The 144,179-nt window shown below is 42.2% G+C and overlaps 1 protein-coding gene across 4 annotated transcripts; it reads right to left on the bottom strand.

Annotated features, from left to right (window-relative positions):
• Positions 1–57,635: 57,635 nt before the first annotated feature.
• Positions 57,636–135,528, bottom strand: FAXC (failed axon connections homolog, metaxin like GST domain containing). 4 transcript variants are annotated; one of them, XM_023205890.2, is made up of 7 exons: positions 135,487–135,528; positions 134,602–134,723; positions 128,346–128,481; positions 118,458–118,654; positions 108,332–108,555; positions 76,668–76,784; positions 57,636–66,123 (listed from the first exon to the last, which is right to left on the bottom strand). In XM_023205890.2, exons 2-7 carry the CDS (start codon positions 134,706–134,708, stop codon positions 65,834–65,836), a joined length of 1,071 nt encoding a protein of 356 aa, XP_023061658.1. In that variant the 5' UTR covers positions 134,709–134,723; positions 135,487–135,528; the 3' UTR covers positions 57,636–65,833. The 4 variants fall into 4 exon arrangements, with proteins under 4 accessions (XP_023061658.1, XP_023061657.1, XP_023061659.1 ...); XM_023205889.1 differs by lacking the exon at positions 135,487–135,528 and adding an exon at positions 135,202–135,482; XM_023205891.1 differs by lacking the exons at positions 134,602–134,723; positions 135,487–135,528 and adding an exon at positions 135,202–135,461.
• Between the last annotated feature and the right edge of the window lie 8,651 nt (positions 135,529–144,179).

Here is a 144,179-nt window from a genome sequence, read left to right as displayed (position 1 = left end):
CAGAATGAAACTCTGTCTCAAAATAAGAAAAAGAAAAATTCCATGCTCACAGATTGGAAGAATCAATATCATTAAAACAGTCATACTGCCCAAAGCAACCTCCAGATTCACTGCTATTCCTATCAAGCTACCAATGTCTCTTTTCACAGAACTAGAAAAAAGCTATTCTAAAATTCATATGGAACCAAAAAAGAGCCTGAATAGCCAAAGCAATCCTAAACAAAAAGAACAAATCTGAAGGTATCACATTCTGACTTCAAACTATACTATAAAACTACAGTAACCACAACAGTATGGTACTGTTACAAAAACAGACACATAGACCAATGGAACAGAATAGAGAACTCAGAAATAAAGTCATTCACTTACAGCCATCTGATCTTTGATAAAAGCCAACAAAAATAAGCAATGAGAAAGGACTCCCTATTCAATAAATGATACTAGGATACCTGGTTAACCATGTGCAGAAGAAGGAAACTGGACCCATATACAAAAATCAACTAAAGATAGATTAAATATTTAAATGTAAGACTTCAAACTATAAGAATTCTAGAAGAAAACCTAGGAAATACCATTCTGGTCATCAGCCTTGGGAAATAATTTATTACTAAGTCCTCAGAAGCAATTGTAACAAAGACAAAAATTGACAAGTGGGACCTAATTATACTAAAGAGCTTCTACACAGCAAAAGAACCTATCAACAGAGTTAACAGACAACCAGCAGAATGGGAGAAAATATTCACAAACTATGCAACCAACAAAGGCCAAATATCTAGAATCTTAAAAGAACTTAAACAATTGAACAAGAAAAAAAAAAAAAACAGAAAAACAAAACAAAACAAAAAACAAACAAACAACTATTAAAAAAAACAGGCAAAAGATATGGAGAGACAATTCTCGAAAGAAGACATACGAGTGGCCAACAAACCTATGAAAAAAATGCCCCACATCACTAATCATCAGTTCAATTCAAATACAATTCAAAACCACAATGAGATACCATTTCACACTACTCAGAATGTCTATTATTAAAAAGTCAAAAAACAACAGATGCTGGTGAGGCTGCAGGGAAAAGGGAACACTTATACACTGATGGTGGGAATGTAAATTAGTTCAGCCACTGTAGAAAGCTGCCTGGAAATTTCTCAAAGAACTTGAAACAGAACTGCCATTCAACCTAGCAGTCTCATTACTGATTATAAACCCCCCCCCCAAAAAAAAAGTACTCACATGTTTCTTGCAGCACTATTCATAATAGCAAAAACATGGAATCAATCTAGGTGCTCATCAATGGTGGACTGGATAAAGAAAATGTAGTATATGTACACTGTGGACTACTACACAACCATAAAAAAGGATGAAATCATGTACTTTTCAGCAACATAAATACAGCTAGAGGCCATTATCCTAAGTGAATTAACAAAGGAACAGAAAACCAGATACCACCATTCTCATTTATGAGTGAGAGCTAAACATTGCATACTCATCGACACAAAGAAAGGGACAATAGAAACTGGGGACTACTAGAGGGAAGAGGGAGGAAGGGAGCAAGGGATGAAAAACTACCTATTGGGTACTACGCTCAGTACCTGGTGGATGGGATCATTCATACCCCAGACCTCAGCATCACACAATATACCCAGGTAACAAACCTGCACATGTACCCCCTGAGTCTAATATAAAAGTTCAAATTACATTTAAAAAAGCTATGTAGGCAAATTAATAAAGTAAAAGAAAACATAGTTGCCAACATTATAAACAAAGGTATGACAGAAGAGAGTTCTTGCTTACCTATAATTAAAGATTTTTAAAATGTGTCTTCCCTCCTTACCAAAGCTGATTTGGCCTACAAATTTTTACTTTCCCTTCATTGTTCCCAACCTCCCAACCAAAATAAAAGTATGAAAGCTCATTACCTATGCAGCATTCCTGTTTCTGTGTTATCCATTATATACTTAAATTAAAAGCTTTTTTAATACTGAAAATTATGAAGTCTTCCATGTTACTTTTCTGAGTTGTTTGGGTTGCTCTCAGGGGATTCTGTCTCTTTTTTTAACTAAGTATTTATCTCTGCTTCCTTTCAGGAGGCAGGAATGTGCAATGCAGTGTCCATCAACCAACTGCTTCTGAGATTTTCACTTTCTTTATTTCAGAGTCTCGCTCTGTTTCCCAGGCTGGAGTGCAGTGGTGCGATCTCAGCTCACTGCAACCTCTGCCTCCTGGGTTCAATCAAGTATCCTGCCTCAGCCCCCCGAGTAGCTGGGATTACAGGCACGCTCCGCCATGCCCAGATAATTTTTATATTTTTAGTAGAGTCATGCATTTTAGTTTAGTGGTATTTTTAGTAGAAACATGGGGTTTCACCATGTTGGTCAGGCTGATCTTGAACTCCTGACCTCAAGTGATCCGCTTGCCTCAGCCTCCCAAAGTGTTGGGATTACAGGCGTGAGCCACCTTGCCTGGCCAGATTTTTCACTTTCTTAAACTCCCACGTCTGACTAAGGTGCCTGCCTCAGGAACGTAGTATACCTGGGAGCATTCGCTTCCTCAGAAACTTCTCAGGCTCCAAGGTCTGGGGTCAGAACCAGCTGCAGTCAAGGCACAAGGATGGGAGGAGAGTATTTCTCACCACTTCCTTTCAGGTCTCCAAATCCCAGGACCTAGACAAGCCCAGTAGTAAAGAACACCACCTATGCATGTTCTTGAAAGGTAACTGTGGAACATGCATATTTCTATATCTACTGTGGCCCAGGTACTTTGCATGTATCATCTCCCATAATTCTCCTAATTGTCTTGGTTGTCATGGTTGTTTCCAGTAACAAGGAAGGAAACCAAGACTGAGCATATTTACACCATTTGCACATGGTCCAAGGTGACTGCAATTCCCACCTCCACTGCCAGAAGCCATTATTTTGGGCAGCCTCTTAATGCACATTAGTGCCTTGCCCTCATTTTTGGTGAAGTCTATTCCTAGCACACTGATCAGTTCTCTTGACACAAAGAAATAGATGTCACCTCTTCTATCACCCTGGACCCTGAGACACACAGTCAACCAGCAAGAAAACACTTCAAGCAGCTGAAAGTCTGAATTGGGGCCTCATCATCTCCTCAACACTCCCACAACCCAAAGAATTCCCCGGGCTCCCCCATCCCACCCATCCCTAGGGGAGTCCAGCCAAGCCCCAGTGCCCCCAGGGGATTTTTAAGGCTGAGATCAGGGCTTGGGCACTATCTGAGGGATTTTAAGACTTCCCCTCCGTGGTTCAGAGTAGTCTGAATGTTACAGGCTGCAACTTGAGTTGGTTTGCTACGTCCATGGGCAGCTGACAGCTGTCAGGGAGGCAGGTCTCCCTCTTGCCTCTGGCCAGTCCTGAGGCTCCTTCACGGAGACAGGGACAGAGTCCAGACTGACAGACCATTTTGGCTCTTTCTGTGAGGACCCAGCAAACTGGGCTTGGCTGCAGACAGCCTCTAAAGTCAGCAGAACATGCAGACTTCTCGAATACCATTGGATCAACTGACCATGAACTGGACATAGGCCTGGTTTAAGGCTTGGCTGTCCCCTCTAGTAGATTCTTTGTTTCAGCCAAAAATGCTTTTCTCTCATGCCACTAAAATGTTTTGAGCTCCTCCCACGTGCTAAAGGCTGAGATGTGTTCTGCCTAAACCTGAACTGATAAAGTATAAAGTAGGAGAGAACTTTGTCATTCATTCATTAGTTCATCATTCATTTATTTATTCACTTATTCAATAAACAGATATTGAATATCTGCTCTGTGGAAAGTACTGTGTTAAGCAATGTGGAAAATAAAAGGAGAATTCACCAGATATCCTGCCCTCAAAAAGGTCATTCATTAATAGAGGAGATATGTCAGAGACAGAACTTTCTCTAAGACGAGGTAAAACATAATAGATGCAATGGAAAAGGTACAGGTGGAATCTCGGGAGTAGAAAGACATTACTTGCATTTAGACTATCAGGGAAGTTGTCTGGAGTTTGGGTTTCCCCGAAAGCAGATCCCAATACGAGGATTTGAGTGCAAGTAGTTTATTTGGGAGAGAGAGGATCTCAAGACACACAAAAGGAGTAGAAGTCGAGACAGCAAAGGAAGAAAAACTAATAAAGGATTCTTTAATGAGCAGGTTACCACTGTAAGCAACTGGGACTCTGCCACACTGAGGAAACTCGGAGAGTGAACATCCCTCAGGGTCATTGCAATGAGAGAAGAGGAAGCTGGAGTGTTAATCCTACAACTCCCATTCCTTAAGATTGAGGGTTGCTCCTGGAGCAGTAAGTCCCCTTGCCCAGCAGCCCAAAAACCCCACCTGTGGCCGAGAACACCCTCCAAAGGGGACGGGAATTTTCACTGTTTAGAGTCACTACCTTCGAGTCCTGCAAGTGGGCTAAGGGACTGTGGGTGGGGCACTGCCAGCATATGCTCAAAAATCTTCACACAGAATCAGCACTTGAGAAGAGCCTTAAAGAAAGAGTGGGATGTGGTCTAGAGGGGGCAGGGGAATTTCAAGTGAAGGAATAGCCCAAACAAAGACACAGAGGCAAGTACAAAGGGAATAGTGAATAATTCAGCAAAGCTGGACCTCAGAATCCACATGGTGGGGCTGGGAGAAATACAGCAGGTCAGGAATGAGAGAGTACATTATATATCAACACGCTATAAGATCTATATATATGTGGATATTTTGAAATAATTTTTAAATGTAGTTGATATTTTAAAAATTAAATCCCTACATAAAAAAACTTATTCTATCTCAATAGCAAACCACTTAACCTAGGAGACAGGCTCAAATCAAATCTACTTTAGCCTTTGTGGCTAAAATAGTGTCTGCAAGTGGCCTCCAATATTGATTGTGAAATGTTCCTGCCGATGAAATAAATTTCGTCTTTATAGCCCCAAAAGATGCTTCAAACTTGTCAGCAGTGTGACTCTCAGTGTTGATCAATAAGGACTTACAGAGCAATGCAAATTAACCCATGTCTTCTCTTACATTTTAGGAAATGTCTTCATTGGGTGCATCATTTCTTTACTGAGGTCTTGCCCCTTGGCTGCTGCAGAACTAGAATGTCTCCCTATAGCCCAAGTACTCACAGGGACAACCAGATGTCTGCAGGGAGGAAGGTGCCAGAAGGCCATTGGACTCAAACTCCCACATGTATTTCACTACTGTCCAGGGTCCTCATTCAGCCCTGCCTGAAAACAATGCAGGGACTTTCTGTCCCAGGACTAATGCTCCACCACACATCCACGGTCACAGAAACAGAGTCAAGACTGTACAGTGGGTGAGCTGGAGAAGGACTTAGAATTCCAATCTTAGGAATTTAGGTTTTAGGTCCATAGCAAAACCGGGGATGTTTCGCTCCTCATCAGAGTCAGGGAGCCATATACTCTCTGACACTTCAAGGAAAATCAAGCTTTTTTTACTTACTAACTTTAATCGAAAAAGAAGTATCTATGTTCCTCAGTTCATGAAATTAACTTGTTCCAAAAAATTGATGCAAAGATGAATTTCCCAATGTTGGATCTTATTTTTAATTCAGTACAGAAACTTTATCTTTAAAATCATTTTTCCTATGTAAAATAAGAACTCATTTGTAGTGTGAATTTTAACTTTCCTTATATTCAACCACCATGTATCTGTGGCATAAATCTTTTTGTTCATTAGGTTTTTGTGGAGTGGAGCACATTCATTTAAAAATGTTATTTAACATTCAAGTCAGCTCAACAACCCCTTATTGAAGGCCTGTTAGAAACACACAAGCATTGAGCTAAAGGTCAGGGATACAGAAGTGAGTGTGGCACAGTCCCTGCAGGCTTCAAGGAGGTGGCATCATTATATGTATATATACACACATACATATATATTTTATATAAATATTTATATTTATATACATATATGTGTACTATATATATGCTGAATGTTGTAGTAGGGGCTATATAGTGACTATAGAAAAGTGAAAATTTTTTCTCTTTTTTTGAGACAAGGTCTCACTCTGTTGCCCAGGCTGGAGTGCAGTGGTGCGATCTTGGCTCACTGCAACCTCCACTTCCCAGGTTCAAGCGATTCTCCCCACTCAGCCTCACAAGTAACTGGGACTACAGACACACGCCACTATGTCCAGCTAATTTTTGTATTCTTTGGTAGAGACGGGGATTCACCCTGGTCTCAAACTCCTGACCTCAAGTGACCCACCCACCTCGGCCTCCCAAAGTGATGGGATTACAGGGGTGAGCCACCACACCTGGCTGAAAAGTGGAAATGTTTTCATGCAGTACTGAAAGGGATACCAGGTAGTAATTTTAAGGACTAATAAAAAAAAATTGACCTCAATAGATCTTTTTGGATGATTTGCAAAGGGAATAAAACTGTAAGAATAGGTCCATACTTGCTTAACTGACATTGACACTGTGTGAGATGAACAATCTTCATATTTTTATTGTCTCTCTAAATAAATGTTTGTAACTTCATTTATTTGCAAGAATTTCTAGTGCATCTTAGAATCCTCTCCACAAGTCAAACTTCAATTGCTCTTCGGACCACCTAATTCTTTTCTGATCTTTTTCTAATCTAATCTTTCCTGTGAGCTTCCAAAGAGAAGCCATTGCAAAAGTAAGTAGAAAAACCCAATGGGAATATTTTGCTAAAATTCCTGTGAACGATATGAGACCCAGCCTGGCTTCCAGCCTCAGCACAGCAAGTTCCTTCACTGTTACCACTGGTACTCCATTTGCAAGCCCATCCTGCTCCCAGTTATAACCCTGAGCCAGGGCAAAAGAGTTTAAGAATGTCCCTTTGTGTGTCCACTCTGTCCTGAGTGCATTATACAACGTACTGTGCAGAGCTAGCTTGTGTTACGCATACTGACAAGTAAAACACCTGAGGATTTTTACCAAACAGCACACAGTGGTAAAGCCAGGATCAAACCAGGTCTCTCTGATTCCAAAACCCATACCCTTTCCACTGCACCACAGGCCCAACGGCACTCCACTCCTGGGCTAAGCATCCACCTTCCCTGAGCACTCACCTGGTGGCTGGGCCCTGCTACCCACTGACTGGCCTCATAAGGAGTTCAGAACACTGCCAGCCCAGGACTCCCCCTGCTGGAATCCGCCTCTCTGCTGGGACCGCCCCCGCTCCCAGCTGCTTTCTCTTGGGGATCTCCCCCGCTGACTGGCTGGCCTCTGCCAGGCTACTTCCATTCTCCCAGGAATCTCTGCTGCTCTGCCAGAGCAGTCCTCCCTCAGCCGCCGAAGGCTGACCAACCAGGACCAGTATGGGCCTCTTCTCAGTTCCCCTCAATCTGCCCCATCTGCCTGTGAGCCCAATCCAGGGCAATGTGGATCCTGAGAAATGACAGGAAGCATCAAGACACCAGAAATGTCAGGTAATCAATTAAGATAGAACCAAATCTAAGAGGCTGAGCAGAAGGTGACTTTCAGAAGAAATGAACAGGCTTTTGCCCAGAACTTCTAGCTTTCTAGTTGTAGACCCTAGAAAAGTATTCAACTTTCTCCAAACTTTGCTTAGAAATTCATTTGCCATGAACAACCAGGGCCAAATCAGCAGTAACAAAAACGGAAGAACTAAAGCAATTTTCTTGAATAGCAGTCAGCAACCTTTCCAAAGTGAGGCACCACACCCAGCTGTTCTCCCCTGATGTTCAGACATGCCTGGGCTGCAGCAAGGAGGTACCCACTCTTCTCAGGGGGTGGGGTAGTGTGCTGACTCTCAATGAAAACCACATGCTGTAGGTTTCTACCCCAATTTAGAAGCTTAGAACAGCTTCTGTTCAAAGCTGGATCATTCCATCTCAGACAGCACTCCAGCCACTGATGGTCTTAAGCCATAACAACAGAAATAAAGTGGTCTGTTGAGCGGATGCAATTTTCTAAATATTTCAGAACATCCAGGCAAAATATTTTCTCTTTAATACCCAGCCAGGCAGGAGAGACCAAAGCAGGATGTTGCTTTTCCAGCGTGAGTGGGAATCACACATATTTTTAATGCATCAAAGAAAGCAAAGCCCATGACTCACCCAAAAAGTAGTTTTAAAAAAGTGATTTTCTCAGAGTTGAAGGAAATAATGGGAAGGATTTTATGGTCCCCAATATATTCTTGAGCATCCTTTAAATCAAAAGTTTCTTTGGTTCAAATATGTTTTTGTACTTTTTGTGATTACCAGAAAAATACATGTTTATGGTAAAAAATTACAAAAGTATAGGAAAGCATAAAGATTAAAAGTTTAATCAAAATCCAGCAACTCATCAACAACCACTGTTATCATTTCAGTGAATAGATATTCCAGCCTTTTCCATGTATATGTATTTGTCTCTCCTGCTTTTATGTTTGTTTTTTACAAAAGTGGGAGCATATTATAGACACTATTTGTATCCTGTTTATTCTACTTAATGATACTTCTTAAACGGTTTCCCATGACATTAATTTTTCTTCTAAAATATAATTTTAATGGTCATGTAGTATTTACTGTCAGATATTTTAAGTTGTTTCTAAATTTCTCTATCAGAAATAACATCAGTAGTAAAAGGTCTTGTGCACAAATCTCTTTGTGTGTCCTATAATGTCCTTATTTCTTATTTATTATTTATTTAAAATTAATTCCTTGAGGTAGACAAAGACAGAGAATACGCGTGGTTTTAAGCTTTTGATTCATATTAACAAGTGCCCATCAAAAATTGTACACACTTGTAAAGTGTGCCCTATTCCCTACACATTTGCCAATGGTGGGCATTTCCAGGTTTTGCCAATTGAATACATAAAATTGAGAACTCATTGTTTTAATTGGCATTTCTTTGTTTACTAGTGAGATTAAACATGTTAGCATATGTTTTTTGGACATTTGCTTAAATATTTAAAACCTCTATCCATTTTTATACTATGGTATTTCTCTTTTTCCTATTAATTTGTAAGAGTTCCTTATGCATTAAAAATATTCCTTTTTGGTCTACCATATTGGCTGCCAATATTTCCCCCAGGCTATCATTGCTTTTTAACATTATTTAGGGTACTTTTGGCATGAGTTACAATTCATATGCCAGCTCCAAGTAAGAGTTAAGAAACTTTCTGCATATAGACCCTAATTCCCACTGGTGGGCTCCATTATTACTGGAAGCTGTTTGAACAACACACCCTGCACACCCTGGAATCCACAGCAGTATGCAGTGGCCCTGGATTGCAAATACGTTGTCCACAGAGACTGCAAAATAAATAAATAAAGCTGCTGAGTCTAACACTTGAGCTCCTACTGGACCAAGTTGACTTCTGACCAGGGCTGTAGGACAGAGTGCAGCCAGATAGTAACTGAGGGCCTACATCTCTGTTGTCCTTTACTCAACTCTACCATTGTAACATGAAAGCAGCCAAAGATAATACATAAACAAACAAGTGGAGTGGCTTCATCCAAATAAAGCTTTATTCACAAAACACTGCAATTTGAATTTCATGCAATTTTCATGTGTCACAAAATATTATTCTTCTTTTTGATTTTTTTTAACTTTAAAAAAATCTAAACACCATGCTTAGCTCATGGGCAGTATAAAACCAGGCAGTGGGCCAGATTTGGCCCAAGAGCATTAGTTGGCCAATTCCTAATGCAGGATGAATGTCTGGTTTGTATCGATCTGCTAGAGAAGCCTGAGGAAAAGGACATGTTCTGATTTGCAAGCAGAAGAGATGTGTACCCCTTCCAGGCAGGATCTTTAGAAGTCAGGACATGGCTCCATCATGTTATCTTTTGCCCCCCCCCCCACCCCCATTACAACATCCCTGCTAGTCAGCCTGGACCCAAAGTGAAGATGCACAGAACAAGGCCACAGCTCACCTACAGTGAATATGAAACTTGGTTGAGAAATAAACATGTATTGATACAAGCCACCAAGATTTAGGGATCACGTTGTTACTGCACATACGTTAGCTTCTGCTGACTGACACACACCTGAACAGCTTGTTTTGCATTTGTACTTGCTTGAGTCCTATAAGCCTTTTAGTTTAAAAGTTGTTTTGTGAGACAGAGCCTCACTTTGTCACCCAGGCTGGAGTGCAATGGCACGATCTTGACTCACTGCAATCTCCGCCTCCTGGTTTCAAGCGATCCTGCCACCTCAGCCTCCCAAGTAGCTGGGACCACAGGGGTGTGCCACCACACCTGGCTAATTTTTTGTATTTTTGGTAGAGACAGGGTTTCACCATGTTTCCCAGGCTGGTCTCAGACTCCTCAGCTCAAGCAAACCACCCTCCTCAGCCCCCCAAAGTGCTAGGATAACAGGCATTAGCCACCATGCCATCCTTTTTTAAGTCATCTGAGCTTTCATTTCTTCATCTATAAATTTGCAATATTATGTACCCTCACAAGGTTGTCATGAGGATTAAAATGAGTTATTACATGTGAGAAATGCTTTATAAATTGTAAAGCACTATAGAAAAGTTCTTATTACTTTTATTACCAAATCACCATAAAATAAGACAGACTTTATCAGGTTCTACTATAGAAGTAAAAAGTACTAGGAGGAGGGAGTTACTTAAGATGGCTAGGATCACAGAAGTCTTCAAGAGGAAGTAGCATTTGAACTAGATATTCAAAGACTGGCAGGATTCTAGTAGAAATATGCACACAGGTAGGTAGCAACAGCCCATATTCTGACACACACTTGAATGTCGTTTGTCCCTGCCCTTGTTTGAAGTCCTAACACTGGTATCTGTTCATTAAATTTTGAGAAAGAACAAAGAAGTTCTACTACAGGTAAACAGTGTGTAATAGAAGAGGACTCTGAAATGTTCATTCTGAAATCTGATGTAATACTTAAAATTATTTCATTTCAACTCAGAGTAAAGGCAGCCCAGAGGAGTTAGCTACATAATTGCTCTTTTAACAGTCCTTGCCACCCTTAGCACATTTAATTATTTCATAATTACTCATACTTATGGCCTAGTGTGGAAATTATATGTGGATTATCGATCTTGATGATGAATATAAAAGAAAAGCAGTCATTATTCTCTGTCCCCAGAAGGTCTCCGCTGTCTCCCCGAGAGAGGACAAACAGCTCTCACTAGGCGGTGGGGAAAGATAAGACCAGAAGCACCACCGCTGTGAGCTTGGAGACCTTGCAAAGGATAAAGGTGCAAAAGGTTTACACATTTCCATAAATATTTCACCTTTGGTTTATCTTACCCAGATTCACAAATGACAAATGCTCACTGGGACACCCACCTGTTCAGTTAGAAAAGGTCTTGCCAAACACAAATTTCACGAGAGTCAAAAACATTCCAGCAGACTTCTCTGTTCCTTTCAGTCCCACCTCACAGCTCCCTCTAACACTGTAAAACTAAACGTGAGCTTTAAATTCACCCATGGATTTAACAGTGATCCACCCATGACTAGACTCGAAGTCAGAGTACTTTACCCTTACATCTTCGAAGACATTTAGCTTCTCCTGAATCACAACTCTGCGATTAATGGGAAAGACAATCAATGGCAATGAGTGGGAAAAATCACACAAATAACACAACATATGACTCTGTGTTCCTGCAAGAGTGCAAACTCTCTGCAACTCTAACATTTTATTATGTGTTTCAGGAAATAATTTGAGGAGAGAATTTGTGTAAGGCCTCTCATAAGTGAGGGAGCTGTCTGCTTATATTCAGTATTAAATCTCAGATCTTACCTATTTCAAGAGACACCAGGAGTATCCCAAGTGTCCAGGAGGAGCACCATTTAGCTCTTTTGTGACTTTTTTTTATAAGAGTCAAAAAGTGTAAAATAAAGCTCTCAGCCTTTTATCCCTTCAGAGTCTCTTTACTGAGGGACCATTGTATTCATACAAAGCCTCTTCCCTCCTGGAGCTTATAATCTAGTTAGGGAGCGGCAGAGGGATGAGTCATGAAGCAGCAGCACAAGGCTTGAGTGGCAGTACACAGCAACTTCAAGGCCATACAGGCCTAAACAACCAAAGAGCAGTTCTTTAATAATTCAGAGTAAGAGAGACATCTCTAGGGTCTGGAATGGCCATGGGGATGCCTAGGTAAAAGGTGGAATCTGTTCCAAGACTGGATGGAATTATTTTTCTTTGTGAAGAAATGGGCAGAGGGCAGGCCTAGTAATCCCAGCACTTTGGAAGGCTGAGGCAAGAGGATCGCTTGAGGTCAGGAGTTCAAGATGAGCAGGGCCAACGTGGCAAAATCCATCTCTACTAAAAACACGAAAACTAGCCCAGCTCGATGGTGCATGCCTGCAATCCAGCTACTCGGGAGGCTGAGGCAGGAGAATCGCTTGAACCTGGGAGGCAGAGGTTACAGTGAGCCGAGATCATGCCACTGCACTCCAGCCTGGGCGACAGAGTGGGTCTCTGTCTCTAAAATTAAAAATGTGTGTGTGTGTGTGTGTGTGTGTGTGTGTGTGTGTGTGTGTGTGTAATGGGTAGACAACATTCTCAACATCCCCAATATGGCCAGTGTCAGAGGAGGGATGTGCCTCATGAGCTCAGGGTCAGTGAGATCTGTTGCATCTGAGTCACACCTGAAGATGAGTTGTACAAGATAATTAAAAAGGCAAGTAGTGGACAAATTGTAAAGGGCCTGGAATGCCTTCCTAGGTGTGAATAGCTAGCATGATCCTCTGCTTGGGTCTGTAACGGAGATTAGTGGCAAAGGGCCCAGCTTCAGCTTCTCAGTTTTTTGAAATAGGGAAAATATTCCCTAGGGTAAGAAAGGGAAAGCAAAAAATAAAAAGAATAAAATTGGTATAGTAACAGTACCTACCTTATGGCAGTATTGATCCAAGAATAAAATGACTATATATATGTTATATATATATATGCTCTATAAATATAAGCTCTGTGTGTGTGTATATTTATATATGTATACATATCTTAAAACAGGACCTGGAAAACAAGTTCTAGGTACAAGTTAGTTATTATTTTATAATTGGGGGTACTATTCCATCATCTTTGGACATGGCTAAATAGGAGTATTTAATTCTTTCTCCGGGTTTTATTGACCAAAATAAGAATAATTCTCTTGGTCCAGGACAGCTGGACACCTGCTTCCTATTATACAGTACTCTACATAGAAACCAGGCGTTTGGCAGAATAAAAGGCCCCGAATCTGCACTCCTGTGAGCACCTCCCTGAGCGCCAAGCCTGTTTCTTCCACAGCCTTCCCCTGGCACCCAGGAATGGAGAGTCTTTCCCATCACAATCCCAGAAACAGTGATTAAGACGGACATCTTCTGAAACAAATCGGAAACTTTTTTTAAAGGAGGAAAAAGGCTGAACTTAGTATAAATATTACTAGATGGCCTCAGGCTCAGATGCCATTCACAAACTCCTCAAGCTGTGTGCTCGCAATTTATGACATTTAACACAGCCCCTGGAGAGACCTTCAGTCCTGCCTGCACTCCAGAGCTAAACATTAGTCTCCTTGTGTTAATGAGGCCGAATCAGGGAGGAGGAAGAAGGGAGATCATTGGAGTGATTTTGCTTGTTAACCCCCAGCCCTCTTCACTCTTCCCAATGCTTCTCACTCCTCGCCTTTAGAGAAAGCTGGAAGCTTTCATGACAAGGATTCAGTGTGTCCCCTTCACCAGCACCAGTGCTAGATCACCCCCCACCCTCTGTGCCATGGGCTGCACAGCCCCCAGACCCCAGGGCATGGCTGGGAAGGGAGGACAGAAGATACACAGGGAGGAGGCCCTGCACAGCAGAGGCCAGCAGGGTCCTGGCCTCACCCAGGCCTGCTTCTACTTACCTCTCATACCAGCCTGTAAACAGACATGACTCTGGTGAATCTCTAGGCCCCCAGCAAGGGAGGATCTGTACTTTTATACAAGATAGTCCAGCCAAAGCCCACTTCTGGACAGGAAGCCATGCATGTGAACCAGCCCCACCCGCACCTGCTTCCCCTCATTAGGCCTGACCATCTCCTGGGCAGGGCAGTTATGCTCTCTAGGCCTAAGGCTGCCAGATTTAGCAAAAATGAATTCTATTCTTGTAATTTTTTTAAAGAGATGGAGTCTCACCCTGTTGCTCAGGCTAGAGTGCAGTGGCATGATCATAGCTCACTGTATCTTCAAACTCCTGGACTTCAAGCAATCCTCCCACCTCAGCCTCCTGAGTAATTAGGACTATAGGTACATGTGACCACTCTCAGCTATTTTTTTTATTTTTTTGTAGAGACGGCAATCTCACTACATTGCCCTGGTTGGTCTTAAACTCCTGGTCTCAAGCAATCCTCCCACCTCAGCCTCCCAAAGCACTGGGATTACAGGCGTGAGCCACCATACCCAGTTTATAAATTAGTTTTAATATAGGTATTTCCCACGCAATATTTGAGACATACTAATATTTTTAAATTACTCTTTGTTCATTTGAAATTCAAATTTGATTTGGCATCCTGCATTTTATCTGGTGATATGGTTTGGCTCTGTGTCCCCACTCAAATCTGATATCAGATTGTAATCCCCATGTGTTAGGGGAGAAACCTGGTGGGAGGTGATTGGATCATGGGGTGATTTTCCCCTCACTACACTCATTAGATCTGATGGTTTAAATGTGCGTGGCAGTTGCCCTCTCCCTCTTTCTTTCTCTCCTACTCCACCATGGCAAGACATGCTTGCTTCCCTTTCATCTTCTGCTATGATTGTTAAGTTTCCTGAGGCCTCCCAGCCATGCTTCTGTACTGCATGGAACTGTGAATCTATTAAACCTCTTTCCTTCATAAATTATTCAGTCTCAGGTAGTTCTTTATAGCAGTGTGAGAACAGACTAATACATCTGGAAACCCTGGCTCAGCCTCAGTTTCCTCACCACTAAATGGAATATTAAACTAGATCAGTGATTTCCAAACTTTTTTAAGGTCAAAGGTCCTCTGTTAAGAGAAATCTTACCCAGAAGCGCAATATATGAAACAGATAAGAACAGAGCCACCCAGATTGAGGCAGAAGTGGCAGCCTAAGGTCTCCTCCCACCTTTTGCTGAACCCAGGTCTATGCTGGGTTCTGTTTCAACACCAAGGGAGTATATTAACCCTGCAATTTCATCTGTCTCCTCCACCTGGGCTTTCAGAGGCCTTCACAAATGAAGGCCACGCAAAACTTCACACATTCATGTCTGTTTCCTTGGTCACTAGAAATCCTTCACATGCACCGTCATGAGAGGTAAGGAGGTTATCTCCAAATACTCCAGGTCAAAATCCCAGTCCCCAAGCCCCTGAGACATAGGCTAGGCTCCTCCTCTGTAGGCACATGCCACAGTGATAAAGTACCTCACAGACTGCCCAGAGAGGCTGTGTGTGGCAGTGGAGAAAGCATGGTCTCCACTGCCACTGTTTAGCTGGGTCTGATATGGTTTGGATGTGTCCCCACCCAAATTTCATCTTGAATTAGAGCTCCCATAATTTCCACATGTTGTAGGAGGGACCTGGTGGGAGATAATTGAATCATGGGGGTAATTTCCCCTATACTGTTCTCATGGTGGTGAATAAGTCTCCTGAGATCTGATGATTTTATAAGGGGTTTCCTTTTTCACTTGGCTCTCAGTCTCTCTTGCCTGCCACCACGTAAGACGTGCCTTTTACCTTCTGCCATGATTTTGAGGCCTCCCCAGCCATGTGGAACTGTGAGTCCTTTAAACCTCTTTTTCATTGTAAATTAACCAGCCTCAGGTATGTCTTTATCAGCAGCGTGAAAATGGCCTAATAAAGTAACCTTGGAACGTGAATGTAGTCTCTGAATATCAGTTTCTTGATACTAAGGATATTGTTATAATAATTAATATTATATGTGTATGTAAAATACACATACCTTTTGATACATCAGTTTCACTTGCAGAAATATGCCCTTCAAGTATTACTGTACAAAATACAAAATGTATTACCTAATTGTTTAAAATAGCCAAAACTAAAAATAAGCATCAAATGGGGATTGGTTAAATAAGTATGGTACATTCATCAATTAAATCCTATTGCACTTTTAAAAAATAAAATGGATATAGATATGCTAATAAATGTAAATGCCCAGTATATATTATCAAATATAAAAGTAATAAGCCCAATAGTAGATAAAATTTTATAAAATAAATATTGGCTATGCATGGGGGCGAAAACCTAGAAAATACTACATTGGAGGTGATTCGGTTGTTTTCCTCTTTTACATTATAAATGTATATATTGCTTTAATTTTTATACCAACATATATTACTTTTAGAATCAGATCAATCAAGTTTTTTAAAGAAATTTACACTTCTAAATTTTTTCTTTATTTTGTCGCTGAAGAAACTGGAACCCAGAAAATCACACAAGCAATGATTTCTACCTTTTACATTGTTCACTTTTTTGGCTATCCTCTAACTCTTTGGGAAGCTAGCTTCCCTTCCCTATCTGGAAGAGAGAGATCGATTCTCATTTAATTAGTCTAGGGTGTGACCTGAGCACTGGGATTTTTTTAAATCTACTTAGGTGCTTCTGAAGTGCAGCACCCAAGTTTGCAAACCACTGTTTCATATAGTGTGTACTTAATAAGTAGAACTGATCATAATTCTAAATTTGATGAGGCTCCAAATGACTGTGATGATGCCTAACATATAACACCCTATAATACCATTCTATCATAAATCACATACACCATGCTGTAATAAAGAGCAGAGAGAACTATATAACTTAGCAGCTAGGTCTTACCTCAACATTTTCTTTAAAAAGCAGAAGAAAATGTACCAATCAGATATGGGCATATAATTCTGGCTGACCAATTAGAATATACATCCTGCAGAACATAGGGCTTGGTTCAGGGATGAATATGTGACACAAACACAGTCAATTCAAATCATTTTCAGGAATTCCTATAGATACAGAGAGAGAGAGGACTTCATACCTTTTACCCTCAATCACTATTCATGAGTAATATCTAAGTTGAAACTACCTAGGCATATCTTTTGCCACAAAGTAGAAAAATAAACCTGAAAACGAATTCAAAGAAATAAGAAAATCTGGGAGAGCAACAATGTTCTATTCACGTCCATAAAGCCACTGGATCCAGTTGGGCCTATGGCTTGCTCCATCCTCTTGAAATTCTTGGTTTTGCTAACTAGTGTAAGGGAGTTTTGCAGAAAACAGCAACTACAGATGATTGCCAGCATCGCAGAGCTCAAAGGTGCAGAGCGAGGGCTAACTCCCCGTCCTACCACTCCCCCTCTAACCCACCCATTGCAATGGCTATCGCTCCACACAGATGCCCCATCACAAGGCCTGTGATGGCGCTGGTGTTCAGATGCTACCTCTTCGGTACAAATGTACACTTGTATAAATTGTCTGGAAGAAAACTTCACAAAATGTATTATGAGCCCTCAAAATATCTGCACTTCTCTGTGACAAGGGGAAAATGTGTTGACGAATGGTCTTTTTGATCATTAAATGTCTCATTGTCAATGAAGGCATTGCCTTTCTGATTTTAGCGTTTATACTCTTTGGCTTACTATCGCCACTTAGGAAATACATCCTATGGAAATTTTTAAAATTATGAGCAAAAATTTATGAAGAAAGAGGTTCATATAAAATAGAAAAATGTGAGATATCCTGAGGTATGATGATAGTGAAGCAAGTTCTGACATATCCAAAGAATGGAATATTAAGCAGTAATTTTTAAAACCTGTTGCACATTTATGGTCTTTAAAGACAAGAAAAAATAATTAAGTGAAAAGGTAGGGTGTGTTTCACCTATTCCATTTTACCATAGCTAATGTATCTTAGAAGCATTTCATTAAAACCATCTCTAATTTGGGAAGCAAACTGACACAGTATAGCCAAGAGTTAGATTTGTTGAAGAGACCTACAGTGGCAGATCATTATTATTTGGTTGAAATAATATCAGTACTACAATACACATCGCTGAGCACATTTCCAGTCATATCAAATATTCTTCACATCCTAGCTACCACAGTCCCTATGAATTGCTTACACAAAATCTTTGTACAAGTAGCCCCAGAATGATGCCCTTGAGGCAAACAACTGAGCAAGACGACAAAAATGTATGAAGAATTATGTGAAGCTCCCCTACAGGCAATTTTGGTTCTTCCAGACCAGTTACCTAAGTCAGGCACACTAGAGCCCCTACATAGCTAACTAAGGATATTTTCTCTATAAAATGAATATTCAGTGTGTCCCCTGGGACTCACTCATAACCAAAAGGGAATATTTTTATCCTGCCACCTGCCTTCTGCTTCCGTAACTGAAAAACAACTCTTCACCTTACTATGTTTTTTGCCAAGAACTATGTTTCATCAGGAATCTTGCATTTATTGCTGTTCTTGATAGACAGATTGAAAGGTTTTATTAATAGGGTAAAAGTTTAAGAATTATTGTCGATTTGGTTTACTATAGAAAAATATCAAAAATCTATATTTAGAAGCAGCGTGGTGCTATGGGGAGTACCAGAGACCAGGGTTCAAATCGTGACTGGGCCTGTTTTGAGCTATTTAATCTGCCCAAGCTTTAACTGGGCGGATTAATTCCCAATTTTAAAAATGCTGAAATACCACTTTGCTGGGTAGTGATAACTTTAAGCCTTGCACAGTGCCCAGCACATTGTGGGAGCTTAATAAATTGTTCATAAATGAATGGCTTTAAAATGCTTAGCATTGCGCCCTTCAGAGTCCATCAGTGCTCCCGAAACCTTAAAAGTGCATATGAAAACATCTTGGGCCGGGAGCGGTGGCTCACGCCTGTAATCCCAGCACTTTGGGAGGCCGAGGCAGGTGAATTACCTGAGGTCAGAAGTTTGAGACCAGCCTGACCAACATGGAGAAACCCTGTCTCTACTAAAACTACAAAATTAGCAGGGCGTGATGACGCATCCCTGTAATCCCAGCTTCTCGGGAGGCTGAGGCAGGAGAATCGCTTGAACCCGGGAGGCGGAGGTTGCGGTGAGCCAAGATCGCGCCACCGCACTCCAGCCTGGGCAACAAGAGCGAAATTCCATCTCAAAAAAAAAAAAAAAAAAGAAAGAAAGAAAAAGAAAACATCTTGCGATATTGATAAAAAATCAGGCTCTGATACAGTAAGACTGGGAGGGGGCAAGAGAGTTCCAACAAGCTCTCAGGTGATACCAATACTGCTGGTACACAGACCAAGCTATCAGTAGCAAAGCTACATATATATCACTGGTTCTCAAACTTGACTACACCTTTGAATTATCTGAGGAACTTAAAGAAATACTGAGGATTGAGTTCCACCCCCAGAAAGTCTCATTAAATTGATCTATGGTGTGGCCTGAGCACTGGAATTTCTTTGAATACCCCTAGGTGATTTTGAGGGGTAGCACCCAAGTTTAAAACCCACTGTTCCACATAGTATGTACTTAATAAATAGAACCTATTATAAATTTGACAAGCGTTCAGATTACTGTAATTATACTTAACATATAAATACTATAATACTACTCTATAATAAATAATACAGATCATGCTGTAATAAAGAACAGAGAAAACTGTATAACTTAACAGGTAGAACTTAGCTAAACAAGTGCTTTTAAAGCAGAACGGAATAAACTAGTCAGAGTCTATATAGAATTTAGAGTTTTCTAAATTGTATATGTAACTACTTTAAATGAATGCATATGCAACACTTTAAAGAGAAGTGCTTTAAGAGTGTCTCTTCAAATGTATTCCAATACATGGCACACATAAGAAGGTTTCTGTCCTATCTTGTTAACTAAAATGTTTGGGGTTCTTTTAACTGCATTCTCATTTCCAACGGAGAGTGGGAGCACAAGACACATGATACAATAGGGAAAATGTCGAGACAGCGCTTTCAAACATAGTCATCCAAATGTGAAGGGACATGCCGTTCAGTAGAAACAGAGTAAGATGATACAGCAAGAAGAGAGGAGAGCAGGTGACGCAATGTGTTGTGACGCTGACATGCCAGATCAAAGACTCTGACAGGACAGAAACATTTCATTTGGGAATCAAGGGAATTGTTATAAAGTTAAGAGAGAGACGGAGGACTGTGGAAATAATAAGACTGGCTTTCAGCCACCACATCTAAGGACTTTGCCCAGAGGAACTAACTATTCAAGTGCTCATTCAGAACACTCTGACTGAAAGCTTAAATGGAAAGGAACCGGGATTCCAGTGGGATCTGCTTGTCTTTAAATGTCTCCACCCTAATTTAGGGACCTCTGGCCATCTACAGAATGTCACCCATATTCCAACAATCTTCCTCAAAGAGCAACAATCTCTAGCTCTTGAGAAATTATAGTATTCTACCAGTTCACTGACTTTAGCACTTAATTTTGCATTTAGCACTTGCAATTGGACTCACTTATTATACATGCCATTATTTTTTAAGTAAAACTACTTTGCCGTGTTTTTAGACTATTGTGTCTTTCTATACTCCTTAAACCAAATAATTTTATAATGTCTTCTTAATTTTTTTAACTTTTTCCTACCACTTTACTGTTTTGCATAACAAACCCACTGCTTCAAAGAAAACAATTTTAAGCAATTTATTTGGAAAACTGAAAAATAATACCTATTGAGTAGTCTGAAGAGACAGCACTGCATGGTTTTCTCTCTAGTTTTGCCAGTCTCTGAGGTTGTCTGAGTTGGGCAAGACATTTATTCTTTTTGACCTTGTTTTTCCATTCATAAGGAACTTCAAAATATGAGAGATTTTGACAAAGTGATACAATATTTCTCAGATGGACACAACGTTAAAACTTATTAAGACAAAGGTAGGAGTGGAATTAATATGAACTAATTGTGCAACTTAAAGAAATTTGAATGTACCTGAAACAACAGAATCATGTTTACATTCACCAGATCATGAATCTTAATAAATGAAGTTCAAGAAATACCATGAAGTTAATAATAATGAATTTAAAATGTTAAACTAAATATTTCCGTAATGGTGACCAGAGTCATAAAAGAAAAAATGAAAAAGTTGAAGATCCTGTCACATGTAGGCAAATGAGAAATCTCAGTAAAGTAAAACGAGGCAGAGAATTTGGAAGGGCCTGACACTGGGGGAGAATGTTCCATTCTTGGACCAACTCAGTGGAGCTGAAGGATAAACGTGGTTGTATGCACTGGAGCTGGCAGGTGTAACATGATCTCTAAAGAGTATAGTCACAGAAGATAAAGCCTGGCACACAGGGGGGACTCAGTAACTTCTGGATGGACGGTTACATGAATGCGTCTTCCTATTCAGAATCCAAAAAGAGCTATGAGATATTAAGTTATCTATAAAGGGGAATGAGGGATGCAGGAGAAACTCAGCAGCCCCGACAGGCAGGCAGTATCAGAGAGATCCATCAGCAGGTGGAGGAAAGTATTCAAGGAGAGAGAACAGAGAGAACTACCAAAATAAATGGAAGATTGTTGAAAAAATAATTTATACACAGGCAAATAACACAAAAACTAAGAAGAAAATAACAACAACAAATGGGTATTTTTCTGCAAGGAGAAAACAACAATGAATGGGTCTTCATTCCTAGACAAAAGCTCAATTCTCAGACCTAAGGCATAGAGCAAGATATCTCATGACCAGCACACAGCTTCAGAAATTAGAACTAACACCAAAGGCTGCTTGCTGCTGGGACCTGGAACTCCTATAAATCTCCCCCTGCCTAGAGGCAGGATTAATCCTCAAGCCCAGGACAGAACTGAGAATTGCAGGTTTGTCCAGCAAGATACAGCCTTTGGGAGAGGAAAGAACAAAGGCTGAAAACCAGACAACCTGGGAAGCAAACAGGATCCTAATGACTCCAGAGAAGAAAAATGGGAAGTGAAATGGGATTCCAAAAAAAGTAGAAACAGCAAATCCCATGGACTATTACAAGTCATCTAAAAATACAGCCACTTTACAATTGCTCTGTGGTTGAGAAGCTTGAATCCTCATGTGGTCTTTCTTCTATGAGCCCCAATTACACTAGTAACCTAGCATACCAGTAAGCCAGTAACACAGTTCGAGCCCCAGTTACACTAGTAACCAAGCATACGAGTAACCCAGTGGCACCAGCCATTAACACTCCCTGACTTCCCTTCCATACAAAGAGCCGTTCCAGGCTTCTGTCACAAAAGTGAATTCCTGTGATTTAGAATAAACTACTGACAGGAATGCTAAGACTGAACAAGGATTATGTGAAAAATATCCAAGGGTTTCCTTTTCCAAAATCAAAACATAGACCATTTCACGCCAAGAGTAAGGATTTCTGCCATCCATTGGGAAGAATGGAAAACAGCCCGTTGAGCCCACGGGAATACTGCTTCCTGGAATAAAAGAGCCAGAGTGTGCAGAGAGTACTTCCCTTTTCAGCTCGGGTCCAGATCTCTTATTCCCTCATCCAGTCAGGCTCAGTGGCTGAGCCTCTCTCCAGCTAAACAAAGAGGAAAGCTGAAGTCATTGACTCTGTGCCCTAGAATGTGAGCAGTTTGCTCACATGGAAGGAAGTCCCTTCTCCTGCTCCGTCAGCTGCCCATTCTAAGGAGCCTTCCTCACATCAGTATTCTGAGGGGGCCCTCTGATGCTCAGTGGCATTGAGGCTGAGCAGTTGTTTTTGGTTTTAGTCCATTCTGTATTTTTAGCCCCCAGCATTGCCTCCAGCCACTTGCACTTGTTTAAGAGGATCATTTGCTACTGATGTTTGCTCGGAGCATCAGCAAGATGTGATGGTGCTGCCTTTGCTTAGCAAATAAACCCAGTTTCAAAGAAGGAAGACAAGCTGCCTTGCAAACCAGAGTCACTATGGAGGATTCTATAAGGAAGGCTCGGGCTTTCCAGAACCAGGCTTTGTGGTGCCTCATCCCACAGCTTTGTGAAGCTGCTTGCAACAGCATCCTCACCCCTGAGGCAGAATGTAGGTCTAAGAAAGTAAAAGAAATGCTTCCCCAAAAGTCTGGCTCCAGTACTAAAAAAGGAGGGAAGGAAACCATCTTAGCTCTGAATGTTAATGAACCTTTAAAGAGTAGGAGAGCACCCCCTACACTAATGGAAGATTCCTGTATCCTTCCTACCATAGCACCATTGATACTGGCGATGATGCCAAGAAGAGCTCAGCCCAGGGACCCACTTTGCCACCCTGCCCTCAGTGCTACTCAAGCAGCCAAAGACAAATTTGGCCAGGCCACTCATGTCTCCTTCCCATGAAAAACCGCTCATGTGTGTCGGAGCCTGGATGACTAAGATGGGGCAATTTTACTCCATTTGTTGCCTCCTTCTAAGTCTGTTCAGTCCTTCTCCTAGCTCGAACTATTAACGTCATCCTCTTTTTCTGCCTCTCCTTCTTCCATCCCTGTCTCCCTTCCTGGATTCTCAAAGGGGAAAGGTAGGATTGGGGCACAGGACAAGTAAGCTAAAGAGATGGATAAGGTTGAGAATGGAGACCTATCCAATTAATTTCGGGGCACTGTTAATGCTAGCTGTATTGACAGCTTCTCCCATTGTCATCCTGGCAGAAAGTTAAAGACCTCTCTTCTTTGAGACTAGGTTTCCTCCATTGGGAAATCAGAATGATAACACCTACATTGCAGGGTTACTGAGGGAATTAAATGGTATGATGCATAATGCCCTGCACGCAGTAGTCACAAAATAAACAGGAGCAGTTACAATTGCTCTCTCCCCTGGCAAGTCATGCAAATCAGCACCCTGTTTACTATTGTTGCTTTCTGTATAACTAGCTACCACACATATCACACACAGCTCAACTTCATTACACAAAACAGATGCAGCAATACCCACCCCTGGCCACCTTCAGCTGTGGCCCCCAGAGAACAGGTAAACTCTCTCTTTACAAGGCTGCATGAGCCTCAGAGGATAAACTAAGCTTCACCATCAAAGAGAACTGACCTTTAACCTCAACTTGAAATGATACAAGTTCTTTTGAGAATTCAAAACATCCAGTAGCTCTCCTTTCGATTTCGTAATACATTCTTGTAGTTGTAATTACAGGCTGACTTCAGAGAGCAATGTTGTAATTCTAAGGCCAGACTATATCAATATTTCTGATCCACCTAAAACCAAGTAAGTGCCCAAGAAAATCCTGGACCTTGTAAGATTTACAGACCAATTTTCTAAACCAAAGTGGTTTGCATAGACTTTGGATAAGAATCTGAAATCAAGTTTTCTTATCTAAACTAGACCACTTTAAAAGAAGAAAAAGAAGAAGATACAATATTAGCTTTCCAGGGAGTGGTTTGCAGCAATACAAGACCAAGGAAAACAATTATCTGGAAAATGAGTGTTACAAATCAACAGTTCCTATACAGAAAAGACACGACACCACATGTCATAGAGCTTGGGAGTATACACTTGAAATAACTACTATGAAACAAAAAAAAAAATCACCAATTGAACTCAAATTGTATCACTTATTTGGACCCTGACTGCTGTCTTTCAGATTATGATGAAAGGGATGTGATAAGAGGAGATACTGCCTATCTGAACCGTGACTGGGGCTGGCTGGGGTCATAAATCTGCTGGGGTGTTAACCTCCCATTACAGTCTGTACACACCTCTCACCATGGAAGTAATGGTGGTCATGGGGCCTATCTGTCTCAGATGGAATAGAGACACAGAACTCCATTTAGCTACAGTAGAGGTCAGTTGTTTCTTGGGCATAATCTCCCCCTCCACGACTGAGGATCATATGCCCCTAGGATGAACAGGATTTTATTGGGAGGACTAAAAGCATATTCTTAGAAGTGGAAGTAACCCACACAACTTAAAATGTTTGCCATATTGAACTGGAAAAATGAAAGTTGTGCATGTAAGAAAAATGGAAATAAATAATAGCCATAAATAGGAAATTGATTTTAAATAGATTTTTCAAGTATTTCTCATCTCTGTTGACTGTTGAAGGGCTTCAAACATCATTTTGGTCTTCAAATTAATTTCAACTATTGTAACATTTGTTCAGAATCTCAAAGTGGTTTCAAAAATTAGTAGATTCCCTATGTCCCTCAGAAATGAATCTCTGACACCATTTTAAGGCAGATCCTAGAGAAATAGAATCCCAATGCACTAGGGGAAGCAGAGTGTTAAGTGGGGAATATTTAAGAGAACATCTGAATTCAACTTGCTGAAATTGTACAAAATGAATAGATAAAAATATGGGACACTTATCTCTCATTCACTCCCACATTCCTGCCTTCTGGAAGGGTATTGCTTCATACTCTATCATATCCCTACAGCAGAGATGTTCCTAAAGGAAGAGCTGTCCAGAGAAACATGATTCCATTAGCAGTGCCCTGGAACACCATCTCCAAGCTTCACCTACTCTTCTCCACCCAAAAAACTTGTCTGGTTTTTCTCCTTTCTACTAGATCCTTCTCAGACAAGGAGCACCTACAATACCTGGGAGCGTGTTAGAAATGCATACTCTCAGAACCCACCCTGAACTACCAAAAAAGAATCTGCATTTTGGCCAGGCGTGGTGGCTCATGCCTGTAATCCCAGCTCTTTGAGAGACTGAGGTGGGTGGATCATGAGGTCAGGAGTTCGAGACCAGCCTGGCCGATATAGTGAAACCCCATCTCGCCTAAAAATACAAAAATTAGCTGGCCACAATGGTGAGCGCCTATAGTCCCAGCTACTCAGGAGGCTGAGGCAGGAGAATCGCTTTGAACGCAGGAGGCAGAGGTTGCAGTGAGTCAAGATCGCACCACTGTACTCCAGCCTGTGCAATGGAGCAAGACTCCAGCTCAAAAAAAAAACCAAAATCTACATTTTATCAGGATCCTTATGTTATTTTCTTGCACATAGAAGTTTAAGAGGCTGCCACATCATTACATTCTTCTTCTTCCTAAGCCCCTCTCCACCTGGCCCCCTGAGCCCTCCCTTTTCTTTTATTAACATCCTAAAGTTTTTCTTAGTGAGTTTGTCATGATTTCAGTCACAAGTCTTTCCCCCATTGCTATTCTGTCCCATTTCCCACAGTACATGAAGCTGTGTGTAGGAAGATATTACTTTTATTTTCTCTTGTGCTTTTCATTATCTGTGCTTACCCAGATTTGCCCTGTCGTCTTCATTACCCTTGAAGTTCAGCTCAAACCACATGAAATTCTTGTCTATTCTGTGCCAGGCACTATGGCAGGTGCAATGGTTACAAAGGCAGCTAAGATGTAGGACAAGGACATGTCCTCCAGGAAATGCAGTCTACACTCTCTCGCCATTCATCCCAACAGTAGGCTGTATTGTGAGCACTCCAAGGGCACCGACAACTGAGAGAAGACCTTCACTAACCAAAACTAGGCAAGACCAAGATGTGACAACAAACAAATTAGAGCTATTTAGGTAAAAACTCATTTTTTATTTGGAAAAGTGCCTCACTCTACTTTCTATACTTGGATTAGATGGCCAATGCTCAAAGCAGAAAGACCACCATGCACCCTCTTCAGTCCACTATGCTTTCTGGTTTCCTCCTAAGAAAACTTTTGCCAGTGTGTGCAAGACCCATTCAGCACTTTTGCCAAAGGAACAGTAAGGACGCAGTTGCATTCCCTAGAATCCTTGGGGTGAGATCTATCTCTTAGCCTGCTTTCACCAATATGACCAATCAATGTGTGAACATACAGTGCATGGTAGAGTACAGTTGGCCACAAATCCTGTCACTCTCCCCATAAAACTGTAGTTTATTAACTTTCTCTGTGAATCTAGGCTGTTGCTGTGACTCCCTAATGAATAAAAGTGACAGTGTGCCAGTTCCAGGCCTACGTCTTAAGAAGGTCTGGCAACTTCCCCTTTGCTCTTTTGAGAGCCCTGAGCTGCCATTTGGGTAATCTGACACCCCTGGTGGAGAGACCCCATGGAGAAGAAACGCCAGTAGCTACATGGAGAAGGAGAGAGGTTCAGCCCTCCCAGAATCCCAGTCCAGCCTTCAGGCAACTCCAGCCACGTGAGAGACTCCAAGCAACGAAGCAGAACCACACTGCTGAACCCAGTCAACCTACAAAACCAATGAAAAATGATAGAATGGTTCTTCTTGTAATCCCCTAAGCTGTGGGGATCTCAAGAAGATCAACCTACCTATCAGAAATCTATCTTATGTGAAAGAAAACAACCAACACTTCCAAATGGTCAGCCTTCAGTCTATTGCTATGCCTGCTGCAGTCCCAGTGCATGTGGAATAAACACTCTAACACTTACTAAAAGAGGATGACTGATAAAGGGCTGGGAAGTCAGGGTCCAGCTACACTTGCTTCAGAGTGAACATGACTACTGTTTTCAGGTGTGACCAGCCAACTCTCAGCCAGCTGAGGTAATCTGCCCCATGAACTATGTCACCTTCGTCAATGTTGAACCTCATTCAAGAGAAGGAAAGACTGCAAGAATCTGCTAAGGATACCTGTAGACATGCCAATGTCTGATGAGGGATCAGGAGTTTTCAGTGAAGAGTGTTGGACCTCCCAGAATCAAAAAGCCCTAGCAATTTGTTTCTGATCATTAAGTGTGTCCACCCATCAGGTCATATTCCTCCATTCACCTCTCAATGCTAAAGAAAAAGCAACACACCTACGACCTGATCAACTATACAATCATTGGTCATTAGGTCTCAAAGGGCAGTTAGGTGAGTGCAGGGTGGACCAACCTGAGCCTGAAGAACTAGAGATGCTGGATGATGAAGTTAGCAACATGCGGCCAATCAGCATCTCACCATTCAGAGTTCAACATAAAGCCATGTAAAAGAGAATGGTCAATAAGAGGCCCATGATGTCCCAGCATCTTTCTCATGTGACAGCAGGTGGAGATAAATTTACCTGAATCATTGGCTGCAAAATAGTCAGCACCCAACCTGTGGTTGGCAATGCCCTGGAAAAGATGCATATGAAAACTTACATCGAGATATAATCAGCCAAAATTAGAGGAGTAATTAAAGTACTTAGGGTATATTTATGTGAAATTTAATGTTGCCATTAAAAATTATGCTAAGGAAGAATATTAATGAATGGTAAATGCTCACGATATAATGCTGTCTAGCTAAGTAATCTTGGACACATAACTTCAGCTTTCTGTGCCTCTGTTTCCTCATCTATAAATGAAGATAATACCACCATATTTAATTAACTTTAAGATGCATATTTTCTCACACTTTAACATCTCTAGGGAAAGAACAAATTCTAATTTATAGTGACTTAAGATTAGTGGGTAGTGTTTTCTTTATTTCTTATGGTACATAAGATGCTCTAAAGTGATGCATCTTAGAACCCACAGCATCTTACACTTGACGAAAAGGTAGGATCTACTGTATTAGGTTGTTGTGATGATTAACAGAGTTGAAATAGATGGACAAACCTGAAACTGTGTGTCACAAGAGGCAAGCACTCAAAAAAATTAGCTGTTATCACTGTTATCAAATGAAACAGTGTACACATGTACTCACCTTAACAGGAACAGTCAGCTGCCTGCTTGAGAGGGCTGAGCAATGCTGATAGGCAATCCCACCTAAAACAAATGTACCCCTCTCTTTATTTTGGTGCCTGGACTTCACATCACCCATCCCTTTCCATCCACAAAGCACAGCTTCCCAACTCTGATTGCACAGAGGAATCACCTGGGGAGTTTTTTTTAAGTGCCAGTAGCTGGGACACCTCCCTCACCCAAACACACACACACACACACACATTCTGATTTGATTAGCCTGGGATAAGGCCCTGACACTGGGATTTTTTAAAGCTCCCTAGGTGATTCTGATGTGTACCCAAATTGGAGTCACTGCAGTAAATCATAAGGTCTTTGCGACGAAAGGCTTTCCCAGGGAGAAAACCAATATAATGGCACAGTAGGGTCCTGGAGTCAGCCAAACCTGGGTTCAAATCCCTGCTCCTCCCCTCAACTAGTTAAGTGACAAATTGCTTAACTTCTCGCAGTCTCAATTTCTTCATCTGCAAATTGGGAATAAAACCAACCTCACAGGGTTGTTTTGGGGATTCATAAAATGTCAACAAATGAGCTACGAATATACATTTAATAAGTAAGTTATTAGTGGCATTTTGTGGCCTTTTGGGCGGCTACCTAGTGACTTGCCACTGGAGGTACTTAATAAATAACTGTTGATTTGAATTGGAATGCTAGAGAAAGACTCTTTCATGAGAGAGAAGGACATAAGAAGAGGTCATCAAAGGATCGCAGGTAAAGGCCAATCCCAATTCAGTCCAGACTTGTCTGTGCCTCACTTGGTAGGAACACATCCTTCATCAACAGGGCAGCATTCAGTTCCATGGACCTCCACCCTCATGGCATCCTCTCCACGTTCAGGGTCCTGGGTAGGTAAACTGACAGTTGACCAGCATTTGATAATTCAGTCAGAGGCACAATCTGAGGGATTTTTACAAACAAGGGATGTTGAAACAAGAAAATATATAAATATTCAACTAAATGCAGGGCTCGATGTTCCTGGGAATAAACCCCGACCTTAAAAGCTGGGTGGACAGAAAGGCACCATTCCCATAGGCTTTTCCATCCTGCATGCCTGGGCCAGGAGACCACCAGCCAGGACTTGCCAGGCTCCTGTGGTAAGCTGCACGTACAAGGATTCGCAGAGAAATGAAACCAGGTCCCATTCCTCACATCAGCATCAAATTTTTATTTCTTGACTAAATAGAAGCTCTGTGGCAGAGAAGCAAAATGACTTTTAAAAAAGAAGCAAAACTAGAATGGAAGTCATTTGCTGCCCTCTTGTGGATGCCTTGGTATCCCATCTTTCTGCTTGCCAAGGGAAGTCTGGGTTATCTCCTTAGGCTTGGAAGAAATTGTGAAGGAGGAGAAGCAACAAAAGGCATAACTTGTCATAGTGCTTATAATTTACTTGTGGTACAGATCTGAATTTGGGCTCCTGGCTTAACCCTAGGCCATCCAGGGGTGGCGGGAGGTAGGAGAGAACTAGTAAGATGAGGTATTCCAAGACCGATCCTCAGGGTTACACCTCCTCTAGAGAAGAGGAGGTCTGGGGCTCAGGCCATTTATGAAATCTTGGACTAGATCAACTGTGAAACCAAACCAGACTTCAGGGAGCAGGAGGTGAGGCCGATTCACAGTAAAGGTGGCCTGAGCTGGGAGCAGGTGCTGCGCCCCAAATTGCAGCTCAAGTCCTGTCCACAGTGGGCCAAAGTAGACTTTAGCCCATCAGGAGCTAAGCGAATTGCTTTCATTTTTAGGAACGTTGAAAGATGTTCTCCCTAGCTTGGAATAGATCCAAAATGTGTGTTGAAGTCACAGTCCCTCTAGAGATCACCCTGTGCTAATGACAGGTTTAAGATTTCCCTGTGAGCTGCCACACCATTTGCAACTTAACTAGTGACAGAAAAATGAACCTAAAAGGATTTTTTAAATTATTACATTCTTAATATATACATGAAATTTCAGCAATCTTACAGAAATGTAACCACATATTCTAATAATCTAAGAAAAGAGGGGAGCCTTAATAAAACAGTATTTTATTTACTATTATCTTGTATTGATATATCATAATCCAAAGTCTACTAATACTATTGCTGGAGTAGTGGTTTTAAAGTAGCATTCATTCTGATCCCACAAGCATTCACAATAGAAAAGCCTGTTTTATGAGCATCCTCTATCCTAAGATAGTAGTTTTCATTCCAAGGTTGGTCCATGCAGAAATCAAGCAATGAATTTATTTTTTTCCTTACTTGATTGACCTAGCATTGCATAGATACAGCTTCATATTAATGATTCCTCAAATGAAGACTCGTTAAACACTTACCTGACTGCATCACTCACCTACCTGGAAACTCCCATGGCCCCCATATTCCAGAGTAGCACTGTCTGATATTGTAGCCACTAGCCATGTTTGTCTAAGTTTACATTTTAATGCACTAAAATTAAAGTTTCCTTATTGCACCAGTCACTAGGCCCTCTATTGTTCAGTAGCTACATGTGGCTACTGTATTAGTACAACTGTTGAACATTTCCAAGATGACAGAAATTGTTCTTAAAATAGGATACTGATGAAAATCCTCAGCAAAACAAATAAAGCTCTTTACAGCCTGGACCCAAATGCCTTACTCTCATCTCTAGCCTCTTCCTCCAAATATCTCCACTACATCACTCCCTAACCCATCACTGCCACTGATCTCCCTGGGATGTCTCCCCTCTACTTCCTACCCCACTACCTGGGATCTGCTTACTCATCCTGTAAGACCCAGGTTGCTTAAATATCACCTCCTCCCTGCAGCATTCCATAACTCACTTTCTCGCACCGTACAACTGTAAGGTTAATTGGTCTCTCATGAGTAATTTCACAACTGTTTATTTTTTAATAAAATATGTATTACTTGTTAATTGGTCTTAACAATATATTTTACTAATATATTTTGTTATACAATATTTTATCTTTTATTAATATTATTTAGAAATTTGGGGAACTATTACTTTTAAAAATAAATGTGAGCTTTGATTTCACCCGTGTTGGAAATAGAGCTCTCAGAAAACACCTCCTGTATCTTCAGGGTCATAGTGAACTGGGAGAAAGAAAATTGAACTGGAAAGTGGGAAGCCTGGGGTCAAATCCTGGCTCTGACCTAACTAGCTGTGTAATCTGAGACAAGTCACTAAACCTCTCAATTTTCTCATTTATCATGTGAAGATTTGGGTCTGGCAATTTGAGTTCTTGTAGGACTTATGTCTAAGCAGGGAGCCAATAGAAGAACAATGGACAACACAGGTGAAATTGGAGAATCAGAACACCCCTCTCTTTGTAATGAAGCTTTAGGAAACTAAACTTAAATGTCTGGTTATTCTCCCCCAACTCATACCAAACTAGATAACTCCAAGAGTTGTTGCCTCAGTCAAGCCACCAGAGCCAACAGATTCTTACAGGCAAATCAAGATTCACCACTCAGTAGCAATCTACCTAGGGCTGCACTCTCAGACCTGCTGTCTTTATGATTAACTTGCAAATACTAGAATTATTGGGGGCATTTAAAGGTACTAAAAAACTTGAATGCTATGCAAGTCAAATATCCTTAGCCTTCTGCATCTATTGATCTGGATGTCTCCTGACATGTTGAGGGCTCAGCTCAAATGTCATCTTCTCAGAATGGCTTTCCCTGGCTGTGCACCAACCCCAGTCAGTCTTCTTCACACTACCTTGTTTTGTATTCTTTGTAACACTGATCATTATCTGAAATTATCTTTCCTGTTTGTGTTCTTGTCTATCGTGCCATAGACACATTACAAAAAGTTCCAGCAGGGCAGAAATATGCCTATCTTATTCACCAAGTTTTCCCTAGCACCTAGAATAATGACTGGTACATAGTAAACACATAAAAAATATTTGATGAAGGAATGAACAAATGAGGTCAGCAACATGATGGCAGAACCACTCCTGCAGTATAACCAACTTTTGCGGTGTAATTAAACCTCTCGCTATTCCCTTGGTTGCTCTTCAGCACTGGGTAGCTATTGAAGAAAATCTTACTGCCCTGACCTTGCTCTTGTCTGTACTAATAAGACTATATTCTCATATATTCCAGTAAACACACTTTCTTCCTTTGGCATTCTCTTTATACTATGCCATGTCTTATTAGGAATCATTGAGGGTGAGTAGCTTATAACATACACCCTTCACTGGGAAGTCCAGAATGCAGAAGCTGGGTCCCATGGGTTCTGTGTATGCATAACAAAACCTTGAACTTCTGACTACATGAGCCACAGCAAAGTGGGACTTCCAAAAGTGGGGAGCTCCAGGGACCTCTAAGGCAGCTCCAGGGACCTCAATGATACCCGAGTTGGATCAATCAGATTCTTTCACCAAGAATTTTGAAAAGTAGAATGGAAAGACCTAGGAGCTGGGAGTCACCCATCTCTAGAAAATGTCACAAACACTTAGCACCAAATTGCCGATTTCAAGGTTTGATTATCCCATTCTTCTTTAGCTTTGTAAGATGACAGAGTTCTCCCAATTGACTACTATGGTTTATAATCAAATGAATCTTAATTGACACAAGATGGGGTGTACTCCATTCCACGCTGCAGCACATGACTCTGTCACTGAACATTTTATCTGGAAGATATCAGTAACAGCATGGATACTTAATTACAGCAAACATAAATTTACACATCGATCAAATGTGGCTGTTCACCAGTAGGACGATGTCAATACACCGTAAAGTACAGGAACCTGAGTGAAACCAGCAGCCTAGAAAGAGCCCAGGTTGTTGGAGGAAATGGCACAAAAGCAAAATGACCAAATTTTATAGGAATACCTATTAAGACCCAAATTAAAGCTATAATCATCTACATAATCAAATAAGAAGAGCTGGAAAGAGGCCAGGTGCAGTGGCTCACACCGGTAATCCCAGCACTTTGGGAGCCCGAGGCGGATCAATCACCTGAGGTCAGGAATTTGAGACCAGCCTGGCCAACATGGTGAAACCCCATTTCTACTAAAAATACAGAAATTAGCCAGGCATGGTAGTGGGCCCCTGTAATCCCAGCTATGTCAGGAAGCTAAGGCAGGAGAATCACTTGAACCCAGGAGGCAGAGTGAGCTGAGATAGTGCCATTGCACTCCAACCTGGGCAATGAGAGTGCAACGCTGTCTAAAAAAAAAAAAAAAAAAAAAAAAAAGAAGAAGAAGAGCTGGAAAGATCTGGTTTCTTTGCAGTTCAAATGGATGAGACCTGAAGATTTTAGCTGGGCCCAATCTCAGGATAAGCCAACACTATACAAGCACAACATGATGAGCATTATTAAAATGACAGAACTCCCAGAATATGATAGGTAATGATTCTACAGTCTGTATAGATTAAATATTATTTGAAGTATTGTGCCCGATTTGTTGTCATCCTACAAAGATGACACTGGCTAGGGATCATCCAGCGAGGGCGCTAAAGTGAAGAGAAATGTGTAAACCGTGTGACACAAGGAACCATTAACAGAACTTGGAGGTGTTTGGCCTAGAGAAGGAAAGGCTTCGAAGTCTAATTACTTCTTCACATATTGAAAGAACAAGCACATAAAAGAACGTGTTCACTGTAACTCTGGAGGACAGAAACAGGATCCTGGAAGAAAATTACAGGGAAGCAGAATTGTTTTTAATAATTTCAACTTTTATTTTAGATTCATGGGGGAATGTGCAGGTTTGTTACCTGGGTATATTGCATGATGCTGAGGTTTGGGTTACAATTAATCCCGTCACCCAGGTACCAAGCATAGTACCCAATCATTTTTCAGTCCTTGCTCCCTCCCTTTTTCCTTCACTCTAGTAGTCCCCAGTGTCTATTGTTACCATCTTCATGTCCATGAGTATCCACTACTTAGCTCCCACTTAAAAGTGATAACACATAGTATTTGGTTTTCTGCTCCTGTATTAATTGTCTTAGGATTATGGCCTCCAGATGCATCCCTGTTGCTACAAAAGATATGATTTTTTTTTCCTTTTTATGGCTGTGTAGTATTCCACAGTGTGTATGCACCACATTTTCTTTATCCACTCCACCACCGATGGGCACCTAGTTTGATTCCATGTCTTTGCTATTGTGAATAGTGCTGCAATGAACATACACAAGCATGTGTCTTTTTGGTAGAACAATTTATTTCTTTTGCATATATACCTAGTAATGAATGGTACTGCTGGGTGAAATGGTACTTCTGTCTTAAGTTCATTGAGAAATTGCCGAACTGCTTTCCATAGTGACTGAACTAATCTACATTCCCATCAACAATGTATAAGTATGCCTTTTTGTCCATAGGGAGGCAGAACATAACTTAAAGAATAGCTTGCTTTCACAGTTCTCCAATAATGTAACAATGCACCTAACCAAGAAGTGGGTTGCCCTCCCTGGAAGTATCCTCCAACAGTCTAACGATTTAAGGATGCTTGGAAAGTGTTTCCGTGTTAGATAACATACAGTCTCTTTCAATACTAAGACATACAGCTTTTTTGCTCATGGTCTAGGTGACTTGAACAAGTAAGTTAATTTCTTTTGGGCTTTTCAGCCTCACCTATAAGAGAAGGCTAATTAGACGATTTGAGGTCTCTCGCATTGCAGAAATCTGTAACTTACAACAGAGAGGGAACAGAACATCTGAGGTGGAGAAAGGGTAGACTCAGAGAGCAAGAAAGAGGACGGAATGGGGAAGGGAATCTGCAATTTGACAAAAAAAAAAAGGAGAGGCTGATCAAAGACCAGGGTAAACAGCAGTTTTCAAGAGGGAAGGAAAAGCATAAACAGAGTCATGTAGCAAGAGAGGAAAAAAAGGAATCAAAAAGAAGAAACAGAAAGGTCAAAAGGGAATGTTGTTCTGCCTTTCCCCAGCCCTTGCTAGATCTATCTAATAGCTCCATCCCCACCTTCTTTTTTGTTCAGCTATTTTGATAAATTTCAACTGGCATTAATGTAAAGCATATGGATAATACCATAGTTTTAACTCCCAATTCAATTTTATCACTAAAGGTGTCTTTTTTCCAAACAAGAATTTCTCTGAGACTCATTGCATTTTCCCTTTATATTCATCACATATTAAAGGTTTCCAGAAGCCCCTAAATTTCCCGTTTATGCTGATGTTCCCATTTGGTATGCTGAAGGTACTTCATTGCCATTCGTTATGAATGAGCTGCAACAGTATTGCAACAGTGCTCAGCAAACAGCTCCTGACTTTCAGGTGTCATTACATGCAAGTTAAACTAAATGGATGAATTTTTAGCAGGAATAATGTAGTTCATGTTGACATTATTCACAGCTTTCCCAAGAAGACAGGTATTAATCAGAAAACACTCACGTAGGTCTCAGTATATAAATATTTGGGCGTCTGGCTAAACAGTGCCCTAACCTTTAAAAGGCATATAGACCTTATGCTTTAAATAGGATCATCAGTATAAAGGGCAATTTAGGACAAATAAAAGGAAGAACTTCCTTGCACAGGAGTATGGATGTATATGGAACCTATCATCTCAGGAGTTTGTACAGCATAAAAATAAAAATAAGCCCAAGAAGGATTTAGGTAGGTCAGTAATTACAAAGTCCTGTGAATTCTTCCTTCAAAATCACTCATCTATTTGCCTTTCCCTTCTATTTTCACTATCCTCACCTTGAACACTGTATATTTATTGAATCCTCCAAGAAAATTTTTTAAGTGCAAGAAAACTGTATTTTCTGAAAATGTATAATCTCAAAAGTAGATCTGATATAAAACAAGAGATGAATAGAAAATGACATAGGCACATGCTAGTTGCTAAAGGAACAGATAAACAATAATTGCTTCAAACCTTAAGAAGAAGGGACTATTTCTCAGGGCAGGAAGACTTCCTGAAGAAGGATAAACTTGATATGCCACACTGCATGGGATGAGCACAGATAAGTAGACAGGATGGAAACCCCGCAAGCCAAGACACAAAGGCAACAAAGAGTATGACCCAATTTGAATAAATCAGTTGTCTGGATGGATAACGGAGTTCATTCAGGTGAGGAAACTTCACATAGGAGAGCAGGAGAATGAGATCTTTAGGAACAGGATATTAGAAGTCTTTGATAAGCAAGCTAAAGAGTTGAGACTATTCTGTCATGGTGAGGAGCCACTAAAGGTGTCTGAGCAGGAGCTTCTGCCAAGGAGCAATAAGGACCCAAGTTGAGAGCAACAATGTAGAAAGAAGGGAAGAAATTTATAGGACAGTCTGCTCTTCCCTTCTAATGCACACTGCTGCTGGATTAATCCTCCTTTATCAACTTGCTAATCTTCCACTCAAAAGACCTCATTGCATACCATACAAAGTCCAAACTCCTCTTCTTAGTATCCACTATGCTTTGCCATCTTGCACAAATCTATTTATAAACTCAGTTGGCACTTACCACATGACCCTTCCACTGCATTCAACCAATCAGTTGACTATATCCAGCATACATATAGTTTATTATTAACAAGGTCACCCACTGTGCCCTGCTCTGTGCTACATGTGAAAATGAAAGAATGATAAAATAGAGACTATTCTTGAAGACCCAAATCTAATGGAATCCCTCCTCCACTGCATTTTGCCTGAACACTATTCATTCATCTAAAAGCATGTCCATATCTTCTCCAGGGCCACTGATGATCACACTTATCTACACTGCCCTCACTTACTCTGAATTCATCTGTACCTATAATCTTTTCCATTTATTTTATAATTTTACTATAATTTATAATTTTATATTTATAATAATTTATAATTGTATTTTAGTAATCATTTCTGATTTTAACATATCAAAAAATTATCACTTTCTAAAAACAGATTCAACACCTAAGATTGGGTTTTGTTCACATTCCCTGCAATTTGCACATGCTGTCACCAGGAGGCAATAGTGTGCCAGGGGTACAACAGCAACCAGACTTCAAAAGCATAAATTTCTATTTTTATAAGTTTTAGGTTAGCCCTAATGTTATAAAGAAGCATAATTAAAACACAATTTTCTTTTTGAGATGGAGTCTCACTCTGTCACCCAGGTTGCAGTGCAGTGGCACAATCTCTGCTCACTGCAACCTCCACCTCCCAGGTTCAAGTGATCCTCCCACCTAAACCTCCCATGTAGCTGGGATTACAAGTGTGTGCCACCATACCTGGCTAATTTTTGTATTTTTAGTAGAGACAGGGTTTCACCATGTTGGCCAGGCTGGTCTCACACTCCTGAGCTCAAGTGATCCACCCACCGTGGCTTCTCAAAGTGCTGGGATAACAGGCATGAGCAACTGCACCTGGCAAAACACAAATTATTATAACTTCCCTGAATCACAACTTGGGAATAAACTTCTATGAACAATTTACCCTTCACTTTTGGCTTTAGAAGTTAAACTTTAATAACAATTTTTCTCAACAAATTCCACTTACTTTTCATAAAGCCAAGGCTCCTGCTAGTCAAGCTAGGCTCCTTGACAATCCCTTGCCCATTTTCTAGGTATCTTTTCACATACACATATTTTAGTATTCTCATATTAAAGAACAATCTTTAGTCCCTTCAAGTCCCTAACAAAGAATAGAACATGAGGTGAGCAATAAATATCTTTTGATTATATGATTGATTTTTATACATGTGTATTAGCTTCATTTCAGGTTATTAAAAGAACATATGGAAATATTCCTACATACTAAGGGGATATCACCAGAGTACCTCAGAATCTCACTTCAGAGACAAGATACAGAGCTAGCTTAACCAGTTATTTGGGCAATGAAGAATTTTTACCATCTTATTTTGCAATGATGAAGAAACAGATAGGAGCTTACAAGAAAGAACTGAACAGGTGGGAATACTAGGAGCAGAGCCCTTGTGATGAGTGCCTCCCACACCAAGCCTGAGGAGAACACACACCAGAGTCCTGCTCATCAGTGGCTCTTAACAGACTCATGAATATCAAGCCTATAAAATTACTTGGTTCTCTTTCACACGTATATGTTACACCTTACAGGATATTAAAGTGGAACTATGCCCTCACCTTCAACTGAGAGCTCAAGACAATAGACACCAACTAATCTCACTCTCCTCAGTGGAGTCTTAGACCACAAAAGCAGAGGTGGATGAGGGATGCAGGAGTCACCTCAAGCTCAATGATTGAGGCCTGGTAGAGAATTCACCATTTGAGTGGAAAAGTATACATTTTAACATAAAGAAAGGCAGAGAATGGTACCATCTTGGAGACTGCCTAAGAGGGCTTTTAGAAGAGTGGTAGAATTCTAACCAAAGAGTAACAGCAGAGTCATAAAGGTTCAGCCAGAGAAGATGCACTTGCCTGTGTCATTGCAGGTGCCAGGTCATAGATCCCCAGTACTAGCAAGTCTCTAAAGGGCCCGTGAATGCACCCACAAGAGAGCCATCTTTAAGCATCTGCAAATATCTACAACCATTTTGGTGGCAGGAGAGTTAAACACGCCCTCCCTTCCTCTACTCTAACTCTAGAAGGGTCAGAAGTTGAGGCTAACTAATGCGTGGATGGGGTGGGATGGAGGTAGGAGGTAGAAGACTTCATTGAGGAAAGAAAAAATGTACCGTGCCCTTCTTCTGATGGAAATCCAAGCAAAGCGAGGGAGTAACTTCAGTGTTGAATGCAATTCAGAGTTTTGATGATTACACTTGACTGGAGGTATTAACAATAGAACTGCAACTGATTTAAGGGATTAAATAGATCCCCTACTTTTCATTGTGTAAGAGCGAGCAGATAAACAATGAGGCTTGCCTGAAATTTCATTTAATATCAGGAGAAAAAATTATCCCCATTGAGTGACTTTACAGGGGCAGTTATTTAAAAATATAAGTTGCGTTATAATTGTTCCTGACATGTGTCTGTTTTAAGCATATAACAGCACAGGAAAGACGGCTAAAAACAATAGCATATTACTATGAGTTCAAATTCTTTTTTTTTTTTTTTTCCGAGGCAGAGTCTCTGTGGCCCAGGCTGGAGTGCAGTGGTGCGATCTCGGCTCACTGCAAGCTCCACCTCCTGGGTTCACGCCATTCTCCTGCCTCAGCCTCCAGAGTAGCTGGGACTACAGGCGCCGCCACCATGCCCGGCTAATTTTTTTTTTGTATTTTTAGTAGAGACGGGGTTTCACCATGTTAGCCAGGATGGTCTCAATCTCTTGACCTTGTGATCCTCCCGCCTCGGCCTCCCAAAGTGCTGGGATTACAGGTGTGAGTCACCGCCCCAGGCTAAATTCAAATTCTTAATAACGGGGAAGAGCTACAGCAGAAGGAGGAAAAAGTAAGAGAAGACAACTTATGTCCTACCTACTAAAACGGGAAAGGTTCCCTTGTCCCCTTGCAGGGCGTGCGAGAGTGGATGAGGGAATCTTTCCTGTTTCAACAGGGGCCTTGCCCTGGGATCCTGGAAGGTGAGTGTGAATGAACGTGAAACTGTCAGGTCTGCCTCTCTTCCGAAACCCTGTCATTTCTCTCTCTTTCCTGTGGGTAACAGGCTCTGTTTCCCTTCAAAACTCTGCCCTAACTGGCAAGTCAAAACCCCCAGACTGTGTCTCTTTTCTTTCACCTGGTTTGAAATGGCTCTTATCTCTGTCTTTATAATGTTAAGAGTTTTGCCACAGGGAACGGCAATGTCACTAAGTAAAGCGAGCATTTGGCTCAGCTGCCAAAGGTGCAATCAGACCAGCCGTCCCTAGAGGTGCCATGCGTGCCACCACTTTGACAGCCGCAGGCACGCATGGCCCAGGACAGCTTTCCTTATCCTTTCCCACAGGTGCCTAGCCGTGCCCACAGCAGGTAAAGGCCAAGCCCTACAGCTACGACTGGGGGGAGAAAACGGCGGTGGTAGTCACAACCCTACAGGGTGCTTCTAGCCTGCCGAGCAGATGGAACCTTTTCTCTCCTGGCCAAGGAATTCAACCTGGTTCAGGGAAAAGATATAGAGATTAGGGGTGCCCACTTGCACTAAGCAAAGTTTTCTTCCCCCAGAATCTTCCCCTCTTTCCCCTTAAACTGTTTTTCTCTTTTTCCTTTTCTAAGTGAAAGGGCTCCCCACCCCGCAACACCCAGCTCTGTTTCTGATAGGGAAGTTAACAAAGGAATGACACCTGCTGGCTGAGAACTTCGACAGGACACATTTGAGACACTCCAAACAGATACAAACAGCCTCTAAAATGCCTTTTCAGTCCCAAACTCGATTCCAAGCTTCAGGCAGAGGCCCTAGAAAGCAAAACCAGGTCTGCGTGGGTCCAAAGCCAGGCAACAGGACAATGTAAATGGGCACGACGAATTCCTGCCAACTGAACCCTCCAACCCAAAGGAGGCCACGCTTCATGGCATAAACAGGCCCGGAGAACTCAAAGTTTGCCAACAGCAGGAAGAAATGGAGGCATAGGTGAGGGTGGTTAATTCCTATTCTCCAGAGTTTCACTGCTTGGTGGGTATATACCACAGTGGTACCTATGGCCGGCTCAGGGATAAGGGTGGATCGTGAAGGGAGGTCGCTCGCTTTCTCCCTCCATCACATTCTGAGTTTTTGCTGAAAGAAGGAAGGAAATGAGGGACACCTCTATCCCCTGTCTTTCAGAATGGGCAACCAGTTCTCTTTACCACCCCCAGCTATACTCCTCTGGAGTGTATCCTGAACCATTGGGACTGCTTTGACTTTCCGAATCTGGAGGAAAAATGCCTCATAGCCCCCTCTGCACAAAGCTTCAGCCACATTATGATTTACAAGGATTGGCTTGACCTCAGGAAGGAACTATTCAGTTGCAACACCATCTGGCAATTGAAACTTTTCTGTAGAAGTGAGGACAGATGGTCTGAGGCCCCATAAGTGGAGGCTTTCTATAACTTGCAAGGCAATCCAGACCTTTGCCAACAGTGTAGGATGATCCAGCCCTCCTGTTTGCCATCTCAGGGTAGGCTGCAAGGGGCAAGCCCAGGGAAGTAAAGATAGGAGTCCCAGAGGCACCCCCAGCAGAGGAGCCAGCTCTCTCCAACCCTGCCCGTCCAGGTTCACCCCTACCTCCCTATCCTGTTTCAGTCTCTCACTTACCCCCTCCTAAAAATCCTTGCCCTAAACAAGCCCCAGTCTCTCTCTTGCCCCCACCTCAACAGATGCCCAGTGAATTTGGGCCCAGTAGGGTTCACCTTCCCTTCTCCCTACAGAACTTAGGGCAAATTAAGGGAGATCTTGGCAAGTTTTCAGATGACCCTGATAGATATATAGAGGCTTTCCAGGATTTCACTCAAATATTTGAACTCTCCTGGAGAGATGTTATGTTACTTTTGAATCAGACCCTGGCGGACAATGAGAAGCAGGCTGCTCTGCAAGCAGCAGAGAGATTGGGGGATGAGCTTTGTATCACATATAGTGTCAGGGAAGTGGACAAACATTATTCAGCTGGAAGAGAAGTAGTACCAATGAATTACCCTAAATGGAACCCCAGTGATGCGATGGAAGTCTCAGGTGTGCATAATAGAAGGCTTATGGGACCAGGCCTCTCAATTATACTAAGTTGTCCATGATCGACCAGGGATTTGATAAAAATCCCACTGCCTTCCTGGAAAGGCTAAGGGAGGACTTGGTAAAGCACACTTCTCTATCTCCTGATTCAGTCAAGGGACAGCTAATCCTAAAGGACGAATGTATTACTCAGGCAGCTCCTGACATCAGGAGGAAGTTGCAGAAACAAGCCCTGGGACCAGAAAGTACATTAGAGGACCTCCTGAAAGTGGCCACCTCGGTCTTTTATAATAGAGACAGGGAGGCCCAGGAAAGAGAGAGAAGACATAGTTATTCCCAGGGTGCACCTGTTAACTGCTAAAGATACGGCAAGAACAGTTATCTCTCTTCTAAAACTTTTATCTGTTCCCATACAAGGTTTAATTTCTTTCACCAGGGTAAACCAGCTCAGGGTACAATGTTGTTATTAGTATACTTTACTTCTTGTCTCTGTAATCTTTGGCACTAAATCCTTTCTTTATATAATACACGTTTAACCCATGCATACTTAGCCTTATAAAACTTGTTTTTTTCTCTCACTCCTGGAATCCATTAAACTCCAAATGGTCAAGCAATCAGAGCCTCAGATGATACCTTACCTTTGCTAGGAACCCTTAGACCTCTGGGAGGAGTCTGACTGCTGCTTTCCTCCAAAACAATGACTGCTGTCAGGAGGATGCAGCTAAGACCTGTCACCGTCCATATTCTAAAGGCAGTTAGATGTACCTCTTCAGAGGGGGGACATGATATGGAAGTGCTGGGAAGGGAGGAGCGTTCCTTTTAAATGATACGGAAGTGGGGAAGGGAAGTGCTGGGGAGAGGAAAGGTGTGGTTCCTGGCTAGGGCTCTACCCTCAGGTACCTAGATGAGGTCAGGCACTTCTGCCTTCATGCCCAAATGTTGCATTTCCCAATATCGCCCTGGCCTGCCATGTCACCATCCTGTGCCTCTAAAAACCCGAGCAGGGCATAGAAAGAGGCAGCTGGACGGGAAAGGCGCACATCAGCGGAGGAACACACAGGTGGCTGGACATGGAGAGGAATGCACCAGCACTGGCATGCCCACAGGCCACTGACCAGCAGAACCACGTAGAGTTTGGCTGGGGCAGTTGGAGGAGAGCCTGGCTGCCAGGTGGCCAACTCCACTGGAAAACCGTCTCCCTTCTGGCTCCTCTATTTGCTGAGAGCTACTTCCATTCAATAAAACCTTGCACTCATTCTCCAAGCCCACATGTGATCCAATTCTTCCGGTATACCAAAGCAAGAAACCCCAGGATGCAGAAAACCCTCTGTCCTTCTGACACAGCAGAGGGTCTAATCGAGCTGACTAACACAAGCCACCTATAGAAAGAGAAAGGCAAACTGAAAGAGCACCCGGTTAACACATGCCCATTGGGGTTTCAGCTGTAAACATTCACCCCTAGACACTGTTGTGGGGTGGGAGTCCCACAGCCCGCCCATCTGTATGCTCGGCTAGAGGTTTGAGCAGCAGGGCACTGAAGAAGCGAGCCACACCCCCATCACATGCCCTGGGAGGGAAACAAGGGAACTTTCCCGTTTCACTACCTCTCTATTGTGGTGTACAAAGATCAAACTAAATGCACACTTGCTAGCACTTAAGCAAAGAATGCACCATGCACTAGCCTCACTCTGCTTCATACAGGATGCAAAAACTGACCACTAAAAGAAATAAATTTCCAAAACCCCAAAAGAAAGCCATTCACAAAATGTTCATCTATGTAGTTTCATTAATAAGTTAAACACCCAGTAATACATGGAAACAACATAACACAAAGAAATACGGAAATGTACCTAACACTAGAGGCTTCAACAAAAAAATTTATTGGGCAGTGAAAGAGTGCAGGAGTGGTGAAAAACAGAGTGTCAACCATGGGCAAGATTTGGGATTCAAATCCATGGTATGTGTCTGTCAAGGAAACAGGAGCCATTTGAATTATGGGGCTATAATTCCATCGAGGGATGTTGAGGACTGCATAAACCACTTGAGCCTTCAGAAATTACCACCCCATAATTCAGTCACCTGTGATTTGTTCTATGAGTAATTTATTGGCTGTCTTTGCACAGTATGTTGTGTCAAACCTGAAACAGGATATTTCTTTGGAATTTGATTTGTCTTTTACCTGAGAATCTGTCCATTTCTGTAACAAATCTTTATTGAGCATTTACTACATGTACCGAACTGTGAGGAGAAGTGGATTGTGCAGTTACCTTCGGACCTCCAGCTACTTCAGGCTTTAGGCCCATAAAGCTATTGACACCAGAAAACAGACATCCTATAGCCAGCTAGAGAGTCCTGCCTGCAGAGTAAATACCCATCAACAACAACAAAAAAAATTAAACAAATGTTCAATGAGGACACAACCACAAACGTTCTGGAGTGGGGGTTCTCAGAGTGTTCTATCCTTAAACCTCTATCTAAGCAGTTTCCCAGGACTCCACCCATAGGGAAAAGCTGCTGCACAGTGACTTTGGGAAGCTGCTGTTAAGGAAAAAAGGAGTGACTTAGTTGATACTAAGACTTAAACCACGTACACCCAATCAGCCCACAACACCTGCCTCCAAGCAGCTAGCATGATACTGCTGAGCAAAACCCTGTCCCTCCCTTTCACAGATGCACTCCATGTCCTTTCTGACGTTTTTGCCTCCTTTATCCCTTCCATATTAATGTTATTTACCTATATAAGATGCTGATAGTGGATAGAGAGCCCTTGACAGTGTAAGTCGTCTCAGGAGGATGTAGATAAACAGAATCTTACACTTAGAATTCAGGTCCTGTGGTCTGTGGACAACTATTTCTTAGACTTCCAGCTTTCTGAAAGTCTTTTTAACCAATAAAAGACATGTTTCTTCCTTTATATGCTAATGAGAGAGCACATCTGAAGGTGATATGATTTAGAAAATTAAGTTAACCTTCAGGCCGGGCACGGTGGCTCATGCCTGTAATCCCAACACTTTGGGAGGCCGAGGAGGGTGGATCACAAGGTCAAGAGATCAAGACCATCCTGGCCAGCATGGTGACACCTGTGTCTACTAAAAATACAAAAATTAGCTGGGTATGGTGGTGCATGCCTGTAACCCCAGCTACTTGGGAGGTTGAGGCAGGAGAATCGTCTGAACCAAGGAGTCAGAGATTGCAGTGAGCTGAGATCGTGCCACCTTACTCCAGACTGGTGACAGAGCGAGACTCTATCTCAAAAAAATTAATTAATTAATTAAGTTAAACTTCAGTACTACAAGGGCAAGGAGAATAATAGAGGCACAGAGCCTGGAAGGTCACTTCCAAGAGGCCCCTGTGTTTCTGGAAGGCCTGTGGTGGAAAGACTCTCTTTACTATAGAGTCCAAATTATCTTATTATGAGCATCTATTTTGGGAGGTTTTCTTGGAGACAGAGTCTTGCTCTGTTGCTAGGCTGGAATGCAGTGGTGCGATCACAGCTCACTGCAGCCTCCATCTCCCAGACTGAAGTGATCCTCCCACCTCAGTCTCCTGAGTAGCTGGGACTATAGGCATGAGCTGCCACAACCAGCTAAATTTTTGTAGACAAGAGGTCCCTGTCTGTTGCCCAGGCTGGTGTCAAACTCTTGGACTCAAGCAATTCTCCTGCCTCAGCTTCCCAAAGTGCTGGGATTATAGGCTTGAGCCACCAGGCCCAGGCAGCATCTACCTTTTTTTCAGAGTTTTGTGTGCTCATGGCTTACCTTCCATTGAAGGCAGGATCAGTGCATGGTTTATCTTTATAAACCCTGACACTCCAAACAGATACAAACAGCCTCTAAAATGCCTTTTCAGTCCCAAACTCGATTCCAAGCTTCAGGCAGAGGCCCTAGAAAGCAAAACCAGGTCTGCGTGGGTCCAAAGCCAGGCAACAGGACAATGTAAATGGGCACGACGAATTCCTGCCAACTGAACCCTCCACCCCAAAGAAGGAGGCCACACTTCATGGCATAAACAGGCCCGGTGAACCAGGGAGGTGGAGTCTGCAGTGAGCCAAGATAGGGCCACTGCATTCCAGCCTGGGTGACAGAGTGAGACTCTATCTCAAAAAAATAATAATAATAAAAATTAAAGTGAACTGACCATATATAATTCACAAATCAGACAGGCCCTCTAACAGAGAATCAAGGAGTATCTGAACATAGACGAAGGGCATGACGATGTGTCCAGAGCTGGTTCCTTCCAGTGGGTTCTTGGTCTTGCTGACTTCAAGAATGAAGCCGCAGACTCTTGCGGTGAGTGTTACAGCTCTTAAAGATGGCGTGTCCGGAGTTTATTCCTTCAGATGTTCAGATGTGTCTGGAGTTTCTTCCTGCTGGTGAGTTCGTGGTCTTGCTGACTTCAGGAGTGAAGCCACAGATCTTCATAGTGAGCGTTACAGCTCTTAAAGGTGGTGCAGACCCAAAGAGTGAGCAGCAGCAAGATTTATGGCGAAGAGGGAAAGAACAAACCTTCCACAGGGTGGAAGGGGAGCTGAGCGGGTTGCCGCTGCTGGCTCGGGTGGCCAGCTTTTGTTCCCTTATTTGGCCCCGCCCACATCCTGCTGATTGGCCCGTTTTACAGAGCGCTGATTGGTCCATTTTACAGAGTGCTGATTGGTGCGTTTACAAACCTTTAGCTAGACACAGAGCGCTTATTGGTGCGTTTACAATCCTTTAGCTAGACAGAAAAGTTCCCCAAGTCCCCACCCAACCCAGAAGCCCAGCCAGCTTCACCTCTCAATCCCCCCTCTAAACAGGACACCCCAACTGCTCTTGGGAATTGGCCGATGACTGCTCTAGCTACTTCCTGTTGGATAGGGGCGAAGAAGGGGCCCTGCAGTTGTAGTGTCCTCCAGAGGGGACCTCTGTAGCCCAGTGAAAGGACCAGTGGGTTGGTCCAGGGGTCCTCAATAGAAGTTGTTAGTGGAGCTCATCTCGGGTTCCATTTGTAAGACCATCTGTAGCTTGATGGCCTCAATCCTAGAGGAAACAAATTTGACAAGGAGGTTAAAAATATAGGGCCCGAAGGCAAGTAATAGCAAGATGGCTGCCACGGGACCTAGAAAGGGGAGAAGCCGTGTTGCCCAACTCCAGAGATTGGTATAAGAGTTTGAAAGGCATTGTCCGATTTCAGAAGCCTTTTCCTGTAAATGCCAGGTGGCATCTCGTACTATCCCTGACTGGTTAGTGTAAAAACAACACTCCTGCCCTAAGAAGGTGCAGAGTCCTCCTTTCTCAGCAGTGAGGAGGTCTAGGCCTCAGCAGTTTTGGAGTCACTGCTGCCAAAGAGTTTATTTGGGATTGTAGTTACTATCCTTTCTGGATAGATTTTATTTCTTGCAAACTGCCTGAGAAATCCTTTGAGAGTATGTGGTAGTAGGCTAATGCATGTTACACTGTTAACTTTTAGCAAACTTTACTTTAGTTGAAAACCTTGTTAGTTTGGGATTTTAATTTTTCTTTGCTATTAATAAAACCTCGTTCAGTCCATATTAACTTAGAAATGGTATAGATGGCTCCTTCCTGATTCTGTAAGTACTTTAAGATTTGGCTGAGTGCAAACAACTGGCATGTTTGAGCAGATCAATTATTAGGCAATTTTCCTAACTGCTTCTACAAGAGTTTCCTTATCACTTACTGAATACCCATTGTGTCTTTTTTTTTTTTTTTTTTCCCCCTTAATTGCCTGGGAGGAACCATCTATCATCCTGTCCTGAAGGGAGTTCCTCCTAGATCTGGTCAGACCTTTGTATGGTGATTAATTAAGATTTAGATCCTCTGTTAGGAAACCTGCTGGGTTAAGGATTTTTTGATAGGAACGCTATGGGTTGTCAGTGGCCTCAGTGCTTTCAGGCTATTCCCTTGTTTGCACTGACAACAAGGTGGTATTGGAGTGTTATAGGGTCATGGAGAAGACCTTCAATTATCAATTATAGGTTTTAAATTTACCCTGGCTTTTAAAGGAATAGGGTACACCGTTTTTTCTTTACTACTTCCATCTCTCTTTCTTTCTCTTTGACTTGTCTGTTTCTGACTCCCTCTTTGTCTGTCTCTTCCTCTCTCTGACTTTGTCTCTCTCTCTCTTTCTCTCTCTCTGACTCCCTCTTTGTCTCTGTCTCTTCCTCTCTCTATCTCACTGACTTTCTGTTTCTCTCTTTCCTTTCTGCTGCTCTTTCCCTGCCTCTGCTAGCTGCTTATGCTTCTGTTCTCCCCCTCCTTCCCCTTTTTGATGGCTTCCTCAGTATAAGACTGCTACCTCCTTGGGTTTTTGTACTGCGTGCAATAACTCCATAATTTTCTTGTGATATTTAATGGGGATTCACCCAGAGGTTAGGAACTCCCTTTCTTTCCATATTGCAGCATGGGCACATAGGATTAGACAAGCATAGTTGCTATCTGTATACACATTTATTCTTTTTCCCTTTCTCAGTTCTCCAGTTCTAAGACTCAGGTAAGTGCCACTAGTTCTGCTAACTGGACACTGGTCCCTGGGGGAACAGGCTTACTTTCAGGTGCGGTTACATCACCAACTACGGCATAACCTGCCCTTCGTATCCCATTTTCCACAAATGAACTTTCACTGGTATATAGGTTAAGGTCAGGATTAGTTAAGGGGACTTCTAAGAGATGATCTTGGGCAGCATAAGTCTGGACTACAACCTGTTGGAAGTCATGCTCAACCAGCTCCCCAGCCTCTGGGAGGAAAGCAGTAGGGCTGAAGGCTGCACACGTACATACTTGAAGCACCGGTCCCTCAAGGAGTACCACCTGATATCTAAGCAGGCAGTTGTCTGATAGCCATAAACTTCCTTTGGCACCTAGTATGCCATTTACATCATGAGTAGTACAGACAGTGAGATCCTTTCCTTGTATTATTTTGATAGCCTTTGACACTAAGACAGTCACCACTGCAACTGCCCATAAACAGTGAGGCCAGCCTTTTGCTACTACATCAATTTCCTTACTTAGGTATGCCCCTGGTTATGGGGTTGTCCCACGAGTCTGAGTAAGGACTCCAAGAGCTATCCCTGCTCTCTCTGCGACATATAAAGAGAAGTTTTGTCCTGCGGGAAGGCTTAAAGCTGGAGCTTGTACTAGGGCCTGCTTTAAGGTTTTGAAGGCTGTTTCTGCCCCTTGTTCCCATTCTACTAGATGAATACCTGCCCTCTGGGGCTCCTTGATTAGAGTATAGAGGGGCCTGGCTATCTCTCTGTATCCGGGGATCCATAGTCAGCAAAAGCTGGTGATTCCAAGGAACCCCTGCAACTGTTTTAATGTCTTAGGGTGAGGATAAGCCAGTATAGGCTGTATTCATTCCTTGCTGAGGGCCCTGGTTCCTCTGGCTAAGATTAGACCTAGCTATTTGACCTGCTGTAGGCAAAGCTGGGCCTTTGACCTAGACGCCTTGTACCCTTGATTAGCTAGAAAGTTCAAGAGATCTAGAGTAGCCTGCTGGCATGAGGCTTCCAAACTGGTAGCCAAAAGTAAATCATCCACATACTGAAGGACCAGATTGCCTGAACTTAAGAAGTGGCCTAGATCTTGGGCCAGTACCTGACCAAACAGATGAGGGCTATCCCTAAACCCCTGGGGCAAGACAGTCCACCTAAGTTGGGACATGTGATCTGTGGGATCCTCAAAGGCAAAGAGAAACTGGGAGACAGAGTGCAGGGGAATACAGAAGAAGGCATCCTTGAGGTCCAGAACAGTGAACCATTCTGCTTCCTCTGGTATTTGAGAGAGCAGGGTATAGGGGTTGGGTACAACTGGATATAGAGGAATTACTGCCTCAATGATGAGTCTAAGATCTTGCACTAGTCTCCACTAACCATTCGGTTTTATACTCCTAGAATTGGGGTGTTGCAGGGACTGCTGCTTTTCCTTACTAAGCCTTGAGCTTTTAAATGTTTAAAAATATCCTGTAATCCTTTATGAGCTTCAGGCCTTAAGGGATATTGCCTTTGATAAGGAAAAGTGGTGGGATCTTTTAGCCTGATTTGGACTGGGCAGGCATTTTTTGCCCTTACAAGTTGTCCTTCCAATGCCCAGACTTCAGGGTTGATTCCCTCCTTAAGTAGGGGACAACAAATGGGTAACTTGTTCCCCATATTCATGTAGATAATAGCTCCAGCTTTGCCTAATATATCCCTCCCTAATAAGGGTGTCGGACTTTGAGGCATAACAAGAAATGTATGTGAAAAGAGCAGTCTTCCAATTACAACTGAGAAGGTGGGAGAAACACCTGGTTACAGGCTGTCCCAGGATTCCTCAGATGGTAACGAACCTTGAGGACAGTTCTCCAGGACAGGAGATTAACACTGAGAAGGCTGCACCAGTATCCAGGAGGAAGTCGATTTCCTGGCCTTGAATGGTTAAACGTACCTGGGGCTCAGTGAGGGTGACGACATGAGCTGGCGCTTGCCCCGGGCACCCAGTCATGTTGTTGGATCATCTGGTTGGGGGCTTCTGGCCCAGAGAACCATTGCACTCTGGGGCAATGTGCCTTCTAGTGATTGCCTCGGCCATAGTGGACATGGACAAGGGGGCAGCTTGTTTCTCATTGGACAATCTCTTTTAAAGTGTCCTTATAAACCACACTGATAATAAGCCCTATCAGTTATCAATCACTGATAACCAGGGTGATTGGCCTGATCCATTTTCTGTCCTCTCTGAATCATCAAGGTTTGTTTGTCTGAGGGCCATGACTAAGGCTGCAGCCTTTCTCTGATCTCACTTTTCCTTTTGGGCCTGTTCCTCTTGGTCCCTATTATAGAACACTGAGGTTGCTAGGTTTAATAATCCCTGCAGATTTCGTTCAGGGCCCAGGGCTCGCTTTTGGAGCTTTCTCTGGATATCTGCGGCTGATTGGGTAATAAACATATCTTTTAGAATCAATTGACCCTCTAGTGAGTCAGGTGTTAGGGGAGTATATTTTCTTAAGGCATCCTGTTGCCGCTCAAGGAAGGCAGAAGGATTTTTTTCCTTTACCTGAGTTGTGGTAGACATCATTGAACAATTCATGGGCTTTTTCCTAATTCTCCTTAGTCCTTCTAGAACACAGGTCAACAGATGTTTACAACTCCAGTTCCCATGATCTGAATCGAGGTCCCAGTGAGGATCCATACTGGGGACAGCTTGCTGACTGGTAGGGAATTTGTCCCTTTCTTCGGCTGTCATTCTATCATTTACTTGACTAAGATACCAGGTATCTCCAAACTCTCAGGCTGCAGCTAAAGTCGCATTCTTTTCATTAAAGGCCAGGGTTTGATCTAACAATAGCATGACATCTCTCCAAGTGAGATCAAAGGTTTGCCCTAGACCCTATATGATATCTATGTACCTATCAGGATCATCTGAAAACTTCCCAAGATCTGCCTTGATCTGCTTTAAATCAGAGAGGGAGAAGGGGACACACACCCGGGTTGGGCCAAATTCCCCTCCCCCTACAGCTTGAAGGGGACATAACTGATAGCCGAGGTGAGTTTATCATCCTTTGGGGATTTCTTTACTTACTTCCTTCTGGGTGGGAGAGATTACAGGAGGCTTATCATTTATAGGGAGAGGAGCTATAGGGAGGCTAGGATATGGGGGTAAGCTAAGAGGTCCTTCTGTGGATGTAAATTGCAAGCTTTGCATAGTTGTGTATTTTTCTTCAGTGAAAAGAAAGCTTAGACATAAGGTATTTCACTCCATTGGCCTTCCCTCTTACAGAAAAGGTGAAGCTTCAGGATAGTATTGTAATTTATACTTTCCTCAGGTGGCCATTTTTCCCCATCAGAGAGAGAATATTGGGGCCAAGCTGTAGTGCAGAAAAAAATGAGCCACTTCTTTTTCAGGGTGTGTGGGTCAAATTGGTCCCAATAGCTTAGGATGCATTTCAAGGGTGAGTCTGTTGATGCCTGAGTGTTTCCCATCTGAAAGACAAAAAACTCCTGCAATTTTGGTTTGTTTGTTTCTCCCCCCACCCAAGAACCCACAATGGTACCTGGACCCTGCTGATCAGAATAGTTGCACTCACTGATGCAGCAGCAGAAACACTAGTTGTCCTCCTAGACCACAAGAAGGACCGAGGAAGGTCGGATTTAGTGGCCCTTACTGATGTATTCTCGAAAACCTGTTAGAGTCCTAAGCGTTCTCCTGTTAGTATTGGGATCTTACCCATGTCCTATAAAGATGTTATGCCCCAAAAATGAAGTGGAGGGCCACACCCTGAGAGAGGGAAGGAATCTCCAGAGTTGGAAGAGTGATGCCTTTTGTCCTCATTTATATGAATAGGAAGGATAAAATTTCTGAGGTTCCCCATGTCCTAGCTTCAGGAATAGCTTTTGTTAGGCCTGCTTGTCTGAGGAGGGATCCTAAACTTCCAGATAATCCCCCCTACGACACGGCTTTGGGCAAAAATAATGTCTTTCTGGATGGTGAGCCCGGCTGCCTAAAGAAGATAACAGAGTCCTGAAGTTTATATCAGAAATCATTCTTACAGGAGAAACTAGAAAAGCACCACAGACAGGGAGTAGTTTTTAGAAGCGGGATTAGCCTCAGAGAAGAGAGGCAAGAGGAAGTTTGTCTGACCGGCATTAGGACCCAGGAGGCAAGGGTCAAGATAGATAGGATAGATGGGTGAGTCTTGCTTGGGTGACATGAGTTTGACAGTTCTGCTCATGGCTGCAGAGTCAACCAACTTGTTGTTGGGACCCCGGAGCTGAATGGCTTTCCTCTCTGTTAACCCTTGGCTCAACTCAGAAGTACAGGAAAAGTGCAAGCTGGTTCCAGGCAACCCAACGCTCCAAACGCCAAAGAGTCGGGGGTTAGAGAGCCCTTTCCCAGAAAGCCTAACACCCATGTCTTTAGTCTGGCGGCGGCGTTAGTTGCTTTTAACTGGCCGACAGGTGCCTGGTATTTAGCCCCTGAATTCTAAGGAAAAATAGGACAGAATAGCAAGCGAAAGGGGTTCAATGGTACTCACTGCTTGGTGATAGGTGATAGTCCCATCTGGGTCACCAAAATGTGTTTGGATTTTGTTCCTTCCGGTGGGTTCTTGGTCTCACTGACTTCAAGAATGAAGCCATGGACCCTCACAGTGAGTGTTACAGTTCTTAAAGATAGTGTGCCCAGAGTTTGTTCCTTCAGATGTTCAGATGTGTCCGGAGTTTCTTCCTTCTGGTGGGTTCGTGGTCTCGCTGACTTCAGGAGTGAAGCTGCAGACCTTTGCAGTGAGTGTTACAGCTCTTAAAGGTGGTGTAGACCCGAGGAGTGAGCAGCAGCAAGATTTAAGGTGAAGAATGAAAGAACAAAGCTTCCACAGCTTGCGGCTGCTGGCTCAGGTGGCCAGCCTTTATTCCCTTATTTGGCCCCAGCCACATCCTGCTGATTGGTCCATTTTACAGAGCACTGATTGGTCTATTTTACAGAGTGCTGATTGGTCCATTTTTACAGAGTACTGAGTGGTGCATGTGCAAACCTTTAGTTAGACACAGAGTGCTGATTGGTGCATTTACAATCCTTTAGCTAGACAGAAAAGTTCCCCAAGTCCCCGCCCAACCCAGAAGCCCAGCCGGCTTCACCTCTCAATGGTACAGATCTGCATGTGTTCTGTAAGAAGGCAAACCCTGCATTATGAGGTGAGGGTGATTTAACAAAAGTTGATGAAGTAAAATCACTTCTGGTTCAACACAAGCACCTCCCGATCTTCACAGCCTTCTACCCAGGAGGCTGTGTGGTCTGACAGCAGAAGAGATAGAGTAGTGTAGAGCTAGTATGGTGTAGGGTGTAAAAACTACATTCCTAAATCTAGACTCTCTGCTTTCAAACCCCAGGCCTGTTGTTCACTTGGCATGAGATCTCTAGTGAGTTATGTAACCTCAATTTGCCTCAGTTTCTAATCTATTGAGATGATGATGGTGATGGTGATGGTGAGGATGGTGGTGGTGTTGGTGATGGTGACAATGGTGATGATGGTGGTGATGATGATGGAGTCACGTGATGGTGATAATAGTGATAATGATGGTGACAATGATAATGGTGACAATGATAGCACCTATTTTATTGTGAGAATTCAATGAGTTAATATATGCAGCTTGCAAAGAACACAGTGTTTAGTACATGGTAAGTGATATGTAAATGTTAGCTATTATTAGTTGATTTGGTCAATAAACTCTTCATTGATGTGAGAATCAGGAAAGCAGGAGGTAGAATTAGTGTTTATAGAGAAGTGGTACTCAACTTCAGGATAGAATGGAAGGAGGTTTGAGCGAGAAGGTATCTTAAAGATCAACCTGGCCGGGCGCGGTGGCTCAAGCCTGTAATCCCAGCACTTTGGGAGGCCGAGACGGGCGGATCACGAGGTCAGGAGATCGAGACCATCCTGGCTAACACGGTGAAACCCCGTCTCTACTAAAAAATACAAAAAACTAGCTGGGCGATTTGGCGGGCGCCTGTAGTCCCAGCTACTCGGGAGGCTGAGGCAGGAGAATGGCCTAAACCTAGGAGGCGGAGCTTGCAGTGAGCTGAGATCCGGCCATTGCACTCCAGCCTGGGCGGCAGAGCGAGACTCCGTCTCAAAAAAAAAAAAAAAAAAAAAAGATCAACCTACAGGCCCCCTCATTTTATATAAGAAGATGATAGTGACACACTCCAGGAGTTACTGACAATATCTTAATGATAATTAAACACAATACAAATATAAGGTGCTAGTAATTTGTATTCTGTCTCTAGCTCTCTAGTTGATTTGCTTTATATCCCTTCAGAGGCTGTGGCTTCACTTTACCCCATCACAAGTTCCAGGCCTGTATTTGTTACTGGATCCTCAAATTCAGTGTGGCTAAAACCAAACTCCATTTTCCCTGCAAACCCACTGCCCTTCCTCCACATTTCCCAAGTCCTGACAGCAGCATCACTACATCCCCAGTCTCCTGGGGTAGGAGCCTAAGCACTACCCTCACTTTCACCATCTCTCTTCCCCTGTTGCTCCTCACATCTCAGGAACCTCAGCGTTTCCTTGTGCACGTGGCCGCTCTCTCTCTCTCTCCCCGTCTCCACCACCCCCTCCCCCTTGCACACATTTAGCTTCACTCTGAGCCCCAGGAATCAGCAGGTCTCATTGTTCTACCACGGCCTCTTATCTGACTCTATCCAGGCTGTCCTCAGATGAATCTTATTTAAAATAATACTCTTCCGTTGTGTTAGTCCCCTGCTCAAACACCCTCCTCACTCCCAAAGGGATGACTTCCCTAGAATCTGGCCCTGCATACTTCCTCCTCACTTACCCCCGTTCCCAAGCTGTGCCACCAGTGAATCAGGACTATTTGACTTTTGACAGTCACACAGGATTTCCGCCATCTTCCTTTGAATTCCCCAGCTAAAGTTGGGAGGAGGCCTGTGACAGTGGAGAAGGAGGCAGCCAGGCCCCCTCCCACACACAGCCCCTCCCTCAACCCTCCGCCCTTCTGGGGCTGCCTTTCGTGTTTGTTTTCATCCAGATTTACCTGGATACAATGTTGAGCATAGGTTACCCAATGTGTTTGCTCAGGCCCAATATACCCTGCGATAGGTGAACGTAACCCTCCAATCCTAACAGTCCCTACACTGGAGAGGAGCCCCTGTCTTCATAACACTTTCACTAAAATAGACCTCTTAGGTACACGGGACAGCAACACACTCATTCCATAAGGAAGGAAACCGGTTCTTTTTCCTCTTTTTTTTTTTTCCTCCAAAATCCACTTTTATCCAAAGGATAAGCTGCTCTGACCTTGACAGTTTTTAAAAGAAAAATCTGTTGCTAATGGGAACCAGCCCAGCTGTGAAAGATCTAATGAGTGCCTGCCAGTGGCATCATCTAGAAACAAATCAAGCAGCTTCTGAGAGAGCAGGGAGACCAGCTGTTCCGCCTCTCCTCTAAAAGGAAAGAAGAACAGAAATATGAAAAATTGAGTCAAGAAACAGTACAAATGGCAGTAAAACATGTATTTTAACGCTTCTGAGAGCACAGCACACTGGAAAGGTAAATGACGCCCTTCCCTCTGAACAGAGTACTGAAAGCTAGGACAGCAAAGCTTCCCTAACAGGACAGACGGGAGTCCAGGACGCCAAACAAGTTCTAGAAGGGTCTGGAACCAACTGACGTTGAAGTAGATGTAGATCTATTTCAAAGCATTTCTGACTAGGGTCTATGTTAATAAACAGGGCTGACAGGATTTATAGATCAAGAGAAATGGAGTCTAAAAAGGTAAAAACCAAACTACAGGTTGAGCATCCCAAATTCAAAAATCCAAGATCTGAAATGTTCCAAAATCCAAAACTTTTTGAGCACCAACATGACACTCAAAGGAAACAGACATTGGATTATTTCAGATTTCCAATTATGATTTTGGGATACTCAACTGGTATAATGCAAATATTTCAAAATCTGAGAAAAACCCAAATCCAAAACACTTCTGGTCCCAAGCACTTCAGATAAGAGATATTCAACCAGTATTATCTCTGAAATGTGGGATTAGGGGTTTCTCTCATTTGCTACTTAATAGATATTCCCATGTTGGGAGGAGGGTTAGAATTTTGAATGTTACCTGATTGTAATTTGCTCTAAGTGGTAAAAAGCTGACATCTGAATAACAGTATTATTATTTTACCAAAGATTTGGTCAAATTTTAAGATAGAACTTGAAACATCCTGCATATCTCTATAGATCTTGACATGCGTATACGCCCAGCTATCCTTTAGGGTTCATTATGATACACATGTGTGAATCACTTTGTAAGAAGATTTGAATTTCCAAAATCTTACTGTGAATCTCTGACCCCAATGACTTGAGCATATCATGGCCATATTACCATATGCCAGTTTATCACCCCAAACCTCTTTCTTCATCTATAAATTGGGAATAGAATAATTACTTTCTTGGAGAGGTATAAGACTAGATAGATAGATAGACAGATAGATAGATAGAGTTTTTCTTTTTCTTTTCTTTTTTTTTTTTTTTTTTTTTTTTGAGAAGGAGTTTTGCTCTTGTTGCCAGGCCGGAGTGCAATGGCGCAATCTCAGCTCACTCCAGCATCCGCCTCCCGGGTTCAAGTGATTCTACTGCCTCAGCATCCCGACTAGCTGGGATTACAGGCATGTGCCACCATGCCCAGCTAATTTTGTATGTTTAGTAGAGATGGGATTTCTCCATGTTGGTCAGGCTGGTCTCAAACTCCCAATCTCTGGTTATCCCCCAGCCTCGGCCTCCCAAAGTGCTGGGATTTACAGGCATGAGCCACCATGCCCTGCCTAATTGAGACAATATTTATACAAGGGAAAATTGGTCTATTATAAGGCATAGCCATAGCAAAGGTCTTAACATGTGCTCCCAGCTCTCCCTCTCCTCCTTTTCTTCTCTGTACCAATGGTTCTCACACTTCGTAACACTCAGAGGTACACTGGGCATGAAATAAAAGCAGGAGAGGATGGGACAGCATATTCTGGAGATCTGTTTTTCTTCTTAAAAGCCACTCATTTGAAATTCTATCAGAAATTTATATGCCTAAAATATTCATTACCTCTATTTTAATTATACAAGAAGCTTACAACTAAAATACTCTCCCAATCATCTAAGAGACCACCACTTAACAGTATATTAGATGCAAACATTTCAGATTTTCCCCATGAGCCTGAAATTTAAACATTCAAATTTGCAAAACAGAAGTAAACTGGAATAAAGACATTCACAGAAAACTATTTCATATCCATTAGTTATCATTTACACATCAAATACATACAGCATTAAGACCAAATATACAGAATTTCCACATTTATATACAGTAATCAACATAGTGCACAATTCAAATCTATCTTACAATCAAGTGTACAAGTTTAAATATGGCTTTATAAACTACTAATAACTCTGCTAAAGTAACTCATAGATCCAGAAATAAACACTGAAATGCCACCTTCACACTGGGGTCATCATTCAGCAAGATGCTAATCATTGTGTTTGCAAAACAGATGGTGCAGGTAAGTGTTTCCAGGTGGTGTCCGCCCATTAGCCCCCAAGTAGCTGAAATGTGGGTTCGAATTATGTCAACACTGGCCCTTCCTATCTCAGATACCTGCAAATAAGTCTGCACATCTTCCACACATTTGAAGACACAAGATTATAAACAAATAGAAAAAAAGACATGTAATCAGTGAGATGATGAATTACCAGGCATTATCAAAACATGTTTTTCAGATTGTTGCTGAAATTCACAGACAATACATCCTGCATTTGCATTATCTGGGTACCACCCCACCCCTACTTTCTTTTCTTGTTTTGCTTAACTCAGTGGGTTGTTAAATCTCTCCGGAATTTTCAAGGCATTCTAGATCAAGTGGTCCCAAAAGCAGAATTAAAAAGTGCAATCTTAAAGGTGACATCAAATTGTTCATCCTTCTCTTCCCCAACCAAAAATGCCTATTTTAAGTAAATTAAATACGTTGACCTAAAATCATGCATCCATGCTTATTTTATATCTGCTTTGCCACAAATGGTATATACACATTCTCTAATCAATTACAGGCATCTGGGTGCTACGCCTAAAGACCCCTTGTCCCATTCTCTAAACTCCATTGAGGACCAGAAAATATATTTTTAAAATGTCTGTGTTTGCTATGGTTTTTAATGTTTACATCAGGAAAACAGTATATACACATACAGCAGTGTATACATATATACATATATATCATAAATAAATACATGGAGGGGCATGCTCAGAAAGTTTTATTAATGGGGTGAATAAGCACAAAGGTTTGGAGACCACTGCCTAAAAAGGGATGATCTGGGCTGTCTCCAAACATTTAAAAGACTTCTCTAAAACAAAATATACATTGCTTTGTACATTTTATATTTATAAAATGGAAAATATATGCCGCACTCTTGAGAGACTAGAAGGAAATTCCAAAAATAAAGGAGTAAACATCAGGGCCAGACCCTCTAAGTTGCTAAAGTCCCAGGCCTGGCTTCAGAAGGGGAATGGGGGACATGAGCATAGAAATTAACATAAAGATAAATGTGACTTCAACACTTCCTGCACTGGCCACTTGTATATGCATAGACAATCCTTCCCTACGTAGATTGCACTTGTTTTGATTTACAAACCTGTACTTTTTATTATTTTAGCAAGATGGCACCATCTAGAAAACTTTCAATTGCCTGATACATCTCTACCACAGCCATACCACATGGTTGCTTGAAACTTTGACATTTGTTACTGTTTTCTTCTCTCCTCCTATTCAGCTAAATTCTAATACCACCAAATGAAGGACTCAGACCCTAATTTTTTCAACATCACCATGGAAAAACCATCGGTGTCATCAACATTTGAGTTGTCAGATATTTGGCATGATGTAGATCACTGGGAAAAAACATGTGTTTAAAATAAGCATGTTCTGATCCCACGAGGCTTATTACTTGCAATAAAATCATTTTGACAGGAGTAACACAAACATGTCACCCCTACTGAAGCAGAAGTCTTTAGCCTTATTTCTGCAAAAAACAAATCCCAGGCATAATTTTTTACGGATAAAAATACAATCATTTGGACATGGTTTATATTTTAATAAGCCAAATATAATCTCTTGTAGAAGAGAAGCAAATACGAAAGAACATTTCCGATTCTGAACAATGAAAGAGGAAAGAGGAAAATTATTTTTTAAAGAGGAGGAAGATAGTAAATATTCACAGCATTCCTCTTTTTCAGCCCTCAGTGAACAATTATATTATATTCCCTCTGCTATCTGTTTAGCCACCATTAACTAACATAGCAATTCAGAAGTTGGATCTTATTTTTTTAGAAGCCATGGGGTAACTAAAAACAAAAAAGGTATTAAATAAGGAAAAAAGCTTAAGCATTACTAACAAATGAAAGTTACTCTATTCCAGAGCCACAAATAAAAATAAATGCATGCCAGTGGGGGGTGGGAGGTGAATTAGTCACATTTAGTAACACAACTTTTTATAAAGTTAATTGATTATGATATATATTGCTTTATGGTTAGTGGATTGTTTCAAAAATGCATGATGGCCATTAAGTTCATTGCTAAAATTATTTGTGTGCAGAACACCAAAGTACTGTGTCCATCTTTTACTCCAGATGACTTGTTTTCCCACTGAAATGGTCAGTTTGGTGCTGCTAGACCATATCTATAGGTTATTTGTTTTATTATTGCAATGGTCCCCTTTATTTGTCTACCAATTTGACAACTTAAGGCAATCATCCCCATGAAATTTGAGCATCCTAGTTTGTCATGGTCCAGCCAGCAGCAGGAGTTTTAGAGGGCCTAGGTCTGGGGACAAGTTCCTTGCTTTGGCGAAAGCAGAATGGTTGAGGAGGTCACCCTGTCAGCTCCAAAACAGCTGAGTCCTTTTTTTAAAATCTATGTTTCAATGCCCCCTGTAATCATCGTTAACAGGCAAGGCTAATGTTGCTGGTTCCAGCAGTCTAATCTCAAAGATTAAGGAAACTTAAATATCCTTAAGATATTCTTGAAAGTCAGGGACCAAAAATCTGAGTTTCTACTAAGGAATTCAGATGAGGAAAACATGCCACAAATGTTCGCATCCACCCTTGACACTAGCAAGAGTCTTACAGGTAAGAGGCCCCTCCCTCCTCATCCACCAAGGGGATCCTTTCGAACTTCCCAAGTTATATCCAGACCACTGGAAGCAACTGAATAAAGGTCAAGCACTTCACAATCACATGTAATTGATCCCTGGACCTGTTAAAGATGGGTTGCCAGAGCCCAACATTTAGCCTGGGAAGGATTTGTCATTGAATATACTTCCATCAGTTCCAGTTTGACTTAAATAGCATTGCATATAAAGGAGAACAAAGGATCTTGGGTCATAGTCAGGAACAATAAAATAACTGTACTCTGTTAAGTAAATAAATAAATAAAGGAAGAATAACCTGAGTTGTTCCCTATCAACAAAACACACCAACTTTTATTGAAAATACACTCAACAATTGTTCTATGAATGATGAATGAATGAATACAGGAAAACCTGATTGTGCAGATCTTTCTTCTGTAAGGAGAAATCCAGCCTCTTCTCTCCCACCTTCAGCCGAGGCTGATTGCCCTATCCATGCAGAAGCGGTGGGTTTCAGGGCTGAAATGAAGTGCACTTGGCCCTGAACTCATTTTGATAAATCAATTTTGGGGGTGGTTAAAAGATAAATGACAAGGACAACAACAAAATCCTATCACTTTCAAAATTTCAAACCTCCAAACCAAAATTTTCTCAAATAACCTAAGAGCACTTCTTTCTTCTTTTCTGTCACTCAAGACATACTGAACATGGATAATAGAGATTACTTTTGCTTGCATAGCCTGTACCAATTTCTCTTCTCTCTAGCTGTGTTAAAAACAAGAACAAACACAATGCTAACATTTAAAGACTCTTGGGAACAAGACTTTTTAACTGGGTTCCATTAACCCCCTGAGGAAACCATGGATAATTTCAGAAGGTCTCTAAATTTCCTGAATTTATTTGTAACATTTTATATATTTCCATATACGTGTTTTTCTGGGAATAGGGTATAGAACTTTCATTAGATTATCAGTGGAGTTCCTGACACAGAAAGTGAAAAATCACTATTTAATGGTATGTGACCCACTCTCTGAGCATCTTTCCCATGCAACCTTCAGGGAAGAAAATGATGAGTGCTTCATTTTCAAAGGAAGAGATTATCATCAGCTGGGAAGCCTTCATGTGAAGCTGACGTAGTCAGACCTTGAGAGATGGGCATGACTTGGGCCAGTGGAGCAGGGAATAGAACATTTCAGAAGGACTGGCATGAGCAGAGGCACAGAGATGGGCCACATGAGGCTTTTTTAGGCAATGGCAAATGGATCAACCTGGCTGCACTGGATGGCTCTCATGGAGGAGCTATGCAGACAAGGTGAATAAAGGTGAAAACATCAGACCCTAAGGAGTACCCCTCACCCTGAGGCAATGCCACACCCCATCAGGGCCAGAGCTTTTTAGAAAGATTAATCCATTTGTAGTGGGTGGAATGGAACAGAGAAGCAGCCAAGTAGGTAAAAGAGGCTAGAGAAGTCTAGGCAAAAAGGGATGCCCTGAAATCAGACTTCTGTGCTGTTCTATTTGCCACTCTGCAACCAGTGTAGATTCGAGGGCCAGGCACAGGGTAGGTGCTCTGTAAATATTCAGCAAGTGAGGGAATGGACACGGGTTCTTTAAAAGATACATAAGAAAGTATGAGGAGTCTTGGTGATTTGGGAATCCATCTTGCTATTCTTCAGAGTCTAGCAATGCCCTGCAGAGTCTAGCAATGCCCTGCACTGATGAAAGGTCTCTTGTATTGGTCTTGACCAGGCTGAACAAAAGTGAAGGATTCCAAGCAGGGAATGGCTGGAGATGTGCTGGTTCTCTGAACACAGGGTGACTTCTCAGGTAACATGCATTTTATAAGACAACAAAGCCAAGGTGGTATAATGGAAAGAACCATCAAGGGCAAGGTGGTGTAACAGAAAGAAACCATCAAGGGCAACGTGGTGTAATGGAAAGAACCATATTGACCTCAGTTTTTGGTCCTGCCCTTCAAATAAGTATGTATGTGACACCGAGCCAGTAAGGTGCTTTCTACAGCTAATTTTGAGCACAGCTATGCATTTCTATGACTCTACATTTTCTCTCAAACAAATCTAAGCAAGACCCACAACGCCAAAATCCTTAGTATGTCTGTTCCTTGAACCTTAGCTTTTTCACAAAAATATACTCTAATACCCCAGTATACATGGGCAGGGCTCACTTGAGGAGTAGACTGCAGTTGTGATTCAAGTCCAAGTTGTTCCAAGTCTGTGATTAGTCTTCCAGGTAGCCCACAGCCTTGGTAGTGTCACTTTCTACAGTTCATTATGTAACAACAACAAATTGGTAAATGCTGACAATATAGTTCATCTTTGCATAAATATAGATTGTCCCTATATCTGTTCTGATGGAGAGTAAAGCTCAATGATTCTGCTCATTAATCTTGTTGAGTGAGGGTGCAGGTGGGCAAAGAGAGGTGGATACAAGAGCTTGATTTACGTTTACAATGAGAGGTAAAAAAGGAACGAATAGCCTATGGGTGTTTTGTCCAACCAAAAGCATCTGTTAACATTAAAGACCACATACTTCAAGTTATCTTCCAGCAAAAAGGAAACACAGAACTTGAACAAGAAGCCAGATGACCAAAATGTCCCTTAACTTCTTATTGTTTTTTCTTATAATTAGCACCTGTTCATGAAATGGGAGAACATTTCAAATCTGGGTAGCTTAAGAATGAAGCACATAAAATTAGATCCTTCCGGATAAAGACTCACACCATGGTGACTTTGTCTTGGTTATTCTGTTTGCATAACCCACCTTGGGAAAGTAAAGCAGGAACATATTCTAGGGCTCTAAATCAAATTGACACCTACAAAATGTTGATGCCCAGTCATACGCTGTCAGGCAAGTGCCCAAGACTCCAGGTAGCAAAGTCCATTCATGCCCCTGTAAGAGGTACCTGGATGGAATGACTTATTCTACAACTTCATTTTCAAAGTTGGTTCTCCACATACTTGTATTCCAAGTAATACAAAATTAAAAACATATATGAATCTACATTCTCATAACTTAATCATCCTTTGAGAGAACATACATCACACTTGGTACTGTACAGTAAGAATAAATTGTTTATAGAAAAAAATTCCAATACATTTCTTTTCGGCTAAAATGTGGTGGGAAAAGGACAACCCATGCTTTGTGGAGACAGGTCTGCAGTCCACCTGTTCATTATATTCATATTTTCAGTGCAGGAGTCTCCCTAGTCACATAGAAATGCCACCAGTTGGCCTTAAAACACACTTGCTAGAGAGAGGGGAGGCAAACAGTCCTCCCAAATGACGCTGGAGCCTCAAACAGGCTTATCCATTCATATCTTCTCCACCACATTCTTATTAGGCATCAAATAGTCCCTTTAAATAAGACTGGTTTTAATAAGATATTAACAACTAAGTTTCTCGTGGAATAAGAATTTCTAACTTAGGGTATCTCAGCACGTATTTCCAGTCACATATGCCCTACACAATTGCTTAAGTGGTAAGCAGCCTTAAAAACTCTCCTCTCTTTACCTCTTTGTGAATCTACAGCAGTCTTTTAAGATTGTTTTGCAAATGCTATATTCACAAAGAGGTTTTTTTTTTTTTCAAGTAGAGTGCATGGATTTCTCAGAAGTTTCTGTATTTTAAGAAGTGCCTCTTTAACCCCATAATGAGCAATCCTTATGTTGGTCAGAAGCAAAGCAGTTTTGTTTGCAGTTATAAAACTTGGCTCTCCTAGCCCAAATTCAACAGCCATCACCCAGGATCTCTGCCCCATGTGTCTCTGGAACATGTCCTAAAAAAAAGAAAAAAAAAAAAAACTTCATCTTTAGAAATAGGGAGCCTTCACAAATAGGGGTAAGCCAACAGTTCATAGAATACTTTAGGGAAAGAGAGAGAGAACGGGGAGGAGACAGCAAAAACATTAAGACTTGTTCTCAGCATTGTTCTCCTCTCACTGGGCAGTGGCCTAAAACACCAGAAAAGTTGCATTAATAAAACTGCATATAATCTAACACTGCACAGAGTGCTTTGATATAAGTATCCTCTTGCTACTTCATCTTTTCAATACATCTTTGCAAGTTCTGTTTTAAAAAAGATGTTACAAGTTGGCAGGCTTCTGCTTACAAAAATCAATGAAATATTTTCCCTTCAACTCTATGAAACCTGCCATATTCCTGAGATTTATTCTCCTCAAATAAACCAAACATAGGCAACGTAACACTCTGGAGTCAACACAGAACATGCCAGGGTGAGTTCAGGCAATGAAAGAACCACTTTTCTGCAAATACATGGTAGAATTGAAGACTGTTTGTAGCTGTCGATAATTTGTAAAAACATTTCCAATGTTCTTTCAACAAAAGATTTTGATTCAGCCAAGATCACAGAAAGGTATGATGACAAAGTCCTAAGTGTACCTTTGTGTGTATTTCATCTGCTCAGCTTTTGCAAGTGACTGTGGTGGTGGTTGCCTGGATATGGAATTCCTTTGCCCTCAAATCTTCACATGCATGAAGTGCAGTAAAGAATAAAATGCTGTGTTTATGTCGCACCACTTCCAAGAGGTTTAAAGCGCCGTACGAATGTTACCACATGAATCCCCACGACACCCCTGTGAGGTAGGTAGGTGGAGAGTATTGTCATCCCCACTTTACAGGTGGGAAAAATGAGGCACACAATAGTTAATAAGAGATTTGCTCAAAATCACACAGCTAGTCACTGGCAGGGCTTAGAATAAAACGTATACTGATTAGCACCTAGCACAGTGCTTTGCACATAGTAGGTGTTCGTTGAATATCTGTGGATTTTATTTGACTTATGTCTCAACATACAATATACACACATAAAGTACAAGCAGCCACCATAAAACATTTATCTCCTACATTTTCTCTGATGATATCTCTCATTACTTCAAATCCTGGTGGATGAAGGAGGTTCAAGAATCCATCTCACAACTAAGACCTCAAGGTTGAAGAGGATCATCATAAACACTATCAGCTGACAACCCGCTCTCACACCTGCTCTACCACACAATATTATTAATAGTTTTCTAATGAAAACAAAAATGGATTTCAGGAACCATGCTGACATTATTATTTTTTGCCTGTTTGTTTTCAATGGAGTCATCTGAATGGTTCTGTGTTTTGTTTGTACAAAAAAGAAATAAGGCTGCTATAGTCCAGTTAGCATGTGAAAACTGTGCCAAGCACGAAGATCTCCTCCCAGCTCGGATGGATTGCTACCTGGGAAAATGGACTGACCCAGGGAGTGGCAGGTACCAAGGGAGAGGGTCAGCGAGGCTGGACGTCACTTGCATTGTTCGTGGTCTGTATAGTCATCCATGTCCACATCCGAATCAAAGAGTGAGTGTCCAGTAAAATCCGTGTCTGGGGTTCTGGAAAAACTGTTTTCTGCTCCCTCATCTTCAAAGGTCTCTGTCCTTGAGTAAAAGCTAAAATCCAGCAGCGGGGTGTGGGTTTTGCTGCCTTCGCTGCTCTCCTCAGACTCATAGATGGTATTGTCATCATCATGGTGCCACTCTGGCCAAAATTTCCTCCTTATCCTCTCACAGTACATGGCAAGGTTGATCAGCTCACCTGCAGTGTGGTAAGGAAAGCAAGGATTAGTTCTCAAAGGCAGCAGTCTACCACGTCTATGGTCTGTGTTCCCCCAAAACTCCAATGTTGAAATCCTAACTCCCAATGTGATGGTCTTAGGAGGTGAGGCCTTTAAGAGGTGGTTAGTTCATGAGGGCCAGGCCCTCATTTGTGGGACTAGTGCCCTCATAACAGAGGCCTGAGGGAGCTGCCTTCCCCCTTTTACCATGTGAGGACACAGTGAGACAGCACTGTGTCCAGGAAGCAGGAAACAGGCCCTCACTCAGGCAGGCCCTCGCCAGATCCTGAATGGGCCAGAGTCGTGATCCTGCATTTCCCACCATGATCCTGCATTTCCCAGACTTTCCCAGACTCCACAACTGTGAGAAACGCATGCCTGTTGTTTACCAGAAACAAAGTTTACGGCATTTTGCAACAGTGGCCCAAACTATGACATCCAGCCACTAGGCTTTCTGGGAAACTGGAATAATGGGGAAGGTAAACATTAACAGTATTTTTCCATAGAGATACTGTGAAAATATTTAGGTTTTTATGCACATAATAAAAACGGTGAGTGAGAAAAGTTAAATTCAGTGAGTGAGCAGAATGAAATGAAGAAGTGAGTCTGATGATGAGAAGTGGCGGGGTAGTTTATCCAAAACGGCAGATAAACTACCATCATTTGGCTTTAGGAAGCATTTTATTATTTTATGTTTACATATCAAGAGAACTAATGCTTTGATTGGTTCATATATAAATTAATTTATATTCCATGAAAATATATCAACTGTTGGTTGCATTAAGTCAGCCAGAAGTAATCATTTACTCAAGAAAGTTTTGCAATGTTGCTATGGGCTGAGTACCATGCCAAGTAGCTGAAAAAAGTTATGTTAGGACATACGCTTTTCCCCCCAAAAAATCCATAAAATGGATAACTCAGAATTGTCTTTATGGATAAGTGTGCCTGCAAACACACTTAGTATAAGGTATTTTTAAATTTGTACATGAAATTGAACAGCGGTACTCAGGATCCGGGTCCCACTCAGTCACTAGACTACTTGTTTTTTACATGAATCAAAGGAACTCTTGTGTTAAGTCACTATTACTGTCTAGGCATTTGTCTGAAACGTGACACTCTACCTGGCCTTCATTTCCTAATTTCAAATGAAAAACAAAGAAAGAGGGTGAGTTTCTCCCTTTGATCCAGCAGATGGCAACATTGCTTATAAATATATGATTTGCTACTGTCTCTTATAGGACATTATTACTCTGAGTATCTTTGGATTTAAGTTATATAAACATTCATTTATAGTGTAAATAATCCATGTTTTAGTGCAGAAAATTAGAAAAAACAGATAAGCAAAAAATAAAAGCATTACCAATAATCCCATTCCCCATAATAACATTTTCATTTATGTTCTTCCAGAAATGTACATACTTACATATACATTTACATATATTTACATGTGCTATATAGGATTTACTATCTATTCTTTTTCTTATCCTACTTTTTTCCACTTAACAATGTACAATAAAAATCTTTGAATTTCACATTCTGACCACAGTAGTAACTGCACACTGTTATAAGTACCGTAGCTTCAGTTTATCTTTATGAATCCCCATCACAGGCTGTTTAGGTTGTTTCCATATTAATGGTTTGTTAATGACAGTTTGTCACTACTCTATTTAACTTTTCTGTTAAGGAAAATAACATATTCTCATTTTGGAAAATTAGAATTAGTCTGTATACAGAAACTGTACAAATACATAAACAAGAAAACAAAAAGTACCCATGATTTCATCGATCCAAGATAATCACAATTAACATTTTGGTGTGGCCGGGCGTGGTGGCTCAAGCCTGTAATCCCAGCACTTTGGGAGGCCGAGGCGGGCGGATCACGAGGTCAGGAGATCGAGACCATCCTGGCTAAAACGGTGAAACCCCGTGTCTACTAAAAAATACAAAAAACTAGCTGGGCGAGGTGGCGGGCGCCTGTAGTCCCAGCTACTCGGGAGGCTGAGGCAGGAGAATGGCGTAAACCCGGGAGGCGGAGCTTGCAGTGAGCTGAGATCCGGCCACTGCACTACTGCACTCCAGCCTGGGCCACAGAGTGAGACTCTGTCTCAAAGAAAAAAAAAAAAAAAACATCTTGGTGTAAGTTCTTTCAGTATTTTTTCTATTTACCTATTGCCATTATTATTATATATTATCTTCTGCAACATTATTGTAAACATTTTCCCATGTTAAAATTTTTCAAAACTTGATTGCTATTTTGCTTACACCCCCTGCAAAACAAAAGCAAATCCCCCCGCTTCATGGATCCCATGGACACGTACTGGTTCCAGGTCACCATTTCCAGTCTTCTCAAATTATAACAGCTCAGCCCCCACTATGTAAAAATCTATTCTCGTCTAAAAGATATTTGTGCACATGCTCAGGAGCCAGAAACTCAGAAGTCAACACCATTGCTCCTTTTGAGGAGATGCAGCCTGGAAAACCTTCACTTACTTTCTCCCTCATGGGGACAGTCACGAAATGCCTCACCAGGTATTGCTGCCAATGCCAGGGAACCAAGAATTGAATAAAGATGTGAAGGCAGCAGCAAAAGAAAATAAAATATCTAATTGGGGAGGTAAAGAGACATCAAAGATGAAATACAGTCACTTCACAGTAGGACCTGGGGCCAGCCCTGTTTGACTCAATCAAATCCATTCCTTACTAGCTTTTCCTACAGAAAATCAGAATCTATTCACAAGATCCACGGGATCTATGAATACCACTTCATTCATGGCTTTTCTTTCTACAGGCTTGTTTCTTCACCTTTCTCCGGAAGAGTTGCCTGCTCTGTGACCATGTGACATTAATACCACTTCAGTATGCAATAATAAAAATTAATAATCACAATAGCAAACAGTTATATAGTCCTAACTGTGTGCCAGGCAGGTGAAGTGCTTCACTCACCTGTTGAATTCATATTAACCTCCTTACTCCTCATGCCCTTCATCTCCACTCAGCTCTCCACTGATGAGCTGACAGCATAGCCTGGGAATTAATAGTATTGCACTATCTGTCATTGAATATTTTTCTGTAATTATTCTTGAGGTCTCAAGACTTGTGAGGAGACAGGTGCCACCCCTTAATGGCAATGAGTTACCATAAAAGAAGTGATCATTCCCACATGTAGTTGAGAAAGGGTTTGCTTTGATGAGCCAAGAGCTGGGAGCCCACACACTCCTCAATTCCTGCCCCTGATAAAGAGTGAAACAGAGAATGGACATCTATAGTTGGGTTTTATCTTTTTCTGGCTTTGCCTATCCCTTTCTGTGGCTAGATTCTCCATCAGCTGAGCCACTTAACATGCTACTGGACAAAAGAACAGAAAAAGTTGGCAGCAGAAATAGGCTGTGTGGAGTGGTCTGTGTGTGTGTGTGTGACAGAGATAAGCCTGTGTTAATATAAATGCCTCTACAGGCCGGGCGCAGTGGCTCATGCCTGTAATCTCCTCACTCTGGAAGGCCAAAGTAGGCGGATCACCTGAGGCCAGGAGTTCGAGACCAGACTGACCAACATGGCAAAACCCCATCTCTACTGAAAAATACAAAAATTAGCCGGTCGTGGTGGCAGGTGCCTGTAGTCCCAGCTACTCAGGAGGCTGAGGCAGGAGAATCACTTGAACCAGGGAGGCGGAGACTGCAGTGAGCCGAGATCTTGCCATTGCACTCCAGCCTGGGAGATAGAGTGAGACTCTATCTCAAAAAAAAAAAGCCTACACAGAAGACATAAACTTTGCAAAATAATAGAAAAACTGCATTTCTTCAAAATGTACTCAAGAATCGGTAACAGTTTCATCCACTGGACTGGTAAAAAAAAGTCTGATAACATCCAGTGCTGATGAGAATGTGGAGGGTCAGGCATTGTACTACATGGCTGACAGAGGCATACATTGCTATAAGCTTTTTTGGAAAGTAATCTGGTGTTATCTATCAAAAATTTAAATGTGCATATCTCTTGGCCCAGGATTTCACTTTTAGTACTCTATTCAACTATAATGAAAGCAGTGGTATGTAAAGATATATGTACGTGGATATCAAATGAAGCTTTTTTAAGCAAAAAAAAAAAGAAAAGAAAAGTAAAAGATGAAAACAGCCTGAATCTCCATCAATAGGTTTTGATTAAATACATTAAGGTGCATCTATGCTATAGAATACTGTGAAGCTGTTAAAATGATACGATATTCTGTTAAGGGAAAAAAACAAGTTATAGATAATGTGTATATATGATTCCATTTAGTTTAAAAACAGTGAAAATAAACTGAAACACATATATGCATATGCAAATATGTACATGAAAAAGGGCACAAAAGGATTTACATTAAATCCTTAGTATTGGTTATTCTGTGGAAATAATATTGGACATGGATGAGGAGAAGGCCATAAATTTTTTAAACTATACCTTTGTAATTCAACTTACTGTAACCATCATGTATTACTTTTCATATTTAAAAATCCAATACAATCAATTGGTAAGAAACAAAGTGATATTCTCAGACAACTTGAGAGGATATTTATCAGAAAGCCGAATGCCCCTCTACCCAGAAGACAATCCCAGATAGAATAAAGACTTTCTCTTAAGGTTTCTCAAATGGAAACACCCTCCCTGCTCTTTGAATAAAGTGACACATTTTATATTCCTGTATTCCTCTAATTTCTCTAATAATCAAAACATTCTGTACAATTTGATGCTGAAAACATTGTCAACCAAATCCAGAATCCAGAACTAAGGTTCTCCCAGCTGCCAATCATGCAAGGCAGGAATGCGGGTGAGAGAGAGGCCTGCCAATGTCTCACAGCAGTACCTGCCAGCCCTCGGTCACAAACCAGCAAATAACTTGGAAAACCTAGGCCAACATCCAAACACACTCATTTGCTCTACAGGTATTTACTCAGCACCTCCCTGTTCCAGATCCATGCTAGGCACGGATTATACCCTTGGTTGCTCCTTTTAGCATCCGTCATGCAGGCATAGAGGACACTGAGCATATATCCTCTTCAGAAAAATTCCTAAAATACTTGAATACTGTAAGGAAAACACCCCCCTTCCCTTGTCTCCTTGAAGCTAAAAAATATTAATTCACAGATCTCCAAATACAAAAACAGGCCAAGGTAATTTGATCCAGCCCTTTCCTGAAACCCAAATCTCCTCACAGCAACCTCCTCCTGAACACTTCCCTCCAGATGGAGGATAGTAAGAGTGCAGGAGTGCGGAGATATTTACATGCTGGTCAAGGAGATGCAGCATTTTTTCCACTTTTTAATCTATCAAGTATTAAGTAAAAAAGACATTCAAGTACAATAAATAATTGCTGGTGAAAGTTGCTGAATGAGGTTTTTCCTAGAGCACGGAAGGCTGGACTCCTCCTAATTCAGAAAATCGCATTAAGGTCTGTGGTTTTGATAGGACTCTGGAGGACAGGCAGACACGCTGCAGAGTTCTTGACCCATTATGGCTTCAATTTCACTTTTCTCAGCTTTCTTAAGCGCTCCACATCGGTTCTAAGGAGCGCCCCAATCCACATGCAATTCTCTAATAAGAACCCTGATTAAAATATCAAATCTGACTCCACATTAAGAATGTTGCTAATAATAAAGCTGATATTTTTTTAGTATAAAATTGGTAAAATTTCAAAATACATTATATTCAACCCCAATCAAGGAACAAAAATTGGAAGTACTTTCAGACTTTGCTCATGAGAATATAAATTGGTATAATCTTTCTAGAAAGCAATGTAGCCATGTAGACCAAGAGCTTATGCCCTTTGAGAGAGTAATTACCGAACAAGAAATTTAGCCTAAGGAAATAACCAGAGATGAGCAAGAGTATATATTTATAACAATATTCACTATAGAATATTAGTAAAAGTTATTTAAAACAACCCACAAGTCCAGAAATAGATTAATCACATAAATTACCATGTAGCCACAGGATAGGATATTATGCAACTATTAAAAATATCATTTTGAAGAATATTTCATGACAAGGGAAATGGCCAAAATACAGTTAATTTTAAAACTTTAGGTTATAATTGTATCAACATTATGGTCCCAGCTTAAAATACATATATATATATACCTCTATTTGATAAAAGATTAGATACATACCACAATATCAGCAATCATTCTCTGTGAAAGATGGTGTCACAAGTTATTTTTTATTCTTTTAAAACTTTTCTATCTTTTCTAAATGTTCTTCAGTAAGCAAATTATTACTCACATTTATATGTCTATCTAGATAGATAAATGCATACATATTTATATTCAAAGCCTGTCCTTCTGCTCATCTAAACGAAGGAAACTTTCATACTATTCTACATGGTTCCAGAAGTAGCTTGTGTGGCTTTGTAAATAATACGTTGGACCAAAAAACTAATATTCATCCAAACACACTTACAATGAGGCAAGGCCATTGGTGCTTCTGCCGTTCCAAAGCTAAAGCAGAAAACTGCCTGAATCCGAGCCATTCACATGCCTAGGTTTCACCCAGTTCTAAAATCTCCAGGCTACTTGTTGTTTCTACTTAATCCTTCTCACATTACCTCTTGAGAAAGTCTCTACCACAGAGACAGCAAAGGCAGGGAAAGAGGTTGAGAGCAAATTACGGCAGTAGTAGTTTGGCTGCACCTTATCAGCTTCCCTCCAAAGATTTAGAAAGGGTACGGAACTAATGCCTAAAATGGGATTTAGAGATCCCTGTGGACTTTAATAATTCATGCTACACCAGTACCCAGGGAAAGTTGGAAGCTACTTTAAGAATCAAAGTACATGCAACTATGTGCCAAAAGCCCCCTGCAGACAACGGTGTCAGACTCCCCAGATGTGCATGAGACCCAAAATCAATCCTCCAAAAGGCTGATCATTTCTTCCAAAAGAACACTAAATGCCTCAAGTCCTTTCAGGAAGTAACAGAGAAAAGGGCCAAATCATAACAAAAAATGCATCATTTCTGAAAGAAAAAATTCTATAGAGTCTGTGAGTTCTACTGATAATGGGGTCTCTAAATACTTCAGACGAAGTAACAGATGACCACAACAGTGTGTGTGCACATTTGTATGTGTATGTGCACACGTGTGTATGTAGGGATGTGTTCGGGTAGAAGTGTAGGTATAACTGTACAAGTGAGTGTGTGGGGGGGTATGTATAGAGTATGTGAGTAGATGTGGGTGGGTGTGTACATGTGGGTGTGTAAGGGTGGTATGGTAGGAGAATGGAGGGAACAGAGTAGGAAATAATAGGAACAGAGAATGGATATAAAACACAGCCCTAAATAAACTAAAAGGAATCAACATCTTTTAGACCACTATGGAAAAATATGATTAAATTAAAGGGAAACTGATATTTTAAATGCCACAAACCTCACCAATGGGATAACATATTTAGTTTAGAGAAGTTCCAGTGTATTGCAAAACAAGGAATATCCTCATAATGACCATTTAGGAAATTAAATGACAGTCCATACTATCCCTAGTCCCACTCAGCTGAACTTCCAGAAGACCTTAGATCAATACCTAACCATTCCAATGAAGTCTGATAATGTATCTGGGGCTCTGTCCCCATCAATAAGAGGATCTGGAGAGTGAGTGCTGCTGGTGTCAGCCTGGTCTAACCTCCTGGGCATGCACATGAATCGACACACACACACACACACACACACACACACACACACACACACAGAGCTGCAGGCTCCACCACCTCCCCACCCATCTACATGACACCCACACATGACTGCTTGCCTGCCTCAGTTTCTTGTATGATTCTGCCTTGCTTAGTTCCATCCATCCATCTATCCATCCATCCATTCACCCATCCATCTGTCCATCTGTTTATCCATCCATCCATTCACCCATCCAGCTATCCATCCGACATTTATTAAGAGCATTCTATGTGCTATTCTACTGGTCTCTCATCTACATACCCAGCCTGCTCAGTTGGACATAAGAATTTTGATTAACTCTTGTCAATCCTCTTCCCCAAACCTAATTATTGAACTTCGATCCCCACATCCCTGGCCCCCAGGTACTTGCTTAGGTACTGCCTCAAACAGTTCCCACGCAACTATGCAGGGGAAGCCTCTCCCAGAAGCCCTTGCTGCCACATACAGATGCTCCTTGACTTACATGGGGATACATCCCTATAAACCCATTGAAAGCTAAAAATATCATAAGTCAGCTGGGCATGGTGGTTCATACCTGTAATCTCAGCTACTTGGGAGGCTGAGATAGGAGGATCACTTGAGGCCAGGATGTCAAGACCAGCCTGGGCAACACAGGAAGACCTCATTTATTTTAAAAAAAAAGTTTTCTTAATTAGCTGGACATGGTGCCTCACTCATGAAGTCCCAACTACTCAGTAGGCTGAGACAGGAGGATTACTTGAACCCAGGAGTTTGAGATTAGAGTAAGCTATAATCATGCCACTTCACTCTAGCCTAGGCAACAGAGCAAGACCCCATTAAAATATATATATGTATATGTATATGTACATATGTATATATGTGGGTGTGTGTGTATATATACACATATATATATAAAGTCAAAAATGCATTTAACACTCCTAACCTGCCAAACATCATACATTAGTTTAGCTTGCCTTAAACGTGCTCAGAACACTTACATTAACCTACAGTAAGGCAAAATCATCTGGCAACACAGCACACTGTACAGTATCAGTTGTTTACCCTCATGATTATATGGCTGATTGGGAAGTGTGGCTCAATGCCACCACTCGGCATCAGAAGACAGTATTTCACCACACATATGGACAGCACAGGAAGAGATCAAAATTCAAAGTATGGTTTCTACCGAACAAGTATTGTTTTTCACAACCTTAAAGTTGAACAATCATAAGTCAAACAATGGTAAGTCAGGAACCATCTGTATATCCCACCACCCTACCCCACCACACACACACACACACACACACACACACACACACACACACACACCCCAAGATCTGGTCCCTTGCACATCAATCCAAGGTGAACTGTCTTTCTGTATGCTATTTCCACCATGAATTTTACTTTTGGCTACAACCCCACACCCACCCACACATATGTTCATCCTCTAGCATGGGTTCTACTTATCCTTGCTCCTTAGCTTCCCCTGTCATGTCTCTTGTAATTCGGACAGGCCTCACATCCAAGATACACATCACACAAAAAAAGTACTAAGATTGCATTGCTTTGGTCAAAATTAACATAAATAATACTTTGGGCGACCGGGCGTGGTGGCTCATGCCTGTAATCCTAGCTCTTTGGGAAGCCAAGGTGGGCAGATCACTTGAGGTCAGGCATTCAAGACCAGCCTGACCGACATGGCAAAACCTCATCTCTATTAAAAATACAAAAATTAGCTGGGCATGGTGGTGCATGCCTGTAATCGCAGCTACTCAGGAGGCTGAGGCAGGAGAATCTCTTGAACTCAGGAGGCGGAGGTTGCAGTGAGCCAAGATTGCACCACTGCACTCCAGCCTGGGTGACACAGCATGACTCTGTCTCAAAAATAATAATAATCATAATAATACTTTGGAAAGCACTAGACTTACAAAGTATTTGTTGACATTTTCATTTTCCCACGGTCTTGAACTTTTTAGCTCTACTAGTTTTATTTTTTAATTTAAGACAGAGTCTTACTCTGTCACCCAGGCTGGAGTGCAGTGTCATGATCTTGGCTCACTGCAACCTCTGCCTCCTGTGTTCAAGCGATTCTCCTGCCTCAGCCTCCCGAGTAGCCGGGATTACCAGTGCATGCCACCATGACCAGCTAATTTTTGTGTTTTTAGTAGAGATGGGGTTTTGCCATGTTGGCCAGGCTGGTCTCGAACCCCTGACCTCGTGATCTGCCCGCTTTGGCCTCCCAAAGTGCTGGGACTACAGGCATGAGCCACTGCGTCCGGCCGCTCTGCTACTCTTAGTGTATGATCTACAGCCACTCTGTTAGAACAGGAGGAGAGAGTGGCTTGAATGCAAATGGCACAGAATCCTATGTACTTATAGTTACATGTGCAACATCTAAGAACAGTTTAGACTCAGAAGATCTGAAACAGCCAGTGAGTTCATCAGCGTCACCCCACCGTGGTTGCTGTAGCACTGGATATACCAGAAAGTGGGGAGAAAGTGCCCAAAGGAAATTAAGGAAGACCAGCAAACCAAGGGCAGTAGGTGGAATTCAAGCCCTATTTCAGGAACAAATCTTAAGTCCCACTATGTAAGCAGATGGAAGAAAAGCGCTAGCATAAAAACATGGCAGGATCTGTGTCAGCACTACTAAGAACATAGTCTGGGCAAGACAACAGGTGAGAAGCCCAGACTCCCTTCCACCCCAAAGTATCCTGAGTACAAAGAACCAACCCTAGCCCTGTACACCACAGCCTGGTGTCTCCATGAAGTACACCCAAGACCAAAGCGTTGGTCTAGAATTCTCCACTGTGCTACCCCACTGCCCACCCAGCCCCAGTACGCCCCAAAACCTGAAGAGGTGTGTAGGGCTTGCCTTTGATCAGCCGTTCAGGTCTTGTCCCTGGTAAGGTCCACATTGCCTGTGCCAAGTGTCCAAAGACAGTGGCGTCAAGAGTGGAAAGCTTGGGCCCCATGATGTACTTCTTATCACCTGCAGTAAATAAAGCAGAGAAGTCACTGGGCTGGCCCGCACTACCTCACATCATCACAATGGCATTCAGCACACTCTATTACACATTCTTATACTGAATACCAAAAAGCTTTGCAGAGTCGAAATGCATGCACACCCTTCTGCTTAAAAAAAAAAAAAATAGAACAAAGGTAAAATGAATTAAGCAATCATGTGATACATCAACCCATAGGATAGAAACACAAGGAATATATCAAAATAAGCAGATGGGGGAGGGCATTCATGGAAAAAAAGGAGAATTGATCACCACCAGACCTCTAGGGAACCCATCTCAAACTCTAGTTAAGTAAAGTCTGTGATGCTTAAGAACACCTAGAAGTTTGCTTAAATCGTCTCAAAAGTAACCCAAAGCAAGCACAGCCAACATCAGCACTTATATTATTAATTTAAATACATTTCCCCAGGAAAAACAAGAAGCCTAAGCTCCTTAAGAGGTTTGGAGGTGAGATTTCCCCTGACACTACATGGTCCTGGCAAGGTTCTCACCTCTGAGGACCAGCTTCCATGGAAAACATTAAGAGAAGCTATGAGGTCACAGGCTCAGCCCTGGCATCAGGCTCTCATGAAAGGATGTTTCACACTACTGCTCCCATCTTTCCATTTCACACTACTGACTTCATCCAGGCCTTGTCACCGGACTATCACACTCAACCTATTAAAACTGACCCAAGTCATCTCCCAGGCTACTGTTAGACACTGCTGCATATGGAAGGAGCACTGGGGGAGATGTATCTGCCTAGTTCACATCCTGGCATCACTGTTACTCAATGTGGGAATCTGGTCATCACATAACCTCTACAGCCTCAGTTTTCCCATCTGGAAATGGGGATGAAACTAAGAGTGTCTATTTCTTTGGGCTATTGTGAGGATGAAATGACATAGTGTACATTAGCACTCATGATAGCCCCTCCCTTTCTCCAGTCCTTTCCACATCCCACCTGACACTATCAACTTCCTAAGACCTTTTTTTTTTTTTTTTTTGAGACAGAGTCTCGCTCTGTTGCCCAGGTTGGAGTGCAGTGGCATGATCTTGGCTCACTGCAAGCTCTGCCTCCCAGGTTCAAGTGAGTCTCCTGCCTCAGTCTCCCAAGTAGCTGAGATCACAGGCAGCTGCCACCACGCCCGGCTAATTTTTGTATTTTTAGTAGAGACAGAGTTTCACCATGTTGGCCAGGCTGATCTTGAATTCCTGACCTCAAGTGATCTGCCCACCTCAGCCTCCCAAAGTGCTGGGATTACAGGCGTGAGCCACTGCAGCCGGCCCTAAGACACTCTTTTAATCATGTCACTCCCTTCAAACACCTTCCATGGCTTTTGAAATGAGTTATGAAATGAAGTCCAAACTCAACTTAGAACTTAAAGTGCATTATACATTGCCTCCAACCCAGGTTCCAGCTTTATCCTTCATTCCTCCCTTATCCTAGTAAACCCAGAGGCCACCCCCATTCCCCAGCACACTTTATGCCTCCAACTGCTACACCTTTGCTCGTGCTGTGCCCACCCTTTCTCTGACCCCACAACTTATATGTGCTCACCACTTCTCTCGAATCAATTCTATCCATCCTTCAAGCTCCAGCTCCAGCCTGCTTTCAAAGCTTTCTGGTGGCAACAGGAGCTTTCAGTTCATACAGTCCTGTATTTACATCTCCCTTTTGCACATATAGCCTTATAGGATTTTAAGGCATTTAATGCCTATTAACCTTCTCAACTATAAAATGAGAAGAATAACTGAGGTGACTTGAGTAGAGCACACAGCAGATATATCCTACCTCTTCTCTCTCAGGCTTCTTGAGTGACATTTTTCCCACAATGCTCTATACACAGTGTGTGTGTGCGCGCGTGTGTGTGTATGTGTCTGTGTGTGTGTGTGTCTATGTGTGTTTGTGTGTGTGTGTGTGCATTTTATCTTTCCAGCAAAATTGTTAGCTCTTTGAAAGTAAGGGTCAATTCTTGCTTTTATTTAGCAAACCCTTATACCACATTTACTACATGCCTGGCCTGGTTCTACAGGCTGTACTCGAGGAATATCTACCCCTTTCACCACTCTTGAGTGACAAGCTGAGGAAACTGAGTATCTGATGACAATGCACAGGAAAGACAGGAAGGGGAAATGGTTGGAGGTGGGAACACAAGTTAACAACTGTTACAGCACAAATGAAGCAGGAAGTGATTTTTAAAAATCATTTCTCCTATATATGCCATAAGGACCAAGGAATACCCTATAGTAGGGCAATATGCTGAACCTAACCAAATTGTCTTTTCTGGTGAGGACAATCAAGTCATTCACGTTAGAGCCCTTAGTTATTTCCCATTGTCAACCAAATTCTCCATCATTTGAGTCTTATACCATTAGCCAAATACTGGGGGGAAATCCAGAGAAACTACTACCTGGACAGAAATAATAACGAAAAATCAGATACCATAAGAGGTAATTCCTAAGGTGTTACTCCTGGGGTTGCATCCCGCTGTTGCCATGCCTCCACCGCACCCCTGCTGGCATTAAGTGAATGCAGGGAGGCAGAGGGAAACTGTACGGAAGCTCTCCTGACATCCTGCTAGGGCAGGAGGGCGTGTCGGCCAGGTGGCCCAACAGTCCTCCCTATGGGATTGTACCAGGCTCAACCCATTCAAAGTCCAAACACAGGACTACCCACATACTGGAAGCCATGAGAGGGCTTCAGGACCATTGTGAGAAGGGCTACACACAGCCTCAGAGAGAAGAAAACAGGATTTTTGTTGTGTGTGTGTGTGTGTGTGTGTGTGTGTATGTGTTTTAAGAGCAACAATGACTTCGTGATCAAAAAAAAAAAGGAAGAAAGACAATGTTGCTGTCCTTGAATTACTCAAAAGGACTCTAAGGGAAACGCCAGAGTAAAGTCCATTAATTTTGAAGTCTGTTGTAGAATCCAAAGACTTTAAAGGCAAAATGTAAAACACAAATATGAATAAAAATTTGGAAAACCTAAAAATAGAACACACAGGACTTTGATAAAAAGAAAAAAATCATTTAAAAAAATCATTTGAACCCACACTTCAAATAGTGCATATAATTTTGGCCAAAATTCGCCATCTGGCTTCAAAATGTTAAAATAGAAGAATACTGAATTAGTGAGTAAAGAACAAGGCTGAGAATGCTACCACATCTCCCGACTTCTGGCCGAAGCTCTCGGTCTCCACAATGTGCCACAATGATCTTCATCTCAGAGATAAAGACCGCATGGAACAGCAGGAGGGTTGAGCTGTGAAAGTTTACAAAAGGATGCTTTCATCAGGAAGGAATACAGAATGCAAAAGGGAAAAGAGAACCGAAATCAGGTGTTTTCAAAGGTGCCTGCAAAAATATAGGTGGAATCTACTATCTTTTTTTTTTTTTTTTTTTTTTGCTGAGTGGCAGATATAAAATTATATATGTGTACACACACACAGGACAGTTACGAATGTCAAGAATACAAAAATATCCCATCATTCAAAAGTCCTCATAGTACCTGATGGCAGAAAGCCTTTTTAAATTTTTGTTTTAAAATAATTTTAGATTTACAGAAATGTTGTAAAAATAGCACAGTGTGTCTGTGCGGGTATTTCTGGATGAGATTAGCATGTGAATTAGTGGACTGAGTAAAGCAGATTGTCCTCCCTAAGGTGGGTGAGCCTCATCCAATCAGTTGAAGGCCTGAATAGAACAAAAAGCCTGACCCCTCACCTGAGTAAGGAAGACAGATTTCCTTCTGCCTAACTGCCTTCAAACTGGGACACTGGTCCTCCAGGGTCTCCACTTTGCCAGTTCACCCTGCAGATCTTGGAACTTGTCAGCTTCCATAATTGTGTGAGCCAACTTTGTATAATGAATCCTAATGGATCGGTTTCTCTGAAGAATCCTGACTAATACACCTTCGCAGGGCATCATATCAGGAAGCATGTAATGTCCTATATCTTATGACTATGATATTAATCGTAACCATGTGGTAAAGATGCCATCTGCTAGATTTTTCACTATAAAGTTAAGATTTATTCCTTTGTAACTAATAATCTTGACAGAGACACTTTGAGGCTTTATAAATATCCTGTTTCTCCTCAAACTTTGGCCTGCTAATTTTAGTGTCCATTGGTGGATGTTATCTGAAGCAAATGTTACTGTAGTGTTTGCTTCATTGTGAGTTTCGATTTCTCTCATTCTTTGTATTGATTAGAATTCTACTGTCCTTTCTTTCCCATTTCCTAATGTATTCAATTATTTATTTATGTAAGTATGCACTAATGGATATCTATTTTATTCTATAGGCTATAATCCAATACTCTCATTATTTTGTAGCTCAAATTGTTCTAGCTTTGGCCTTTGGGAGCTTGGCAAAAGAAATTTTTTTTAAGGAAATCGAATTAGATTTGACTCTGCTTAGAGACAAAGAGGCCAAGTTAAAGGCTTCAGACTGCAGCACTCTTGGGGTTCACAAAGTGGCCCCGGATCTCACGACCAGGGGGTTTTGACAAAAGCAGAACACTCAGGACACTTGTGAAGGGCACTGAGGGAGGAGACTTGGGTGATGAGACACTGTGAGCTTCATTTTTGGGAGGTGAACCATCCGGTGACTTCCACAGGATGGACAGAAGCAGCTGAGGGATATGCAGGCACCTGTAACTCCCCCGCCAGCCTCCAAGCTCAGAATGTGAACTGTGAACCACTGGTGAGGGAAAATGAAGATTGAAAACATCAAAGCCCCAGGTGTGAAGGGACCAGGGTACATCAGACCTTCTGAAGTATGCTCCACCTGAGGCCAGCTGCTAAGCACCCAGAACACCTCCCCAAGGGTGCAGAGCCCTCCTGATGATGAGGGTGAGTCTACATGCTGATAGTAGCAAAGTGACTTCAGGTGCCCAGAGTGACCCAACAGACCTCATGGCTTGGTCTTCAAGTGGCAATCAGAGAGCAGAGACCAGGAATGAAATACGAGGACAGTGACTATGCAGCCAGAGGGAGGGGCCATGTGGATCTGGAGAAGGAGAGCCCCCAGGGGGAGTGGCAGGGGGAGTAGCTGGTTCTATTGTGTGGCTGGAGAATGACAGTTGGCCCTGGATATCTGTAGAATTTCATATGACCTCTCCTGGTGGTTTAGGCAGCTCCTCTCTGTGAGAAAGGCCATATTGTAGATGAAGGAACCATTGGGACACCCAAGGATGACCAAAAACTGAGTGGAAGTACTAAACCATGAATAACAAGAATGTTAAGGGGTTCTGATGGACATTAGCTCTCTTACACAGACTTGAGTTCACTGTGATTGGACTATGTCATGGATCTTTGGTTATAAACCTTTAGCGACCTTGATTAACCCAAGGCTGCTTATCCTGACCACCAAGCCTGACCAGCTCTTCCCACATTGTCTTCCACTTCTGTGGCTGTCATGGGCAGCCACAGAGGGTTGACCAGGAGATAAGGGACACAGCAAAGACAAGAGTATGTGGAAGAGGACTGAGCACATAGACTAGGTCCTTCACCCCCACTGAGTAGTAACTGAGTGGATGGCTGGATGAGCAGGGCAGGGAGAACAATAGAGGACAAAGACGCACAGTTGTCCAGGGAGAATGGAAGCAATATTGAGTCTGAGAAGAATGTCTAGAATCTAGGCCTGAAGACTTAGGCCAAATTGAGGGAACTAGCAAGCTGCAAAGCTGAAGCAAGCTGAACTTGATGAGCAAAGGAACCAAGAGAATAGGAGGGGACAAGCAGAGAGTCACATGCACCTGAAAGTTCCATTGGGGAACGGGGGGCATACGCAGCATAAGTGAGGAGCGCTCACAATCCTGGGCTGTTTACTTGCTGCCTGGCTCTGAGCTGCCTCCTTGGGGAGGATGCATGAGAGCTGACAGTGTGCAACGCTCTCCAGACCTGGGCAGGACAAGCTGAGCTCTACCTCCTATGAATGGTCTACTTCAGTCAAACATGTAAGTGCTCATCCTATCCTCCCTGCTCCAAATAAGTCCGGCTATCTAAGCCTGACCTTTCCCTTAGGACTCAGACCAAGTCCTACCTCCTCCACTGCATGAAGGCTTCCCATACTGTCCCAGTTTACTGGAACCTCTCATTGTCCACGCCTCTGCTAAATCCCAGAGGGACGTATTGCTTAGAGTGAGGCTACTCAGAGAGCAGTCTAGCAGCACCAGCAGCACCTGAGTGTTAGTTAGAAATTCTCAGATCCCATCAACTGAATCAGAATACTTGGGAATGGGACAACAGAACCTCTGTTTAACAAGCTTTCGCGTCAGGGTTTCTCAAACTTTAGAGGCATTAAAATCATCAGGAGAGTCTGCAGTTCTTGGATCAGACTTTGAATAGCACTGTTCCAGGTGATTCTTGTGTACAGTGAAGCTTAAGAAGTACTGGGGGCCGGGCGCGGTGGCTCAAGCCTGTAATCCCAGCACTTTGGGAGGCCGAGAAGGGCGGAGCACGAGTCAGGAGATCGAGACCATCCTAGCTAACATGGTAAAACCCCGTCTCTACTTAAAAAAAAAAAAAAAAAAAAAAAACTAGCCGGGCGAGGTGGCGGGCGTCTGTAGTCCCAGCTACTCCAGAGGCTGAGGCAGGAGAATGGCGTGAACCCGGGAGGCAGAGCTTGCAGTGAGCCGAAATTGCGCCACTGCACTCCAGCCTGGGCGACAGAGCAAGACTCCGTCTCAAAAAAAAAAAAAAAAAAAAAAGTACTGGGCTAAACTAGAGTATATCATTGGTCTTAAACTTGAGCATGTAGTATAATCACCTGGAAGGCTTTTTTTTACCCCCCTTTTTTAGTAGAGATGAGACCTCATTATGTTCCCTAGGCTGGTTTTGAACTCCTGGGCTCAAGTGATCCTCCCAACCTGGCCTCCAAAGTGCTGGGATTACAGGCATACACCACCACACCAGGCCTTGAAGGCTTTTTAAAAACACTAACTCAAGTCCCTGACCCCAGGAGTTTCTGATTCAGTAGGTACAGAGTGAGATCCAAGAACCAAATTTCTAACAAGAGCCCAAGTAATGCCGATACTGCTGCTCCAGGAACCACACTTTGAGAACCACTGGTCTAGCTCACACATTAGGTAAATCACACAGCCATATTGCAGTCCTACCTACGTGTAGGTCCTATCTCCTAATAATTTTTAAACACTTTGAGGGCAAGTAAACTTCTATTTTACTTCTCTGTCCCTCTGGCACCTATCACATAGGAAACATCAATTAAGGTTATGATAGCCTTAATTATGTTTGATCTCTGTCCTTTCTCAGAATGTAGACCTATAATAGTGATTTAAAAGTATAATAATGTGAAAGCATTTTGCAAACTAGGAGGTGCTATTCTAACATAAGAAATTCTTTTATATTCATCTCCAACAGTCAAAACAAGTAATGTGGACAGAACCAGTCCAACCTCTCTCCAAGTATAGGAATCCCTTCTCACACTTTCCTACCAGATACTCACCATCCCAACCCCAACCCTGCTGAAACTTCTCTCTCATAATTTATTGGGCAGGGCAGACTATTCTGTGGTTAGATGGTTCCTTATACTGAAACAAAATAGCCTTAGAACTTCCACCATGCATCTCAGTTCTTTCCTCTGGAATTCACAAAAAAAATTATGGCCATATTTATTCTACCACAGCACCATTCCTAGTCTACACTAACATACTTCTAAGGAAATACTGATCACCTGTTTTCATATATATTATTACGAGATAGTAGACAGAAAGTTTATTTCAGACCACGGGAAACACTACAGAAATGAACTTTTGAATCTCATCTCCTTCCTCCCTAATTATTTTCCCACTTCTTACTGGTCACTGTCAGCTCCACTTCCACAATTTAGCTAAATTTCCAAATTCTGTAAGTGACAAAGGAGACAAGGCTGGCTGTGCTATAAAATATAAGTTCAAGGGAGAAACTAAAGAGAATAATCAAAAGATTTTCCAAGACTCATTTCTCTATGAGTCTAAGAGATAAAGTACAATTGCATGTTTTACATAGGGTTCACTATACCTGAGCACTCATGTGATTTATAAGCAGGCAATTACAGTAAAATCAATGTGGACATTATTCATACTTCTAATTGTCCCTCTCTCACCTTTCATTAACTGGAAATTGAAGAAAAATTAAGAAACAAAGATTTTGAGTGCTTTTCCCAAGGAAATAGGAGGTCATGGTAATCTTACCATCCAAGCATCAAAGAGCACACACTTAAAACTTTTTTTCTGCAAGTGAGTGTCCCAGAGGGCAAAGCTACAGGAAAAATAAAATCTACTTCCTGTTCTCTTATACAACTGATCAGACCCCACTTTATCAGAAATAATATATAAGACAGGCCACTTCCTTCAAAAAACCCTTGTTTTCATACAAGCATACTCTAAAATCACTATATAGATTGTGATTAGCTCACGATCGCCAATTAGCTCACACTCTGGGAAAAAATAAAGGTGGGTAGAGAAAATACCAGAAGAAGCTCCTTAATTTAATCTCTCTTCAGATTTTATTCTAGAAAGCAACTAGATACTACTGTAATTTTTAATAAGATTTCCTGAAAGAACACACAAAAATGTATCTCTTTTCAGCTCATATGAACTATCTCGACACCTTTCTCACTGGCCACCAATACCACCATCACCCTGTCTCTGCTGATGTCCCAGCTCTTACAATTCCTTATAGATGAAAGCAGGAAGTGCATACATTCCTGACTCTAAGCAATGGGTTAGGTATACTCCTCTGTACTTCTCCTCTATTAATGTGTCTGAACACCTTCTGAACTCCGGACACTCACAGAATCCATGGGCATACTTTATAATTTTAGGAAACTTGATGAAGGATTTGCACCAGTGTGGAAAGACTTTACACATCTAAATTAGGAAAGTATTCCTCAGGATGAGGCAAATGCCTACTCAGGCTCACTTATAATTTAGCATCACTAAGCAGCTTCCGGAAGCCTTAAAGATCTACAGCTAACATCTCCAACAAAGATATCAGTTTTACCAACTCACTGATGATCAGCCTTCCTGGTTCTCTCCCTTCTTGAAGCTGCTGCAATATTGTTGCTTCTGAGTGACTGCACAATTCAGCTGAAATGGTGAGATCTCAGAGCTATAAAAATTATATGAGTCTCTCTCCCCAGTATCACTTTCCCAAATACATCTTCTGAGGATAAATAAAATATATCACTCAATTCAAACTGCATTCTAGAACAGGCTTTCCCCTCAATTTCATTTCTGTCTCATCTGCCCTGTGCTGGGCAATCAAAGGAACAAGCTGTTCTATCTCTTTATTCAATAACGACTATCTGGTAGCCCCCAAATTCTGGTTAACGAAAACACCACATCAGAAAGAACACAATGTCATGTTCAAATTTAAGTTCAAATCCTTTTATAAGGAACTTGCCCATCTTTTGAGAAAGCTGAATAGTAGTAGATTCTAGCATCAGGGCCAGAAAAGCTCAACTCTGCAGGCAGACTCCACATTCCTGAAGGACCTTTCCTCATTTTATGGATTTTAGGCTTCACCTTAGCTGGAATCCAGGATCCTTGACCACTTTCAAACAAGTACATAGTCACCAAAAACTGGTAAAAATCTTTAACCACCCGCGCTGTTTAGGACCTGCCCAGAGAGGTGAGCCTTGCCCAGATTAACTCGCTAGACACAGATCCCTTAGGAGGAAACCAAATTGCATTCGATCTTATATTTAAACATGGAAATCCTAAACCTTCTCAAACCATACATTCATCAGCATGCTGGACATCATGTCAAAACTCTGTGTGATGCTTCTCTTCAAGTGCAGGACTGAATCTCTATCTTCTACTCTGTGGGAGACCACGTTACTCCTCTACTGAATGTGCTTGTCTCTGTGTCCTGACAATTCAATGGTTAAGAATGGCTACAGGCATTACATGCTTGTACCAAAACACCTCATGTACCTCGTAAATATATATGTCTACTATGTACCCACAAAAATTAAAAATCAAAAAATTTTAAGAAGAAAAGAAAGTGAATAAAAACCAGGATGGCCACAGAACTTTCTCCAGTGCACACTTCTTTCTCAAAGATCACTGAAGCCAGAAACAGAAACCTCTTGTGTGCCAAGATCTGTAATCTTGGAACAGATCCTGGTTTCTTCACAGCCAAGAAGAGAATACTCCTGCTAAAATCAGAATGGCTAATAATAATAGTCCCTGGAGATATTGAAAGATAAGATTCTACTTCTACAAGATGTAAAACTTTTTATCTAAATAAATAACTTGAGGCAACTGAGATCGGGTACTTGCCATCCACCATAGCAGGATAAGCTATGACAACCTCTTCTGACAGCTTGGCTTTACTCTGCACAGCCCAGCAGCAGCTGAAAGAAGTGCCTACTGGGATTAATAGGATTGGGGCTACGTAGGTGTATTAGTTATTGCTGTCTGCATAATAAATTACCCCCAAATTTTGCAGCTTAGAACAACAGACATGGGTTATCTTGCAGTTTCTGTGGGTCAAGAAACCAGATAACCTTAGCTGGGTGCCTCTGGCTCAAGGTGTCTCACAGGCTGCAATGAAGATGCCAGCCCTTTGCAGTTATCTCAAGGGTTGACTTGGGGAGGATCTCCTTCCAAACTCACTCACATGGCTGTTAGTACATCTCAGGTCCTCACTGGTTCGTGGCCAAAGATGGACCTCTCCATAGATCAGTTCACCTCAGAGCTGACTTCTGTCAGAGCAAACAAGTGAGAGGGCAAGAGGAAAAAAGAAAGGACGCCTAAGATAGAAGCCACATTCATTTTGTTATTGAATGTTGGTTCATCCCAATGCTTCTGCCACATTCTACTTGTTAAAAGCAAATCACGGCCAGGTGCAGTGGCTCACACCTGTAATCCCAGCACTTTGGGAGGCTGAGGCGGGCGGATCACTTGAGGTCAGGAGTTCAAGACCAGCCTGGCCAACATGATGAAACCCTGTCTCTACTAAAAATACAAAAATTAGCCGGGCGTGATGGCGCATGCCTGTGGTCCCAGCTACTCGGGAGGCTGAGGCAGGAGAATCACTTGAACCCAGGAGGTGGAAGTTTCACTGAGCCAAGATCACACCACTACACTCCAGCCTGGGCGACAGAGGAATACTCTGTCTCAAAAAACTAAAAATGTAAAAATAAAAGCAAATCACTAGCTCCAGCCTACACTCACAGGGAGAGGAATACACAAGAGGCCGCACAGCAGGAGGCAGGGGTCACCGTGATCCATTTTGGGGGCTGCCTACTACAAGAAGAAAACATTCTTATTTCCCAGAGCGACATTCAAAAGTGATTAGGAGTTAAATGTCGTGATATCTGTAATTTACTTTAAAATACTTCTGTACAGAAAAATAGGTGAAGCAAATATAACAACATGTTAACTATTAAATCTAGGTGGTGATTATAAAGTCGTTCATTGTCCTGCTCTTTGACTTTTCTGTTTGAAAAATTTGATCATAAAAAATCAAAACTGCCTGATCTTGTTCACTTATAGTGGGGTCAATGGGAAAAAAAGTATATTAACTATGCTAAATTTTAAATTATGATATTTGGGAGACATCCTCCAATGTATAAATAGGCAACGCTAAATAACCTCTCTGACAAGTGAACTAAGTCCTCTGGGACCTATTTGGTACCCATATGCCCTGACGGTCTCATCAAAATGTTTTCCTCTTGTGATTTTGTCTAGATTGTATATTCAGTGAGGACAGAAGTCACACCACACATGAACTCTACTTGAACACTAGGACTACATCCCAGTACTCAGCCCAGTGCCCGGTATACTGTAGGTATTCAGTAAATATACTTACTTTTAGTAAATGGCAACTATTTATAATACCTTTCCCTTAAATATTTTAGACCAAAATTATCTCTTTCAATACTTGATGGCATGGAATACTTGATAGACTCCAGGGTCTAGAAATCTGGGGTTCAACCAAGGACGTGTGTAGGTGCTTGAGCTAAAAGTTCATGAAGAGGTATTCTGGCCTGCCCCATACTACTCTAACACACTGCACCAGGAGGGCAAGATGACCTTCTAACCAGGCAGCATGGCAAGTCAGGCCCTTATGTTCTCTTAAGAGAATGTCCAAGGGTAGACCACCTAGTGTCTAATGCAACAAGACTTCTCTTTTACCAACAACATGGGAGAGCTATACCTCTGGAGGTCACCAAAATATTAAATGTAAAACAGTTTCATTCAAGACTTGTCATGGCTTGCCCTCTCTCCCATAAAAAATAACCTGTATTAGAAAGTGGGTCTAAGAGGTGCCTGTGCTATAGTTGTAAGGCAAGTTAACAAACCTCTAGGCTCTTTAAGCTCTACCTCTATCATAAATTTGATCAGAAAAAAATATATAGGAGCTATATTAAAGTAGATCTTCAAAGAAATGCTTTTGGAACTTCAACATTCAATCCTGAGTTTTTATTAATAAAGGTTTTTACAAATGTTTATATTAAAAAAACATGGTCGGCCAGGTGTGGTGGCTCTTGCCTGTAATCCCAACACTTTAGAAGCTGAGGCGGGTGGATCACCTGAAGTCAGGAGTTCGAGACCCACCTGGCCACACGATAAAACCCCATCTCTACTAAAAATACAAAAAAATTAGCCGGGCGCGGTGGCTCAAGCCTGTAATCCCAACACTTTGGGAGGCCGAGATGGGTGGATCACGAGGTCAGAAGATCGAGACCATCCTGGCTAACATGGTGAAACCCCGTCTCTACTAAAAAATACAAAAAATTAGCTGGGCGAGATGGTGGGCGCCTGTAGTCCCAGCTACTCGGGAGGCTGAGGCAGGAGAATGGCATAAACCCAGGAGGCGGAGCTTGCAGTGAGCCAAGATCGCGCCACTGCACTCCAGCCTGGGTGACAGAGCAAGACTCCGTCTCAAAAAAAAATAAAAAATAAAAATACAAAAAAATTAGCCGGGCGTAGGGGTGCACATGTAATCCCAGCTAGTCGGGAGGCGGAGGCAGGAGAATCGCTTGAACCCAGGACATGGAGGTTGCAGTGAGCCAAGATCACACCATTGTGCTCCAGCCTGAGCAAAAAGAGAGAAACTCTTTCTCAAAAAATAAAAAATAAAATAATTTTTTAAAAAAATCACTGTCTACAAGGAAACCCACTCTCCCTTATGTAACATCTATGGAAGAATCTTCTCCTAGAATTCAGGACCAAGAAAAAAATTGTCCCCATTGAAGAACTTGAGTGTTTCCTTTTCTTAGAAAATAAACACAAACCCCACGTTTCCCTTTTTACCTTGGTTGCCAAAAGCTCAAAGTTAAATTGCACCTAATCTCAGGAATTAGCTCATTCCAAAAGTGTATTTTTTCTAACAGGCTTCTGAAACTTTTCTATTAATGTTTTGTAATATATTGTCCTGTCTTATATGTATTATAACACTGTGGATTGCCTCAACTGACCTTGGGAAGTTAGTATTCATTCAGCAAATAGTTGATTGATTACTGTTTACCAGGCCTTCTGTTAGAGACCAGGACTAGAGGGAAGCCAGTCAATTCCTTCAGGACGACAAAGTCCACAGGCAAGATTATCGGACAGTGGGGGAGGGCAGGAGGACAAGAAGAACCCAGACAAGTATAACACAGCACTCCCTCAATGGAAGTACAAGCTCAGTGAAACGGCACAGAAGAGAAGCACCTCCAACACAGCCCAGGGATGTTGGGGGAGGTTAGGGAGAAACTTCAGAAAGTTTCTGAGTAAGTGGAAATAAGTCTTGAGAAACTGAAGTGAAGCAAAGCAGGGGAAATAGCTTGTGCAAAGGCAGGAAGTTGCAGAACAGCACAGTGGACTTCAGGGAACAAGGGTAATTTGGTGTGGCAGGAAACAAGGAGCATACAGGAAGAAGTAGAAGATGAGGTTGGAGATGTGAGAATTAGGCTTGTGGAAAAAAAGAGTTTGAATGTTAGCCTAAGAGGAACTGAGAGCCTACAGCTCTAGTCTACATTTCAAAGTAACCACTCGTAGTGTTAAAAACCAAAACTGGAGGTTGGGACATCAGTTAGGAAACTGTGGTTAAAATCCAGGCAAGAGACATCAGGTGTTTTACTATGGTTGTGGGGTAGAAAGGAGGTAGGAGATTCAGGTACCTGGTGAGCACCCTGGTGATGAATTATAGCCATCTGTTCGGTAAGCAAGCACTTACTGAGCATCTGGCTCTACAGCCAGACTCCCAGGGCCAGGCCTGACCCCCACCCCTTATTAGTCATGATCTCAGGTAAGCTAATTCACTACAATGTACCTCAGTTTCCTCATTTACAAACCAGGCATAATAATACTAATGATAATAATAGTACCTACCCTCATACGCATTTAGTGAAAATTAATGAGGACAATTTCTACCTCATTTAACTCTCACCAAACCCATGAGAATATATGTACTGTTATATCACCATATTAAAAAAGTAGGTATTTTATATTATACATATATGTGTAATACATATTATAACATATATATACATTATATATAGTTTTGAGGGTAGGTATATTACACATAAGGGTATATATTATATATTGCATTACTGTTTGCCTAAGCACACTGTAAATGCTCCATAAATGTCAGTTCTTATCAATATTAATCAATATTATTTTCACTATTTGCAAGACACGGCTCTGGGTGAGTGGGATACAGTGACAAATGGAACAAGGTCACTGCTCTCATGGAGTTTATAAGACATGAAGAGACAATAAGCAAATCAATCAATCAATTTTTAAAAAGCAGCCAATGATCAGTGCTATGCAGAGAATTAAAGCAAGGTGATGTGATAGAGGGTGGCTGGCAGCTACATCAGAGTGGGTGGTCAGGGAAGGCCTTTCTGTGGAAGTGCTGTTTACACAGAGACATGAATGTCAAGCAGGATCGAGCAGATCTGGAAGAACAGAATTCCAGGCAGGGAAAGAGTTAAGGCCCAGGCCTGAAAGTCAGAATAAGCTTGGAATGTCTGTGAGACAGAGAGAACAGTGTGGTTAAGATACAGCAGGCAAGGGCCGGGGGCTACAAAATGAGACTGGAGAGGTCAGGCAGTACAGGGCTTTGAAAGCCCAGTGGAAATGACGCAGAAGGAGCCCTCGGGAATGACTTCTGGCATCCAGCTGGAGCAACTGGATGGACAGTGCTACCATTCATGGAGAGAGGTCACAGGGAATGCTGGGTTGGTGGGAAGATGAAGAGTTCTGTTGTAGGATGTGCTGAATTTCTGCAGGCTCTGGGACATCTAAGTGAAGATCTAGAAAACAGTTGGGATTCAGGAGAGTTATTATATGTGGGAGTGTGCAGAGATAAATATGTGGGAGTATGCAATGTGAGATGAACAGAGTGGGGGGCTGGAATCCTGGGAATCACTGATACATTTAAGGAAAAGCAGGGATGAAGGATCAGAGAAATCCAATACGTAACGTAAGGGCTAAAAGGTGTTCAGCAATGACTTCTGGCTTCTCCTAGACTAGGTTGAAATTTAAGCTCTACCATTTACAACCTGGGTGTCCCTGGGCAAGTCACCTGTTTGTGCCTAAATTTCCTCATGGATAGGATCGTTGCGAGCATGAAATAAGTTAGTACCTGAAAAGGTCTCAGAATAGTGCTGGCATGGAGTTAAGTGCCTGCATGTGTTAGTAGTTGCTACATCCAGTAACTGGGGATCACCTGAAACCACAAGAGACTAATGTCTCATCAAGAGGGAGCTGGGAATCTCCGGAGCTGAAAAGGTGGGATAAAGCCTCCAGAGAAGAAAGTCTGTCTTTGTAGTTTAATACACCCAAGAAGTCTCATTTCCACTAGCATTACAGCAGAGAAGAAAGGCTCCTATGTTCCTCTCTCTCCAGTAGAAGCTTCCTACTTCCAAAAGGCCAAAACAGAATAGGAAGGCTTTTGAATGGTAGGGTATTATTTACCCTTTCAAGAGCAACTAGTAGCAGATCTGGGAGTCAGGATGCAGTGGCTCTGAGAGTAAATGGGAGGTAAGGGAAGAGCACTGGCTACAATTTAAATACGCTTTTGTGTGAAGGGAAAGCAGGAGACAGGACAGAGCTGGGTGGTGTCTTTAAAGATAGGAACTTAAAGAGATAAGAGTTAAAGACAGGGAAGATACTTTGTACTCAAAGGCCTCAATGGAGAGAACAATGAGGCGATGGGGCTGACTCCCAGATGGGTGAGGTGAGTGAGAGGCTGGGGCACCGACGGGGAATACTACGGAGAGAGTGGCTTCCATGACGGAGCTCAGGCTTGACTGAGTGGAAGGGAAGTCAATATAGGAAGGGGCTAATCCACTGTGGTGGCAGTGGGGTGGTCTAGAGGCAGGCAGAGATCAAGCGTGGGGTGTTGCGGGCTAAGCAGCAGTGCATTTGCAGGCTGTGAGGGCAAGGTCAGGGGTCAGAGAGCCCCATGAAACAGTTAAGTCTGGAGCTGGCCTATGGGAGACGGCGGCTTAATGGAAAGAGTGAGGTAACTGCAGGGCTGAGGCTCACTGCTGTGAGGTGCTGGACAAAAGGTTCACACAAGCACCACGATGCCTACAGTGGATGGGGATGGCCGCAAAGAGGATGAGCCTAAGCCAGTGTCCCTCCACATAAACCTTTAAGATTCCATGTGACTCTCAGGAAATACTTCCCTCAAACATCAGAGACAACACTGTGAAATATAAATAGATCAAATGACATTAAAAAAAAAAAAAAAAAACCTCAACATTCACTGGAAAAATGGATAAAGGATTGGGACAAATCACAGACAATACATAATTAGAAAAATCCAGGCCAGTCGCAGTGGCTCACACCTGTAACCCTAGCACTTTGGGAGGATAAGGCAGGTGGATCACCTGAGATCAGGAGTTTGGAACCAGCCTGGCCAACATGGTGAAACCTCGTCTCTACTAAAAATACAAAAATTACCCGGGCATGGTGGCGGGCACCTGTAATCCCAGCTACTTGGGAGGCTGAAGCAGAAGAATTGCTTGAACCCGGGAGGTGAAGGTTGCAGTGAGCCAAGATCAGGCCATGCACTCCAGCCTGGGCAACAGAGAAAAAAAAAAAAAAAAAAAAACACCCCATCCCAAAAAAAAAAAGAGAGAAAAATCCAAAAAAGAATAATATTTATTCTTACAAGCAATTAAATAATCAGAAAAATCAGAAAATAGAGCAACCTTAAGATATCAGTTTACAATGAATAAAGTGGTAACCATTTCTGAGTAGTAAGATCTGATACTGGTAAGACTTCAGTGACATTGAAGCCTCAATCTTTTACTGGTCACTTTGTAAATTTGTGCATCTTTTGGAAAGCACCATGGTGATGCCTAGGAACAGACCTAACAATGTGCATAATCCTTCACCCAGTAATTTCACTCCTATGAACTTATCTCAGGGAAATTATTCCTCAGAAGTAATGCATCCAGACCTGGAAGAGTCATCTATAATACAAAAAAAAAAAAAAAAAAACTGGACTAATGTTAAAGGAATCAATACAGGTACTTTCCAACACAATTAAACATTATGCAGCTATTAAAAGAGATAAACTTTTAAAATATGTCAATACAGAGAAAAATGTTTAGTGTTTGCTTTTAAAAAATAAACAGGATACAAAGAGATGTGTACATCAAAAATTAAATTTCATAAAAATATGTATGTGGAAAATATAAAGAAATAGGAAACAGTTACTGAGTTAGGTGACAGAATAATGAAATATATCTACTTTTTCTACAATTTAAAAAATTTTTTTTTATTATACAAGTTGAATCATTTAAATAAATAGAAATAATTTGTTAGGTTGACCAAGCACCAAACAACTGACAATGTATTACAATATACCAGGTCATCACTTATCTATAATTCCTCCTGAATTGTATCCAGGCAAATCAGCCCAGCAGAATACACACTGGGACAGCTTCCATAGCTGGCAGCTTAGGGGTGGGGATGAAAGGGAGATGCTGAGACTTCCCATTCTATATTCATCTCTAACACATAAACACACCTAAGGGATGTGTACTCATAAAGATTTTTTAAAGACTATTGTCTACATGATGCTATCTTGTGAGGGTTTTTTTTTCTCTCTCTCTTATTGTAATCATTCAGTAATTGGAACCCTGAAATTTAAGCACAAAATCAAAGTTGCTTTTCTCAGGGGAAGAAAAAGCTAAAATATACCCAGATAAAGACCCAGGACAGAGACCAGATAGAGACTGTCAGAATTGTACCAACCCATTTGTATTGCTAAATAAGCCACAAGGATTTCTAAGAACTCGGTATTTATTAGTATTTAATTTTATTCTGCTAAAACTAATTCTTTCGTTTTCATGCATAATCAACATAGTTCTACCAATTCAGATAGCAACAAGGAAAATGGAAAACAAATAAACCACAATTCAGGACCTCCACTGCCTGGTCCCCATAAGAAGTGCCAACATGGATGGGGCCTGGTCCCACAGTCCCTGGCTAATGAAACATACCAGGCCCTCGGCCCTCTGGAAGTCTGGAATGGAGAGGCTGAGTGAAAAGAAAAGTTAATGCTTTCTGAGTGTATGATCTAATGGTCCCTTCCATTAGAGAGCAGTGAGCACCTTAGAGTTATTGAATAATAAGTAAAGACCTGTCAGAGTAAATCACTTCGACTTCAATAGATGAGCACAGGACTCCGGTATGAACTTGTAAGAGGGTGAGGCACTCACCAGAATGCAATCAATACAGGTAAAGTTAGAATTTATGGTTTTCAGGTCAAATTATTATTCTTCTGGCATGTGACTTTAACAAACCACCAAGGTAAACACACAGAAGTTCTACTGGTACAGAAGAAAAGCACTGTCATTTGCTGAGTGGCCTCAGACCCATTCCCTAGCCCTTCTGAACCCCATCTGGCCCTCTCATCTGTACATTAACTCACTCACAGGGCTGTTGTAAGACCAGAGTTATCTTCAAGGTGCTACTAAAAATAGCATCTAAAATTTACCCACACCAAAAAAGTCTACTGTCTGGGCAACTGGTTTTTGACATAGAAAGAAGGGCTGGGCTATGTACCACGCAGACAGACCGAGCAAAGGTAACCTTTCTGGCAAAACTGTGAAGTAGGCCTGATTTGTTCTAGATTTTATCACCTCCTCTATGAAAGACTACAATGTTCTCCCATTTGGTGCCTGCCGAAACCAAGGCACATTGACCTCACATGGCCCTTCCCTCCTCTATCCCTGTCCTATATTGGGATACAGACACATTTGAATTACCTGGTGAGTTTTAAACTACCTTTCCCCAGACCTCTTTGCCAGAGGCTGAATTATCTGTTCTGGCGTGGTACCCACAGAGCTGTGTTTTAAAAGCACCACCCTCCCGCTCCACACCTCCCTGGGTGATTCTAAATGAGCAGTCAGGGCTGAAAGCCACTGTTCAAGACAGTCCCCTGTAGTTTAGAGAATGCTTAGAATCTGCAATAGGAAACACTGTTTTGAGGTTCGAGATCATTTCTTTTAATGTCTATGGTTTTTTTTTTCTTTTATCTGTGTATTTTATCTTTCTAGCTAGATTGACAGGCATAATTACTTCCGTGTCTTCATTTTTCTTCTCTGATCTCTGTTCCCAGTTACTCAGCATATGCTAAATGTGCTAACGTGTGTGTAGATACTCATCCTTTTCCACTGTCTGGTTCTGAAGGCTTTTTCCCTTCACTTCCATAGGAGGTAAGAGTGTGTGGCCGCTGTGTTGTAAGCAAGCAGCTTCTAGCCAAGACTTGAAGGCCTAATGTGGAGATGACGTGGGCATCTCTTTGAGGTGCTGTTGCATGATCTAATTAGAGTAAGAAGAGCAGATATTAAAACAGCCTATCCCCAAGCTTTCTTAAAAACAATTTTGCTACTGTCCAAGTAAAAAGAGAAAAAACTTTAAATGAAGTGGAAGATTCATAGTTCAAAGTATAGATTTAATAACAAGGGATGTAGAGTAGTGCCATAAACACGGATCCTTTAAAGCACTGAGACTTCAGCAGGTGTGAGTAGCAGCCTAAACATAAATCACCACCCAACAGAGCAAACAGAATTCGAGATAACCAATCTCTACTTTGGTCTCTGCCTTGTTTTATGACTTACAAAATGACTCTACTCTTCTCCCCAGAGAGTGAACATAAAATAATGAAATCAATCACGGTGGCTCACGTCTATAATCCCAACACTTTGGGAGGCTGAGGCAGGTGGATCACGAGGTCAGGAGTTCAAGACGAGCCTGGCCAAGATGGAAAAACCCCGTCTCTACTAAAAATACAAAAATTAGCCAGGCACGGTGGTGGGCACCTGTAATCCCAGCTACTTGGGAGGCTGAGGCAGGAGAATTGCTTGAACCTGGGAGGTGGAGGTTGCAGTAAGCCGAGATTGTGCCACTGCACTCTAGCCTGGGTGACAGAGCAAGACTCTGTTTCAAAAATAAATAAATAAACAAAATCATGAAACCCTTAGAACTGGAAAGACCTCTCATTTCTAAACATTGCACCATCTTTAAAAAAAAGACCCCTCTCTCCTCAGTTATCATGACAGTGGTCATCCAACCTCATCTAGAGAATAGCAGCTCAGGCCACATCACAAGGTAAGTCCTCCCAGTTGTGGACAGCTCTGTCTTAAAGTTCTGCCTTACCCTGAGTTGTAAGCTATTATTTCCCCAAATATACATCTCACCATCCCCTCTGTCTCTTCTCCCCTCCCCCTTATGCCTGTCATCTACAGTGGCACTTAAGTCATTAGCCACTTTTAAATATTCGAAAAAAGCTAGTATATTACCTGATAGCTTTACTTCTCCATACTATCCATGCCCAGTATCCTCAAATTCCTCACATGAAATTTTTTCCCCACTAACTACTCCTGACCAGCCTCCTCTGGAAACACACTAGTTTGGCCATTTTTCTTTTAAAAGCACAATCCCAAAACTGCTCCTTACACTCTTGTTCAATAAACATAGGCTGGATGCCTCATGTGTGCCAGGCACTCAGTCGGGCTCTCAAGACAAAGGAGGAATCTGCCAGGCGTAGCACAGAACTCAAACCAAACCATTAGGAGAGGGTGCAAGGAGAGCTCTGAAAAAGAAAGCACCAGGTGCCTGGGAGCATAGAACAGGCTTGCTGGGAACACTCTGGGAGAAAGGTCCAGCCTCAGTCCACTGAACTCCAACCTGGTGACACCAATGCACACTGCTCAGCTCTCCAGAGCATTCTCTGCAGTGGTGATCATTTCTTTAGGTGATCATTTCTTTAGATCATTTCTTTAATGAAAGGGTGTCACTCATTCATAGAGAGACATGCAGATTATTCATAAATGATCTACAAGTGGGTATCTGAAGATAAACCAATTTATACATGTTGTGCACCCATTAAACCCTCACTCCCAGCTGAAGAAAGGGAAAGTTGACAACATAAAGGAGAAGAGGGTAGGGAAAGTGAGAATAAGTGCCTACAGCAGCTTAAGTTTCCAGCTACTATCTCAAACAAAAATCAGAGACTCCAGACCAAAAAGCCATACTACTAATAACTGTAAGGTTGCAATATTTTAGTATTGAATTCTCCTTCTAGTTAAATCTTTCCAATATTTTTCCTAGGAAAAAAAATCCTGAAGATTGAATTACTTAATAAGTAAATGTTAGAAATATGACATTTTATCTTTTGAAACTACTAAACTACATACTAATTTTTACTCCTACCACAATATATCAATGCCTCTCCCATACCCCTGCTGATACTTCTTCATATTATTTAAAAAACAAAACAAAAACAAAATATGCCAATTTCATTGACAGAGAAGTGCCTCATTTTTTTAGCTTGCATTTCTCTGATATTAAAGAGGTTGAGGCCCGGCGCGGTGCCTCATGTCTATAATCCCAGCATTTTGTGGGGCTAAGGCAGGCAGACCACTTGAGCACAGGAATTCAAGACCAGCTTGGGCAACATGGCAAAACCCCGTCTCTACAAAAAATACAAAAATTAGCTGGGCATGGTGGCACACGCCTGTGGTCCCAGCTATTCAGGATGATGAGGCAGAAGGATCGCTTGAGCCCAGGAGATCAAGGCTTCAGTGAGCTATGATTGTGCCACTGCACTACAACCTGGGCAACAGAGTGAGACCCTGTCTCAACAAAAATAAGTACATAAATAAAGAGGTTGAACATTTTTAATGTATTTATTCATCATTTGTATTGTTTTTGTAAATCACCTCTTTATATGTCTTCTGACCAATTTTCCCCCTTAAGTATTCACTTTTCTTATTTATTTATAAAAGCTCTTCATATGTTAATATTAATTCTTTTGTCACATGTTGCAAACATTTTTCCAGCTTACCCTTTCAACTTTAAATATGGCAACTTTTTTATATACAGGAGGTTGGTTTAATCTTTTCTCATGTCATCAAGCAATTCACCTTTTCTTTTAGTTTCACCCTATGGCACCAAGTTTAGAAAAACTTTCCAAAGCTCAACATTCTTTAAGTTTCCCATATTTTATTCTGGCACCTTTATGGTTTTATGTTTATGGGTTTATGTTTCACATTTAAATGCTTGATTCATTTGGAATTTATTCAGGTATATGACATGAAGTCAGAATTGAACTTCTTTTGTTCCAAATGGTTAGCCACCTGTCCTAGCACCATTTATTGAATCAATTTGTCTTTCCTCCACTGATTACGGCTGCCCTTATCATATACTGCATCTCTACTCATGTGTCTGTCTCACAGGGACCTCAAACTCAGCATACCCACACCTCAAATTCATGATCTTCCCCTCTTCTCCAGTGTCCTCCAACGCTGTGAATGGCTACCAAATCAAATGTTTATTTGTCCTTTGTTTTTCGGTTCTTTTCAGAAATGAGGTTTTGCTATGTTGCTCAGGCTGGGGTGCAGTGGCTATTCACAGTTGTAATCACAGTTCTCTGCAGCCTTCAACTCTTGGCCTCAAGCGATCCCCAGTGCCTCAGCCTCCTGAGTACCTAGAACTATAGACACGTGCCACCACACCCAGCCATCCACTAAGTTTTAACGTCCAGAACTTGATTATGCCTGACCCCACCCCTCTCCATCACCATGACCCTCCCCCTCTACACATACACATCAAATCACTAAATTTTCTCAGTTCTGTCTCTAACACATAGTTCTCATTCATAACTTTCTGCCCAACTCTACCACCATGCCTATAGTCGAAACAACATCTTATCTTTCCTGGACCCCGTCTCTACAGAAAATACAAAATACAAAACCCCGTCTCTACAAAAAATATAAAAATTAGCTAGGCGTAGTGGCACATGCCTGTGGTCCCAGCTACTCGGGACGATGAGGCAGAAGGATCACTTGAGCCCAGGAGATCAAGGCTTCAGTGAGCTATGACTGTGCCACTGCACTACAGCCTGGGCAACAGCTTCTTCCCTGGGCCACCCAATCTACTCTTGGCCCCTCCACCACATGAAATGAATATAGGATCACACCATGTCCCAACTTTCAACCTCTGCTGGTTTCCACTGCTCTTGGGAAAAAGCCCAGATTTATTTATGTTACACATAAGACTGTATGAGCTCAGCCCCTGCCACCACTGCCTCATGCCACTCCTGCTCTCACACAATTTCCAGACACACTGGCCACCTTTTCACTCCTTGAAAGCTCCCAGCTGCTGTTCATCTCAGGCTGTTTACATACGATGTTCCTTCTCTAGTCCACGCTATTCAACTCACTGTCCCGCCCTTGTTGCCCACACCTACACACACGCCTGCCTTACTTGGGCTTATCTTTCAGAATGCAACTTAAATGTGACCTCCTTGGCCAGGCGCAGTGGCTCACACCTGTAATCCCAGCACCCTGGGAGGCCAAGGCAGGCGGATCACCTGAGGTCAGGAGTTCAAGACCAGCCTGACCAACATGGTGAAACCCCATCTCTACTAAAAATACAAAAATTAGCCAGGCGAGCACCTGTAATTTCAGCTACTCTGGAGGCTGAGGTAAGAGAATCACTTGAACTTGGGAGGCGGAGGCTGCAGTGAGCTGAGATCATACAACTGCACACCAGCCTGGGCAACTAAGCAACACTCCATCTTAAAACAACAACAACAACAACAACAAAAACAGTAAACGTCACCTCTTGAAGAAGGCTTCCAGAACCACCTGTTCATCACTACCACTACCACGTTCATTTCCCCTGCAAAAAAATTCCTCATTGCACTTTGCACTTTACAGTAGCACTCCTCACAAGTGCTGAGATTTTATAAATGTTTACCTGCAATATCTCCCTCAGGTGGCAGCTCTGGTAGCTCAGGGGCTGTGCTCAACGTGTTCACCACCAACCCTTAAGTCCCTCAAAAAAGCCCGGCACACTGTTCAAGGCATGTGTGTTTAACCACCCAGTCCTAAGTCAATGGAATTACCCTTCTGCCCGAATTCTAATTATTACAAGTATACGCTCCTCCTAAGGTGTCTAACAACAGAAAAGTGGCTGAAAATAACGTTGCAGTTTCCACTTGCACAGCCCATTGCTATTTCTGATCCTACCTACTATTAAATACATTTACAAATTTAAATTTTGTGCTCAGAAAGTACTCCTAACATCCACAGATCCTGGAGTCTATGCCTGGCTATCTGCTAACAGCATTCTGACATTCACTCATTCTTTTCTTCATTCATCCAGCAGATATTTATTGACCACCAGCAGTCCACAGCTGAGCCTCACAACTGAAACTGTATTTTTCTTATTCTCCCTCTATATGACTATATCTCCCAAACCAACTCTATTTACCAATTATTCATCCACTCTTCCCATGAGATAACTGCTGTGTCACCACCCAGGATCTATAAAAATCCAATTAAAAGCAAAGAAACATTAGGCTTTAGTAGTAGTCTGTGCTGCCTCACTATGATCAGTATCACCAAACCCAGCCACCTAGCACCCTGTACCCCACCCTGAGCTTCAGGGGTCAGTAGAGAGATCAAGAGAAGAAACTCAGGCCCAGTTTTAACCCACTCACCCCCAACACGCAAGGCGCTGCCCCGTCAACACTCCTGAATAGCTCTGAGCTCTGGGAAACTTTATGAAAGCTGCTTTCCAGAAGCATCAAAATCTAATCTTGTGTTGGTGCTCAGAGAAACTTGAGAACCACAAGATAAGGTGTATAAAACCACAGAAAGCGTTTGACAACAACCCAAGGCACGCTCCCCAGAGGGTTCTACAATTGTTAACCTACTCATCCCCCTCCCTCTGCGTATTTCCTACAAGAGCCCAGCCTTGTCTTTAGATTCTGACCTCACTGAGGCCAGTTCTCTCTTTCTCAGCATGCCAGAGCCATAAGAGGGCTGCAGTGTGGCATCCGCCTTTGCAAGGTTTTTGACCTACACTGCAAGGCATAATTGCACCCATATTTTCTCTACCTTTCCCTCAACACATGCCCGTCTCTGAATTTCCCTGACTCTGCTATAGTCCATCTGCTCCCTGAACAGCATCAACACCGCTTGATAGTATAGGCTTCCCAATCTGGAGGGATGGAACCCCAAAGGCATTTCTGGGTAAGAGCAACCTACAGATTTTCTATGAGTAATCACAAAAGCTTAACCCTGCTGTTCTTTGAGAATATTTTCACCTTCCATGTATTATTTAATTCTGAACTAAGTGATCACCCAAATAACTATATACTTGGAAAACAAAGTTGCTTGTTTTATTCTACAGCAAAACACAGTCATTCTGAAAAGCAAAACCACAGTGTCATTATACATGCTTACGAAGCTGACATTAAGCAGCAAATGATTCATTTTTACTGCCTTTAAAGGGAAGCACTACTTTGCAACTCCCTACTCTTTATTACAGTCAAGATCACATTGACGTTTACTAAAATAACTAAAAAGTTTGGTTCTTAAAAATGTGTTGATCCAGTGTCAACAAAGACTAAAAAATAATGACTCCTCAAGCCATTTTCGGACTCAATAAAATGCTGTAGACTAGCCAAAAAAAAAAAAAAGTGGAAGAAAGGCATATTACATTTTTTATTAATCAAGTGAAGTTTGCTGGAAATCAGGTTGTTTTTTCACTTCCACTTACAAATTCCATTTACCACTTCGCTCTTTCAGAAGCAGCCCCCAGAAAAGAGATCATTTCTCCTTAAGCATTTCAGCCTAGAGACTAGGCAGCAAGCCTCCTGACGAAGGGCACAGTTTCAACTCACAAGGCTCAGGATCTCTAAATCAGTGATAATGCTCCACATTTAAATCTGTACTCTGCTTTCAGGGGCAACCTAATCAAATGTACTTAAAAATCACTTTGACGACCACATTTTAACTTGCCAGTGGAAGTTGTGGCAATTTTAGAAAATGTTCTAAAGAAGTCATCCTGACATAATTTAACTTGTGTACTTTACAGCACAATTCTTAAGAAACCAAGGTAGTAGTCAGGTCAGAAAACAGCAGGGGCCTTAGGTCTGACAGCCTGGATTTGAATCCTGGCCTCACTTGTTAGTGGTTGTGTGACTGTTGGCAAGTCATTCAACCATTCTGTGCCTCGTTTTTCTTATCTGTCAAATGGGTGGTGTTCCTTTGACTTTGCACTAGAGTCCATCTTCCATTCATATTTTGTATCCCATGGCCACAGCTGGGGATCTCTGTGTTAATATGGGACACAACTATACAATTCTTATTTCCATTATCTTATTTCCCATCCACTTCAAGGTCACACCTGTAATCTATGTAGGACTGATAACAGAAATATTAAAAAAGGCAAAAGACAGAGCAGGGTTTTGTCTGATAAATCTTCTATCAGTTTTCCTGGCACCAAGTGTGATACCCCGCACACAGAATCACATGGTATAGAATATTTAAAAATAGAAGAAATGGAAAATATATATGTATAAATATGTATATATAGATGATTCAAAATTATGCATAAAAATATTGGAAAGATATGCACCAAAATGGTAACAGTTGTTAGCAATGGGTTAGAAGATTACAGCAACAAGGAGTGAGGGAGGGATGGGAAAAATATATTTCTTAAAAATTGTGGTGACTTATTTTCCTTCCCTATACTATTCTGAGCTTTCCCAAATTTCTACAATAAATTCTAAAATCAGAAAAAAGATCTTTGTTACATAGACATTTTTCCCAGATAACAATGTTTGCAATGAAGTTGTGTTACATACAAAATCAGTGACAGTGATTATGAGAATAACTAATATTTATTTAGCACTTCCTGTGTGCCAGGCCCTGTAGTAAGTACTTTACAGAAAGCATTTCATTTAGTCCCCATCCTCTGTGATGTAAGTATTGTTCTGATCCTCATTCTGCAAATGAAACAACTCAAGTTATTTGTGTGAAGTCAAAGAGCTGGCAAGCAGTTATGCCCCAGATGTGAACCCAGGATCCGACTCCAGGATTCCCACACCCATATGCCAACCACTAGGCTTCCTGCCTCTAGCCACACTGGTTCCCAAAAACCTCACCTTTCTGTTTTTGATTTTCATGTCTTCTTTGCTCTTTATTGACTCTCATCCCTTTTTGGTAGTGTTCAGAAATAAACAGTGTATGCATTTCTGGCATGTGGGGGCAGTCAGGCAACCACTACATATAGTTCTCTGCTGTGAACACACACACCTTCCCCAAGGGGAACATGAGAACATGAGAATTAAAAAGCAAACCCTCCAACTGTCAGCTCTCACAGTATCACGAACCTCTCCTTCCAGACACTGGTCACGCCTGCTCTCCACATTTGCTTGCTGTTTGATTACTTCTACATGCCGACCACTTTTCAGAGCACTTTGCATGCATTACTTTTCTTCTCACCATTACTGTTCCTACTTTACACAAGGAAACTCAGGCCCAGAGAAGTCAAGAGACTTGCCCAAGGTCTTGCTTCATTTTATTTCTGTAGGTCCTAAATATTTCATATAAATCATACTTCTAATATTTTTAAATTATATTTTCCAACTAGTTATTTGAGATACTCAAGAAAACTTTTTTACATGTTAGCTTTGTATCCTTCATAAACTTACTGAATTTTCATTAACTGTAATAATTTTAGTTGATTCTCCATTATATCAGCGACATGATCTCCTAATTTCTATAAATCCTAATTTTGTCTCCTCCTTTCCAATATAAAGATATCTTTTTTCATGTTGTACAACTACATTGTCAGAACCCTCCCAAAACTACATTAAATAATAGCGAGGAGCAGGCATCTTTGTTTCGTATTTTATTTAACTGGGGATGCTCCGAGTGACTCAACATTATGTCTGACACCAGTTGTTGGCTTAATATAATACCCTTCCATCGTGTTCAGCAACTAGTCTTTGAATCCTATTTCACTAAGAGTTTTTATCAGGAATGAATACTGAACTTCATCATCAAATGTGTTCCCAGTACTGAGATAATTATGACTATCCTCCTAACTATTCATCATATTATTAATGTATTTTATATCATAAAACCATATTTTCTATTCTAACTCTACCTGATTTGACTGTAGAGTTTTTTCATATATGAAAATAAAAATTAGCTAATTTTATTTAATGTTTTATGTAGTCTGAATTTCATTTATTTTAGTTTGAATTAAGTTACAATTTTTAAAACTACATCCATAGCTATTCACTGTCTGTCTCCTGTCTCTCTTTACCACCTTCCACCAGGCCTAAGTCATCCCCTACAACGCCAACAAAGCTGCTTTTCTAGATCACACATATGGCTCCTTCTCTTTTATTCTCAGCAATCTGCAACATCACCATGTTTCTGTATTATAAAGTACACATCTTTTAGCACGGTAATTACTGTCCTTTATAAGACTGCCCCCAAACTATCTTTTAATCTTCATTTCAACCATGATTCCCAAATGCCACTCACTTGGGATTCCTTTCCTCACGATTTTCCCAAGTCCTTCCTTATTTTCTTCACTGGGACAACACTCTTCCTTCTTGGGCCAACACACTGCCACCTCATCTATGGCCCTCCCCAGTCCTCCCTGCTGTTTCACCCCAGAGCACCAAGTACAGGTCTCTGTCGTGGGACTTGCCCCAGCCTGACTTGTGCAGTTCCTCATTTGGAGCAGAGGTCAGCAAACTTCTGTGAAGAGTCAGATGGTGAATATTTCAGGCTCTCCAGGCCTCATGTGCACATTTCTGTTGCATTTTTTCCCTATGCTTTAACAAAGTAAAAACCATTATTAGCTCACAGGCCATACGAAAACAGGCCACCAGGGATCAGCAGTACTTTGCCTCTCCTGGTTTACAGGCTCATCACCCACTGGACTATAAGCTGATTGAGATGGGGAAATCTCTAACCCATCTTCATATTCCTCAGCTCCTGGCACTTGGGAAATGTTCAAATCGCTGAAGTTGATTGACCAGGAACACTGATAACTAATGTATCCTGATGAGTCAGATATACATCCACGGACAATTATTTCCCCAAATCTTGAGCTATTTCAACAAAAACTAATTTTGAATTTTGAGTCTCTTAGGCATCTGGGCATTAAAAATGAGCCATGTCCGTCGGAATGGCAGGGAGGTAGTTTGAATTTCACTTACTCAATAAATGAAATGAGGTTTTTGCCTTATTTAGTAAGACAAATTATGATATTCAGCCCAAGAACCTCTCCCTCCCCAAATATAGAAAAAGTGCTTCTCTTATCACAGAGTTCACAACTACACTGCCCCCTGGTCTTCACAGACTATAACACCAGCTAACTCCAACTCTTCAACTGGCCCTCTCAGCTTCTCATCCCAGAAAATCGTCCAGACTTTTGATGTTGTTTTGAATACTTATCATGTATCCAACCTAGCTATCAGTGATTCCTTTTCCTCCCATCTCCTGAAAACGGGGGAGAAAGCATTGTCTAAATTGTTAATCGCGAGAGAAACAACTGTCAGTCACCATTATTATTGGTATCACCCTGCTTCCTGATTCTTCCAACCAGAAATGTCCAGAAAGGTGAAGGTCACCCCTCTCTGGTTAAAAAAAGCCACCCTGTTAAAAATTGTTAAAGATGTGTGGTGCTTATAGCATAATTTCTGTCATAATTCCAGGGACTCGATTCCTTGCTTACTGGGGCTCACAAGAGCATGGGCTGGTGAGGAAGGGGAGGAAGCCAGGAACAGACATAGCCATTGTTAAGGAGAAATGGCCTAGTTGTGAGCCTGGTTTCTGAGGCCAAGAGTCCAGCATTAAGTTTCCAAAGGAATGAGGCAAATTTGAGGTTAATTCCATTCACATCTACATCAAGCAGGTCTACCTGGTCCCAGTGGAGCAAAACAACAGAAGGCCTAGACAATGTCAATTCTGCAAGCCAGACAGAGCTTTTGAAGGAGTCCAGCCAGTATCAAGCCCCACCCCCAGAACATAGCTCCTGTAACGAAGCTAGCCAAGAGCTGGATGTGGTACTGGGATCTGCCCTCTGCAGGCTGGGGTTCAAGGAAGGACCCCAGGTCTAGCAACTGTCTGAAATGTAGAGCAGAAAGATGCAGTCAGAGTGGGTCACTCTGCAAGGGGCAGGTTATACACAGCACGGCCTCTACCCAGCATGGCTTCCAGTTCCTAAGGCATGAGGTGGTCTTCAACAAATTCTAAACTCGATTTCCTAGCAGAGGTGAGGTACTTAACGTGCTCTAGAGTGAGGATGAGGGTGAATCTGGAAATTACTGCAGATGAGGGAGAGCCAGTGAAAACTCACCTTCTGCAGAAAAAACTAGTAGCCTTCAAAGGACCTGGTCAGATGGCCTAGTCACATGGAGGACTTGGCTCCTTGTACATTAGCTATCCCCCAGGAGAAGCCATTATTTCACACATAGAAGGTCCTGAATTCAATATCTGTTTATGAATTGTTATCGCTATGAATCAAGCTCTGCCCAGTGAAGAACCACATCAGCCCAGGCCCCCTCGGCCAGCCAGGGGACCAAGAGTGCATCATTCTATTCCCAGCCATCCTCACCAGCCCACAGGTACACACTGCTCTCTGTGCTTCTCTTTTAGTGGTTTCCCAAATAAAATGATATCATTGTGTGTGCTAAATACAAAATCAGGTTTAAAATGTGCTCGTAATAAGAGGACTAGGAATACGAAGAGGAATAAGAGGGGTGAGAAAATGACAAATGTTCCACATATACAGGGAATGGATCAGAATCAGCGCTGTCAGCAGGTCTCTCAAACTCCTGACATCATTGGGTACACTGTTGAACCTCTGAGCAGTTTGTTCCTAAAGCAGCCTGTGACCCTGACCCGTTTATAAACAGAAGTGCTTCCTTGCTCAAAATCCCCGTTTTCTTACAGCACATTCAGAAATGCCAGCATCACTTGCAGCCAGGTGGTGAGGCTGAAGTATGTTCCATACTCTCTTCACATGGGCTCACCATGCTAAAAACAGTCAAGTACCAGTGATTAAGCAGAAAGACACATGCTTTTGAAAATTAGAGCATTTGGTTAAATGTGGGGACTGCAATCTACACATGGAAGCAAAGAAATCAACCAAAATTAAAACATAAATTAGTGAACCAACAGTGCTTTACTAATCATGCAAAAGGTAAGAACAGCAAATATAGAATAGAAGGTGTGGTACATTACCCAAAAGCCCTGCTAAAGACCGCATGTCCTTCTCCATCAGCATGTAAATCTCTTCCTCGGAGAAGCGGCCAATGCCGTGGCCGTGCATCTCGCGTTTCACAATTCCTTTCGTTATGTGGCACACGACCCACCTCAGCAGGTTGCTGAAGGGACCACCACCACTAAGAGAGAGCATCTTCCGGGTCTCATTGAGATTGTCCACCCACTGGCAATAAGCTAATGTCCTGGAATTGTGTGGAAACAAGTTACTACTGTGCATCAGGTACATATCAGCTCCACAGGATCACTTTAGAATGAGTCGTTCAGAATTTAGTACACTCTGGAGGAACTGAATAACTGCAGCTTTAATCAAGAGCAATCTGCATGGCAGCTATCACATCAGGCTCTAGTCAATGCCTAGACTTAAGGGGTTGTGGAAGAAATGGGAAAAAATCCCGATAAAGATGCCATGAGATCTTTCCTGGTACCCACCCTCAGACCTCTCCCCTCCCCTCCCAGTGCCACGTTTCTGCCTTCTCTCACGCAACCCCACAGTAGAAACCCACTTGAAACAAGTAGAAACCCACTTGAAAAGTCTTTGAGTCAGGAGAGTGAGCACTCATGGGGGCACAGAGCAGGAGGCGGTAGTGACAAGGGTGTTGGCATCATTCTCTTTCCTGAGCAAAAGGATGGTTCCACAGGTTTATGCTTGGTGTTCATTAATTAAGCTGCACATTTCTGTTTTGTATACTCTGCATGTGCATTTTACATTTCATGATATAAAAGAGTTAAAATAAAAAAGAAAGGAATTTTTGAAAGAAACCTTTTTGCCTTTTTAAAAAAAAGATACAGGGCCTTGCTATGTTGCCCAAGCTGGACTCTAACTCCTGGGCTCAAGTGATCCCCCGACACTAGCCCCCAGAGTAGCCATGACCACAGGCATGCACCACCACACCCAGCCTTTTTGCTTTTTTGATAGCACATTAGGGAGTAAGTGCACCTGTCCATCTTTACTATAAATTAAAATATTATGCAAATGATTTGTTCTCCAAGAAAATCAACTCTTTACCTCAGTTTGTTCTCAAGAACTCTAAAGGGAACACAACTGCTAATGGAACTTGGCTGAATCCTTTTTCCCGTCTAGGTGATCCTAGTGGTAAACTTGCTCATTCAGGTGCTCCTGAAAACAGTGTGATCCGTATGGAGGGGCCAGCAGCTGTTCACTGTTCAAATATTTTGCTGGCCACCACACCCAGGTCTTTGCTGATTTTATTCTCCAAACGGCAAGAATTTTTTTTGTTTGTTTGTTTGTTTTTGTTTTTGTTTTTTTTGAGACGGAGTCTCACTCTGTCGCCCAGGCTGGAGTGCAGTGGCCGGATCTCAGCTCACTGCAAGCTCCGCCTCCCGGGTTTACGCCATTCTCCTGCCTAAGCCTCCCAAAGAACTTTTTTTATGGCTAATAGTGTTGATAGATAGAAACTCAAAGGGTTTTCTACCAAAGGCTGAAGAGAATGTAGCTGTGTGGGAGTACAGGCATAAGACATTTTCATTTTTCCTCCCTGATGAGTAATAAAAGATGTATTGGCAATCACCTCTACTCTTAGTACTGGCTGATACAGCAGTAAAGGCCACTTCAAAAAATTCAGAAGCCAGGTGTGGTGGCACATGCCTGTAGTCCCAGCTACTCGAGAGGGCAAGGCAGGAGGATCGCTTGGGCCCAGGAGTTTGAGGCCGACCTGAGCAACACATAGTGAGACCACTGTATCAATAAGCAGAGGGTGAAGGTGTGCACATGAGGAGCATCGGCTGCCGGACAAACTGCAATCAATAAATAAAAATTTAGAAATAAAAAGAAATTCATGCAATTGGAAAGTGGCACAGCCAGAATGCTGCGTTTTTTTTTAAGGTTTTTTTTGTTTTTTTAATCAAAGGGCTGAAAAATATTTTGAGAGAGAACTCAAGGAATGATAGTAAATCACGGCTACAGTGAAATGCTGTTTTCCACCTCAAGGGTAAAAAAAAGGCATTTTGGTCATTTTATATAGTTCTGTTCTGTAAGGGTTCTCTGTTCTAAAAACAAATAAAAATAAGGAATAGATTTCTCTAAAATTGTTGGATTCCTGATTTTTACCAAAAAGTCTTACAGCCAATTTCAACACACTCCCTGTGCGGTAGCCATAGCTGTTCTTGACCACCTTGTTAAAAGAATGCCCACAAATCGGATTAGAAAGCTTTGTGTGCCTCTTTCAGTAAGTCTCCCAAAATAAAGTACTGAAGAATCAAGAAATAGTTTTTCCCCAAAACAGGAAGAAGTACATCACAATAGTGACTAATTAATGTGTATAGTCAGAGCATTCCATTGATCTTTCAATACAGAATATCTCGCATTTTTTCTAGTAAATTCTATATAGACATGGAAACGAAATGCTTTCCTACTTACTCCTTTTTTCACACCTGCAGTAATTAAGGTGGCAATTTTCACATTCCATTAGAATAATTCAGCACTTTGATTCTAATTGTACTAGGTCTACATTCACAACAAAAGAGTTACACAATCTTTTACCATTTTGGAAGTCAATGGTCTTAGGATAAAACTAAATCACTCTAAATTGAACATGATCAAGTAATAATAGCATACGAAAAGCATCTAAAGTGTAAAAATGCGGAATGTGTGGCTCTAAGCTGACAGGTTAGAAGGGGAAAAAAATCCTTTGTAGACAAATTACACAGGTTTGATCATAAGCGTAACTGATCAAGCTCACCGGGCAGAGCAGAGGGTGAAGGTGTGCACATGAAGAGCATCGGCTGCCTGACGAACTGCAAGAACTTCTGTAAGGGGCACGTGGGTACAGGCTGCATTTGGGGAAGCCCGGAAAAGGTGAGGCTGGAGGCGCAAGAAAGGGCTAGTCAGGACAGGCCTGAGGAAAGGGAGCTGAACTTTATTCCAAAAGGAAAGGTTAACTGCTGGAAGGCTTTAAACAGACAAGAAACATAGTCAGATTTGTGGCAATGTAAAGGAAGAACTGGAAGGTGGAGAAAATGCTGGCACGAAGGCCAGTTACCAGACCAGGCAAGAGATGATGCACTGCGTGAGGCAAAGGTAGAAGGAATCCATAGGAGAAACACTGCGACAGAAGGAAAAGAGTCTACTGGACTACAATGGATGTAAAGATTTATGGGTAAGGAGAAATTAGGCATTTTCTCCTAAAATGATAGTTTGAGTGGATGGTAATACCATTAACCAATACTAAATTGTACAAGGTAGAATATATTTGGAGGATGAAAGATTAGTTAACCTGTAGCATTTGAAGCTCCCACGGAACCCCTAAGTGAAGATGTCTAGAAGGCTGAGAACTCAGGAGATAGGTTGAGACTCCAGAGAGAGAACTGGTGAGCAAGGGCATGTTGGTGGTGGTTTAAAAGCTGTGAGAGGAGATGAGGTCTCCTTAGGAAGTTTCTAGAGTGTTGAGGAAACCACAGTTCAAGGGCAAGTTAGAAGATGTGAAGGCCAGGCTGAAAGAGGCAGCTTGGAGAGAAGCAGGGGCATATTTCTCTGTGCTTCAGAAAGACAGAGTGTTGTAATGGGTGAGGGGCTACAGAGTTTAGAGTTCCTGTCTGATGACTTCAGCCTCCTCCATAGCATGGGAAATGAGGGCGCACACACAAGGTGAAAACATTGCAGTGTGGAGAGTTTTAGGAGCAGCAGGCACGAAGGGAGAGGCAGCTGTTCTGTTCTTGGCAGGGAGGAGTCTCCGCCAGTGCAATGGTGTGGGGTTCTCTACCTGCAGCAGGCTGAGTGCAGGACACAGAAGAAGAAACACTGGCTTGATTCAGAATTTCACAGCTAGAAGTAACTTCAGAAACTGGTCTTCCTCTCTTCTCCTTCTATCTTGCTCTTGATTTTTCTTCCTCTCTTTCACTCTCGGTGCCCAATATGATCGACCAGTGTCAGGGAAGAGAAGTAAACGAGGGTCAGGCAGGTCTTTAAGGGCTGAGGCCAGTGAAATGTGTATAAACTTTAAATACCAAAGAAAATAGATGCTTCACAGATTCCTAAATCAACTACCACACATAGAAGACATCACATGGTATATGTTTCCATGTTATTGCAAACAAGAATCCACCTCCTCTCACAGCCAAGGTTCTTGAAAACTCTGTTCACATGGTTGGAGCCTCTATCCCAACTACTCCACCAAAATCACTCTTGTCCAAGTCAACAGTGCAACATCTAAATAAACCATCTTTCTATATTCTCGCACTCTCTAAAGTATCTGACACTATTGGCCTCTTTCTTGGAACACCCCCTTAGCTTAGACCTCTACTGCGTTTCCTTCCACCCCTTACATATTCCCAGGATCTCTATCTTCATTCCTCCTATCTTCCTACTCCACACTCGTGGAGCCATCTAACTCACACCTATTACTTTACACTCATGTCTCCCATACCCAGCCCTCTCTCCTGAGATCCATGGATCCTATGTGGAAGACCCTCAAGAACTGCAAACCAACATTTCCAAAATTGCACTCATCATCTTTGTTCCATTCAAACCTGATTCTCCTTGCCCAAGCCAGAATCCCAGGAGTTATTCTTCACTGCCCCCTCTCCCTCACTCCTGACAGCCAGTCACCCTGTGAATTTGCCCTTTCTCCAACTCCATAAACACTGCAGTTCAGCCCTTCATTATTTCTTAACTACAAGGAACATGGCCTCCTACCAGGTCCCCTGACATCCCCTCAAGGCCCTTCAGAAATCCATTTGCTCCGGTGTATACAAAGAGCTTCCTAAACACGAACCTAATCATAACACTAATGCTTCTTAGAGTCATTCATTAACTCCCCACAGCTCCTTTGTATGGCATGCCAGCCCCTCCCCCAGTCTAACCCCTCTATGACCTGGCCCTTCTCGGGCCCCATCTCCCAGCACTGACTCCCATGCACCCTATGCACAAGCCATAGAGAATTACATGAACCTCCCTACTATAGACTGAACGTTCATGTCCCTCTAAAATTCACGTGTTGAAATCTAACCCCTAGTATGTTGGTATGTGGAGGGACCTTTGGGATATGATTAGGTCATAAGGGTGGAGCCCTCATAAATGGGCTAGTGCCCTTATAAAAGAGACCCCAGAGAGCTGCCTTGCCCCTTCCACCATATGAGGTTACAGTGAGAAAGATGACCATCTATGAACCAGGAAGCTGGCCCTCACCAGACACCAAATCTACTGATGCTTTAATCATGGACTCACCAGATTCTGGAGCCATGAGAAATAAACTTCTGTTCTTTATGAGCCACCCAGTCGAAGGTATTCTGTTATGGCAGCCCAAACGGCCTAATATACTCCCCAAATGCTTCCTTCTTTCCTCTAAATTTCTGCAGATGTTGCTCCCTCTGCCTAGACATCCTAATCTTTCCCTACCACCAGCCCCTTCATCTGCCACTCCAACTGTCCTTGGATTCCATTTTGACAATACCTCCTCCGCAAAGCCTTCCCCTCTTCTCTCCAGTAGTAGCTGGCTGCCTTCCCTTGGTTCTTCAAACCCTTCTCCAGCACTAACCATTGCAAAGGCTTGATGTCTCCCTCCAGCCTTTGAGTCACTTGATAACAAGTGTACATACCACCCTGGCCACTAACAGTCATTCATTAAGTTTGCAGAAATAATGAATTATTGATTAAACAAAAAAAGGCTTTGCTTTTGAGCCAGCTACTGCTAAGTAGTGTTTCTAAGGGATGACACATACATAGAAAAATGGGAAAAGAGACAAAGAGATGTGCCTATGGAAAATGAAGAAGGGGCTGCCAATTTTCTCTTGAAATCCACAGCTCTTCACTCTCCACTGGGAGGAGGCCCATTGCAAAAGGAATCATGAATCATTAACAGGAGAGGACAGGGAGGGTCAATTTGGAAAGCAGACAAGGCTTAACAATTAATCTATCATTCTGAGAATCTATTTCAAGAAGTTGAAATACTCATTTTCCTTATCACAACGAATGTATCTAATCTATTCTGCAAAAATAGGGTCAAAGAGATTTTTTAAAAGACTATCTTAGAACAGAGGAACAAAACCTGCTCAAAAATGTTTAAAGGTGAACAAGAAAATAGTCACAGAGAAGCTGACCCCTGATATTTTAATGAAGATATCACTCATTATAACTTAATACCTGGCCCATGATAGAAATGAATATTTATTAAGTGGGAACCCATAACAAACTCCAATCTGATGACTGAGTATCAACACCTGGACTTCCAAATCATGAGCATGCCTTTCTCTGCATAGGGCTACATCCTTGCTTTCTTTTGCTTATGCTCTGAATATCTACTCAAGAATATAGGAGCATATGATATGTTTCTGTAGTTTCACCAAGTTTCACAAGCATTAGATCAACCCCTCCAAACAGGGGCCCTCACTACATCTAAAACTGGGGTGGGGAGAAAAGAAAGAAAAGGAGAACATATGAACCAAGCTATAATCAGAAAGAGTAGTCTCTTGGCTTTTAGAAAAGATCTTCTTGGTTAAGTCAATTCATGAAAGTATCCCATCTCCTGAACTACACTCAAAATTTTAAAATTATGGCTAACCTAGAAGCGAGCTTGAATTCACTGTTCTTATGCCTGTGTGCGTGCGTGCATGCACACACATGTGCACACACACACACAGGCATTAGAACAATTAATTTTTGTTATTTTTTTTAGAGACATGGTCTCACTCTGTTGCCCAGGATGTAGTGCAGCGGCGCGATCACGGCTCACTGCAGCCTTGAACTCCTGGGCTCAAAAGGTCCTCCCGCCTCAGTCTCCCAAGTAGCTGGGACTACTGATGTGTGCCACCACACCTGGCTGTTTTGTAGAGAAAGGGTTTTGCCATGTTGACCAGGGTGATCTCGAACTCCTGGGCTCAAGCAGTCCTCCCACCACAGCTTTACAAAGTGCTGAGATTACAAGCATGAGCCACCATGACTGGCCCTAATGCCTATATTTTTATGGGGGAAAATATTATAAATAACTAGATAGTCTGAAAATGATACTCATATGGGATTGAAAGACTCTGAAGACGCTCGCTGACATCCCCAAAGGGGCAGTATGTCACACTGAAGAAGCTGTAGTGTGTGTTACCCAAAATCAGTTTCATTCCAGTAATTTGACCCTGTGTCAAGCTGACTTCTCTTTACACCAGGTTCTCTGTACTTAAGCATTCAGTAGAACAAAGGGGATTTTTTAAAACTGTGTTCATGATCTTCAATAATAGTTTTTATAATGCAAGGGGGACATCAGTGTATAGATTTCAAGTGGAAGAAAAGCCACTTTAGAGTTGAGTCTGTTTATTTGAATAGACCTAAAACAGTTTCGGAATTATGTGAAGTAACACAACAATGCTAGCTTTCCATTGCCTTTGCTTTTCATAAAATCATGCCTGGGGTGTTTTTAAGGTTTCAGGCCAAAATAAACATATGAAAACTCCACATAATTGAATCTATTGAGTCAAACAAGGTAGGTTTATTAAATTTCCTCTCCTGGCTCTGTGAGTATAGACACAACCCCGGAGCTCACTGACTGTTAGAATTTAACAAGATATCATGGAAAGCTCATACCTGTAATATTTTCCTACATATTTTGGTCAGATCAATATATGCTGGACCTCAGCTTCCACAGGTAGGCATTTTGTGTGTGGCCTTGGAACCAGAAGAGGGGAGGAGGGGAGGCACCTGAGGGAAGAGTATCTGAAGATTCTCTGCCCGGGGCATGGGGAAAGGAGGGTCTTTTCTCCATTGGGATTTAGAGCTCTCTTAAAGCCTCTTCAGGGTTTCCCCAAAGCAAGAAGTTGGCTAAAGGCTTGAGAACCTTAAGAAACAGATTTGTTTTTCCTTCTGCTACTAGGGACTAAATGGAACTGCGGGAATTAGCAGCGTTGCTTTGAAAGTTTATTAGATATGTGCATCTCAGTCAAGACCTTTCCTCCCACCTTCACTGTTTTTTCCTCAAATTAACCATTGAGAAGACATAAGCAAGAAATAATAGCTAACTCCTCCAACATTTTTCAAATTAAACAGTGAATTAGAGAAATAAAATTGTCCTTAGAAGAGTCTACATATGACCCAAAGAGATCCGCAAGCCTTTGGGAATTTGCAGTCCACAAAATTAAGATCCTTTCCCATGGGGTACCACCCCCCAACTCTTGCCCCCACCCCTCACCCCGCCCACACTCCACCCCACATGGAGTATCAGCTCGGGGCTGGTGAAGGGAGAGATGGAAAGGTCAGGGAAGGGATGAACTTTTAGCAGGGAATAGTTATATAAAATGATATGTACACACACACAGAACAAAAAGTAGTCATGTGTGGTAGCTGGAAATGTTGCTGGGTCAAAAACTTTCTAATGGGAATACATATTTTCTAAACCATTATGGAAATCAAAGAGTTGTAGCCAAAGTGACAACTAAAATGTATGGCTTTCAGCTTTTCAGACAGCTAACAAAGCGACAGCTCTGGCAATCAATGGGCCCATCAATCAAATGAGGTAGTGCCTTGGAGGGCTGATGTCGAGGGAAGGCACATGGGTCAAGGGGCCTTGTGCGGGTCCTTCCTTTCCCTTCATAGCGGCAGAACTGACTGGAGCCTAGTAAGCAAGTGTGATGGGCTCTTCGCGAGGCTTTTCTCAGAAGCTAAGTTTTTCCTGGAAGCTACGCATGTCAGACGCAGTCATGCATTCTGGTTCCACTGTGACTGCTGCACACTTTGGGAGGGGAGCCCCAGCAGTTCCCCACCACTATTACAAGGAAAAGACCAGGTTCGTTCCATGAACACTGAGTCTGATTACTTCCATACTGATCTGTACCCCTGTCTTCAGCCTCTCCCCAGCCCCCTCCTTGCTCCCCATTCTATCACCACTTTAGCGAGGAGGGGGTAGAAGTGGAGCTTAGGTCAGCCCTGGAATAAACTGGGCAAGAATCAAAAGTAGAAGGAGAAAAAGAAGAGGGTCACTTAAAATCCGCGAGATAGGAACAGCAAGTTCTCCATTTACAAAGAGAGGGAATAAATGAAATAGGGAGAGGAGGAAGAGGAAGAACCTTCTCCAATCAACCCCCACACTGAGGATATCACTCAGCGGGAGAGGTTTAATAAAAGCTACTGGGTCAGCATCTGCCTGCAGATAACAATTAATGCCAAAAACGGTGGGCTTAACAATTCTTAATTCAATCTTTGGAAAAAGATAAAGTTTGCAGAAATCAAGAGAAACTTTCTCTAGCTATCGGGGTGTAGAGAAAGGTGCAGAAACTCCAGAAAACGGATGAAAGAAAAATTTTAAAAACCAGATGACTAATGAGTTTGTAAAGCAAGAACCATAACTGCTTAACTCACATGGTACCACTGCCAGCTCAAGGCTACAAAAAACAGAACAGGGAAAACTCATCAACTCGTGTGATGCTTCAAACTTGGGGAATACAACCTAGGACTTTGCAATCAAGCCAAAGAAAATCCAGAAAGGAGTAGCATGCTTTACTCCTGGAATACACAGAAGCTCTTGTTATCTATGGACAACTGACCCTAGGAATTTTATCTTGACTTAGTCTTCCGTTCCCTCCTCTGAGTCTCTGACATAATATTACTTTAATTCAACAGTTTATACAGTATTGGTAAAAAGCCCTGAGTCCAATCAATTGAACTATCTTCCTCAACTCAGTGAGTTCTAGTCTAGATCAACGCCCATCAAATTATAGTCCACAGGCTAAGAAGTTTTTACATTGTTAAATGGTTGAAAAAAATCAAAAGAAGGATATGGTACATTAAATGAAATTCAAGTTTCAGTACCCATAATAAAGTTTGAGTGGAACACGGTCATGCTCATTTGCTGGCATACTCTCTATAGCTACTTCTGTGATAAAACAGCAGAGCTGACTAGTTGCAAAAGAGCCGTACAGCCAGCAAAGCCTAAAATATTTACTGGCTGGTCCCATACAGACATGGTTTGCTGACCCCTCGTCTAGGTAACCAGAAACTTAACGGTCATAACAACTTTGACGACTGAGCCACTCATTTCATCCGAAACTGTTAAGGTAGAAAACTGTTGAAAAGGTATAAAGAGGATCTGAAAAGTAAAACAGAACTTGAGGCTTACTTCGAAAGGACGGGGACACTCCAGAGGGGACTCACCAGTAGAAGTGCTCCTCCACCATCTTGGTCACCGCTCTGGAGATGGCTCTTTCATGAGGGCCAAGGTTTTTGTTTAAATTCACTCCAAGTTTCTCTTCCAGAAAGTCAATTATGAATTCTGTGCCAGAAACTTTTTCATGATTATATTCAATCCAAGGCATTTTCCCTTGAGCAGAGAGTTTTCCACCAAAATAGTTCTAAGCAGAGTACATTTTTAAAAAGAGAAAAGCAATATTGTATTTAAATTCCACTGTATGATTAATAGAAACAAACATTCCAACCTTATGTTTGATAGTGACAGTACTATTCAAGTGAATGAACTCAGGGCATAAACTCCTAAGACAATACATAGTTACTCTAGGAAAAAACTTGTTTAACCGCACATAAAGATATCACTTTATTCTCCCATCAATTCAATCATGGACTTTGGCTTATCATGGAAAAGAAAAAAAAAAAGACCCCAGGGGCAAGGGATGATGGGGGTAGGGGGTAGCAGATTGAAAGGGCTGAAATGACCCTGGTAATAGTCAGTCTAGTTTTAATGTACAAACAATTCAAAAACTCAAAAAGGGAAAATAAACCACAAGGAGACCTGTATTGACTGGACAACTAACCAAAGACCTCACGTGAAAACCAGTATCTCACACCTGAATAATAATACCACTACACTGTAAATGAACGGTCCCCCAAAATTATAATGCTTAGGTGTAACAAAGTATGTACAACAGACTCAGCTACTGTGTCTCTTAAAAAATGCAGGTTCCTGCCTGGACTTCTGTATCAGAATCCCGGGGATAGTGCCCAGAAATATGTGTTTTTGACAAACTGTCATTGGTAGAGAGAATAATGGGGATTTGGGCTGATCTCTGCCTCCTGGTGTCTTGATATTTTATCTCATTGCTTATTCTAAAGAATAAAAGTAGGTCTAACCTCAAAAAGGGTAATTACTATTGGGGATGTTACAGGGGCTGCTGTTAGTCATACTGCCTTTGTGCAATTTAGAAAATAGAACTTCCTCTGGGTGGAAATGGTCCATTAGGTTTGCGGCTTGGCAAACAGAACTGGATCAAGATTTCACCCCCACCCTTTGGCCAGGCACTGTTGTGCAGTGAGCAACCTGCACAACCATACATTATCCCGCATGTTAAACAAGAAAAATGTCACCTACTTCTAGAAGTTGTTAATACACCTAACATTCTTGTAATCTGTATACTAAAGGTGTAAACTTACCACATACTATAGCCCCTATTTCAGATTTCTCTTGATGCCATCCACATCCTCTTAACACATCCCTTTCTGGACTCTTGTCATTCTCAGATGCAATCTATCCTCCACACTGCCACCAGAGGGAACTGTTTACAATGCAAATGAGACCCAAGAAGGCTGCTGCTCAAAATTATCCAATGGCTTTAATAGCTCTAGTCTACAAACTACCCCTTTTCACACAGCAATCTAGACCCACATCCACCATCTAGCCACTACCCACCTGCCCGGTCTCATTGGCTATCTAAGTCCCTCTGGTCTCCTGAATTCCAACTGTCCCCACCCAGCCAGATTAAGGTGTTTGCCCACCTCCCTGACTTTGTGCACTCTTCACCTTTTACAGGAATCCTTTTCTCCACCCTCTGTAAAGTCATATCGATGCTTTTTAAAAAAAAAAAATCAGTTAAAATCTCACCTTGTTATGTAACTATTTCCCCAAGATACAACCATTATTTTCCCTTCCTCTGTGCTTCCACTGTACATTGTGTAGTCCCCTACCCTTACAGAGTAACTATTTACACATCGGGCCTTCCCTCTAGACCACCCTTTCCCCTGAGAACTTGTTACATGTTTATCTTGACTACTTTTTAAAATAGAATAAAAATTGTAGAAAGTAAAAAGTTTCCTCTTCAAAGTTCCCCTTCTTGTTAACGAATAAATCATAAGTGTTAGAAATAATAGTTTCTTTAAAAGACTTTCTTCAAGCCTCCTTGCTTTGTGCTAGTAACTCTTTGTTAAGTCCTATCCTATGTAACTGTTGGACGTGCTCATAGGCACGTTCCAGCTCACAGCCTATGCCCCTTCCTTATTTGGAAATGTTATTGCTTCCTCAAACCTTTCATAAGCAACTTCTTCGTTCTTCCTTGCACTTAACTATTTAGGAAAGTTTTAGGCTATTAGCAAATCAGGTATCAGTTTAAGACTGTGAGGCCCCACTCCAGCCAATGAATGCAGGACACAGCAGTACAGACAACCCAAATGCATAAGGGATAAATATGTCTGCTTTTCCTTTGTTAGGTGTGCTCTCGCCATTGTTCCATATGCAACTGAGCACCCTTTCTGCAGAAAGTAAAGATGGCCTTGCTGAGAGATCTTTTGTTTCTGTGCTGACTTTCCTTCGTAGCACCGATTATCTATTTCTAACAATTTTGGTATTTCTAACAAAATTAATAATCAATTCTTATGGAAATGGAAGTTCTAGTATGTTTTCACAATCAACAATTATATTTTGATTGCTAGGTAAAAAGCAAGAGACAACATTTTAGAGACACTCTGATTACATCTAAGTAAACATACATGAATGAAAAAGCATAAAAAAAAAAAAAAAGGAGAGACTCACAAACATGTCACAAGTAATTGGGAAGACTATTGGTGAGATGCCGAGGACCTTTTTTTCCCATACATTTCAATTTTTCTAAATGTGGTTGTATAATTTTTAAAATAAAAAAAAATTTACAGAGACGGGCGTCTCACTATGTTGCCCACGCTGGTCTCAAACTCCAGGGCTCAAGCAATCTGCCTGCCTCAGGCTTCCAAACTGCTGGGATTACAGGCATAACTACGATGCCTGGCCCAAAAAATGTATGTTAAAAATGTTGATTTTTTTTTCTTTTTTTTTACTTTTAATTTTTCCTAAATATTTTTATTTCTAAAAAATTGAGACAGGGTCTTGCTGTGTTGCCCTGGTGGATCTTGAACTCCTTGTGATCCTCCTTCCTCAGCCTCCCAAGGTGCTGGGATTACAGGCATGAGCCACCACACCTGGCCAAAAATAATTTTTCTTAACTTCTTTACATCTATTGAAGAATTCCTAGACTATTTTTATTTAAGCAATTAGACTCTGACTAATCCACTGAGGGTAGTTTCTGAAAGTAATTTTGAGAAGATAAATAGGTAAATCCTCCGTATTTTTTCCAAGCTGATGTTTCCTTCTGCAAGTCTGTCCCAGGTGAGACTGATGCAGTCACACATACGCTACATTATTAGCATGGCAGTGAAGGCCAGAGGCTTTGGGTTTCAAAATCTCATTCCATCATTTATTCACTGAGTGACCCTGGACCTCCCTGGGTCTCCCTTAACCCTCCCTGGACCTCAATTTCCTCATCTGTAGAGTGGGGATAATAACCATTGCTAGGATGAAGTGAGAAGATGCGCAGTGCCTTCATCAGAAGTATTTTGAGATGAAGAACTTGAGACTCTAAGAGAGATGCCAGAGTCTTGGGACTCTGATTTGATATACTGTACCCATAGGTTTTAGGTAAATATCTATCTATTATATTCACTCCGCCCTGGAGCTATCTTGAATCATCTTCCACTGGCTAAATTTGAAATAATTTGAGCAGTCTGTGTGGATTATGACACATTGAAGAAATCCACACACCCAATATCTATTTAGTTTTGAAGAAGAATGTCCTTATTTTTCGGAGCTGCATGTTGAAGTATTGCAGGGTGATGTGTCAGGATTTCTGCAACTTACTTTAAAATGGTTTATCAAAAACATTGTTCACAATTGTAGATGTAAAGGGGGGGAAGCAAAGGAGAAGACGTATTAACCATTCACAATCTAGGTAAAGGGCATGGGGGTGTGCACTGTACTATCCTTTTGTCTGCAACTTAGAAAAAAAAAGATGCAGGAGGGGAGACAAGATCAGCAAATAAATACAACATCAAAAGTTCGGGCTGACAGTCGAGGCAGAGAGCTCCAAAAGAAACATTTTCTTTTTTCTTTCTCTTACTTAAAAAGAATTCTTTTGTGAAACGTATGCTTCTTATACAACTACTTATATCAAATGCTGTAGGTGTCTTTATATATGTCTGAAGAAATGTAAGGAAGAAAAGTCAAACATATCAGTTATGATAATAATCTCCAGCTTGTAGGATATCAAGTAATTTTCACTTTCCACATACATTGTTTTGTACTGTTTGGAATTTTTCTAAGGACCATATATCATCTATACATAATCAGAAAATACAGTAAAGCTATTTTTGTGTTTTTCAAAAATTAACCACATCCCTAGGACCTCCCTGTACATTGTTTGCAATTTCCTATAAGTCTACCATTATTACAAAATAAAAAGATTTTAAAATTGAACTCCCAATATCCAATATTCATATCTTGATAGAGTAAAATAATAGTAACTGTGTTCAATACATTGAGCTTTTTTTAAAAAATAAGCCTTTTGATTTCCTAACTAATGGTCATCAAATATTCATTCCCATTCCATTTAGGTTAAAAAATTCAAGAGCTTCTAATATAAAGTCATGATCTGAGGAACATGGCATTTTAATCTTTTTTTAAAATGGCATAGGCAAAAGAAGGGGCAGAGGGTACAGCTCCCTGGGTCAATGACAAAATATTTCTCTACTGATCAATCCAAGAAATGAACTCTCCAGCACTCCCCAGACACCCACTGCATCAATATAAATCCCACTAAGGGAACAGGAATCAGGGTACCACCAACCCCTGCAACAGAGCATCCCTTTCTAAACCACAGCACCATTTTGTTTTTTGCCTAAAATCTGTCACCCCCCGAGCATCGCCCACTCCATTTATCTTCCATAGAAACCTCAGAGAAGAAAAACAGCCCTATACAATTCTTTCTTTAAAAATATACTTAATAAGAAATATAATTTTGGAAGGGGTAAGCACGCCCCTTCTTGAAGACCTCCGTAATGGCTGCAGGCTTCACAGCAAGGCATAGTCCCGCTGCTCCAGTTACACTAACTACAGGTAGCTGCTCTAAAATGTGAAGAAAGGTAGATACGCTGCAGGTAAAGACAGGTCGGCAGCAGTCAGGGCTTGATGGCTTGAAGGGCAGAAAGGAAAGTGCAGAAAAGCCTGGCAGCTGCTGCAGCCACCACAAACGACAGGATTATTTTATCAAAGGTGGGGGAGCACAAAAGATCTTGAAAGTAGTCAGAGACAGCAGTGCACAAAATTCAGATTTTGGACTCCCACTGCCCCAAAGCTGTCCTGGCTAAGTGAGGCAATCTGGTCAAGAGTGATGATGGAATAGAGACAGGTAGCTGTTGGGTAGCAATCTCTTCCTTCAATTTGAGTCTCCAAGTGACACACATCTTCAAGTGCTGACTGCCAACACGAAGCTGAACAACAATCTCTCAAATATGAACCAATGCATTTAGATGCTGCAGGCCTTGTTTCCTCCACTGCTGTCTTCGCAAGTCCTAAGTAATCTCCCTGCCGCTCTCTCTGGACTCCCCTCGTGCATTCCAGTTACCAGTTACGAAGATCCCCTTTCTAATCTCTTTCTGTTCCCAAACGTCCCATGTCCTCCCTGATGCCCCAATCCGAAGTCTGGACTCGGTGCCACTTCACCATGTCCCCAAAGGACCTGCATTATAGCACTTACTAAACTAAAGCATGTCAACCATGTTGTCCCAGCATTGCCTGAGAAGGATCACTGCCACCCCCTTCCCCTCTTCTCTACAGAAACTGGCTCAAAAAGCACAGGCTATGGGGAATCAGGAGCTGGAGGGGTAATATCATTATCGGGGCAGGCAAAAGCTTGGCTGACTGGGGAGCCCACCCCCTCCAACCTCCCAGTTGGTCTCTTACAACCTGAGGAGAATACCTCCTCCCAGTGTTGCTGCTTTGTAAGAGTCTAAAGATGAACCCCAGAGCTGCAGGAGCCGTTTGGGGGAGTGGCAGCAAATCAAAAGGACCAGAGTAGTTTGGGGATGCCTGAGGCTCACCTCCCTTCTTTTTTTAAACTCCCCCAGAGGTACAGGACCTGTGGCCTGGGCTTTAGCCCTTGTCCGGTACAAATTCCCAGGCAGAGAAGTTGACATCCCTGGCAAAAGGAACTCTCGAACCAAAATAACTAGATAAGTACTACTACTATGAGAAGGGCAATGCACTGAATTATATGACATGAAGCAGAATTATTGGGACAGACCAAAAAATTTAAGTAACATAACAAATATCCTCCAATGGATAAAGGAAGAGATTACTAATACAAACTAAAAGAAAACATTAAGAAGAAAAATACAAAGGTTGAAATAAAGAACACAATAGATGGGGTAAACAGCATGATGGATACAAAAACAAACAAACAAACAACAACAACAAACACACACAGGGCAACGCAAAGGAAGCTCAGCGAGAGGAACGCTTCCAGAAAGAAGCAGAAAAGAATTCAAGTAGAGAGTAGAGAGATATAGAAAATAGAAGCAGAGGTTCCAAAATCCAGATAATAGGGAACAGGGAAGAGGAAGGGGAAGAAAAACAAACATAAAAGAAAAGGAAATATTTTAAGAAAATTGATCATTAATTCTCCAGAATTCAAAAGAGATGAAAGACCTCAGATAATAAGAGTTTATAAAGGACCAAACAGGATATATAAAGACCCACACCAACACATGCCATATTTAAACTTGAGAATATTAAGATTAAATACAAACTCCAAGATAATTTAGAAAGAAAGAGAAAGAAGAATGAGATTAACATGAATTCTTTTTTTCTTTTTTTTTTTTTGAGACAGGGTCTCACTCTGCCTCCCAGACTGGAGTGCATTGGCGCGATTTTGGCTCACCATAACCTCCACCTCCCCAGTTCAAGCGATTCTCCTGCCTCAGTCTCCCAAGTAGCTGGGATTACAAGCACATGCCACTACCGCCCAGCTAAGTTTTGTTTTTGAGACAGAGTCTCGCTCTGTCACCCAGGCTGGAGTGCTGTGGCACTATCTCGGCTCACTGCAGGCTCTGCTTCCCGGGTTCATGCCATTCTCCTGCCTCAGCCTCCTGAGTAGCTGAGACTACAGGCGCACGCCACCTCGCCCAGCTAATTTGTTGTATTTTTAGTAGAAACAGGGTTTCACCGTGTTAGCCAGGATGGTCTCGATCTCCTGACCTTGTGATCCACCTGCCTCAGCCTCCCAAAGTGCTGGGATTACAGGCGTGAGCCACTGCGCCCGGCCTAATTTTTGTATTTTTAATATAGATGGGGTTTCACCATGTTGGCCAGGCTGGTCTCGAACTCCTGACCTCAAATGATCCACCGGTCTCAGCCTCCCAAAGTGCTGGGATTACAGGCATGAGCCACCATGCCCAGACTAATATTTTTAAAATATAGAAGGAAAAGAACTTTGAACACAAATTTATCAAATGTGAGAGTATAATAACAATATTCTCAGGCATGCAAAGCCACTGAAGGTTTGCCACGTAAAGACTCACTCTAAAAATATTCATCAGGGAAGTTCTCAAATAAAAAGATAAATCCTTTGGAATAAGATATATGGTAAATAAGGCTAGTCAAATAACATAGTAAAGTTTGTTGTCTAAAAAGGATAAAAAAGAAAGGAAAAGAACTGCTAAAATTCCATTTTCTCTTTTTTTTTTTTTTTTTTTGACAGAGTCTGGTTCTGTTACCCAGGCTGGAGTTGCAATGGCACGATCTTGGCTCACTGCAACCTCTGCCTCCTGGGTTCAAGCAATTCTCCTGCCTCAGCCTCCCAAGTAGGTGGGATTACAGGTGCACGCCACCAGGCCTGGCTAATTTTTGTATTTTTAGTAGAGATGGGGTTTCACCACATTGGCCAGGCTGGTCTTGAACTCCTGGTCTCAAGCGATCCACCCGCCTCAGCCTCCCAAAGTGCTAGGATTACAAACGTGAGCCACTGTGCCCGGCCGAAAAACTCCAGAATTAAAATCTTAGACAACAGCAACATAACTGGGATGAGGGCTGGGAAGAAAGGGAGAGACCCAAGGTATACGTAAACTGCTAATGTGTTTGTATTATAACAGAATAAATACAGACTTTAATACATTTAACAAATTAATGAGCATAAACACAAATTTGGGTCTTAAGAGTAACTACAATAACAACAAAAATATAATTTGTTTTAAATGAGAAAAAAATTATTAGAAAGCAGGAAATGAGAAAAAATTTTAAAATGAAGTATAGTAAAGAGAAAAATATTAAATAAGATATCTAATTTCTAATATCTATTAGAAATAAGTTCTAATAAACCAATCATTTCAATAAGTGTAAATGGATTAAAGTTGCCAATTAAAAGACTCTCCAATTAGACATAAGCAAGAAACAAATACAAAAAGAGAGAGGGAGAGAAAGAGAGAGGATGAAGAAAGATATCCTAAGCAAATAAGAACCAAAAGAAGGCTGGAGAATCTATCTCGATATCTGATAACACAGAATTCAAGTTTTTAAAAAAATCGTAAGAGATATCAATGGATGATACATACTAGAAAAATAAACAAGAGTGAAAGATGTGAACTTTTATATGTACCTAACAATGTAACCTAAAATATATAAAACTCTAACATAAAGCAAGAACTGACAGAATGACAGGAAAGAGACAAATCAACAAATACACTTGAATATTTTAACATGCTCCTTTCAGAAGCTGCTAGAACCAGCAGACAAAAAATAAGCAGAAATATAGAAGGTCTAAATAATACACCAAACGTGTTTAAGCAAGTAGATATATAGAGAGCTCTATATCCAAACAGAGCATATGTAATTATTTTCAACATTTTTAAAAAGTAACTACAAACCAGGCTAAAGCTTCAGTAAATTCCAAGGAATCAGTAACACAGAGACTATCTTCTCTGACCATAAAATTAAAAATGATAACAAAAATCAAAGCTTAAAATAATTCCATATGGCTAGAACTTGGTTAAAAATAAAAACATAAGTGAACTTTTAAAAAAATACATAGAATTGAATGACTATGAAAACACAGCATGTTGACTTTGTGAGACATAGCTCAAGCATTACTCAGAGAGAAATATATACCTTTAAGTACATTCCTCTTCCTTACTTCCTACTAAAATGAACAAGTGTTTCCCTGAAAGTCACACAAACAGAACATGGAGCGCTGTGGAAAAGCTCTCACTACATATACAAATATCTACCTCATGGCGTACTGGGCCTTCTGCCCCCAAGATTCATGAGGGACAAAATACAATGCTGTCAATAAACTAAAACCTAAAGTAAAAAACCACATTAGGCAGTGGGACACCAATCTCTGTCAAGGCCCAGAAGGCCTGTCAAAATTATTAACCAAAGCATACTTTTTTTTTTTTTTTTTTGAGATGGAGTCTTGCTCTGTCACCCAGACTGGAGTGCAGTGGTGCAATCTCGGCTCACTGTAACCTCTGCTTCTCCAGTCCAAGTGATTCTCCTGCCTCAGCCTCCCAGGTAGCTGGGATTACAGGGGTCCACCACTATAATACAGTCCACCACTGTATATTTTCAGTAGAGACAGGGTTTCACCATGTTGGCCAGGCTGGTCTCGGACTCCTGACCTCAAGCGATCCGCCTGCCTCAGTCTCCCAAAGTGCTTGGATTACAGGCGTGAGCCACCACACCCAGCCCAAAGAATACTCTGTTAGAGAAAAATATCATGGCGCTGAGTCTCTCAAAAGTTTAGACCTTTTTGATCCATCATTAAATTGGATCTGTAAAAATCAACAGACTCTGGAACCAAGTATTTTATTTCCCTCTTACTAAGGACTAGGCACTACTAGTTTCAGCTCCCACCCCCTCTGGCATCCACTGTGTGAGATGAAATATTCCCCCCTTTAGTTAAATACTCATCCCTGATACTGATGTCATAAGAAGAAAACATATTTGCACACAAGTACCTGATACGGTAAGTCAGCCATCCTTAAATAAGTTTCCATTTTTAAACAGAAAGGAGATAAACTGGGAACACCATTGTTAGGTCTTGCAAACTGATGTAAAATAATAGCATCTTTAGAGTCAATCTCTTGCTGTTTCCTGTCAAAACCAAAACAGAAATAAAGAACAATCCACATGTTATCCATATTCAGTTTCCTTACTTCTTCAGAGGACCCTGCAGGGTTGTAGCTCCTCAGTGAACAAGCAGATCTGTTTGTCACAGGGGCTTACCTCACCCAGCACCCAGGTTGTCGAAGGGGCTTACCTCACCCAGCACTCATGGAAGCTTAGTCAAAACACAAGAGAACCTTACAAACTCCCATGATATTACCATGACCCCAGTGGCTCAGCAAAGTAACTACATAACAACCAACCTCCTTCTGTTACCTATGGCCTCTGGGCAACAAGAACATTTTCTGGTACCGGTCCACCTACTCTCCAGCCAGCTGTGTTTACCTGCCAGGGACAAGATGGATGGACAAAAATGATACTCTGTGCTTGCTGTGTGTCACACATTGTTCTGAGGGTCTCACGGGTCTTATCTCCTTTAATCTTCATAATAACCTTATAAGTAGGTACTACCGCTATCCACGTTTTATAGATGAAGAAATTCAGGCACAGAGGATTAACTTGCCCAAAGTCACATTGCTAGTAAATGGAAGAATGGGCACTGAATCAAGAAGTCAGAGTCTGTGTTTTTGGCCATTAGACTCTACCGTGAAACAGTCTATTTATCCAGAAGACCCAGGAATAACAGTGCAGATTTGCTCTGCTACAACCCAAGTCTGTAGGGAAACTGAGACTGAATACTCTGGTCCCTCTTCCCAACTGCCCATGCCCTCACCCAACCCTTCTTTCACCTGTAATGCCGTGGAACCCGCCTTCTGGATGCTCTCTCTCTAGCTCTGTCTTCCTTATTTTCTGCCTTCCCAGCATCCCCACTTTTACCATACAGCATGTATTTTAGTACCCCTGCTTTTCCCCTTTCTTTTGTCTCAGCCACACATCCATCTTTTCCTTTGGCTACTCTTTTGGGTGAGGAGGACTTCCCTGCATACAGTTTTTCAATAACCACTACATAATGGAATGAATGCTGGATTCCAAGTCTGGACACCTGGTGTCAAATCCAAGCCCTGCTTCCCTTACTGGCCACATTAGCCTAGATCTCTCCACCATCTTCACCTGGAGAGTGAGGACAGTACCAATTCTGTATGGATTATCATGAGGATTACATAAGGTAATACTGTAACTATTTAGTGAATTATCAAGCATTAAGTAATAGTGGAATTTATTCTCATCCAAAGAGATATGGTCTCATCCCTGCAAGCTCATCATTCCACACAGCCCCACTCATACCCCACTCCTCGGGACCCTTTTGCAATTTCCATCTTCATTTGACCCAGCCGATTCCCAGTCAGATAAACTTCACTCTTCCTTCCCCTTGGCCTTCCCTGAGCCTCTGGTTCCCTCGCATTGTTCCCAGTACAACACCACACCTGCTTCTTTCTACCCAAGCAAGAATAATTTCTTTGTATCTTCATCACATGGATGCCCACTTCCTGCAAATCCCCATTTAGTAAAACAAACTCTCTTGAAAAGTTTACCACCCAAGGGCCCATTCAACTTCACAATTCAGACTCATTTTGAAAATATCTGTCAAGTCAAAAAAATAAAAATACTTGCTGCTTTCTGGCAATATTTACTATAAAAGAAATGTTTTCATTTAGATGGAATGTTTGGGAAGTCAGATTTTAAAATCAAGAACTCATTTAGATGATGTTCCAAGACAGCACAAACTATAGATTTGACAATTAACTGATTTTGTCCAGTCAAATAATTCCCATCACAAAGTGGTATTTTCATGTAAATTAACCAGGCAAAAATTTCAGAACTGACAGAACTGACAGGAGAGAAGACAAACAAAAAATCCCTGCTCCATCAGCCAGAACGATCTAATTCTAATTGTTAATTTGGGCCATGTCATAGTAAAAATGGATGCTAATTATCTACCAAGCATATGCCAATGACTTTATATATATTATATATATTAACTTATTTAATTCCGACAATGACACTTTAGAATGGGTATTGTTATAGTTTAAATTCGGTATATCATATTATACTATTTTACAGTAGATAAGAAAATTGAAGCTCAAAGACGTTAAACAACTTGCCTAAGGAACATCAATTTAAGATTGACTCTGAAATAACTCCAGTTTCCAGCTCTTAAGCACTTCAAGACCACCAAAATGGGCCATTCCTCAGTTAATTGTATTAAGCTGCCAGTTTGACTCAGACCACTGAAGCCTGGAATTTTCTGATAAAATTCACAGCTAATGATGGCCAAGTTTTATTGAACTTTGACCATGACAAACTCTGTTCTAAGCATGTCACGTGTTAACTCATTTAATCAACTCTGTAAGAAAAGCTACTACTACTATTACCATTTTACAGATGAGAAAACTGAGTCATCAAGAGCTTACTGTCATATCCAAGGTGATGTGATTGGTTACAGACAGAGTCTGAATTTGAACCCAGACAGTCTGGCTCCAGAGCCCTCCCTCCAATATGTCAGAAACTCGTCTCTAATTTAGGATCAGACAATTGAGTGAGTTGTTTCCCACACAGCTATATTTTATAAAGTCACCTTATCATAAAGTTTGTATAAGAGAACACCTATAGAGCATTAACTAGCTAGTTTACTACCATTCCTGGGGCTAACAATATCACAGATGAACATGCCTCTGTATACAGCTGATGATTTGTTAGTTTGCAGAAATCAGATGTTGATTCACCAACTAAATGTTCTAGAAGAGGCTGACCCTGTGTGTCAAAAGTGCAAATAAGCACTGGTAATGAAGTTATTACTTAGTTATTCAATTTACACACAAAAATTTCCAAAGCTTGATTGAATTTAAGACAGCTGCCAAGTTATCTCTACTCAGGGAAAACAAAGTAGTGTGTTGGAACAATATTTATTTAAAAATATGGTGCTAAAAAAACATGGATAAAACCCAAAAAAACCTACTTTGGTTATATTCATTAATTAAACATCCTAAATAATTCTCACCTGTCAGCTTTACTCTTCCACTCTAGAGACATAGTCATAGATTAAGGTTATGTCTATGCTGCAGAAAATCCAAGTAGGCTGGGGAAGAGTTTACAATAGCCAGTAAACTCAGGGAAGTCATTTTAAGGTGTATTTTCCATCTCACATATTTCAGATTTTGTTTTGTTCTCTGCCTAAATTATAAAGACTGTTGAAACCTCGATTTCACCTTAGTGGAGGTAGCTATCATGTAACCTCTAAAGCCTTGGTCTTTGCCCTTCCTGCTTTTTTCCCTTTGCCCCTCTACTCCTCTTTCCCTAGAGGCTGCAAGAAAGGCACCTGCTACAGGCCTGTCTTCCTGAGCAATGCTTCAGTTCTCCACATTGCTCTTCCTTCCTCTTCCTCCAACAAAACTGATTTCAAAGTAGGTACTTTTTTTTTCTTTTTTTTTTTGAGACGGAGTCTCACTCTGTCGCCAGGCTGGAGTGCAGGGGCACGATCTCGGCTCACTGCAACCTCCACCCCCCAAGGTTCAACCGATTCTCCTGCCTCAGCTTCCCGAGTAGCTGTAGGACTACAGGCGCGTGCCACCATGCCAGGCTAATTTTTGTTTTTGTTTGTTTTTAGTAGAGACAGGGTTTCACAATGTTGACCAGGATGGTCTCAATCTCTTGACCTCGTGATCCGCCCGCCTCGGCCTCACAAAGTGCTGGGATTACAGGCGTGAGCCACCGCGCCCAGCCAAAGTAGATACTATCTAAGAGGCAGTGGTTAAAAAAATGCAGGCCCTGATATGAATCTAGATCCTGCTACTCTTAACTGTGTGATCTTGGGCAAGTTGCTTAACCTCCCTGAGCTGCAACTTCCTTATCTATGAAACGGGTGTCAAGCTTCAAACAACAGTTGTGAGGAATAAATGCAGTCACATATGCAAAGCCCATATATGCAGAGTCCCTACTCAGTGTTCAGAAATAGCCCTTTTTCATTGTTTGCATTACTTCAGATGTCTAATTCAACTCAAACATTAGTCCAGAAACAAAACTGGCCAAGCATGGTGGCTCACACCTATAAACCCAACACTTTGGGAAGCCAAGGAGGGAGGACTGCTTGAGGCCAGGAGTTTGAGACCAGCCTGGGCAATACTGTGAGACCCCATCTCCACAAAAAAGTTTAAAAAAAAAAAATTAGCCATGCCTGTAATCCCAGCAACTCAGCAGACTGAAGCCAGAGGATCGCTTGAGCCCAGGAGTTCAAGAGCAGCCTGGCCAACATGGTGAAACCCCATCTCTACTTAAAATACAAAAATTATCCAGAAGTGGTGGTGCATGCCTGTAATCCCAGCTACTCAGGAAGTTGAGCCAGGAGAATCTCTTGAACCAGGGAGGCAGAGGTTGCAAAGAGCTGAGATCGAGCCACTGCACTCCAGCATGGGTGACGGAGCGAGACTATGTCTCAAAACAAAAAACAAAAAAAAAGAAAAAGTGAATCAACCTAGGATTAAACTCCTTAGTCCAAATAAGCATCCAGTGCTGAGGTTTACAGTCCCCTAAATGTGTTAGGAGCTATCTGTGGGCAGAGAGCTCTCCAGGCTCCAGTAACCACACCTGCCAGGGCATGGCCTACTCCAGAGTGGGAGCTGAGCTCCATACCGTTTCTGCAAGGTCATTTAAGCTCTGTTTTAAACTTGGTCCTGTGAAGCCTTCACTCCCTCCACTGCTCAGAAGTCTCATGGTTCAGGATCTCCTCAAAGGCTTTAGACTAGAATACAACTGAGAAACAACTGGGTTACCATTTAAATTGCTGCCCAAATGCTTTAGTTCTTTAGGTAGCTTGAAATCTAACTTCAAATACAGTTCTAAAACTAGCACAATTAACAAATAATCTAGAGAGATAATTCTCTTCAAATTTTGTTTGGTTCAGCTAGATTCAAGGCAATGTGTTAAGTGAGAGAATTAAATGTGCAACAAGCTTAAAATAAACTTCCTCAAATACGGCTAAATAATATGAAAACCAATACATTTCCCCAAACCTAAATGATTTCCCACCCTCTCAGAGATGGGAACTATTCAAAATATGTATGTTAGGCCAAATACCTACATTAGGCTATCACAATAATCTCCTCGGATCCCTGCAGGCTAGTAAAGGTCACCTATCACTGTCTTTGTTTATAACCTATTGTGTAGGATTCCTCCACTGGAATAAGGCAGTGTGGACACATTTCTTCCACTTTAGAAAATACTGGCACAGGGACAGTCTGAGCTATTGAAAACTGGGCTTCTGGTAATCTTCCAGTGACGGAGGGCTCAAATGCACGGAAATTTTAACCATTAACTGATGCATCAATTAGCCAAACGACTGTCTCAGTGCCCTGTGGTATTACTCTACTCAAACAAAAATCTCGTGCCGGTTGGATATACCAACAACAGGGGCCTCCATTTTCTGGTATTTCCAACTCAATCTTGTAAACATTCTGCGGCAGCGGATGCAACTGTTTACGGCACTGGGCGACTCCGTGTTATGCCCAACACACCCATGTGCTAGCCTGTCCTACTGCTCACACAACAATGACATCTAAGCCTGAAGATGGTGCTTGGCGTTCAATACCAGAGAAGCAGAGAACCAGGTTAAGGCTGCATCAAAGCTGCACACCACTACACTTGGTCATGCATCTTTAACAGGGACCCGCAGGTTTCTGGAGCTTTTGCAATTTTTCAGCCTTTTGATGTTGACCATTTAGGGAAGGATGGTGAAGAACTAACCTTTAAGTAAAAGATAAGGTTAGCAGTTAATATTCCAGCATTATTACTTATAAACAAGGCATTTCATAAAAGTGTAACCTATTTCTGCAGGGCCCAATTCTATTGTTGCAAACACACTGCACTTAGATCCTCCTCCTAAGGACATTTCTTAATAGATAACGACAAGTGACCCAGAGCATTTTGGGAGACAAATGTTTTTCCCTCCCAGCACCGGTTTAATTCTCCTTTCAACTCCAAACTGCCCCTCACAGCCAGGTGACCACCGAATGCCTTTAGGGAAAGGTAACTGCAGGACGCTTGGGCATCTGGGCAGCGTGACCGAGGGGCTGGCAGGGGCCCCCCTCGCGCCAGCCCTGCCCTAGCCAGGTGCCCCTCTCGGCGCCCCTGTGCGGGTCCCTCTCTCCGGCTCACCTAATGACCAGGAGTTCGTGGAGCAGATACGCAGCTGCGGCCAGCAAAGCTCCCCCGGTCAAGTAAAGGGTTTTCTTCCACCAGGGATCGGAGCCCAGCCCTGCCATGATCCCACCGTAATCCTGCAAAGGGAAAGCGATGATGTCCCCATAAAAGGAGAAGGGCTCCTCGGACCCGGCCCACCAGCCGAAGAAGGAGATGCTCTGGTTCCAGCTCAAATCCACCACGCACGGCCTGGACGAAGCAAAGCCAACCCCCCAGTGCATGCTGCGCGGCTGGCTCCGGGCGCCCCTCCCAGGGCCCGCGCCGCCCGCATGGGAAGGGGCCGGCGCGGCCCGGCGCGGGCTCAGAGGCGCGCGGAGGACGCGGGCGGCGGCGACTGAGGAGGCGGCGGCAGAGGAGGAGGAGGAGGAGGAAGAACGCTGGCCGCGGACTGCGGGCCTGGCCGGCGGGGCCCCAGAGCCCTGGGCGGCAGCAGCGGCCACCGGCTCCCCCCGCAGCGGCCTCTCCGCCCCGCTCTTTGTGTCGGCGCCTGGAGAAGGCCGCGTGATGTCATTGCTCCCCGGGGCAGGCAAACAGAGGCGGGATAAAGTCACCTACCCCGCGCCCTGCCCCCGCCCCGCATCTCCGCGGTCCGGCCGCCTCCGCCGGGGCCGGATCTGCAGGGCTGGGGCACGCTGGGCGGGCTCCGCGCCTCCAGGCGGCACGCCCAAAAACCGCTCGCCGCGCGCGGGCTAGGGCGGCGGAGGTGCCTGGAAATGCGTCTCCACCGCGAGGAAGCTGCAGTCGGGGCCTGGATCCCGGTCCTCCCCTACCCCGGCCCGCCCTCCGCCTGCGCTCCAGCCCCTCCCGCGGGCCCCAGAGCGGGGAACGCGCAGGACTCACCTGGGGCGGCGCGGAGCTGCGGGCAGGAGACGCCACCAGGCGGGGGCTGGGAGCGGGGCCGGGATTAAAGTCGGGAATCAGATTGTTCCGGCCATCAGGAAAGCGCTGTGTATTTGCATAATGTGTAAAAAACACTCTTATTACATTACACAGTTACCTCGAGATTGACCAGGTGTTCGCAGGGACGAGATGTCTGGTTTGACAAATAACAAAATACCTAGAGAGATTTCTCTGACAAACCCGCTTCAAGTCTTTCCTCTTTGAAGTCACTATCAGGGAACTCGCTGATACAGGGTTTTGGTTGGGGGGGCGGGGGTCCCTCTTTTGGTTAAGAAAATCTGTCTAGGCCGGGCGTGGTGGCTCAAGCCTGTAATCCCAGCACTTTGGGAGGCCGAGACGGGCGGATCACGAGGTCAGGAGATCAAGACCATCCTGGCTATCACGGTGAAACCCCGTCTCTACTAAAAATACAAAAAACTAGCCGGGCGAGGTGGCGGGCGCCTGTAGTCCCAGCTACTTGGGAGGCTGAGGCAGGAGAATGGCGTAAACCCGGGAGGCGGAGCTTGCAGTGAGCTGAGATCCGGCCACTGCACTCCAGCCTGGGCGACAGAGCTAGACTCCGTCTCAACAAAAAAAAAAAAAAAGAAAGAAAATCTGTCTAACAACTGTGTGTATGTTCAGTGTATTTTTTTCCTTTAACTTCATTTATTAAAGTTCATAAGTACAAAGAATAGAAGCTTGTAATATATGCACAGATTTTAGCAAGAGCATGGATAGTTTTAAATTGGAAGAACTGAAAAAGGAAACAGGGCAGTGGAGGTTCATCACTCTTAAGGTGGAAGGATGGATCAAAGAAACCTCCAGACTTTTGCCTGGGGAGCAGAGATTGAGGTGCAAAAGGACTCCCCCCTTTTTTCCTCTCCTGCCACACCAGCCCCTTAGAACAGGCAAGGAGTGTGGTCATGTTGTTAAAAAATAATAAATATGGACGTGTTGCCTCAACGAGACAGGGGGAGGGGCTAGTCAGCTGATGTCTAGGCACCAGCATGTGAGACGCCCCAGACACTCCTGGGAACCTGTGACCTCCCAGGAAGAAGTAATGTGTGTGGTTTTAAGTGAAGCTCCCGTGGGTAGGTTGCAAGGAGTGAAACCCAACGACCTCCTGGGGTGACTGAGGTGGTCACCAGCCGATCTTGCAAGGAGAGAGACCAGAAAGCTGCCTGGCCTTGTCGCAAGAAGCAGAGTAGTTAAGTTTGGGACCAGAGCTGCAGTGCTCTGGAAGAGGGAACAAGGAGGCCTGGCACCAGAGATTCTCTATGCTCCTTCTGTGCCCTTCCCACAGAGCGCTCAGTCTTTGCTCTCAGTGAACACTGAGCCAATATTTAAAGAATATAAGTTTGATACTTGGGATCACATTATTTGCGTATCTAGGTCTAGGCATGGGGATGGGCATAAATTACCTTGAGTGGAAGAATATGGAAGGCCAAAGGGAGAGTCAATCCTGACAAACCTAATGCCCAAAAACAAGTTAGAAACCAGAAGAAGTATAGTATTTTTATCCCAGAAAGACACTGACTACAATGGACTCTCACTCATGGTGACCTGCCCCACTCACACTTGCAGGCCAGGGGCCCACTGCTGCTTCCTGGGAGTATCAGACAACTGTTGAGCATCAGCTGGTCTCTGGTTCAAACATGGTTTACATTTTTAGAGGAACACTGCAGTGAAAGTCTTTAAGAAGCAGATGTGGGCTGGGCGCAGGTGGTTCACACCTGTAATCCCAACACTTTGGGAGGCTGAGGCCGGTGGATCACCTAAGGTCAGGAGTTCGAGATCAGCCTGGCCAACATGGTGAAACTCCGTCTCTACTAAAAATACAAAAAATTAGCCAGGTGTGGTGGCGAGCGCCTGTAATTCCAGCTACTCCAAAGACTAAGCAGGAGAATTGCTTGAACCTGGGAGGCAGAGGTCGCAGTGAGAAGAGATTGTGCCTTTGCACTCCAGCCTGGGCAACAAGAGCGAGACACCATCTCAAAAAGATAAAAATAAAAATAAATAAAATCCCACAAGAGAAACTAAAATGTCATCTTAATCTGATACATGTTAAATTTTAACTTTTAGATCCATGGCATGGAAGAGAAAATATGATTATTGCTAGGGCTGTATAAGATGAAAGGAGGAAGAGTAGACTGAGGAGACAGCAAATCTGAGTTGGACAAATATTTGGTATCAGAATGTCAGAATAGGCCAGGCCTGGTGGGGTGACTCACGCCTGTAATCCCAGCACTTTGGGAGGTGGACAGATCACTTGAGGTCAAGAGTTTGAGACTAGCCTGGCCAACATGGTGAAATCCTGTCTCTACTAAAAAAATACAAAAATTATCCAGGCATGGTGGCAGGCAACTGTAACCCCAGCTACTCGGGAGTCTGAGGCAGGAGAATCACTTGAACCCAGGAGGCAGAGGTTGCCGTGAGCCAAGATTGCACCACTGCACTCTAGCCTGGGTGACAGAGTGAGACTCCATCTCAAAAAAAGAAGAAGAAGAACCTCAGAACAAACCTTTGGGGAGCAAGGAAAGCAGCTCTAGCCGTAAAGGCACCGACTGATGCAATCCTCAGCCAACTCTTCATCCAAAGTCAGACTGAGTTCCAGAAGGAAAAGCTGCTCTACAAAGGGGTGCAAGCCAGCTGTAGAAAGATGGGAGACTCAGTCTCAGGGGCAAGGGACTCAGCCCCAGAGGAGTGGTAGTGGTGGGATGAACTCAGCAGAAAGGAACTGAACACAGCTGGGTTAACAAGAGGAGCTAAGGAGGCAGACTCTTCAAAAAATGCCTCCTCAGAATCCCCAGTGTAGAGCCAGGTCGCAGGCTGAAGCCACAGTAGATATGCAGGGCCTGCCCGCTGAGGCTGAAGGTACAGGAGCTGAACATGTCTGCACCCCAGCTCTCCTCTTCAGGCTCCTATAGTTAGTGAAAAAATCTGAAGACTCTGGGCACTAGGCTGGGCATCTCTACTCCACCCTTTCTACCACCACCACCACTAATTTTGACAGCTTTGGTGCCGTACGCATGGACATTAGCTCCAAACTAGAGGCAACTTATTTTTCTTTTCCAAAGACTTTTTCTTAACTAACTTTAATTGAGGTGTTATAAGACAAGAGAAAAGAAGGAACTCATATTGATTGAACACCTATTTGTGTTGTATAGTGACTTTTTCCAGTAACAAGCTATGTTAGGTAAGTATTGTCATTACAATTTTACAACGGAAAGAAACTAAGGCCCAGAGGGGACAATTAACAAGTTCAATTTCCAGAGTGAGGTGATGATGGATCCAAGCATGTCTCACACCAACGGCCCTGTGGATGCTCTACCACCTCCATCAGGGGTGTCCAATCTTTTGGCTTCCCTAGCCACATTGGAAGAACTGTCTTGGGCCACACCTAAAATACACTAAGGACAGCTGATGAGCTTTTTAAAAAATCACAAAAAATTCATAATGTTTTAAGAAAGTTTACAAATTTGTGTTGGGCCACATTCAAAGTCGTCCTGGACCGCCAGGTTGGACAAGGTTTTGACCTGCAAGGGTCTCACACCAAGAACAGTGAGTACTGGAGTGCTGCTGTCCATGGTATTCTTGCTTTACACTATTAGTCTGGGGCTCAGTTTTGAACTGTCTCAACTGAATGACTACAAAGTGTCAAATGCCTGCAGATTATACTGTCACCTGAAAAAGGTAGCTTCAGATAACTTATTACGCGGATATCGGCATGTCCTATGTCATGTGGGTCTACAGCCTCGCCAAGACAATTGGGTAAGGACAACTAAATCAGTGTTTCCCAAACCTTAAAGTACATATGTGTCACCTGGGGCTCTGTCATGATGATCAAACAAGAGACAATTAGGTCAGAAGCAATTGAGAAGGTGGGTCGTGAGAAAAGTTTAGGATGTTTTGAGTATGGGCCTCTCAAACATTACCGTGTATATGAGGATACTGTTAAAATGCAAAATCTGACTCAGTAGTTCTAGGGTGGGGCCTGAGAGTCTGCATTTCTAACAAGCTTCCAGGTGATACCAGACCACAGTTTGTGTAACAATTGTCTATACCACTGGTTTATGAGGAAGATCAAGAACTCTGCCCACCAGGTGTACCCCATGTTGGATGGTTTCTAATCAACCCAATCAAGTCACCACCTTTTATTAGTTTGAACATCATACATTGCAGATAAGTTTGGGGCAGTAGTAGAATGAGAAATAGGAAGAAAATAAATCAAGACTCTAGAAGAACAATTAGAACAGAGAATAGTAATGTGTATCCCTTCTGCAAGACTGACCTGATGCCCAAGTGGTAGGAGCTGAGGGAGGTTGTCACGGGGAAGGAGAGATGTAAGGGGAGGAGATAGGAGATAAGAGAGACGACAGAGAATAGGTAATTTATCATGTCTCTGTTTCACTACCTGGGTGATTAATAATATCATGGAGCATTTTTCAGGCACCAAAACAAACAGCATAAACAAATGAACAAAATAATTTACAAATTTATCCTAAATATATTTTATCAGAATAATATTATACTTGATGTTTTAAAATCGAGTTTAAGAGATTTAAAGCCTTGCTCCTATGGTAACAAATGGATGTGATGTGGCACTATTGCTGGTTTTTACATAGTAAAATTTACTATGCTATTGCATTAAAATATCTCTATGTTATTCAAATGTAGACAATTTAATTGATAATATTTATCTGAATTTTGTTGTAAATGTCTGCTTTCTTGGTTTGATTTGTGGAGAGGACATCTCACACCAAACTACCCACCTGGCACAGGAGAACTCCTTTTTTTTTTTTTTTTTTTTTTGAGACAGAGTCTAACTCTGTCACCCAGGCTGGAGTGCGGTGGGGCAATCTTGGCTCACTGCAACCTCCGCCTCCCGAGTGCAAGCGATTCTTCTGCCTCAGCCTCCCAAGTAACTGGGATTACAGGCGCCTGCCACCATGCCCAGCCAATTTTTGTATTTTTAGTAGAGATGGGGTTTCACAGCGTTGACCAGGCTGGTCTCGAACTCCTGACCTCGTGATCCGCCCGTCTCGACCTCCCAAAGTGCTGGGATTACAAGCGTGAGCCATCGTGCCTGGCCCATAGGAGAATTCTGAATCATAACCAACATTATAGCTGGAAGCCAGTCTCTCACCTCTCACCATAAGGTGCTTTGCCTATATACTTTCTGATCCACTGGACTTGAGCATTCTATAAACCATTATGCAACTCTCAGAAAGCATGTCCTGTAAGATTAACTTGATGCTGAGAAAAGATATGCAAATAATAACCAGGCTCAGATGAGTGAGAGGCAATTGAGAAGGTGAATCCTGAGAAGTGTAGAACATTTTGAGTTTGGACAGTATATTAGTTTGCTAGGGCAAAGAACAGAACCCTAAGAACACCATATTTAGAGAATGGGCAAAGAAAGAGGGGACTATCCAGGAAATGGAGAAGGAGCAACAAGTGGGAGGGTGTCAGAGACACAGAAGGGAATAGGGAGTTTCGAGAAACTTAGAGGTAGGACCAATAGTGTCACATGCTCCCAAAAAGTCAAGTAAAATAAAGTTAGCCAGCAGGGCAGACATTGCTGAACTTGGTGGGTGAGTGCATTCAAGTGTTGAGGAGGCAGAAACTAGCTTGAAAAAATGTTACTGTCGACAGTGTTCAGAGTGTCTGTTTCCTTGTCCTACCCTTACCGTACATGATATTCTTCTTTTTTTTTTGAGACAGAGTCTCTCTCTGTCGCCTAGGCTGGAGTGCAGTGGTGCGATCTCCGCTCACTGCAAGCTCCACCTCCCAGGTTCCCGCCATCCTCCTGCCTCAGCCTCCCGAGTAGCTGGGACTACAGGCGCCCGCCACCAGGACCAGCTAATTTTTTGTATCTTTTGTAGAGATGGGGTTTCACCATGTTAGCCAGGATGGTCTCCATCTCCTGACCTCGTGATCAGCCCACCTCAGCCTCCCAAAGTGCTGGGATTACAGGTGTGAGCCACCGCGCCTGGCCTGTACATGATATTCTTAAATGTTTTGATCCTCCCTAATTTGAAAAAGCAGTGTCTCCTTTTATTTTTCAATTTGTGCTTCTCTTATTACATGCGTGGTTGAATGCATTTTTTGGAAAGATGCATTTCTATTTTTTTGTGAACTGTTCATTTGTTTTGTCTTAAGAGTCAAGTCTCACTATGCTGCCCAGGCTGGACTCGAACTCCTCAAGTGATCCCTCCACCTCAGTCTCCTGAGTAGCTGAAATTTTAAGTGCACACCTGGTCCTGAACCATTCATTTTTTCACTTGGCATTATTTATGTATTTATTTATATGACCTCTTAATAGAGAAAAATAACTCTTGGTCTGTAAATCAGAGTGATGAAAATATTTTCCCCAGCTTGTTATCTTTCCATTTTTTCTTTTTATTTTACATATTTATTATTTTTGAGACAAGACTGCTCTGTCACCCAGGCTGGAATGCAGTGGCATGATTGCAGCTCACTGCAGCCTCAACCCTCCACGGCTTAGGTAACTTCAGATAATTCTCTGAATTACCAAACAATCCTCCCACCTCAACCACCCCAAGTAGCTGGCACTATAGGCGGGCACCACCATGGCCACCCAATTTTTCTTTTTTTTAATTTTTTGTGGAGATGGGGTCTCACCATATTGCCCAGGCTGGTCTTGAACTCTTGGCTCAAGCATTTAGCCTGCCTCAGCCTCCCAAAGTGCTGGGATTACAGCCATGAGCCACTGTCCCAGTCTCTTTCCATTTTTCTTCTATGGCTTCTTGATTTTCTTTTATAGTTTTAGAGTGGCGTTATCCTCTGAATAGGATGCTCAAATCTATTATTTCAGTGTTCTGGGGTGACCTCAAGTGCTGGGGTGTATTAAAGAAAAACTTATTCTGATACTTGTTAAAGGCAGTAAGGAAAACCTTTTTCAAGGGACTACTGCAATGGGGCTTTGCAATAGGGGAGAAAGATTGAGCTTAACTCCAAATACAACAAGGAAAAGTGAGGATTTACACCCAAGTGGCAGGGAGAGGGGAGCAGATGTCAGGGGGTGGAGGTTTACTATGAGAAGACATCAAGGCTAGGAGGCTAAACTGGCCAACAAGATTCCTGATGAAGACAGGCCTAGGTGATCAGATGCCACCTGGGAGATGAGAAATTTGATCAGACACTGAAGGTGATCAAATATCAAGGATGGGGGAAATCTGGCTAAACTGACTTAGCAGCATTTTCTCAAAAATTTTGGGCAATGCAAACATAGACACAGAAGTCCAAATGTTGACGCTTAGCTGAGAAGAAGGCTTAGTGGAGCCTGACTACAATTTGGTCAAGAAGAGAGTCTTTGTCATTTGTGACCAGGAAAGTAGAAGCCTCTAGAGATAAGGGTCTGTTTCTGACAAGATAGGACAGAGACCATCCACAAAGACAGACAAGTTATGCAAGAGTACAGGAAGACTCAGGGAGAGTAGAAGAAAAAGATGCTGTGATTAAGGGGTGTGAACAGAAGTGGGAGTTTGGAACAGAGGAGGAGTAGAGGATGGGAGAGCTAGACCTGAAACTTGGAGAAGCATGAGCTTTTACCCAAAAGTAATGGCAGTGAGTGAAGAGGACTTAAAACCCATCTCCAAACTCTGAGGTTCATAGAACATGTGGGAGTTCCTCCGGGTGAAATCATGTCCTCCTAGGAGAGCAGGTTTCGGTTGAGATAGGAAGTAAAGGGCACTACAAAGAGGACTTGAGAAGGTAGGGTAATTGGTACATCATGAAACGGGCCTTATAGAGGTTGTGGCAGAAAAGTATAGAAAATCAATGTGAGTTAGGCAAGAAAAATTCAAGAAACACTCTTAAGGAAAGATTCTGGGAAAGAATCACTATGGGGTGTCTACATGTTGGGCAATGACTAGGGATAGCAGAGATCCTTATCAGGCTATAAGAATGGCACAACCATCTGGACTCAGCGGCTCCCTGGAACGCCAATGACCTGCACTTGAAGTGATTGTTCCCAGGAAAAAGTGTCATCTAAGTAGCACAGAGACAAACACCAAGGCTGTTTTAAAGTCAAAAAGGAATGGAGATCTTATGAGATATCAGTGAGTTCTATATCCATTTGGTTCTGTTCCTCAATGAGAAACAAGGATTCAGATCTAGCTGAAGTGGGAACATCTCGTGCCCATATTTACCTTGAAACTCTCTACCCTCATTCTTAGCTCTGCCACCACATCATCTTGAGAACATATTTTTTTCTTTGGGTCCAATTGGTGCCTTTTATCTCCTAAACAATGGTTCTTTATATGTGCCACATCACTTTTTTGCTCAGATACAAGAGGTTTATTGAACTCACAATCCATTTTTTTTTACTTAATTTTCATGCAAACGGTCAGTGTCAGGTTTTTTGACACAGAAAAAGTTTGTATGTCATTTGCATCTCATTAGTAATTGTCAAGTAAGAATTTCCCTTCTAATAGAGTCACATTGTAAGTTAATTAACATAAGTTAATCAAAACAATTATGTGTTGGCTATACTAACACTTTTATCTGGTCTTGCTTCCATCTTTATTTCTACATTGACATTTTCTTAGATGTTCAGACCTCCTTCTGTAGCCTATAATAATGTATATATGTTAAATGGAATTGTGGGGACCTCAGCAGTACAGGTTTAA

The sequence above is a fragment of the Piliocolobus tephrosceles genome, chromosome 5, assembly GCF_002776525.5.
Source record: "Piliocolobus tephrosceles isolate RC106 chromosome 5, ASM277652v3, whole genome shotgun sequence".
In the NCBI taxonomy this organism is placed as follows: domain Eukaryota; kingdom Metazoa; phylum Chordata; class Mammalia; order Primates; family Cercopithecidae; genus Piliocolobus; species Piliocolobus tephrosceles.
The sequence above is the reverse complement of the archived record's forward strand: the minus strand, read 5'-3'. Positions and strand labels throughout refer to the sequence as shown.

Bases quoted from the DNA above. Each gene is read 5' to 3' on its own strand.
- FAXC (XM_023205888.2), bottom strand. From the start codon at position 134,867: ATGCACTGGGGGGTTGGCTTTGCTTCGTCCAGGCCGTGCGTGGTGGAT. The intron at 118,655-128,345 runs GTACTTGTGTGC...TACTCTGCTTAG, and splicing joins TGGCTGACTTACCGTATCAG to AACTATTTTGGTGGAAAACT. The intron at 108,556-118,457 runs GTGAGTCCCCTC...ACACAATTCCAG, and splicing joins GTGGAGGAGCACTTCTACTG to GACATTAGCTTATTGCCAGT.